Source organism: Xyrauchen texanus, chromosome 34 (genome assembly GCF_025860055.1).
Source record: "Xyrauchen texanus isolate HMW12.3.18 chromosome 34, RBS_HiC_50CHRs, whole genome shotgun sequence".
NCBI lineage: Eukaryota > Metazoa > Chordata > Actinopteri > Cypriniformes > Catostomidae > Xyrauchen > Xyrauchen texanus.
Genome location: NC_068309.1, coordinates 13,829,286 through 13,957,106, shown reverse-complemented (window position 1 = coordinate 13,957,106; position 127,821 = coordinate 13,829,286). Strand labels below are relative to the sequence as shown.

The 127,821-nt window shown below is 38.4% G+C and overlaps 1 protein-coding gene across 1 annotated transcript; it reads right to left on the bottom strand.

The window, feature by feature from the left end:
- Positions 1–20,076: 20,076 nt before the first annotated feature.
- LOC127627981 (breakpoint cluster region protein-like) lies at positions 20,077–127,190 on the bottom strand. Its single transcript, XM_052104613.1, has 23 exons — positions 124,939–127,190; positions 64,401–64,585; positions 60,114–60,218; positions 59,196–59,381; positions 54,068–54,175; positions 52,476–52,536; positions 52,171–52,223; positions 51,242–51,382; positions 36,951–37,072; positions 36,481–36,646; positions 33,243–33,362; positions 33,060–33,135; positions 32,832–32,936; positions 32,370–32,444; positions 32,115–32,212; positions 31,634–31,765; positions 27,392–27,451; positions 27,193–27,302; positions 25,194–25,333; positions 24,883–25,017; positions 24,675–24,780; positions 24,120–24,282; positions 20,077–23,148 (listed from the first exon to the last, which is right to left on the bottom strand). Exons 1-23 carry the CDS (start codon positions 126,425–126,427, stop codon positions 23,059–23,061), a joined length of 4,026 nt encoding a protein of 1,341 aa, XP_051960573.1. The 5' UTR covers positions 126,428–127,190; the 3' UTR covers positions 20,077–23,058.
- Positions 127,191–127,821: the final 631 nt, after the last annotated feature.

The window sequence follows — 127,821 nt, the reverse complement described above, 5'->3', positions numbered from 1 at the left end:
CATTCAAATAGGTACCTGGAACTCTATATGCAAATCTCCTGCCTAGCAGGTTTGTAAACTGTGGCTAAATGAACGTACCTTGTGGGCCATTCTCAATAACCTTGGCAGAGCAAGCTAATATGGTAAAACAAAGAAATGTGTATGTATAAATGGGGTGATTCTTGTTCTACAAGTTATTTTTGTAAAGTTTGACCAAGTAGAATCAAGACTCTTTAGTCTTAGCTGTGCAAACATTTTGACTTATGCCACCTTTGAGAAAAACTCACAGATTTACTGATATCTCCCTCCCAGGTCACTCCCATCAGTAGCGTTCCTGCTGCTTTGCCAAACAAATTCAGACCAACACAGCTTTATGCACACCACCGCTGTCAAACAAAAGAGACAGTTAGGAAAATCCAATTTGTCTACACTATGGCATGGCATAAAACACATTAGTACTTTTCACAACACACATAATTTCAAAGTAGCTTTAAAGAAAATCATCCATTAACAGAAAATGAAACTGTAATATCTATAAAGTCTTAGAGTCATCATTGTGTAGTTTGATTAAATATGATTGTAAATTGTGTATAAAAATTAAGTGAGCAAGGCAAAGGCGACTGTGGCAAGGAACTGAAAACTCCATAAGATGTTGGTTAATGGAGAAAAATAACCTTAGGATAAACCAGGCTGTCTGTGGAGGCCAATTCCCCTCTGGCTAAACAGCATGAATATAATGCCAATATTATTTATTTAAAATTATTAAACTAAGTGTTAAGGGTCAATGTTTAAACAAAAATTTTGTAAGAACTGTAAGATTAATGACTAATGTCTTTGAAGTTCATCCTGGATCAACTGCAGAAGTTCACATACTGTAGATGCATTGTCCTTTGTTAGTTGGCTGATGAAGGCTTTTGTTGTCAATTAATTAGTAGTCTATATATTTCCAAGGTTCAGGCAGTGGCATATGAAGTATTCCATGTCTTATGGTTGGACTTGGCATCAGTTCAACCTCTGAAGTCCACCATAATAGACTGAAGCGATGTCTGACTTGCACCAGCTGCATTTAATCATCATCACTCAGAGACACGTAGCAGTGGAGTCCGACACCATGCAGGAACAGAGCTGTATCTGGCCGGTTCTGGTAATATGAATCCCAAGGTTGAGACAGGGAAACAAATAGAATAATATTATCGTAGATACCATTCAACTATTTATACATTCATGATAAATGTTTCTGGTTCTGGCAAACCTAACTAAAGCAGCCTAATTGTCAGTTGATGTATAAATTAGGTGTATGCCTGGCTAAACAGATGAGTCTTTAGTCTAGACTATGTGTGTCTGCATCCTGAGCAATGTTAGGGAGAATATTCCATAGTTTAGGTGCCAAATAGGAAAAGGATCTATCTTCTTTTGTCGATTTTGATATTGTAGGAACTATTAACAGGCCAGAATGACAGTGAACATGATGGAATATAGCGTGGTAGCAGGTCACTTAAGTACTGTGGAGCTAGACCAATGTTTTGTACGTTGTTAACAAAATTTAACTGGTAGCCAATGTATTGACGATGAAATGCTGATAATAGAGTATGATCATATTTCTTGGTTCTAGTCAGAACTCTGGTTGCTGCATTTTGAACCAACTAAAGTTCATCCTCCCAGTAATGCATTACAATAATCTAGTCTTGAGGTCATGAACGTATGAATTCATCAGGCATCGGCATCAGCATGTGTCATAAATTTAAAATATTTCTGAGGTGGAAGAATGTTGTTCTACAAATATTGGAAATGTGATTTTCAAAGGACAGATTGGTATCAAATATGACACCTATTTTCGCTGTAAAAGACAATGTAACAGTACATCCATCGAGAGTCAAATTATAATTTAGCAGCTTATTTTTAGAGGTTTTTGGTCTAATAATTAGTATATCTGTTTTGTCAGAATTGAGTAGAAGAAAATTTCTGGCCATCCAATCTTTCATTTAATTGATACACTGCTAATTTGGAGAATTGTGAAATTTCGTCAGGTTAAGAATATAAAGTTGGGTATCATCGACATAACAATGGAAACTTATTCCACGATTCCTGATAATATCTCTCAGGGGAAGCATATACAAAGAGAAAAGCAGAGGCCCTAAACTGATCCCTGTGGCACTCCATACATGAGACAAAGACAAAGTGGTAGCGGTCTGTTTAACAGGACTAAAACCATGCTAATGCAAGTCCACAAATGCCAACATAATTATCAAGCCTATTCAAGAGAATGTCATGATCTATGGTGTCGAAGTTCAAAAAGCACTAGAAGAAAACTGCAACCGTGATCAGATGATAAGAGCAAGTCATTTGTAACTCTGAAATTTGCTGTCTCTATACTGTGATTGCTCTGAAATCCTGACTGATATTGTTCATTGTAACAAAGGTTTAGTTTGGGCAGATGAAGGAGGAAGTGAGAACCAGTTTCCACAGTTCACGTGAGTCCATTTTATTCACAAATAACCAGCAATCGCTGTACAGCTTGACTCAAAACATAAGACAGCTTTTCAGCGTCACTCAAATAAACAGTCCACCTCTTTTAAGAGCTTAGTTGGTATTGGATCTAACATGTTGTGGCGTTTGATGTTTCAATATGTTTTGTTAGCTCTTCATGACCTATGACAGCAAAGGATTGAAGTTGCTTGTGAGGAAAATTATGAGACACTGTTTTCTGAAGTATTGTGACAGACGATTGCATTATTCCAATTTTCTTTCTTATGATTTCAATTTTATCAGTAAAGAAATTAATTACTATTTTACTGCGATGGAATATTTGGTTCAGTCAAAGCTTTGTTCTTAACCAATGTAGCTACAGTACTGAATAAATATGCACCGTGAAATACCTCTAAATTTGTATTCTTCCACTTGTGCTCCATTTTCCAAGCCGCTCTCTTGAAAGCATGAGTGTGATCATTGTACAAAGTTGCAGGGCTTTTATCTTTAATTATCTTTAAACAAAGTAGGGCGACACTATCAAGAAAGCTAGAGAAGACTGTATTTATATTTTATGTTATTACATCAAGTTCTTCTAGACTTTTTGGCTTACTGAGTATATGAGATAAATCTGGAAGATTATTAGTGAAGCTGTCTTTAGTGGTCGAAAGAATATTTCTACCTGATCTAGCTGATCGCAGCATACAAGAGACGAGGTAATGATCTGAGACGTCATCGCTTTATGGTAGAATTTCTATTGTATCAACATCGAGTCCATATGACAGAATTAAATCTAGCATATGATTATGGTGATGAGTTGGTCCTGAAACATTTTGTCTGACTCCAAGAGAGTTGAGAATATCGATAAATGCTCATCCTAATGTGTAATTTTCATTATCTATGTGAATGTTGAAGCCACCAACAATTAAACTTCTATCCACAGTAACTACTAGATCTGATAGAAAATGTGCAAATTCACAAAGGAAATCATAATACGGCCGGGGTAATCTATGTACTATAGCAAGGGCAAAAGAAGCCAGAGATTTTATATTTGTATCTGATGGTGATATAAGCATTAATTTATTTATTTAAGCATTTATTTAACTTAAATCCTGTCGTCCAAGTAACACCAAAAACTTCACTGAAAATTTCAGCAACACCTACTCATTGATCCTTCAGATGAGGCTCATTTTTATAACGATAACCTTGGGGATTAGATTTGTTTAAACTAATATATTCATCCAGTTTAAGCCAGGTTTCAGACAAACAGAGTGCATCCAAACTATGATCTATAAAAATTTCATAAACAATTAGTGCTTTGGTTGAAAGAGATCTAATGTATAGTAGCCCAACTGTAAAGGGATCAATGGAAAGGAGGAGGCGAGAACCGGCTTGACAATGTAAATAATATTTTAATTAACAACTTAAAACAAGGGCACAAACACACACATGACGGACATGTCCATAAACGATCTCTCTCTCCCGCACGATCCTCTGCCGTCGACCTTTATCCCTCTCTGAGGCTTAATTAGCCTAATACGGGACCGGGTGTGTAGGATCACGACCCAGCCCCGCCCTCCGCCCTGCCACATTCCTCCCTCGTTCTCTCAGGCTGGGGAGCCCCCAGCCTGACGTACACCCCCCTTTCCCTGGGGGAGGGCGTGCTTTAAGCCTAGTCTGCTGGCAGGTCATCCCCATCTACCTGGACGAGGGAGGGGACAAGGGGAGGGAAACAGAAATAATACAAATGGGGGGTACTTCCTGTAACAGTGTAGTAACCCCCAAAAAAAACACTAAAATTTAAATGAGAGGGAAAAGGCCAACGCAGAGCGGCAGTGAGAGAGAGAGAGGAGAAAGAGATGAAAAAAACAACTCGCCGGTTCTCCGATACGCCGTAGCTTGTTCCTCGGCCACTCCTCCACCCTCTATCGGACGACAGCCACGCCTCTCCGGGCGGATCAGAGGCAGACCTCCAGCCCCTGGCGGACGGAACACCCCGCCGCATTCTCGGGGAACAGAAGGGGTCTCCCCCACCCCTGGCAGTGGTTCTCCCGCTCCAGGCGGTCGGCAGCGAGCTCCACCCCGCTCACGGTCGGCGGTCTCAAACCTCACCACGTTTCTGCGGCCGATATGCGACTCCTGCGCCCCTGGCAGCGGCCCTGACTGCTCCAGGTGGTCAGTTAGGAGACCCTTCTCCCCTCGCTGTCTGCGACCATCGTCCTCTTCCAGGCGGCTGGGCTCTTCGTCCCCCGGCAGATGGCCGCGGCTGCTACGTTGGGGTTGGCGGTAGTGGCGAGAACTCTACTACGGCGTATCCCTCCTCCTTCCCGGGTTTCGGCACCAGTGTAAAGGGATCAATGGAAGGAGGAGGCGAGAACCGGCTTGACAATGCAAATAATATTTTAATTAACAACTTACAAGGACACAAACACACACATGACGGACATGTCCGTAAACGATCTCTCTCTCCCGCACGATTCTCTGCAGTCGACCTTTATCCCTCTCGGAGGCTTAATTAGCCTAATACGGGACCGGGTGTGTAGGATCACAACCCGGCCCCGCCCTCCACCCTGCCACACCAACCTATCAATTATTTTGTTATTTTCAAGTTTTACCTAAATAAAAGATTTTCTAAATGATTTAGTGAGGGGTATGTGCTTGGTAATTAGGGACACAGACACAGTCTCTATGTGATATCTAGGTGATACAGTCACTATGTGTTGAGGTTTATGTGAACTGTGTGACATCTCAAAGCAGCTAGCAGACGTTCAGATTAACCAGTGTGTCTGCTTCCTGACCTGGGCCTCAGTTAGTCAAATACTATCACGATTAAGACTATGAGCCACATTACTACTTCCCTGGAAGGATGGAGTCCGTCTCTCTTTAAAAGGTCAGGTCTACCCCAAAAACTCCTCCAATAGTCTATAAATCCTATGCTGTTCTCCGGACACTACTCAGATATCCAGCTATTCAGTGACACTAATCTACTATAAACTTCATCACCATGACAAGCAGGGGACCAGAGCATATTACATTGTCTGACGTCTGACAAGTTTACACACCTCTTTAACATCATCTCTAGTGATCTCAGACTGCCGAAGCCAGACATCATTAGTGCCGACATGAATAACATTTAAAAAAAATCTATGTTTAGCATTAGCCAGCAATTATAAATTTGATAAGATGTCAGATGCTCGAGCCCTCGGAATACATTTAAAAATATTGGCAGGAGTATCTATTTCCACGTTCTTTACAATAGAATCTCCATTAACAAGGGCGCTTTCAACATGATTCTTAGTGGGTGCATCACTGAGTGGGGAGAATTGATTGGAAACCCTAACAGGAATGGGAGAGTTGTGTCGCTTTGCTGAGCGAATATACCATGAGACATCACTCAAATGTCCTGCTGGGGGGGCTCTTCAGCTGGAATCAAAGTGTGTGTGTTACCCGCATCCGAAACACCAGCTTCTTTTTCTCATTGATCTCCACTAGCATTCAAATGCGTGTTTGTAACTCACTAACCTTCTCCGTCAGCCTGACTTATTCCTTACATTTATCATATGTACATCCCTCACTGCTGACGGAAGAAGCTATAGCATACACGTGGCATGCAATGCAGGAAGCAATAATATGAGCGGATGCCATTACATACCGCAATTGTTTGTTGCTGTTGTTATGGTTGTTGTTGATAGGAAAAGGTTTGAGATCAATGTGAATCCCTCACGCAATTCTTTGCTGCTGTTGTGGTGGTTCCGAATCAGTAGAGGTTTGAGATTGATGCAATAACCCCTGTAAAACACAGAGGAGATAATGAATGAACGCAGTCAAAATGCGAGATGTAGACAAGCGGGGGAAAAGGAAAAGAAAAAAGAAAAGAAAACTGGTACACGCAGTAGTAAAGCTGGAAAAAACGAAGCACACAGCAAAATGGCAAAGGATAATATGATTAACGTAGAGGAATAAGCAATGCTAAGCAGGCTTGCATGCTACAAACAAACACAGACGCGTGTAGCGAGCCAGCAGCAACCGGAACATTACACACAATTCACCTGTGATCCCCTCAGAACGTTCAGTGTTGTTTGTGGGGACCCCCCTTTTCCATAAGAAAACCAGAGGTTGATAAACTAGCTGGATAAGTAGTTAGAGTAGTACTCTTTATGTAGAACTACCCAAGTTCAATTTACATGTTGGATAAATGAATTTATTCTCTTTTAGTAAATCAAGAAATACATTGCAAGTCTGTGCCAGTGTATGTATTAACAGGAGCAGGATCTCATTTGGTTCCATGCTAGTGATTTTTCTGATTAATTTCACTTCAAATTAATAAAGTCTGCATTTTTTTCTGGCTGCTCTACCTATACCTAATCATACAATCAACTACTTAATGTTACCTTAAAATACCTTCAAGTATAGTGGTTCTCAACCAAAAAAAATCTTGTTTTATCGTAAAAAAAAGTAAGTATTCGTGCTGCTTAAAAAAGGAAAAGTTGTTTAAACAGCATATAAAGTTGACATAAATCAATATATCTTGTTACTGTAAATGCACTTAATGTCTTGAAGTAAACGTGACTTTCTTAGTTCAATCAACTTAATTCTAAAATCAATGCAAACAGAATATAGAAGTTAAAGTACTTAAATTACCGTATCATATCACTGTTGATAACCATAACTAGATAAGACTATCTTATTATTGGAGATAAACTAAACTGTCATTAATGATAGGCGGTCAGCTCAGTTGATGATCAGAATCTAATGTATGATCTCTCTATTATCGTTATCAATGACAGGCAGACAATGATGATGAAGTGTAGAACCCAAGTGTAGTTTAATACTTGAAGCGTGAAAACCAAAAACATGACTACAAAGCATAAACATGAACTTGACTTGACTATAAAACAAAACATTAACATGAACTTGACTTGATTAAAAAACAAAACATAAACATGAACTTGACTTGACTAAACTAGACTTGACCTGACTTGACTTGAATTCCAACGTTACAACACACAATACCTGACAAGAGACAATGGCTAATAAACAAGATAACAAGACAATGACCATGAACCAATGACATAACAGAACTAATACAGTAACTATAACTACACGGGAACAGGACACATGAACATGAAGGAAACAGGATAATCACATGACTTGACATGGAAACAGGGAATCGCATGAATTGGCAGCAAAACAGGAAATAACATGACATCGAACTACTTTTTAAATAAGATATTTACAGAAAACATGAACAAAAACACATCTAGACATGACATTTATGTTCAGAAATATGCTTGTCAATAAGACACACGTGGTCCTCAATACTTTATATGTAAATCACAATGATGGTGACAATCATCAAGCACATTACAGAGTAAAAAGAAAAGATACATGCTTATATTGCTATATAAGCTATATTGCTACATGACAAATAACTGAAAGTGACAACAAAAATAACAACCAACAGCATAAATAAAAGCTGCAAACAGTAAAAAGATGAAAAGAAAAACAGTAACACTGCAATTTGCATAATTTATTCATGCAGCACTGCATGCTGGGAATCGGAATAGGTGAGCATGAATAGGTGCATAGTTCTCTTGACTTATTCACTGCCTGGCCAAAAAAAAAAAAAAAAAGGCACCATTTGGATTTAAATAAGCAGATAATTAGGAGCCTATGATTGAATGTTAATGATTAATTGGAGTGATTAATGTGTTTCAGCTGGCAACAATTCTTTAACCCTAACTGATGCAGTGTGTAGCTTCTCATTTCTTAAAAAAACATGTAGGAAGACATATCCTGTGGTTGTGGAAAAGATGTTACTATGTTTCAGAAGGGGCAAATTATTGGCCTGCATCAAGCAAAGAAAACAACTAATGAGACTGTTGAAATCACTGGAATTGGTTTAAGAACTGTCCAATGCATTATTAAAACCTGAAAGGTTAGTGGTGAACCATCAGCTTCGCTGAAGGAATGTAGTCTGAATAAATCTTGAATGATCGTGATCAGTGATCACTGAAACGTTTGGTGAAGTCACATTGTAAAACATTGACAGTAGAACTCACGCCTATGTTTAATAGTAAGAGCATTTCCACATGCACAATGCGACGAGAACTTACAGGATTGGGACTAAACAGCTGTGTGGCCACAAGAAAGCCACTTGTTAGTGAGGCTAATCAGAAAAAATTTGTTCAATTTGTTAGGGAGCATAAAGATTTGACTGTGGAGCAATGGAGATGAGGTCTGATGAGTCCAGATTTACCCTATACCAAAGTGATGGCCATGTCAGGGTAAGAAGGGAAGCACATGAAGCGATACACCCGTCATGCTGAGTGCCCACTGTACAAGCATCTGGAGGCAGTGTTATGATCTGGGGTTGCTTCAATTGTTCAGGTCTAGGCTCAGCAACGTTATGTGGCAATAAAATTAAGTCGGCAAAAATCTATGCATGTCGATCAGTTTGTGTAAACCGTTTATGACCTTAACCCATTATAAGAAATCTGTTTAACGTGACCTTACATGTTGTCTGCTTATTAAATTGTTGTAAGATCTTGCATGTAAACACACTCATGAAAAGTTGAACAAAGGTGAAATTGTGACGTTTTTTTTTTATTTGTTTTATGGCAGATCCAGGAACCACCCTACATCCCCCTCAATTTGAACACTAGTGTTCAACCTTTGCTATGGGTATTGCTTGATAAATTATGCAGAGTAAAAATGAAGAAAAATCTTGTTCAATTACAGGTAAGGGCTGTCATTCAACCATTACTGCAAGAGGAACTGATTAAGAGAAAAGCTGACGATATTTAGGAAGAAATCTCATCACTTCCACTACTGACATGTTCCCCATCTGCCAACTGCACACCTGCTCACTTATGAAACAGGTTGGACATTAGAAATAGAAATCAGTGTCTGCATCAGGGTGGAAACTGACAGTGCATTCCCGGTACAGTTGGTAAACAAATCTGTGGTGCTCATGCAAATGATTGTGTATATTACCTCAGCAACAGGGTCTGAGTCAGACAGTTATAGAGCCACATCCTGGAGTGAGACAGTAAATCCAACAGCAAATCATAAGCAAAGCCAATCGGCATCAGATTTGGATGACAATGTCTGAACAAACAGGATTTTTCAGACTAAGACAAGTGGGTGGGAGGAAATTTAGCCTTGGAGTGAGAAAGGGGAAACAAAGGGGCACGCACAGATAAAAAAACACCTGAGTTCCATTTCCCTTTTTAACAGAGTTAATAGAGTGGTTTAAAAATCAATGCTTTCACACATAACTTTGTAAAACTGAAACCTGTTTCTCCACCATTTATACAATCCACCGATATCTGATAATAAAATTAAAGCAGTTTTAATGGCTGCAGTCCACAGATACTTTATGTAAAATCATTTTGGTAACACTTTATTTTACAATGTCCATGTTACACATATTACATCTTACTATTATTAACCCTTGTGTGACATTCAGGACATTTTTTACTTTTTCACTTTTTTAGTATTATGCTTTATATATTGGTATATGGGATATTATGCTTTCTTTCCGGAGGCCTGGTTTCAAAATAGATTTATATATTTTTCACCAGATGGCACCATTTTTTGTCATGTTTAGCCTATGGAGCAAATACATGCTTTTTTCCTATTTTTCTGTTTGCTGTATTATAGAGCACTGCAGGCCAACTGAATAAACAATGCAGCTACAATTGTGTGGGTGTGTTTTGTATGTGTGTATTGAGAATGTATGTGTGTGTGTGTGTGTGTGTGTGTGTGTTTATCAATTTGTAAAGATAGTAAAACCTGACGTTGTAGGGACATTTTGTCGGTCCCCATGAGGAAAACAGCTTATAAATCATACTAAATTATGTTTTTTGAAAATGTAAAAATGCAGAAAGTTTTCTGTGAGCATTAGGTTTAGGGGTAGGGTTAGGGATAGGGGATAGAATATAAAGTTTGTACAGTATAAAAACCAGTGGTGGTCTGTGCATTTAAAGTGTGATTCATGCCATTAAGAAAACACAGTTTCACAATGAATAACTTATGAACAATAATTCCCTATGCCTTTGGTCATTATACATTATGTCACAGCAAACTAATAATACCAATTGACATTTTAAAAACACGTCCACACATGAAAGCCAGAACTTGAAATGACACTTAATGCTCAAGCAAGCCTCATTTAACTGCAGCATGACTGTTTTGTGAAATGAACAGAAATTCAAAATCATAATTTTTCATATGAATCTAATGATAGTTGCGATTTAAATGTTGCTTGCAATAAATTTCGTTTCGTCAGGGTAAATGGTTATGCTGCTTTCCCTTCAAGTTGAATGTGGGATATTCCTACTAGATATCTCTGACCATAAATGCATTCCATTCCCCAATATTTTGAACTGCAACGCTCCCGTTAGCTTAGCAAGAGTTTGACACTCATTATAGATGTCTCCTAACAACCCAATTGATAAACAATGCTGCAGCACTATATTTGTGCTTCAGGTGTAAGATTATCAGAAGAGATTATAATGTTTTATACACCTTTTTCTGCAGGCGTTTGTTAAACAAGCTTTAATATCATGCAATATGGAAACAAACTTATATATCGATATTACTTAATAAAGTGAATGTTTATCACTTACTTTGTATATTTCCTATTTGAGTGTCGATATGTTTGTGTGACATCATGACCCTGAATCTCGGCGAAATCGAGTTGAGAACTTCTGCACGAGTCTACAAGCTGTAATTCTGACTTAAACATGCATTCCATTGAACTTTTCCTTGCAGGAAGTTGTAAAATCTGACTTTCCGAGTTGAACGGAATGCAGCACTACTTTTCAAAACTTGATCCGACACTGAATGCTCAAGCAGCTTAATTTACACTTAGAAAACTCCTGATGTTGCTTTAACAACGCAAGCTTTTCGCTCTTGAATTACGTACATCACATGAAGCATGATTGCGTCACTCAAGGCCAGCTAGAAGGCTCGACTGGGACATATCCTAAAGACCACACCCACCAAGACAAATAAATCAATCTGATTGGCTGATGAATCTGACAATCTATTTATTTATTTGGCATGTTAGGCCAGCAGAGAAGGCTTTGCTGGCCCTGAGAATTCACCACTGATAAAAACCATTATTTGTATAGAAAGTCCCCATAAAACAGGGAAACCCAACGTGTGTGTGTGTGTGTGAGTGTGAGTGTGTGTGTGTGTGTGTGTGTGTGTGTGTGTGTGTGTGTGTGTGAAAACAACAGGCAAAAGGGTTAAAATCTTGAAAATTAATTTATATTTGTTAGTTTAGATCAGGACTGATATCTTTCACTGCACAAAAAATAAATATGCATCAAAATCAATATTGTTGCTAATCATTGACATATCCCAGACTGTGATCTCCCCCACCCAAAAAAAAAAAATATTCCACTTAGCATTTAGTATATGGAAAATAATTAATTTGTTGTGATTTCTTTTTTTTTTTTTTCTTTTTCATAAAAAGCAATAGTGGCATTATATAAACCAACTGTCACTTAAAGGGTTGAAATCCTGAAATTGAATGAATATTTGGTAGCTATGATCAGGACTGATGCTGGTTTAAAAAAATTGACTCGTAATAATAATAGTAATATATAATATTATTATGGCAGTTTTTTGACAGAAATTTTGGTCCTCGAAAGACCTCCGAGTAACTTTTTTAAATCGATGCACAAGGGCTAGATGCTATAATGAACAGAATAATTAAATGGAAGTGCAAACAGCTTATTTTAAAATAAAGTGTGACCCATACTTGCAATACAATGACCCTAAAAATTATTTGGACACATTTGAATTGTTTTTTGGATATATTTTCTTAAACAACTGATCCCAAAGTCAATTTTATTGGGTTATGTGAAGGTAAGATGACATATTATTTAATTATATTAACAATATACAGTGACTTAATTGTGGGTGGTGCTTTGTATGCAGCAACACTGAATATTCACAATTTTAGTTCTTTCTTTTTAACGTCCGCCCAGACCTTTTTCACCTGCGGAATTTCGGAGTGCAAAGGTAACTCTGCCTTAACGTCTCCTTTTGCATTCCACGGCAGAAAGAAGGGGTTTGGAACAACATGAGGGGGAGTAAATGATGACAGCATTTTCATCTTTGCATGAACTATTCCTTTAATTGCCCAAATAGTTTCGGGGTTACAGTATTCTATCAAATAAGTCAAGCGTCATGTGTCAGAATCACTATTTTAAACAGTGGGATTTGCAGCTGTTCTGTGTTTGAACAGTTCATTCAGGATTAATTCTGAGGAACAATAAAACAGATATTTTGGACAGGCCAGCACACACGCACACACAGACACACACACATACACAAAACACCTTTAATTGATCCAGGGCCAAAAGCTGTTAATGCCTGCAGGCAAGAAGAGAAATTTGACCTAGTGTTCCGTGCATCAGTCCGTACTTATAACTCATGCTCACTGAGTCAACACATCATGAATCCAACAGGCTCCACTTCTCCATACACAAAGTCATCAAGCATGCACTTGGTCAATTATGAACATTGACTCAAGAGGTCATAACATCTTTAAAGATTACACAGGCAGAGTGGTAGATTGAAAGGTGAAAAATGGAGGAGAGAAAAAAGATAGAGGGAGAGAGGGAGATTTGACTAGCAAATGAATCATATGCAAAGCACTTGTCTCTGTGCCTGCCTGAGGCAAAGTAGCAGGCGACAGTGTAAGGGAAAGCAGAGGCCTTATCACAGATGGCTCTCTATCAAACATGAAAATGATCACCATAGTAAATAAAGACTTGACCTTTCTATTAATATTGTCGAAAGCACAGCAGAAAGGGAAGAACTGATGCCAAAAAAGAAAAACATATACAGCTTAAAGGGGTAGGTTGCCCAAAAATGAAAATTCTGTCATCATTTACTCAACCTCATGTTGTTCTAAAGTCCTATGACTTTCTTTATTAAATGGAGCACAACAGGAGATGTTAGGCAGAATGTTAATCTCAGTCACCATTCTCTTTAATTGCCTCTTTTTGCCCATAGAGAAAGTCATTCAGGTTTTTAAAAAACCTTTTTATTTCTGAGTGAACTGTCTATTTAAGCAAAGCATTATCTTTTCAAACTAGTTATGTTTGTTTCTTTCTTGTGTATTTTCTGAATTGTATCACTAATTTATTATTAAAGCCCTGCTACTGTATATATGAAAGCAAGCAAAAGAGCAACAGACATGAAAGATTTTTGAGGACAGGGAAAGAGCATTAAACAAACAAAGAAAACCAATCCACCAGAGGAACATATTTGCTTTAAAACATGTTTGGTTGCGTCTCCTCAGCTGGTTACCTGGCAAAAAAAATATTTATTTTAAAGCCGTTCTACAGTAAATGTAAATACCGTGTAGGAGTGTAAGAGTATATTTACATGTCACATTTGTTTTGCTTATACTGTAAATGCAGTCATGCACAAAAACCTACTGGTTTGCTGATGAGTGTGAACGTTTAATTGATATGAGACTCAGTCTACATCTTTTAAAGTGCTACTACCGTGTCTCAAACAAAGCTCCTGTTAGTGAGTTTTATGGCTTTGGAGATGAGGAGAGACCACAGATAGACAGGCAGAGCATCACGACAAGAGCGGAGCAGTGACACAGCAAGACCTGAAACACACAGACTAGAGTGGGACACCAGATAAGCGGCAATCATTATTTAAATCCACTGAGAGGGTTATGCACATGCTCAGAACCTGAAGATACCTGTATAAGGAAACCAATTGCAACAGCATCCTGAAGTTATTTTGTTCCTCCCTGCTGAAAAGACCAGCATTGCTGAAGTAAAAAGCAGTAAAACTTCCTTTCATTTTCTCCATAGGGGAAGTGATTTTTAACGATAATTTATAAGCCTTTAAAGACAGACCTACCGTGAGCTCTAGGGTTGTTAATCGGTAAATGTTTCTGTTAAAAGTTTGTGTTATTCCACATCTATTTATATATATATATATATACACAGGGTTGGGAGGGTTACTTTTTAAATGTATTCCACTACAGATTAAAGTCAAATGTAATTTGTAATGTGTTTCAATCAAATTGATCTTGTTTTAAGGATTTTTATATATTTTTACAGGAAAACAATACACAAATTATTATCAAGAATACACATTTTGCCCTTTTATCAAAGGTCTCACTAGAAAAAAAGAAATTAAGATCCAATGTGAATTTTCTTGATAAAAAAAATATAATCGTGCCTGGTAACATGTGCATGTAAAATGGCTAGAAATAGCATTTTAGCTTAGTGTAAAGCTGACAATTCACACAAGGTTTATTTCTGTTTCTTGTGCTCGAAACTTCCTTCAATCTGACTTCTCTGTCTGCTCGTATGAATGTAACACATCAAAAGAAAGTGTTTCACCGCTGTTCAAATGCAATTTGGATCGCATCATTTATATGTTTTAATGTTTTCCATCTGAAAGGGCTAAATATTAAATGAAACAAATGAATAAAATGCAAAGTAATCTCTTCAGTAATCAAAATACTCTTGGAATGTAACTGTATTCTAATTACCAATGATTTAAATTGTAACTGTAGTGGAATACAGTTACTTATATTTTGTATTTTAAATACGTAATCCCATTACATGTATTTTGTTACTCCCCAACCCTGTATGTATATATATATATATACACTCACCTAAAGGATTATTAGGAACACCATACTAATACTGTGTTTGACCCCCTTTCGCCTTCAGAACTGCCTTAATTCTACATGGCATTGATTCAACAAGGTGCTGAAAGCATTCTTTAGAAATGTTGGCCCATATTGTTAGGATAGCATCTTGCAGTTGATGGAGATTTGTGGGATGCACATCCAGGGCACGAAGCTCCCGTTCCACCACATCCCAAATATGCTCTATTGGGTTGAGATCTGGTGACTATGGGGGCCATTTTAGTACATTGAACTCATTGTCATGTTCAAGAAACCAATTTGAAATGATTCGAGCTTTGTGACATGGTGCATTATCCTGCTGGAAGTAGCCATCAGAGGATGGGTACATGGTGGCCATAAAGGGATGGACATGGTCAGAAACAATGCTCAGGTAGGCCGTGGCATTTAAACGATGCCCAATTGGCACTAAGGGGCCTAAAGTGTGCCAAGAAAACATCCCCCACACCATTACACCACCACCACCAGCCTGCACAGTGGTAACAAGGCATGATGGATCCATGTTCTCATTCTGTTTACGCCAAATTCTGACTCTACTATCTGAATGTCTCAACAGAAATCGAGACTCATCAGACCAGGCAACATTTTTCCAGTCTTCAACTGTCCAATTTTGGTGAGCTCTTGCAAATTGTAGCCTCTTTTTCCTATTTGTAGTGGAGCTGAGTGGTATCCGGTGGGGTCTTCTGCTGTTGTAGCCCATCCGCCTCAAGGTTGTGCGTGTTGTGGCTTCACAAATGCTTTGCTGCATACCTCGGTTGTAACGAGTGGTTATTTCAGGCAAAGTTGCTCTTCTATCAGCTTGAATCAGTCGGCTCATTCTCCTCTGACCTCTAGCATCAACAAGGCATTTTCGCCCACAGAACTGCCGCATACTGGATGTTTTTCCTTTTCACACCATTCTTTGTAAACCCTAGAAATGGTTGTGCGTGAAAATCCCAGTAACTGAGCAGATTGTGAAATACTCAGACCGGCCCGTCTGGCACCAACAACCATGCCACGCTCAAAATTGCTTAAATCACCTTTCTTTCCCATTCTGACATTCAGTTTGGAGTTCAGGAGATTGTCTTGACCAGGACCACACCCCTAAATGCATTGAAGCAACTGCCATGTGATTGGTTGATTAGATAATTGCATTAATGAGAAATTGAACAGGTGTTCCTAATAATCCTTTAGGTGAGTGTATATATATAATTATATAAATATATATGCATGTGTGTGTGTGTGTGTGTGTGTGTGTGTGTGTGTGTGTGTGTGTGTGTTTAGTGGAATTACTGGTGAAGAACTACACTGCCCATGATCCTAAAGGGAAACAATCCACCAATCAGAAAATCACTTCGAACAAACTGTGGCCCAGCAGTGACTGCCCACTCCTGAGACGCAATCAAACACTCTCAAACTACTTGTAAATTTGCATATATCTAAATATTTCTATATCGTTTATGTACTTATAATCAGCAACTTTAAATCAATATTTTTCTATAATTCTTTATTTGATTACATCATTCGCAATGCTTCATGGGATTGTAGTTCATTCCCTCTTGAAAGATGTTAAGTACACAGTCTTGTACCGTTTACTTTTTTTGTATGAATTTCAAGTACTTATTTGTTTCAAATCAAAGTTTGTGATGTTATGATTCACCTCAGAGCTGGTTGGTTTGGTTCATAGCTTACAGTTGATCTTTTTTTCAAAAGATATTATGAAATCCATTTGGGAAAAATCTATGTGAAAACGTGGGCTGGCACTGTTGCCCTCTTATAGCTTTGAAGCCATATGCTTGTGCACTCCTAAAAGTTGAATAAAAAAAATAAAAAAAATAATTAACTTCTGCATTCAAAAGGATAGTTCACCCAAAAAAGATTTTCTCATACCTGATGGTTGACTTTCTTTCTACTGCTGAAAAACAAATTACATTTTTAGAAAAATGTCTCAGCTCTGTAATCCATAAAATGCAAGTGAGTGACCAAAAATCACAAAAAGGTTGCATAAAAGTAACCCATAAGACTCCAGTGGTTTAATATACATCTTCTGAAGCAATGCAGTATCTTTAAGTGAGAAACAGTCAATATTTAAATCCTTTTTTACTATAAATAACTCTCACTTTCACTTTCAGAATGTGAAAATTAAGATTTTTAGTCAAAAAGGACTTAAATATTGATCTGCTTAAGAAGACACAGATTTATCCGGTGGAGTCATGTGGATTACTTTTATGCCGCCTTAATGTGATTTTTGGACCTTACAAGCCCTAAACTCCCTGTTTCGATAGTAAACACATCACCACACAAAAGAAAAGCCATTTTGTGGGGCCTAGCTTAAAGTCAACATAAAATCAAAGCTGACCCTATTTACTTTCTTGATATACACTTTCCTGATTCATTCATGTCTTAACTGGTATTTTCAGCAGTGTCGTTTCATGTCATTTCAGTTTATGGATTGTGTATTAGCTTGTGTAATGCTGCATAACTTCTCATAACCTCATTTGGAAGACAATGTCTAAAAAACATTTAAAATAAAAACTCTAATAATAATAATAATGGAATAGAAAATATATACCTGTAAAGCATGCCACAGAAATAGATCACAACATTTTCGGCAAAACGCTGAAAACATTTTGCCATTTGAAACTTTTTGATTTCAAACAAGTAATCACTTCAAATAGACAGAAAGAATTTGTGTTCTCTAATTGTTCTTTACATATCCCAGAAAACTACTCCAGCTCTGATTAAATGTAGTAGTGGACTCCTAAAGCTTTCCTAGCATTTGTTCTTACACGATTATGAGGCAAAATCTGAAGACTTTTAAGCTCAGTGTGACTAAATACGAAAGCTCCCTTGCAAGATCAAAGGGTGTTGATTTGTCTTTAGACACAGGAAACGTGTGTCAGGTCACATGCAGACATGGCAAGTTAGTGATACTGAGTGATTGACAGATACCAGACGTGAGAAGGGTGAAAGAAGGGATCTTCCAAGTTCTGCGACCAACAGCCAAATTGGCCCATGCACAACAAGAACTGACAAACCAACCTGTGAGATCAGGTGACAGAAAGATACGGAAAAACAAGACTAGAAAACAAGAGTAAATTGCATGTCAATGTAAAAGAGGGAGACATGGAACTCGATTGGAAGAGGAGGAAAGAGAAAAGAACAAGTGTTAGTGAAATCTGGAGCAAGCAGGCCTCTCGGAGCAGGCAGGGCAGTGATGGGAGATGGATAGTGTTATCAGAGGCCAGCCACGCTGTAACGGTCAGAGCTTTTAAGCCCTGGCAGGGAGGAGCAACAGCCGGAGAAGAAAGATAGAACTGTGAACATGATTAATCAAAGAGCAGCAGAGGAAACAGAGCTCACTTTTCCATAACAGCATTATGACAGAGTGTCATTCTGTATTTTAACTCAATCTATCCCTTCTCTTCCTCAAAGCTCAGAGTCTCATAATAAGGACAGGAAACAGTTCTTCTTATCGTACTACTGGAGAACAGGACTAGACATAAAGCATCAAAAATAAACCCAGCAGGCTGTTCTCATAGGAAGCTTTCCGATGTCATCATGACACTGATGCATACTCGTGAAAAAAAAAATAATGATGGCTCTCTTGACACAAAACAATCTAGGCTACTTTTTAAAGAACATACAGTAGCTAGCAATGACCTTACAGAGTTAAGAAACAAATAAGAAAATAATTACATCTATAATAGGGGCATGTAAAAACGTATCAAAGGCTTTTTTTTTTTTTTCATGTGATCTGAAAAAGTGTGTTTTTTCTTAACAATGCTATCTTTGCTAACACCATCTACTACTATACATGAACTTTGATGTTATGCATTCTTGGAAAGTCATTTTCCACAGGTAACACTTTACAATAAGGCTCCCTTTGTTAATATTAGTTAATGCATAAGGTATCATGAAACAATAATAAACAATATATTTTTACAGCATTTATTCATCTTTGTTCATTTTGGATTGTAAAAATTCAATTGTTCATTGTTAGTGCATGTTAGTTCATAGTGCATTGACTAATGTTAATATATACAACTTTTAATAAAAACAATGTAATAGTATATGTTGAAATTAATATGAACTATGATTCATAAATGCTGTAAAAGTATTGTTCATTGTTAGTTCATGTTAACTAAAAATTTCTTATAAATGGTCTCATGTAGATATAATACTTTTCTTAGATAATAATAATAATATTTGAATAATTGTCTTCTATATACTCACAATTATTATAATATATATATATTTCTAACTGTTTTGTTCAAGAATGTTTACAGTGCACACATCTTCAAGTCATAATACTGTTTAACCCAGCTGTTGCCGATTTCTGCGCCACTAGCGGCAACAAACGGAATTGCAAAACACATTACTTCACAACAGGTTTTTCAAAACACTCACCCATTCTTCCACGGCTCGAATAAACAGCTACCTTCGCCCCAAACTCACGCTGTAGCCTTCTAGACTTCTGATTGGCTAAGTCAGAATTCGTGGTCAGAATGTTTCACGAGTTTACGGAGTGTCATTTCTCAGGACACCAATTTCACTTAAATCCGCCATTTATAAGGGTTATTTAAAAACTAAAATAAAAAGTTATCCAAATGTTTTTTTTTAATAACTGCTTCAGTCTCTGCACAGCAGGCACTTTTCACAGTGGTGCGTTCTAACTTCATGGTGCAATCTAAGGCAGTACTGCCCCCTTTAGGACACATACATAACAACACATTTTAAATAATCAACTGACATTCAAAACATAAGAGCGCATGTATGGATAATGAATTACAATACAAATCACTTAATAACAGCGTTAGTACAAAGGACAATAATTATAATTAAATTAGCATTTAATTTATAATAAAGGGGGAAAATGGTACCAAATATTAATATAAATTTGAAAGACAGATTTTATAATGTATATGACGAGACAGACGTTTCTCTAATACAGGTTTTATTCAACATTTTGTGTACAAACAGAGGCCGCAAATGCCTTCCAAACGTTTCAGTCTTCAGAATTCAGTATCTATTTGTACAGTCCTATAACCAGAACATTAAAAGGTATTAGCAAGAATAAATAGTGACAAAAACCTAAGAAGAAAAAGGGAGCGAATCCATAGCCTGTCCCAGTGAATGTCCAGCATGTCTCATCCTGTATTTAAAGGCAAAATTTCAACATAAACCGTGATAACACTACAGTGGATGAGACGATGGATTTAAAATGGTTACACTTTGTGGATACTCCAGTATCACTCTTTGCACTTATCTATCACTTGTTCCCATAGAAGACTTTAGGCCTAGTAGAACAGATTGAAACAATGAGTCAATTAAATAATTTAACAGAATATACAAATTTGTAACGAATTTGTAATGAATTTGTAACGAATTACAGGCCATGTGAGCTTGTTTGTAGACTTTTCTCAGTGTCTGCAATACAATTGAATCAATCTCATATTTTTTTATAAGAAATGTAAACACATGAGTTATTAAACTACATGCACTGCAAATAATAGCTTCTCAAATATCATGCTCTGTATCTCTCCCATTTAACAGGCACAATTTCCAATGCTCCAAAATTCTTATCCCAGTAACATTCAAGAATCAAAATAAGCACATAAAAAAAGACATTTTTGTATGCCCTAATATCACCTGCTTTCTGAGAGCAATATATCACAGTTTTTTCCTGTCTTTGATTTATGATTGAGTTTTTTCTCCATCATTTGTCACAGAAGACAATGTAATGCAGAGCTGCAAATGTGGACAGTTTGACAAGTGACAAAAGGGACTTCATAATCTTCAATGCTTTTTTACAGTCAATCATATCTCCAGGACACTTTGGTGTCTACAGTACACCCTTTCAGTTACCCATGTGATGTTGTAAAATGAAGATTAACATTTAAATTACATAACTTTTATGAATGCTGAAGCTTAGATGGGTGCAAGACAAGACATTTGCATTTAGTGCTGACAATCAAGGTTAAAGACAAACGCAGCCAGAGAAGAGGACGTACAAGATATGCACATAGTTAACAATATAAAACGACTTAATACAGTGAATTAATAGAAATTCCTTTTCATTTGTCGTACAGGTCCCCTTTTTACAGATATGTTGCAGTTTTCAAAACTCTTTCTACAGTAGCCAGAATTTGGTTTAACGTTACCATTGCATAAAATGCACAAACAACAGCTATCAAAACAAACCCCACTTTAAATCAACGAACATGCCTGCATGTTAAATAAAGTAAATCAAGCACCTTTTTTAACTCTTCAACCGAAAATAACAAAAAACTAAGAGCATTAACTTTTATTTATATAATTAACATAAATGCTATAAAGACAATAAAGATAAGGAGGGGCTGTAATAGTTGAAAACGGGAAACAGTAGCTGTATTGCATCGTTCTGAAAATAACCCACACATCATTAAAACATCTGACATGACACAGAGGCAACATAAACATCAGTGATCTCTGTTTGTGCTATTATACAGCATTATTGTCTTACCTTAAAGTCTTACAATGAGACAGAGAGGCACTGCTGTTTAGTTAGTCTGAATTGTATAGCGAGACATAAACCACAGTGTGTGAAGCTGGAGAGATTTGATGGATGATAAAGAGAGGGAAGATTTTGAAGTAAAAAAAAAAATCTCTCCATTTGATTATCTCTCAACAGTAGATATATGGCAGGAGAAACGCTGATATTGTTGTGCTATCTTTAGCATAATATGAGCATCGACAAATTAATGACAGATTCATCAGGCATTTAGCTGTGCTGAATGGGTGCTTATGATGTTATTTCTGCTTAAGCAAAGATTCAGATTGAGATAAAACAGAAAAACAGCATATGCAAGGAATCTACAGTACTTCACAACACAGACTAAATTAACATAATTGATAATCACAGATGTACTTCGAAAAGACACTGATGTTGTACAAATAAATAACCAAAATGATTGTATTTATTTTGCATAAAAAAACTGAAGAAAAATATATAGATGCTCTTAATTATGTACTTAGATCTGTATGAAAGTTTCTTTCTCACAAAATATGAAAAAAAAAAAAAAACAAGTAAAAAATAAATGATTAAAAAAAGTATTATATTTTTTAATGTTTAAACACACTCCCCAAATCTTAAATATTGCTTGAAAAAGAGGTATGGGGGGAAAAAAAAGAAACAAAATAAAAGAATAGTTAGACTTTACTCATGTAATCAATTATTGGATAGTTTCTCAACTTAGAATCACATTAGCCCTGACTATAACTGAACCAACCACCACTTTACACACAAATCCTAAATTAAGTTCTTTAAATGATTGACATATCATTGTTTCCTTTCAGCTTTCGAAGAGTCTGCAATACGAAGTTGTAAGAATAGCCTATAGTATAAATGGCTACTGTACACTGACATAAATCTGTTACTTTTTGGGGTTGGATATTGAATTGATAGCAGCACAGAAAGAGCAAGTGTGTTTTCATCAGTGACAAATGGGGACATTCAATGTATGAGGACAAACGTAAAAGAGCCAGTGGAGAAAATTTACTGTAAACAGCATATTTGACAGCGTTAGAGACCCATGTACACAATGTAAGAGCATGCTCAGGGATCCATTATCAACCATGGTCTGTGGAAATGAAGAGCAAAGGTGCTGAACAGACATTGATGAACAGAGAAAAATTAGCTGCTTTAGGGAACATTTAGAGTTCAGTATTATTCAAGGTGTGCTCCAAATATTGTGAGTTCCTCAAAGTTTAAAAGGGTTGCAGTGCCCTCTAGTGGCCATATCTAGAAAATGAGCGAAAGACGAAGCAATTCCACTTTTGTACAGAACTATTCGCTCTTGTGCATTCCAGTGTCTGTTATATCCTACACACGCTCTCTCTCTATCTCTCCCACTGATGTGAGACTTAGAATGGGAGTAAGTATTCCGTTACACCTCTGTGGAAAACAGGATACTCTGCCTCTTACTGTCTGGTGTAGGGATGGTCTCCAGCTGAAGAAAATACAGCAAAACTTGCACCTAAAGTGGAAAAAAAAAAGAAAAAAAAAGTCAATGAACATTGTTGAAAGATCATTAGAAAGAAGGAATGCACTACTGTAAATAATTTAAATGTGTAATTGCATTAGATCATTGCAAGAGAGAGACAAGTCGATATAGTTTCATGACCAGACATTAACCCCTTAAGCTCGGAGTGCATTTCTAAAGATTTCCTGTTTCCATGGCATACCCAGAATTAAAGGTTTATAACTTGAAGAAAATGTTTACAATTTTTATTGACATAGATTACGATACATTCTGAGACTCTCGGCCTAAAAAACTGCTGAAAAATAAAATAAAATAAATAAATAAATCATTATTTTTTTGATTTTACATTATATATCTCTGGGTGACTGTAACTGAGATTTGTTTTGTGTTGATACGACAAAGCAATCAAAAGTGTACAAAAACGTCTCCAAGTGTCCAAAAGCCTCTCAAAACAAATAAAACATAATAATTTTACATAAGATGTAATTATACATACAAACACAAAAATGACTAAAGGTTTGCATAGCATCCAGACATGATTTTAGTAATGAGATTTCACAGAATGAGTGCCATTTGACTCAATGAGTCTGCATCGAGTCTGTGTTATATACTTGGCGCCATCTCCTGGTGACCATATGTAACAGTCACCAATCACATGTCTTTCTGCCCAAATCTGGATGATTTTTGCATGATCTGAACCCAATCCGATTGGTTTAGCGTTCAATGGCACTACAACATTTCTGATGATGTCATCTTATACAGGAAAGCTAACATGTTTTCACAGATTGCAAGATGCCAGATGCTGTATGCACATTGTGCACAGTGTGCTCCTTGACAATTATATAATGATCTATGATAAAACAAATAATCTGGTTGTATTCTACTCTTTGAAAGCTTTGCAATGCAAAAGTGCAATAAAAAAAAGTGTATGTAAGCATACTTCATATATAGGTCTCTGACTGTACCTGTGACATAACCTCCAGGGACCAGCTGTCTCCCATTGTGATAGGCTGTGTGGGGTTAGTGGGGATCTTGCTGTCCTTCTCTGCAGGTCTTAGCAGTGTCGGGCCAAACACAGTGGCCAGATTGTGAAGAGACATCTTGTTAATGCTCTCCTTTTCAGCAACCCTAAAACAAAGCATGAGAATGATAAGAGGAATGAGAGTTAATCAGTGTTATGGCAAGCTAACAGCAGCTACACCTGATGCAAGCTGATGCAAACAGGTAGTTGAACATATTCCGGGATGAACATAATTTGTTGTTCTTGGTGCAACATTCCTGTCAACCAGTCATAGTCCTAACCTATCCCTAAAATCAGACAATATTTAAGACCTAGAGGCATGTTGCATTCAGTTACAAGACATGCACAAACCAATGCTGGTTAGTGTCGAAATAAATATCATTACTTTATTACAGATTCAAGATGAGGGTTGTAAAATGATGATACTATTTTTATCTTTGGATGAACTTATCCCTTTAAGCCATAAAGGTAATGAGAGAGTCATCTGCATCTAGTCTACCTCTTGAGATGATCCAACAGGAAGAGGAAAGTGACCAGGTTCGGCTCTGGTAGAGACAGTAGGAGGTTCAGCATACAGCTCTCTTTAGCTACGCTGTCTGAAAGAGCTGCAGAGAAACAAGGACATAATCAACACAGTTCTACTCTCAAATAGTCAAGCCTGATAAATACATAGCAATGAGTTTTTTAGGTAAGAAGGAAAGACAAACCAATGCCTCCTGCAAAGTTAGGGTAGAGCTCGTCAGTGAACAAGGGCTCTGGAAGCTCCCTGAAGTACAACTTCAGCGTTCCAGCAATGGCATTCACATCCATCTCACTCATCATTACTGACACATCCCTATTATCTGTTACAGAAAAAGAGAGAAAGAGAGAGAGAAAGGGACAATAATGAAAAATTTGACAATTGCTGCAGTCAATTTAATTTTCAAGACAATTGTCGAAAAAACAAACAAAATTGCTCCACTCAGCCACATTAGTTGCTGATCTATATAAAAACCACAAGTTTTAAGGACATACTCACTGGTGTCAAAGGCCGTTTTGAGTGCCTGGATGTCAGTAGCCACTCCCGAGACACGGTAGATGCCCACTTCCTCCATTCCTCTTCTTTCGATCTCCTCCAGACATTGTCTGACTATGTAGGGAACTTTAGAGCGCTCACGTCTGTGAACAAGATGTACAATAAACATTTTGAAACCAGTCGTTTGATGAGGATGAATTTGTGACAAAAACAACAAATTAAATAATGGTCAACCTAACAAAATCAGGGCATATGCAAACATACATTTCAAATATGTTTGAAATACATTTTCATTTGCGTTAAATCTAAATATGGCGCAAAGTTTGAATATGTTTGAATATGCAAATCCAAATGAGATTTGAGAGCTATGATGGAGAAAACTATTTCGGATATCGACTTAAATGGATAGTTCACCCAAAAATGAAAATGATCTTATCATTTACGCACTCTCATGCCATCCCAGATGTGTAAGACTTTTTTTCTTCTACTGAACAAAAAACTAAGATTTTTAGAAGAATATTTCTGCTCTGTAGGTTCATATAATGTAGATAAATGGTGGCCAGAACTTTGAAGGCCCAAAAAGCAAATAAAGGCAGTATAAAAGCAATCCACATGACTCTAGAAGTTAAATCAATATCTTGAGAAGTGATATGATAGGCGTGAATGACAAACAGATCAATATTTATGTCCTTTTTTATATACTGTAAATCTACACTTTCACATTTTTTTGTTTTTGGTGACTCACATTCTTTGTGCATATCACCATCTACTGGGCAGGGAGGAGAATTTATAGACTTAATATTGATTTGTTTCTCACCAACACCCATCATATCACTTGTGAAGATACTGTATGTTTTTAACCACTAGAGTTTTATGGATTACTTTTATGCTGCCTTCATATGCTTCTTGGACCATCAAAGTTCTGGCCACCATTCATTTGCCATGTATGGACCTACAGAGCAGAGATATTTTTCCAAAAATCTTTGTGTTCAGAAGACTTGGAATATAGTGCACAATTTGTATGGACTATGTTTGTGGTGCTTTTTTTTTTCTTCTTTTTTTTTTAAATGACTAATTTTCGCGTGTAGATGTTTAATAGAACAATAAAAAGCTGCTAGGTTTTGCTCATGAAGAGATCTAAAGTGCCCTGTAAAGTGCACATGTTGGATCTGAGTGTTTGTACCGGTGTTGTCATGCTGTCTTAAATGGCATTATTTGGCTCCGGCCTTAAACCTATTAGAAAGCTCATAACAGGCAATCTTTATTACGGTCATTCAAATCAGACCACAAACACTGCTTGCAAAAAGTCAGAGATCTATGAGCTCCAATTTTCTCAATATGACAAATTTTATTTGACATAATATATTTTGCACAAATATGTACAGCATCAAGACGTGTGTGCTTTATGGTTCTTTTTGTGAGAGGGAACATCATTTTCTTATGCTAGCAGAGGCACACATTCCATTAATCATTTTAGCCTGTGTATGTCTATTCTCATACAAAAGTGTCCTGAATTTTTGAAGAACTATCTAATAAATAAGAGCTCAGAATTTGAGTTCAGATCCACTTAGGGACAACCCTTTTCCATTTTTGGATTTCTTTCCAAAAATGTACATTAACAAGCACAGTAGACTAATGCAAGGATGACTGGTCATATTCCATGATTCTGAATGGCCAAATACAGCATTCTGCAGTTACATATTTTTCAATAATGACTGGTTCACTGTATAACTGACCACTGTCCCAGACAACAGATTTCATACATATTTGAGATAGTTTTGTTTTTCTCCTATCACTTTGTGGTCTAATCACATAATACAATAATTTTAACTCAAATCAATAATTAATTTCCAGTTATTTATTGGGTAGATAGCCATGTAATAAGCGTCATGATCAATCTATCATGGTTTACATTGTGATACTGACTTTCTGTCTGCACATTTCCCCTTACTTAATATCTGAAACATTGTTTGTTGTATGCAGTCTTCTTTTTTAAACTTACTTTGTCACACTGGAGATATTTACTCCAAACACACCCATTGGCTTCCTTGAGGGCATTTTCTTCAGGCTGAACTCCCGGCTGGTAAATTTCATTGATATTTTCACCTCAATCTATAGAAAAAGTACATCCAGTTTATTCAGCAATTGAGGGAATGGATGTTAGGATTGCATTAGAAGATCAGATGTGTATATACACTCACCCCGTTCATAGGGATAACAGTTCTCTGCCAGTCTTTACCCTGGAGCATCTGAGAATCCAACTATTTAAGACACAGAAAACATAAACACATATCTGCAAGCAGCAATTATAGAGTTCCAAGCACATGTGTAGAAGATGTCCAGTTCTGACAGAATAGATTCAGTGGACACATTTGTTTTATTGTCAAATTTCAACTGCTTTGATAATAGTTGCACAAATAGGAATTTCTTAAGTAATAGAGGCCCCTAGCATCAGAAATTCATGAAATTTTGCATGTGACCTCAGAATGTTCGGTCGTCCATGTGTATTACGTTTGAATATTGCACTCACAAGATAGAAGTCAATTAGTCATTACAGGCTACACCCAAAAACATATTGGCTTAAATGTTCTGAACGTTTTAACAAATCAAAATTATTTTGATAACTTTTTGTCAGGAGGACCTGTAGATGATGTATACCAAATTTCGTGTAAATCAGACAAACAGCCTTTGAACTTTGTTGATCAATCTTTTGCGGAACTATGACAGTTTTTTAGTTGTAGCACCCCCTATGAAATTTTGTGTGCATCCTCAAAATGTGATGAGTAGATATTTGTCGATGAATCAAATTGTGCATAAACAAACAAATTTGACATTTGAAATTTCGTGTGAATCAGACAAATGGCGAGAAGTTAAAAAATTTGCTTTTAAAAAAAAAATAAAAATTTCGTACATTTTTAAAGACAGGTATATATGTTTTGTAGGGCTTTACTCAATGAATCAGAGGAATAAAGAATGTTGATTCTAGCCCTTACGGTTGCAGAGATTTGAGCAAAAACCAAAGCACCTTCAGTGCTTGGACCCCTAAACAGCTGTTATAAAGTTCTTTTCATATACAGGTTTTTCACTCACAGCAAAGACAAATCAAATATTTAAATTTTCCATTATGCCAGTTCTCCATATACAGTGGTTTTGTAAATCACCAGCCATTTTCTCCAACCCCTCATCCCCTCTTAAACAAATGTAGTAAGGGCACCATCTGGAGCAAGCCAAATTCAGCATGTTCCTTTCCCTAATCCTGGTCTAATCTCCATATGGTCTCGTGTAAGGCCTGATCTTTCTCGGCTATCAAATCTCGTCATCTCAGTCATTCTGTCTGCCCTTTTGGCAGGCAGGTTGTAGAGTGAGAACAGGGGCAGTGCCCGCTCGCCCACCAATGCCAACTAAGGTCATTAGAGTTTCGCTGGCATAGGTGCCCACACACATAAATAAAAGATTAATAATCATATACTGTAGTATTATCATCTTGAAATATAATCTCTAAATGTGATTGAGAATGTTGACGTTTAGGGCAGATTATTAAAAAAAAACTCCCTGTCTGCACATTTCAACTTGACTCAATAAAAACTATATGGATTTGTTTCATGTTTTTAAATAATTTTGCTCAAAAAACATGGGCAATGCAAGAATTCCTTATCTTGGAAACATACTGTACAAAAATGCAACACACATATGTACACAAAAAACAAATGTGTAAATTCACAATAATCAGACAATTAAAATAAAAAGAAGCAATACATCTATAAAGAACTCTGTGCTGACTATTTTTTGTAGTTGATTCTTGAACAGTAGTCTTTCTCTTTTTGTCAAATTTCTTTTTCTACAACTACGTAATAGATGATCCCTTGACTTACCAGTCTCTTGAGTAAGCTGCCTTGCACGTCCTATAAACCCACAGCCACTAAAGCCCTGCGGGACAATCAGCATCTCACTCTCTCTCAGAGTGCTGGGTGGAAAAATGTACAGTTTTTTGCTGTCTTTCAGTCTACTCATTACATTTCACTATGGCACAGGTCCATGTAGAACTCTAGATTCAGCTTAATTTTCACAGTTCATTTGTTGGCAAACCACTGGATACTGAACTTGGTTATAACAAGAACTAATCAGCAAAATAACAAATCTTTATATTTAAAAAGAATGCTCCTGGTTCAAGAGGATTTAAGCTTTAACGACAACATTAGCAGCATGATGCTGCTAATGTTGCTAATGTTCTTTCACAGACACAGAAGGGCACTAATAATAGTAAAAAGTAAATGGGATCACATACTTGTGAAGCTCATATCTTTGTTAAAGCACTGACATAAATTATTCGGGAAAAAAATACTGTTTATGAAATGTTTTCTAAATCTTCCTTTTGGAAGCAGGAATCCTTTTCTAGTTAATTAACTTTATCTTGGTGGAATTTGCACCATGTAAAAAGTGCTTACAGGAAATTATGTTCTGTCTCTTCTGGCATCCTTATGTGGGCTGACTAGATTTAGACTTTTTTACACTTGTCCTATATTAACATATTTAAGTTTTGTTGCTATACTTATACTGTATACTCAGGACCATAGCATGGAATTCTGAGCTACCTGACTGTACACTGGTTTGGACCCCTTTCATATTAAAAAAATATAATTTAAAGTATGTTGTGGGCCCTCCAAATCGTTACAACCGTTCACCCCAATACCTACGGCCCAGTGTATACCATTACAGTGTGTTTTTAATGTTTATTGTCTGGCTTTACTATAACCAAGATTATTTAAACTGAGAGACGAGTCAAAATTATTTGCTGTTGAACGTGCAATTACACTACCGTTATGTTTCTTATGACCTTAAAAACCTTTTGATCTGAAGGCTTGCTTAAATGTTTTAAGTCAGTTTTGTAGACAAAATGTAATTGTGCCAACATATTAATTTATTAATAACAAAACTAAAATTGTATTTAAAAAAAGTTTTTTAAATTGATGACTTGGACCAAATAAATAAGAAAAGCCCAGTATATAGATGGGAACTACTTCAATACTGTTTTAAATGCATCCTAGTGTGATTTCTCAAGAAGTTGGTTGAGAAAATGCCAAGAGTACTTTTCTGCAAAATCTAGGCATTTTTTTAGTCACAACATATTTCCCATATTTCAATTTCTATTATTCCATAGTTGTGATGACTTTACTTTTATTCTAAAATGTGAATAAATAAATAAATAAAGAATGAGTAAGTGACCCTAAACTTTTGAACGGTAGTGTAAGTCACAAATGCTCTCGATGCATCAAAATCACAGCTAGCTGATGGCTTTTAAATATCCAAAGGGAGCTTGTTGTTTTCATTTAGGCTTTTAGGACTCTTTTAGGATTCAAAGCATAACACAAACCCCCCCAAACACATTACTAGCCCCACCCCTTTTACTTTTAGAACCAGATGCACTCAAACTGACTTCACAAAGAATCGTTTGTAGCTAAGAGAATTCAGTGCTTTCTGTAAGACCCCAGCACCAAGGAAAATACAAAGTTCTCTAAGGAGGGGACCGATAGGTCAGCTGATCTGACGGTGACATTTTGAATGTGACATTTTCAGACGGGACACATTAATTATGGATGATTTGATACCTTAAAAGCCAGGGCATAGTGAATAACACCATATCTATTAAACACCTGATTAAATGTCTGGGGTCATTTAAAGCCTGGTGAGCATCTGGGACTGTGGCCACGTCAACACCAATACATTTTCGCTTGAAAACGTCCACACTGATATGGCGTTTTTGACAGGGAAAACTGAGCTTTTCGAAAATGCTCTCTCAAGTGGATCAATTTGAAAACTCTGTCTTCGTGTTTTAGTGTGGACAGGGAAAACGGATATATCTGAAAACAATTATGTATTTTTGGTCATGTGATCCATTGAACCCAAAAAATGGCGGACTATGTTGTAGCGGTGTTGTTGTGCCTGTTATTCACTTTATTAGCGTTGTTAAAGATAAATGGCACTTTGTACAAAATTCATATTGCAGTCATTCAAAGATGACAGGGAGTTTACTCTGAATTGCTGTCTGGCAACCGAACACAAGGACAATTGCATTTCAGATCGTACATAGAACAGCAATTTTTCGCATGTGCAGTAAGGGGATTTAAGAACGTGTGAACGAGCAACTTTTGAAAAACGCTTGAAAACGGCAGTGTGGATGGAAAGCGTTTCGAAAATGCAATTTTAAAATGCATCCGGATTAATGTAGACATAGCCTGTGTCTCTTTTAAGAGTAGATAGAGTAGAACCTTCAACCATGCTCACTAAGGTCCCAGGTAGTGAATGACACTCAGAAACAACACAATAGTACATGTTAGAGCCAAGCAAATTTAAGCTTGACACACAACAATTGCGTCTAAACAAGTGTTGACAACCAACTTGAAGGTGAAATGCTTAAGCAGTGACCGTGTGCTGGACGATCGTACCGCCATCTGTCCTTTGCCCATTATTTTGTCCGTGCTCTCCCTGTCCTCTTTGTTCATCTTAGCTTTGTTGTAGCTCTTCTCGTAGCACAGTAGACGCAATGTCTCAGAGTCCTCTAACTCAATCTCAAACTCCTAAAGCATGTACACACAGTGGGGTTCAAAGGTTATTACAGTTTTTCATTCAGTATTACAATGAACAAACTGTACAGAATTAATGTACAGAACTAATGACTGACTGTAAAGTTCTAATGTAGGGATCTACTAACCAACAAAAAGGCATAAAACAATGTAAGGGTTGACACCTGCCATCCCTCATTTCCTTGTTTGCTCCCCTTTACTTTGGAGGATGGTAATTGCTCCTAATTAAATTATAATACAATTTGTCCAGAAGGCCTGCATATTCCACATGGCCTCACTTATGCTTTAAGTGAGGCCTTTTCATTTCGGTGGTGTATAGACAGAGACAGGTGTGTGGGATTACCTCGTTCCACTTGGGTTCTGTAGTATATCTGTACACTCTTGTTTTAGCTTTATTCACAAAGATGCCAAAAGAATCCACCTCTAATGTGCAATATAGATCTAAAGAAAGGGGACAGGGATACAGAGATCAGCTACCATGTGAGGAAACTACAGCAACTGTAAGATACTGACATTTTAATGTGGACTAAGGAAATGTGTACATGACCTTTGATGAACACAGACAGTGGAAGAGAGAGAGAGAGAAAGAGACACATACTTAAGCTCTGTTTAAGTCCAGAGGCAGAATGGACAATTACATTCAGGAATCCATACAGTCCAGTGGTTTCATCTTCTGTTAGCAAAAAGTGGAAAGAAAAAAAGTAAAAAATATGCCCAACAATCCAATTTTAAATACATAAAGTACATAAAAAAATGAAACTAAATAAGCTAAGAAATATTTTCATCTCTCAAAAATACAAAATAAGTAATAATTTGCAACATATGCAACTTTCGTAATGTGACATATTCCAGAGTGAAACAGAATATTTAGTGGGAAGTAATGTAGAGCGTGATTTGATTGGACAGGCAAAGATATTATTAGCTACGTCAGCAGAAATTACATTTTGATGAAAGGATATGATAACCTAATAATTCCTAATAAATATGTGCACTGCTGAATTATGCACAATAAGACAAATCACAAGATTTAAAGTTTAAAATAAGGTAAAAGGGCTCTTACCCTCTTTATTGACAGTAAGGGGGATGTGGTGGACCGTCTGAAGTTTGACACAAGAGTTTGTGAGCATCTGCAGCTCCATGGAGGACAGGCTGAAGCTCTTAAAGCCTGTGTGAATGAGCAACAATACACAGTATAAAAACAAACTCTATCACCTGACATGCTACTGTTTTCAGCAAGCAAACATTCTGTAATTCATAGAGCTGAAAAGGTGTGTGTTGTGCCACTTAAATTTCTTCTGCTGTTTTCGAATTAGTTCCTTCCACTCCGCACGCTCATAGTCTGACGAGATCAGAAACGTGTAGCTCTGGAACACATAACCGGCACACAGACTGTGAGCTTGAGCGGGAACAATGAGAAGTATGAGGATGAAAATCAGAGTTGACAGAAAGGTTGTGCATCACTGCATCTCACCTTTCCATTGCGGTTGTGCGCTCTAAGGGGCATGTTGGGAGAGTTCAGCAGCAGTAGAGATTCCTGTTCTGACAGCTTCTTCCTAAGCCTTTCCATGACTTTTGACCCTTTGTTGGCCCTCTGTGGAAGGGAGCAAAATATGTAGGCTGAAAACCTAGTGGGCTGCCTACATCAAAGGGATAGTACAGCAAAAAAGGAAAATTCTCACATCATTCACTCATCCTCACGCCATCCCGGAGGTCTATGACTTTTTTCTGCTGAAAACAAATGAAGATTTATAGAAGAATATCTCAGCTCTATAAATCCATACAATGCAAGTGAATGGTGGCCAGAACTTTGAAGGTCCAAAAAGAACAAAAAGGCAGCATAAAAGCAATTCATATGACTCCAGTGGTTAAATCTGTATCTTCAGAAGCAATATTATATGTGTGGGTGAGAAACAGATCAATATTTAGGTCCTTTTTTTCCTTTATATTCTCCTTCCAGCCCAATATGCACAAAGAATGTGAATCACCAAAAACAAAAGGAGAATATGTAAGTAAAAGTGGAGATTAATAGTAAAAAAGGATTTAAATATCAATATGTTTCTCACCCACACCTATCATATCTCTTCTGAAGACATGGATTTAATCACTGGAGTCAAATTATTTACTTTTATGCTGTCTTTATATGCTTTTTAGACCTTCATAGTTCTGGCCACCATTCATTTGCATTGTATGGACCTACAGACCTGAGATATTTTCTGAAAATCAGCAGAAGAAAGAAAGTCATAGACATCTGGGATAGCATGAGGGTGAGTAAATGATGACAGAATTTTCGTTTTAGGGTAAACTCTCCCTCTAACAGCATGTTGGGGCATCATAGACATGTTCCTGGACATTAAATCTGAACATTTGACAGCAATTTTGGATATCTTATGTGCATTTAAACGTTCAAATGTGTCTATGAAGCCCAATAATGCTGTCTAGCCTAAAAGATATTCAGTCTTACACTATGTCCTAACCAGGTGCAATGTGATAAAATTCCACACTGAATGCAAAAATGATGTGTAATGTAACACAAGCACAGTCAATTAGAACATATTTGATTTCCTTGTGGCTGGGGCTACCCAGGGTGATATAGGCAGAAGTAGAAACCACTTAGGGCAGAAATAGAAACCAAGTGATTAACAAAATGTCTTGTCATTTGTCATGGTAATAAATGGTTAGAACAAAAATATATTATATGTATTTTATTTGTTTGTTGCTTTTTCGTGTTGTGAAATATAGTATATAGCAGGATAGTATATATATATATATATATATATATATATATATATATATATATATATATATATACACATGTATGTATATATATATATACACATATATATGTGTATATACACTCTCCTAAAGGATTATTAGGAACACCTGTTCAATTTCTCATTAATGCAATTATCTAATCAACCAATCACATGGCAGTTGCTTCAATGCATTTAGGGGTGTGGTCCTGGTCAAGACAATCTCCTGAACTCCAAACTGAATGTCAGAATGGGAAAGAAAGGTGATTTAAGCAATTTTGAGCGTGGCATGGTTGTTGGTGCCAGACGGGCCGGTCTGAGTATTTCACAATCTGCTCAGTTACTGGGATTTTCACGCACAACCATTTCTAGGGTTTACAAAGAATGGTGTGAAAAGGGAAAAACATCCAGTATGCGGCAGTCCTGTGGGCTAAAAATGCCTTGTTGATGCTAGAGGTCAGAGGAGAATGGGCCGACTGATTCAAGCTGATAGAAGAGCAACTTTGCCTGAAATAACCACTCGCTACAACCGAGGTATGCAGAAAAGCATTTGTGAAGCCACAACACGCACAACCTTGAGGCGGATGGGCTACAACAGCAGAAGACCCCACCAGGTACCACTCATCTCCACTACAAATAGGAAAAAGAGGCTACAATTTGCAAGAGCTCACCAAAATTGGACAGTTGAAGACTGGAAAAATGTTGCCTGGTCTGATGAGTCTCGATTTCTGTTGAGACATTCAGATGGTAGAGTCAGAATTTGGCGTAAACAGAATGAGAACATGGATCCATCATGCCTTGTTACCACTGTGCAGGCTGGTGGTGGTGGTGTAATGGTGTGGGGGATGTTTTCTTGGCACACTTTAGGCCCCTTAGTGCCAATTGGGCATCGTTTAAATGCCACGGCCTACCTGAGCATTGTTTCTGACCATGTCCATCCCTTTATGGCCACCATGTACCCATCCTCTGATGGCTACTTCCAGCAGGATAATGCACCATGTCACAAAGCTCGAATCATTTCAAATTGGTTTCTTGAACATGACAATGAGTTCACTGTACTAAAATGGCCCCCACAGTCACCAGATCTCAACCCAATAGAGCATCTTTGGGATGTGGTGGAACGGGAGCTTCGTGCCCTGGATGTGCATCCCACAAATCTCCATCAACTGCAAGATGCTATCCTATCAATATGGGCCAACATTTCTAAAGAATGCTTTCAGCACCTTGTTGAATCAATGCCACGTAGAATTAAGGCAGTTCTGAAGGCGAAAGGGGGTCAAACACAGTATTAGTATGGTGTTCCTAATAATCCTTTAGGTGAGTGTATAGATATATACATACACATTCTGCTGTTGTAGCCCATATGCCTCGAGGTTCAACATGTTGTGCCTTTTGAGATTGAGATTCTGCTCCTTACAATTGGACAGAGGAGATATCAGAGTTACCATAGCCTTTCTGTCAGCTCGAACCAGTCTAGCCATTCTCCGTATGCCTCTCTCAACAACAACAAGGTGTTTCTGTCTGCAGAACAGCCACCCACTTGATGTTTTTTGTTTTTGGCCTCATTCTGATTAAACTCAAGGGACTGTTGTGTGTGAAAATCCCAGGAGATCAGCTGTTACAGAAATACTCAAACCAGCCTGTCTGGCAACAACAAATATGCCACGGTCGAAGTCACTGAGATCAATTGTTTTCTCCATTCTGATGGTTGATGTGAATATTAACTGAAGCTCCTGACCCGTATCTGTTAGATTTTATGCATTGCACTGCTGCCACTCAATTGGATGATTAGATAACCGCATGAATAAGTAAATGTACAGGTGTTCCTAATAAAGCTCTCAGTGAGTGTATTTCACACAATCAGATAATCAATCCCATTAAAAGCCACTAACATATTAGATGCACAGAAATACTAAATAATTGTCAAAGAAATAGAAATGCAATAAAATTATATCTTGCCCTGTCTCTCTGGATCTCACTCCTGAGGGAAGAGATCTTGATCTTAATAGCGTCCAATTCCTCGTCAGCGGCTTGTGGGATAGAAAGGGGCTCTGACTCCTCTGCTGTCTGAAAGGTGAGGTCCGAGAGAGTAATATACCACTTAGAGTCATACTGCTGGCTCTTCCTGCAGGGACGAGAAAGAAAAGGGGAAAAGAGCAAAATTTAATATCTAGGCAAAAACACATCCAATAATGTGATTATGGTGTACTGATGTTGCTTTAGTGTCCAGATCAAATCAGGCCCACAGTTCTTAAGAGTCAAGATTTTAGGCTCGGTTGCGAAAATAACATGCGTATTGGACTCAATAACACATTTAATGTGAATGTGAGATGAACTGATCTATATTTAAAAATAGGAAGAGAGTGAGACAAAAGGATAGAAATGAAATGAGAAGACAAGGAAGAGGAAACATGGAGATTTTCCCATACCCTCCGATCTGTTTCTTCAGTTTGGCACAGAGTAGGAGGTCAGTAAATAGGAAAACATGGCGTAGTTTCCGCGCCCCTTCCACAAGCTCCACCATGAAGCTGTCCTTCAACAGCTGGCGGTTCTGTTGTGCATAGAAAACAAATACAACAAATTTAAATTTAGACATTAATATTAATAAGTCAAAAAATTTACTGTTTACAAACTACACATATCACTAATAAACTGAGTTTCTGCATCACTAAGTGTCAATAAACGGAATCAGGCAACTCAAAAAAACAGAAAAGTTTTTTCAGTTGTCTCACATTAAGCTGAAAAAGAAGAAAGTATTTTAACAGACATAGATAAATGAGCTTTAATTAGTAGCCTTTTAATGATGACAGTTGCTTAAGTTAGTGTGGCTTATTAAAGGCTGTATTTAGACCATGATTATTTTTCTCATCATTTTATTTACAGCCTGACATACCTGTTTGAACCTGGCCTAATGGGAACTACTTTGTGTCACAAGCAAATACAATACCACTGCACCATGGCAACGACATATAAGTCAGTAATTCATGAATTATGGCCTATGTCTATTACACAACCACACAATACTGTACTCTATGTATTGATGTCAGTGTATGTGATGTGCATTCAAATACTGTAATGCTTACGCAGAAAGATTTTGAGCAATACCACTAGAGGGCAGTCTCATCCTATATCCAAAACAAAAAAGCTTTTTTTTTTTAAAAAAAGAGTCTTTGTGTTTATGAAATGAGAAAACTATGAGGACATTTTTGTTACCTCCTGTCCACAGATCATATGCTAAGTGAACAGTGATAGTTCAGAGAGACAAAGCAGTAGTTAATGTGTGAAAACACACACATATAGGCATAACACAGCCTCTGGCCACAGCTCATGCATCATTGCTCCCACAGCAACACGTCACCACTGCAGTGGGGAAACAAAGATGATATCACAACCCTCTTAACCAAAGAAAAGCTCTAACCTGGCTCCTGTCATCATCACATTTAGCAGACAGTGTCTCCTCACAACGATCACTCATTAGTGGTTATGATTTTGATTCATCCCAGTGACTTGAATATTTTGAATCCATAAACAAAAAAGATTTGTTCAAATTTGCACACTGATTCGTTCACTCTATTCTGTAGGTGGCACAGTGAGTCTTTTTGTGTTTTAAAGTGAGTTTTTGAGTCATTCACTCAACTGATTAGTTTTAAAACACTGAATCATTCACAAAATCGTTCATGTTATCTCTATTAAAATGTGTGTGTCGACAAATGTAATAACAAAGAGCGTTTAAGCATCATAAGTATTTCCACCCCAAATTAAAACAAAATGTATTTATGGTCAAGTGACTACATGTGAGGATTTGACATATGAACAGCGAGCTCTGCACACTTTGCTAGTTTTATTACTTTTAATGACATAAACCGGTAAGATTAAATACACTCTATTCCATAACTGATCTAGGAGGACAATGTCAAAGAATTCAAAAATCCTCGGGGCTCTGGAGATATTAAAAGACACTTACATGCTAAAGCTGACACATCCGAACAGGCCCCAAGCCAGGGAACCGACGTAGTTGGAGAAGTGCAGGAATTGTGGCGAGAAATGCTGAACATATCGGCAATGTTAACGAAGGTCATCGCTGACTTGGAGGATCTTGCTGTGATATGTCGATCGATCACTGCCATGGAGGCAAACTTCACTGAGGTGGTTACAAGAGTGGGGGATGTCGAGAAATGGATTGATTATCGGGTGTCATCAGAGATGAAATTATCTGCTATCCCGCTACCAACCAAGGTGGATTCGGAGCGTTTCTGGGAGAAGTTGGAGGACTTGGAAAACCATAGCTAGTGGAATAACATCCGTATCGTTGGTGTTCCCAAGGGAGAGGAGGGACATAATATGTTGAAATTTCTAGATGGGCTCTTCTCGAGTGTGCCCGAAATAGCAGGCCATAAGCTGGAAATCGAGCATGCTCACAGGGTTCGGCAATCCATTGAGGGAGACAGGTCCCAATCCATTCTGGCCATACTTCTGAGATCATCCGATAAATATCTCGTGTTACGTGAGGCTAGAAGTAAAGGAAGTAAAGGAGGGCTTTCTTGGATAAAAACACAGCATTTTCTTGTTCCCAGAATTGCAAATTCAATAAGAGTGAAACACGACCGATTCAAGGAATATACGAAACTTTTACATTAATGGAAGTTTGCTTTTGCACTGATATTCATGGCCAAATTGAGAATAGATGCTAAGGATGGCCATACATCATTCACATGCCCACAGGAAGCAATGTCCTTGATAAAGTCAATGGAGTGAATAAGTTACCTTGCTGTGCTCATTTTGCAACCATGTGGACACAACTCCATTTGCTTGACTGTTTGAAGAATCTGTGTGCCTTTTTTGTGCTGGTTCCCCCTACTGGCTGGAGCTCATTTTGTGTAATATTTCATGTAAAGTTTTTGGGTTAGTAACTCAGTTGTTTGAACTCATGTTGCAGCCTAGAGGACTGGCTCACTGAACATTCGTTTGACTGTTTGAAAAGTCTGAGTGCCTTTTTGTTTTGTTTTTTATGCTGGTATTTAATTTTTTCTTACATGTCAAAATGTCAAATGTTCGTGGAATATGAATGGGTTGGGGCACCACATACAAAGAAGGAAGGTTATTTGATAAAAAAATTTGGGAAGATATGGAGTGGGCACGTTTTCTATAGTGCTGGCTCGAGTAAGAGTCATTACACTGACAAGTAAAACATCTACAATTCAAATGTCTCAAACAGATTAAAGATAAATTAGGAAGAGCCATTATTGTTTTAGCAGAAATTCAGGGACATAGTCTTATTTTGGCTAATATTTAAGCACCTAATGTGGATGATAAGGGCTTTTTTATAGATCTTGAAGGGAGATCAAGCCGCTGGCATGACTCATGATATAATATTGGGAGGAGTCTTTCATCTTTTAATGGACATGGTCCTTGATCATAGTGAAGCAAAAGTGTGCAAGCCCCCTCGAGCAACACTGACGCTTCACAGGATGTGTAAAAATCTTGGTTTTACAGATATTTGGAGACTTTTGAACCCATCTTGTATGGACTATAAATTTTTTTCATAAGTAAAATTGAATCTAGAATAGATTATTTGTATTTTTTTATATCCAAGTCCATTGTTGATTGCTCAATTGGAAACATTTTAGTCTCAGATCACACCCTGGCGTGTTTAGATGTGTTGCAAAATTTTGGATAACCGATTATGACATCTCTTATACATATAGATCAGGTGAGGTTTATTCGGGGCCGTAACTCTTCTGATAACATTAGGCATTTGACTCCAGTCGCTGCCATCTCACTTGACGCTGAAAAGGTGTTTGATATGGTGGAATGGGATAGTCTTTTTTGGGAATACTTTTATTGGATGGATTACTTTACAGTACAAACAAATGAATCAGTTTTTTAATGCCCTGGAACCATTAGCAGCCATAAGAAAGGAGGAGGATTTTCCAGGGGTGATTGTGGGAGGTGTGGTGCATAAGCTTTTGCTTTATGCAGATGATATTTTATTATTCGTCTCCGACCCCACTAGATCTATGCCTTGCCTCCACAGAATTATTCATTCCTTTTATAAGTTCTCAGGATACAGAGTTAATTAGTCTGAATCCAAAGCTTTGGCTATGACAGCATACTGCCCAGTAACGGCTTTTCAGCCAGGCTCCTTACATTGGCTCAAACAGGGCATTAAGCATTTGGGTATTTTATTCCCAGCAAATTTTTGTGATTTAGTTAGAGTTCATTTTTACCTGTGATGTAGGCAGGTGGGCTTCATTACATTTATCTATGATTGGGAAGGTTAATGTTATTAAAATTAAGTGTATTCCAAAATTCATCTACCTGCTACAATCTCTCCATTTATATGTCCCCCTTGCTTATTTCAAGCAATTTCATAGCACAGCGAACTCCTTAATTTGGAATGGTAAATGTCCCAGATTACATTTCAGTAAGTTGCATAGGCCGATTGACAAAGGTGGGTTAGGCCTACCCAAGATTTTGTTTTATTATTATGCATTCGGTCACAAAAATTTGGCTCATTAGTCGCTTCGACCTGAGAGATCCCCTCCCTGGTTTTGTATTGAACAGGACATTCTTTCCCCTATTTCTCCATTACAAAGCCTTTCTATCAAACTAACTGGAGAAGTTAAAGCTCACTAAAAACCTATGCAATGTTCAGTGTGTACAAAAAGAAAGTAACTACACATGTTTGATAACATTTAAGTTACATCCAGTTATATCACATTTGCACTCGGTATGGACAAATGTGTTCATTGTGTTTAATTCTGACATTTATTTAAATGCTGCTTCGAGCATATGGCTGAACCCCAAACTATGTATTAATAAGTCTCCTTTCTACTGGACAGAGTAGATTGTGAGGGAGGTTAATACACTCCGTGACCTATATGAGAGTGGAGAGTTGAGATCCTTTGAAAATTTGGTGCAACACTTTGGGATTCCCATGTCTCAATTCTGTAGGCACTATTTTTGGGAGTAGCATACACCCCCCTAAAGTGGCAGATACTCTCGTTGTGGTGATTACTGCTTTTGGAAAAGGTCATGAGGCATCAGTGTATTACTCCCTGCTAATTCAGAGCCTGGGAGATGGAGCTTCAACCTCTCTCAAGAGATTATGGGAGTAAAATTTAAACTTAGTGTAAGGCGGGTGCCAGCCAGTCTGGACAACCCCTCGAGAAAACAAGCTCACACCTCACTTCTACAGTCTCATCATCTCCCCCTACTCCCCCCCTTCTCCTCCTCACTTAAAGTGTCTCAGTGCGCCTGGTAAACTGGTCTCATTCTCCCAGCCATAATGAAAAACTAAAAGTTATAAAATACGAGAAATGTGGTGTGCCCCTTAAAGGTGTGCCCTCCCCCAGATCCTCCATACAAACTACCTCCTGTATGTAAATCTACAGGAATCAAGAACCCATTCAATTACAAATTCTGATCCCACAGTTGTGAACCCCTCAATATGGGACCAAAATCTAATTATAATGACAGAAACCAACATTTGGTAAGCATATTGAGTCTGTAGGTACACTTCCCACAGGATTGCTGTGTGTAGTTTTCATTGTAAATATTTCTATAAATTCCTTGATTTCCGAATTGTTGTTATTATATTTGACTGATCGATGATTTTACTCTATGAATTGGATTTTGAATTATTGTTCTATTACCTGGTCAATAAATTGTAAACATTTGATTTTATTCTGACTGACTCTGAAATTGTTTCCCCAAGTATATTAAATGATTCGTATGTTACCGCAAGTCTGCGTCAGATTAGTGACGACTAATATTTGGCATCAATTCAAGTGTACTTGGTTTGCAAAGACAAAAAGGGAATTTCCGTTTAGAACACAAATGCTGCTTGACCAATCTAAATTCGGGTGTGTCTTACCTCTGTTTTAATTTAATGTTTCTCCAGATAAGTGTACGCGGGAAACCACGGCATGGCCAATCAAAAGTTATTATAAGAGAAGTTATGTTGGTCAACTTATATCTGTAATAGGGGCCATGACCTCTACTGAAGAAAACGTTAAGTTAAAATCAAGTGTATGCAATTCCATGGGGGCTATACTGATGTATCTTTGATTGTGTAAACGTGAATGTGACCGATCTTAGGTATATAGCAATTATTTCTGTTTGATGATCAAAGACTGATGTGCTTGTGATCGTGAGACCCGCGTAAAAGAGAAAAAAAAATGTGAGGACCTCAAAGCGACATAGATTCCTAATCTGAACAGGTAAAATATAATTAAAGAGTTAAAAAGAATAATCAAACATTCGCTCACTTTTAATGATGCTCCGATATCATTAAAACCTTTTTCATTTATGGAGTGAGATGAAATAACGAAGTAATACATAAGAGAAAATGTATTTCATTTAATCTTGTTGTGTTGCGTAAAAGGAAAGACAGTAACGCGCAGAGACCTTCATCCGTATTAATGGAGACCACCATTGGACCGATAAACGGGCTTACATTAGTATTGGAGGAGGGAGTGTGAGCTAGGATTCTAAAAAACATTAGGTCTACATCTAGAGATGCAAGGGTGCGCCTTATGCAATTTAAGATTTGACATCTATTCTATTGGACCTCCCTACTAGGTTGTATAGGCTTGGTCTTAAGGACACAACCACCTGCTGTTAATGCCAATCAGAAGATGAGGACACAGTCCATGTATTTTGGTGATGTGTTAAGATACAAGAATTTTGGTTGAAGGTTCAGAGTTTTGTGAGTGATGTATTGGACACTCAAATTTAGTTTTGCCCTAGACTCTGTATTTTAGGTGATGGGGCGGTAATATTTTTTGGGTATAAATACATAAAAAATTGGGTCCTAGCCAGTGTTATGATTGGAAGACAAATCATTCTTAGGGGTTGGAAGTCAGCTGGAGCACCCTCGTTTCATAAGTGGCACACAGAGATGGGCAGGGCGGTGGCATTAGAGGGAATGTCATATAGAAGGTTAGGTATTATGGATTTGTTTAATAAAAAATTGGGCAACTATTTGGCCTTTCTGGAGGGTTCTCGGGTAGAGGCAGTGGAGGGGGATTTGTAGTTTTAATTGTATGATTTAATTTTTTTTATTCTTAAGTCTCTTGTCTGTTTTTAAAATGAATAGTGGGGGTTAATTATTGATTCTGATAGATTAATCAATAAAAAATATAATAAAAAAAAAAGATTTATTCACAAACTAATCACCACTACCACTCATTATGAATGCAAGCACATCACTGCTGTTGACTCACACAGACATGTATCACTGGTCGCTTGAGTGAAGTTTCCAGCATTTGTGTTTGTGTGTGTGTCTCCAGCTGGGGAGATGGAAGACTCATCAAAAACTCAGTCAAGCAGTCAACATGTGATGCACAACATGCCTGACGCATGTTGTGCATCACCGCATTTCCAGTACAAAGTCCCACAGCCAAATAATGAGATTCCTATTCAATTTGGCAACATTTATAACATATAGAAAAGCTTTGCCAAAGACTTCATCTCTTTCAACAGTTTAGTAAATGCAACAGTTCAATCAGCAATAAACTATGCAATTTCTTTTTTAAGCTTAGCTCTTTTGTCAGTAATTAATGTGCAGGTATTTGTGTACAGTAAGTAAATGTTATTGTCTTAAAATAGGTTACATGAATCCAGTTGTAAATTTAGAAGCTCTACAGCTTGTTTGTGTCCAAAAGATCCCAGTCAGCAATACTGAGATGGGATCCAGGGAAACTCAATGTTCCTAAATGCTCCCACATCACCAAGATTGTGTCACCAAGAAACAAAGGTACTAATAAAGTGCCTGACGTAATCTTCTGCTGTTGTAGCCCATCCGCCTCAAGGTTCGACATGTTGTGCATTCTGAGATGCTATTCTGCTCACAAAAATTGTACAGAGTGTTATCTGAGTTACTGTAGACTTTCTGTCATCTCAAACCAGTCTGGGCAACAAGGTTTCCATCTGCAGAACTGACACTCACTGGATGTTTTTTGTTTTTGGCACCATTCTGATTAAACTCTAGCGACTGTTAGCAGTTACAGAAATACTCAAACCAGCCCGTCTGGCACAAACTATCATGCCACGGTCAAAATCAAGTTTTTCCCCATTCTGATGGTTGATGTGAAAATGAAACTTCTGACCTGTATTTGTGTAATTTTATGCATTGCACTGCTGCTAAAATTCTAGATATCTCGCTGACATTGGTGACACATCTACGATTCTCTCAGATCGTGTCTTTGATAATTCATACATTACGATCATCGCTCAAGGGTGCGAGCTCCGATTTGGGCTTTTGACGGCGATCTCCACAAAAATGTCGGTGAGCGAAAATCGGGCTTAAAATCATGTAGTGTAAACTTTGCATTAGTCACCATTCATTTTTATTTCCATTGCATCTTCTCACCAAACAACAAATACAAACAATTTATCAGTGCACGTTATTCCAAAGAAAACCATTTTTGTCTTCATAGTCTTACATCAAAATGTAATAACTTTCGCCTCCCCTGAAATTACTTTCTTTTTCAGGTAATGTTACCTCTTATTTTTCAACTCACCTTTTCATAGACAATCCAGTCCAGACCCATGTTTGTTTACTTTCCTTTGATAAGGCCTCTTAAATAAGGGTTTAAACCTTTATCCAGAAATGTGTCTAAATGGAGACAATCAGACACAACTGTGGACTATGTAAAACAAATCCAGTAGTCTTCAATCTAAATTAAAGTTTCTCTTTCACAGTTGTATGATTGCATACTGAAATTTTCTAAAACTGACCAACAATATTATAAAAAAACCACCCAATGGCAGATACTAAAACTGCAATTCTTTCAGAGCACCACACACCACAGCCACCACATAAGTGGCATTTTCGGAACAATCTTACTGTTGGTGAAATGCAAGGACCTTGTGCAGACTCAAATACACACATACACAAAAACAAATAGGCCTGGTATTCTACTTAAAAACCTTTCATAAACACTTGTAATATACTGCACATTTTTTGCAAATCTATACCAGGCTCTTGTTCTCTAATGTGAGCATGATGTGTTTTCTGCGCTACGAAAGAAAATACCCTCAAATGAGCTGTCTCAGCACATCAGATGACATTTTCCAACCGCTCGCCTCCAGTAGAAAAATGACAATGGCAATATCTCATAATCACCCACTACAATCAGACTGAAACCACTGAAAAGTTAAACACACAAACAGCAAATAAGAACAAAATATTGAGTGTTTGGTTTTTTTTTTTAGATTAAAAGGATGGTTTACCCAAAAATGTAAATTGTTTTATCCTTGTGTTGTTTCAAACCCATATGACTTTGTTCTGTGAAACACAAAAGGAGATGTTAGGCAGAATTTTAGCCTCAGTTACTATTCACTTTATTGCATCTTTGTTCTATACAATACAAGCAAATAATGACTGAGGCTGTCAATCCCTAGCAATCTGCTTCTTTTGTGTGTTCCTCAGAAGAAAGTCATATGGGTTTGGAACAACATGAGGATGATTAAATGATAACACAGTTTTTATTTTTGAGTAAACTATCTTTTAATCCCTTTGTTGTAACATGCAACATATAATGATTTTCATTTCTGTTCATTAATACTACCAAACTCATTGATAGTTTCATTTATTTGTTAACAAGGAATAAAGCACCAAAACGCTTAAACATATGCCTCTCAACAGATTGTGCCCTGAAGGTAATGTAGCAAAACACATCAAACAAATGCTGATGTGTGTATATGCATGATGGTCTGTTCGGAATTGAGCAGGTGGCTTTGAAGAGCCTGAGGTCATTTTGCTGTGTATGCATATATGTCTGATGTGTATCTACAGGATTTATCATGTTTGGATCGTTTCTGTGTCTTTGTGTTTATGCATCTTTGTGTGCACAGTGCTTCCATTTTGTGAGCATATTTAATGGGCATACTTGTATTGGGAATGTGTGTGTGCACATATAATGTGCAATTTCAGGTGTGATAAGGTACGTATAAAGTCAATCATGCTATGCTGTTTGTGTGTGTGTGTGTGCATCGCAGACACTTAAAGCTGCTTTCTGAAAGAGGCACTGGGTTCATTTACATTTTAATAACGTGGCTTCTGCCCAGCTAGTGTAGGCCTCTGGGGCCACCCTGAATCTCTCCTCCCTCTTACCTGAATACTTCCAGCCTCCAGTATGGGTAACACTAGAAGCCTTAACTAACCAACTCAACCATGACCATCATGCTAATGCTTCTAGCTGCTTACAGATATCAGTTCTGAAGTTACTCTTTAAATAATGAGATCTTTGTGCATTGGGAATAGGTAACCTTAGAACCGCATACCACTCTGCCCAAGTTAAATGCATCTCTAGCACAACTAAATGAATATAAGCGACAGATTAAGCATTTTAAATAAAGTAATCATGTTTTCTGAAGAAAATGTCAGGGGTGCTTACTAGGGATGCATTTTTTCTTATTCTCGTGTTTACGCAGAAAAATTGCCATAAAAGGACATAACTGTTGTGAAAACGGCCCTTATCTACAGGCTAAATGATTCTGGAAGCCATCCAAAACACTATGAAACCAGCAGACTTTGACTTTGATATCAGAATTTATATATTTGTAAATTATATATATATATATATATATATATTGGAAATAATTTATTATTATTATGATTATTTCCTTTATTTTAACCAGGAGAATCACATTGAGATATTACTATCTCTTCTTCCAGAGAGACCTGGTCAAGACGGCGGCAACATAAAGTTTCACACACAAAAATCATAAGATAACAATGCCACATTTTACACAATTAAGAACTAAATAAATAAAAGCGGATCAAGAAAAACAATTACAAGTATCCTTTAAAACATTGTGCAAGAGACGTTTAAAAGTGGCCAGGGTTGGAAGTGCATCTAGATTAAGTACATTTTGCAGTTCATTCCAGGCACAAGGAGCATAAAAAGAAAAAGCACCTTTACCAGATTCTGACAGTACCCTTGGGACATTTAGCCGAATGTGAGAGCCAGACCTAGTATGGTAAATGTTTGTGTAATAAGTTAAAAGATTTGATATATAGGAAGGTAATTTACCTAAAAGAGCTTTAGCAATAAATAAATACATATGTAGCTTTCTCCTTTGATATAAGGATGACCAAGCTAGAGAATCATATAAAATACAATGATGCGTCCGTGACTCTGCACCCTTACCAATTTATAGTTAAAACAGTAAAAAACACATTTGTAGCTCTATAAATTAATTAAGCATTCTTTAAGCATGTAAAACAATGATCTGTTGACAAAATAAGGTAAGTGGCAAAATATCCGAATCAGCCTATAGGTGTTTGTTAAAATCAGTATCAGCCAGAAATGTTCATATCGGTCCATCCCTAATGCTTGCCTGTGGAAAATTTGCCATCATAATCATAGGGTATTGTGGATGGTAGCTAACCATTTATGTCATTGCTATGCGGTTGCAAAGGTGTACTTGGTGGTTGATTACTTACCTAAGTCAAAACATCCCACCCTCTATGATATTCTTGTTCCCTGGGTATGTCTTTAAAAGTCCCTAGCAGCCTTAAAACCTTGGCCGAATGGAGAACAAAAAGGAAGGCAAATTAAAGGGGCCATTCAGACTGAAATTGTCCTTACGCTAAAAAGCAATAACGAACCAAAACTAATATAACACAGGTGTTCCAAGACGCATTTTAAAAAATTAAAGTTATTTTTAACCTGGCACAGCATTTAAACTGTACGTCTGGGGGAAAAAAGCAACATGATGGTTGAAGATGTCCATCTAGTGCATGTATACATCTTTTTTTTTTTTAAAACTATGCAAAAAGATAGCATTGATGGACAGAAAAACTTGAATGGTGCGAACTACCCTTAAGGCTTGTGTAAGCTACACAACAAATTGATCTCCATGAGCTTCTTTCATGTACTAACTATTAATATTTGATCAGCTTGCTCTGTCCACAGGCTCCCGAAGGAGAAAGGAGGGAGGGTTGTATTGAACAGTAACAAACTCCCTCTCGGTGTTTGCTCAATGTGGGAGGAGCCTGCTCCACACAAGATGCCCCTTATATTAATAATCAATGAGATGCGAGTAAGAGCGAGGTGGCTCATTATGGCAAATTGCATGCAACCAATGCTACCCATCAATCACGGTAACAATTCATCTGGCACTCTCCCTATGCCGGAGTACTGGAATGAAGGGGCGGAACAGAGAGGCTCAGTGTGTGATGACACGCACATCAAAAAGAAACGTCTCTTTAGGCTTATTTGAGATCACTGCCGGGTACATGTCAATAAGAATTTCTGTCCGACTTGATGTGACGTCATGCTGTTCTATGCCAAAATACAGATTTTCAGAACGAGGCACTACACTTGCTCTCTACTAACAGCACAAAATAAGAGCATGATGGGAAACAACTTGATGACATCACAGTAGTGTTGGACTCGAGTCCACCTTAGTAGAGTCGGAGTCAAGTCGGAGTCTTTAAACAATTGAGTCCAAGTCGAGTCGGACTCAAGACCGAGTGGTGTCTGAATGAAGTGGTGTTCAAGAATCTGAATTAAAATTGTAACCTTTAACTCAACATTAATATTTTAAGCTTATATTAATAACCTACACAACTAAGAAAAACTATTTGTCAATATAAATTCAAAAAACAAATGATTAGTATCCTGCTGAACAAATTTCAAAGTGGTTTCTGAATGAAATCATATGCTTCAGGTGTATGAAGACAAAACTGTTGAACTTGAAATTTAAATTATGTTTTGCTTTTCCCCTCCACTCCAACATACACTAAAGAAAGTGAAAGCTGCATTAGTCATTACAACCAGAGTTGCTGTTATTATTATTATTTTTACATAATTTTCAATTTGTCCATTCAATTTAGTTTAGTTTTATCTAAAATTATAGGTGAAATATACACCATGTAATTAATTAAGTACATTTAATGTGTTTAATACATTTAATAAATGGTCATTTTAAAACATGTAATAATCCCTTTAAAAGTAAATACAACAACATCAAATAAAACAGAAAAGATCAGATACCATTAAAAAAATATTTATATACTACAGTACTACACTTCACACTTTTCAGTTCTCCTGCCGTGTCCAGGTGTAGCATACTTCACTAAACTCAAACTCAACTTGACCTGACGTTTCATTCTTTTCACATTATATTTCGTATGGATAATAGGTGAATTGAGACTTCTCCCCTCACTTGTGTTCTTCATTGTATTTGTATTTTCACTGTATCTTCTTTTAACTTTTTTGCCATTTAAACGCAATTGCCAGCTTTACAGGTAACACACAGAGGTTTCGCTACAAATATGTGATGGACTGAGTTGTACAATTTCCATCATGGTCTATTTCAACTGTAATTTTAGTTTAAATGTCCCTGATATGTAGTAAATTTGATTTTGTCTCGATATAGTCAATATTTTCAGTTAGAAATTACTTTGTGTAGTAAGTGTGAGTCTGATAAAACATGTTCTATTTAATAGAGTTGGGGAACATACTTTTTAAAGTGTACTTACATTATTGATATTTCTGGATGAGAGCGGCAGAGCATGTCTGGTGAATGGCGATCTCTTTCCCGCACACACATATAGCACGGGAGCACGGGCAAGAGTGTTAAAAAAATACTTTGAAAGAGTGTGCGCTACTGTTCTCAGCCAGAATAATCACATGTAAGGACATGTACACGTGAAAACTGATGCGCAGTATCAAATACACAGAATGTATGATAGCACTAACTGTAGAGAGCACATCAATATGAAGACAAATCCAAATCCTGGGCATTTAGAGACAATTTTGAAATCCTGGACGGACGCTTTTTTCAGGTCTGAAAAAGAGGACATGTCTGGGGAAATGAGGACGTATGGTCACCCTATGTTGTTATTTTTTGTTTGTTTTTCATTGCATCGGAAGCCTAAAGTACCGAGTCTGAGTCCGAAGTCTAGTACCCCAGCTCAGCTTTTACTGGTTTACAACATCCTAGATACTTTTTTCTTGTCTAAAATTTTATTTCTTATATACTGTATAAAATTTGTATAACTCTTATTTAGTAACACTAATATAATTTTATTTCATCATCATTTACAACTCTCATGTTGTTCCAAACCCATATGACTTACCTTCTTCAGTAGAACACAAAACAAGACATTAGACATAATCATACATGTGCATACATGTTTTACTCAGTCACCGTTCACTTTCTTTGCATCTTTTTCATTGCAGAATTTTTAATTTTGGTAAATTATCCCATTAATGTGTATGAATAATGTGTGAACTCTCTCTACATTCTGATAGAATCATTTATTAAAAATAAATACAGCTAGATATTAAATCTAATAGTTCAAACAACTCATATGCAGCAAAGATTTCAGTAACGAATAGGGGCTGCTTTATTTATAGTGTACCCTCTATGGAAATGGAGAGTATTTTCTTGTCTGAAATAAAGGGAAGGTAATGTAGCCCAAGGATAGGTTGTGTGGAGAACAGAATGCGGGCTGGCTTAGATGTGGGGTGTAAATAGATGGATGGAAACGACAAGCTGTATATCTGTAGGGAGTTCATTGGTTGGATGGCTTCAGGGCTCCTGCACTATGTGCGACCTGGAATTTTGACATTTCTGTGCCCTTTAAAAATATGTTTTTGATGAACTCACTCCATCGAAAAAAAGATGAAGGACATACAGTATAAGAGTGAGAGAGAGAGGGATAAGATAGGAGGAAGGAAAGGGTCTTAGCACTCACCTCTCCCTTCTTTACTGTCATGGACTGGCGGCGAGGTGTGCTCTCTTCGTTAATGCTTGACAGGAAGTTCTGAGAGATGCGGAGGGCGTCTTGAAGCAGAGGGTAGTCTGGATGACTAGAGGGTGTGTGTTTCAGAAGGTCCTGTAAAATACACACACAACCAACCCAACATGTATCCATACTTTATTAGAGCAATTTTTTAATAAAAAGCTAAATTAGACAACCTATGGTATGCAAGTTTCACATGTTTATGGCACCATCTAGTGGTTATTTGTGAAACAAAGTGGTTTCAATGTTTATTTCAAATTTAATATGGCGGTAGACTTCCATTAAAAGTGACTCTTATTTTAATAAAGTAAAAGTGACAGTAATGATTATATTGTTACTGATATTTTAAAAAGAGTATTTACTGAATATAAGCAACTTGTGCTTGGTTAAAATTGTGTATATTATTTGATTGAAAACCCCCCTTTGAAATACATCTATAAAATATGATAAAACAGGCTTTTAAAAATGTTTACATCTACATTTCATAAGACATATTATAAAATAAGATATGTACATGACTGCTCTGTCTTTATAAATATCTAATTTTTTTATATTCCAAGATAATTTTTTTCACATTATCTGACATGATAATTCAAATGGCATGTTTTATAGAAACAGCCCTTTAAGGTTTCCATGTAATCACGTTTCTGAACACTGAAAATGTGCAATTGGTGTGTAAATGTTGGTGGTCATGTGTTAATGTATTCATTTATTCAGAACAAGCCATTCTTTGAGCTTAGTTTCAATAATTGGACAGGGGAGATTTTGAGCTATTGAGGAAGTTACAGTATGTTTTTATACATAGTATCCGAAAAGATCAAGAAAAATGTGATTCCACGTGATATTTAAGAAAACATTCAGTTGAATAAAAAGTAACTCACATGTAAAACGAGGGTGCTCCTGGTCACTCTGTCCACTGGTTTATAGAGCAGAGCTGGCAGACATGACAGAAGAGAAAACAAGCGCACGCACACACACACACACACACACACAGTGGGAGAATTTTCACAAGAGGCATTTCCATACTGCAGGCTCAAATACAGATGAATCGAAACCTTGCCTACTCACTCAAGTGGTTTTATGCAACTGATTTTTAAAAAATGAAAAGACATAACATGCTGTAAATAAAATGTGCAACACTTAAATACTGCATAAAATATAATATCTTGATCTTGTTGTTTCTTACTTTCCAGTGAGTATTTGGCAGTCAGGTCCTTGCACTCTTTGGTGCTCCTGACCTTGAGACTCTGCAGAGATATTAGAGACAAACTCTAAAAAGGTACACAATGACTTTGTCTGCACACAATCACACAGTATGGGCTGAAGTGACAAATCCATGGGTCTGGATTTTTTTTGTGTGTGTGAAAAAAAACAACAACAACAAAAATCAATGCATTGAAATGTGAAAATATGCATTAAACATTCATTATCACCCCACAATAAAATAGATTAAGTAAAATTAAAATGCAGTTAACAAGTATATCATTCTATAAATCAATAAAGATTATTGTAATGGATTAGCAATGTAAGCAACACCGTAAAGTACTTAAATACCTTAATATGGTTTTATACGCATACCATTATAAGCAGGTTTAAACTGCAAAAATGAATTTTATACAATATGTAGCAGGGGACCCCTACTCCATCTCTCTATTACCAAGGGGCCCTTGGCCTGAAAGAGGTTAATGAACCCTGATCAAATCAGATGTAGAACATCAGTTGCTCCAATTTATTCACTGTTTTACTGCAGATTTTCTCCTGACCAATAATGTTTATGGGCTCTCAGGTGAAACATTGGATGGTTACATTTATGGGCTGCACTATATGAAAGACTAAAATAATAAATTAATCTGTCACATATCATCCAAATATGTAGTAAGTGTAAATGTTTCCTATTGTAAGCTGTACACCAGTGGCAATCATTTCTAAAACCCACTGGAAACTGTCCACCCCCGCAGGACTATATTATTATGCATTACCATTACTTACGCAAACCAGTGTGAACAGAGAGTTATCCTAATGTTCGCTTTTGGTTGTGTTAGAACGGAGGAATATCCAAAGTATAAAAGGAAATAGTAGTTGGCATGACAACCACTGTTAGGGGGAATAAAGTGGAACAAGGTGGGCATCATCATGTAGATTTTATTCCTCATAACATTTTTGCAAGGCATAAAATCTCCCACTGAACTCTGAAGAGGCTTAGGGAGCACTTTAATGTCTGCTGTCCTGGTTGGTAATGGTCTCTCCGGGTTAATCAGTGAGTGACCCATGGGGGAGTGCTTGCAGGTAAAACCCAGCATAAAAGCTGGAAAATATAAGTTTCTTAATGTAGGGATGGATCAAGGAAAGTGTAGATCTGATGGGAATTTAGTATGGAAGTTGTCGAAGCAAACAATTTCGCTTTTTGGTCTAGAACTATAATTCTATTCAATAAGCCTGAACTATGGCTTCAAAATCAGTGCTTGGAATTGACAACCGTATTTACTAACAGGTGTGATTCTCGAATTGTCCTGTTTATACAGCTGATCAACAGTTTACAGGAGCGGATTGAATATCTTAACTGTGTGTGTAAACGTAACTGAATTTCACATTCTAAAACAGGACTGAGAAGCATATTCTGCTGTAGTGTGAATGCAGCCTAATAGAAGGACACTACCTTTAACTAATCAGAGGCAAGTATTTGTTTGCTTTAGAAATAAACATAAATGGGGATTGTGGGTGGAGTTAACTGCTCCTGGATTAGAATAACAGGTACGTGAGCACTCCAGTAGATATTACCTCAGAGATCTCGGCAAACTGCGTGTTAGCTTGACAGCACTTCTCCGCAGTCTCCACAGCAAGTTCGTAATTATCCACAAAAGCCCTGTACACTCCAAGCTGGCTTGCCTTCAAGAAGAGAAAACATAGTGAGTCATTTACACTTATGAATCTTTCAATGTTTTGTCTCCGTTTTCTATGTACGATGGACTTTAAAACAGCAGGATGCTATCTGTTGGTATTCATGAGTACATCCAAGATGGCAGCTAGCGGTTGGCTAACAGTAATGAGTGAGATGGACTGTTAGACTCACCATGGCGACATGGGATGGACAGACGCGATGGTGTTATCGCCGCAGGAGCAGCTGGACTGTTGCTGTGAGTGTTTATAGAGCCTACAGCGGTTGCCATGGCAGCAGAGGCCAACTCTATGGTGAGCAATTAATATGTGTGGCTGGCGCTTGTAAAAAGCACATTTGGAAATCTGATTTAGCCCATCCAACTCAATGGCCCTCTGCCAGCATTGAAATCTCTCTCTGGTTGAACAGCCCAATCAATCTCTTAAAATACAAATATACATTAGATGATAATGGGTTTGTGTGGGTGTATATGTGTGATAATATGAGAGGCTGGAGTTGAGTCAGAAAAAACTCTAAATGATTTTACCCTGTGTGTGAATTTGACAGTTAAAGGGACCATATAAGGGACTAGTCTATTTTTAAGTCCACTTATAATGTTTGTCAAGGTTTATATCACCAAAATCAATCACGATTTACTTATACATGACCATTTCTGCCATATTTTAGGACCCTTAGGACCCTCCATTTTTGCTATAGTACCTTTTAGATTTCAATATGTAATGATCATACATGGGGTTGGCTAACCTCTTCACATGTGAAATCTGAGACAACATTTCCACCAAGTTTTTGGAGGTATCAATGCCTTGTGATGTTTCAGTTGCTATTTAAACCTGGTTTTGAGGTGCCTAGTTTGAATGTACGCATGCGTGAATTTTTCTCTTATTATTTATTCAAGATTATTCATATGTATCTGTAAACAGACTTTGTATTCCTTACACAAATCCTTACATATCAAATGACTTCAAAAGACTTGGAATATAGCACACCAGTTCTTTGGACTACTTTTATGGTGCTTTTTTATCCTTATTGAAACTTGACAGGCCCTTGTCTCCATCTACTTTTGTTTACATGGAAAAGAGCAGCTTGGACACTCTGCAAATAATCCTCTTTTTTATGATCCAAAGAAGAAAAAAGGAACAAGGTTTTAAATGAAATGAAGGTGAGTAAATAATGACAGGATTAAATTTTTTTTGGAAGGCTTTAAAATTCTTCCACACATTACAGAAGCATATGAAAGTACAATACTAACTTTTGGACTGAAATTAATGTCATCACTGTTTTGACAGTGAGATTTGGTCATCTGTCAGTCTCTCCTTTTCTCTCCAAACCACCCCACAACACTAAGTAACCCCACTTGGTGGTACAGTACATCTGGGGATAAATCTTTTCTCCTGCACAGACCCAAGAGTCCAAAACTGAAGTGATTTTGCCAGTGTGTGCAATCCTCTCCCTGCTGAGCAGAAACGGATGCCGCGGGCCAGAGTCTATCTGCAGCATGGAGGATGGGAGTTTACTCTGTGACAACCTCATTACAGTGTGGAGAGGGATGATGACTGTAATAAAGCAACAGCACACACACACACACCAAGCTGAGTCCAACCAAGACTAAACTGTGTGAGCTGATACATTAAATCGCGAAGAAGCTGGATTTTTGCAATGTACTTCAATTAAATGTCTTTAAAGCATACATAAACAAATAAACACACCCACAGACAGTTGTCAGAGAAAATACCATATTTAATTTGACCAAAAAATTAGGCTCCTTTGCATTTGCATCAAATTACATATTAAATCTACCTTGACTAGGATCAAAGCCACTTTACAGCAAGTCAGTTCACTTGGTGGCCATCCTGGAAACATCCACGTGTACCCGTTTCATAGGTAGGCAATAGGCATCCGAGCAGTGATGTAAAAGTTACTAAAAAATAATAATCCACTACAAATTTTTTATTATTTCTTCTAAAATTGTAATAAGATTACTTTACTGATTTCTTTATTGAAAAGTAATCACATTAATAATTACTTTACTTTTAGATTACTTTCTTAAACACATCACTGCTCAAATTCAAAATAATGTCTATATTTGTTCCTTGTTCCTTGTTCATTGTTACACACAAGCCATACATTCAGCACATAACATTTCTCATTCCCAACGACTCATTATGGGGTCATAAATAAACTTTTTTTGACTATAAAGTAATTAGATTACAGTAACTAATTACTTTTTAATTTGATCACACACAGAACACTACATGCAAGTAAAGTTCCAATCTTTTTTAATGGGTAAAGACCAAAACTGTTAGTCAAGACTACTCATTTGAAATCAGAAATAAAATGAAACAATGGTTTCATACATTTGAGCTCAAATCATGCTAAAACAAATACTGTATTTTTATTTGCTGGTCCAGAAAATGCCCATTCAAGAGTGAATTAACAGCGAAGAGGTGACTGGGTCTTTGAAAGGTGGGACTTCCATTCCTTCAGCCAGCATACTGAACTTCACAATGTCTTCCATTCAATTTTTACGAGTGTGCCATCTCCTCCCAGTTATATTTGTTATGATCAACAGTCTTCATTCAGGTAACTGTAACTACACTACTAGTGTGACTCACACTCCATAAAGTGTCAGTACAAGTGAGGTGTTGCATGACAAGGCCATATTGAGAAGGTTGAGATGTATCTAAGCACCACAGAAACAAACTCATAAATTGATTCGTCAGCTGGTAGAGACAGCTTGACAGAGACTTTAGCACAGTAGTGCACACATCCTCTCAGCCTAGACACAATTCCTCATGATGACATGACCATATGCCGGGCCCAGCTGAAGATGAAAGTGTGTTCCTTTGCTCTGTGCACTTAACAATTTTAAGTAGGTCACAGATCTTCATTGAAAAGATGGAAATGTCTTTTAGTATGCAGAGAATTTACATACGATGTCACTGACAGGCATAAAGCATTTATCGCAAGCGAAAGGTAATATTAACAACGCTCTCATAGCTTAGCAAGAAAACAAACGTCAGCATGCTTTACCTTTGACAAACAAGCTCCTGTAACCTGTCGATACGCCGCAGCGACTCTTCTCCTAATTTGTGTTGTGCTTTCTTACTCCACATGAGCTGCCAGTAAGACACAAGCTGCGGGAGATATTTCTATCATCGACTAAGTTCTCATGCAGACAATCTCAGTATATTTCTCTCTTTCATTCATCTTCCTCTGTCTCCTGCTGCTAGCGACTGTCTTTTTAGGGAGGCTGCCTCCTCAGGCGCTGCCTCGCCTCCTGCCTTCGGATACTAGTTAATGGACGTTGGAGAGAGTGTGAGGATCAGTGACAAATAGGCTCCAGTCAAAATGACTGCTTGAATGACTAACTGTCTGAAGAAAACGGAGCACCTTTTGGGAGAAACACAACATAGCTACTGTGGCTTCCATTTATTAAATGTGGGATGGTGGAATACAGTGGGAGAACAGTGAAGGAAAAAAATTGAAAGATAAATAAATAAATGTAGAATATGACTTCAGTGCACAACACCCAGACAAAGTGAGTGGGGATTTATCTGCCCCCCTAACATTCACCAGTCACATGAGGAAAAAACTTAATGGAAAAGAGAAGGGAGAAGAGAGATAGAGAACACAATCCTCAAATGGGACTATTAATAGCCCTCTCCTCAAGACACAAAGCACACACTGTAGCAACTGCTCAAGTGGCGGGGTGAAATAAGGCAGATTTGATATGATTATTATTTGATTAAATGCTACACAGACTCCTACAGTCAAGACGTTCTGTGATTGTGTGATGTCGCTTTAGGGGCATAAATGGTTCATTTAGGATTCTTTGATTGATTCACTTATAAATGTTAATAATTGTTATTTAGCCTAATGGCGCACAAGAAGTAGACAGAATGTGAATAGTCACATTTTATCAAATGTGATTCTAATTTGTTCAGGATCAAATTCTTAAATAAGTAAAACTTTAACATGAGAAGCAAATTCTTTTTACATAAATGTTATTTTCAAAATGAAACAACATTCGCAACCAACTTTTATCTGAATTAAATTTACTTGTAGTGTTTCTGAAATTATATTTTATGAGAAAAATTGTAGGGCAGGACTTTTATCCATTGGAAATTGATTGGATCGTGAAAAGTGGGCATTAAATACCAAATTGGAGGTAGATTGTTGGAAGGGTGGGGTTGAAAAATAAGTGGGCTTGGTGACTTCAGTCAAAAAGGAAAGTTATTACACAGGCGGAGCAAGTTTGTACATTTTGATGAAAAATTACAAAGACAAACCCTTTTTCTTTAGAAAAACGTGCACTGACAAATTGCGCACAATAAGACCAGGCATGTGTATTCGATTCCATGTTGACTTTAAAGTAATATTCCAGGTTCGATACTAGTTAAGCTCAATCGACAGCATTTGTGGCATAATACTGATTACCACAAAAAACAAATCACTGTATGGAAATTGTATAAAAAAAAAAGCTCAAATCTGGGTTCCAGTGAGGCACTTAAAATGGGGCCAATCAGTGAACATTAAAATATTCACAGTTTTAAAAGTATGGCCACAAGACTTATGCATGTTAACATGATTTCTGTGTGATGAATTGCTTACTAACCTTTTCTTTTTAAAGTTATAGCCAATTTTACAACTTTGTTGCCATGATGATGTAATGTCAACGAACCCTAAAACGACTGTAAAAATGACAATTTAAACAACTTTACAGATCAAATAATATATGAATTTTAATAGAAGAATTATTGTAATTGCTTTTATAAAAGTATATGCCTCATGTTTCTTCCTCTAAAACCTCAAAACATTGGCCCATTCACTTCTGTTGTAAGGGCCTCACTGTAAACTCCATTTTTGCTTTTTCTAAAGAAAATAATGGAGGAAATAATTTTTTGTGGTAATCAACATTATGCCACAAATTCTGTCGATTGAGCTTAACTTGTATTGAACACAGATTATTCCTTTAACATGAGACATTTCAAAATATCAAATTATACTCACTTGTTTTTGGAAAAGGTCTCCCACACATTGGTGGTGACTCCACTGTTGCACTCTGGGTAAAAGGCCATCGTAGAATTCTTTGTGGATCTCATAGAGTTCAGGCACTTTAAAGAATATGGTCTCGATCTGCTGAACAGTCACGACAGGCTGGGAAGTGGTGGCCGCTGCTTTCAGGGGCTTCATGGGCTGACAAATGAGCAGGAAGAGAAGCAGGATTAAATGTTTGGTGGTGTAAATTTTGAAGAGTATTTACACCACCATATAACTATATATATATATATAATATATAGTATAAAACTTTGAATGTTTGCGAGATGCTCATAGCAATAATGGCAACATGGTCAGGCAAAAGGAAAAATATATTAAAAAGTAAAAGTAAATTAAACAATAATTTTAGTCATTACAAAATAATCACTTAGCAAAATCTGGAAAAGGTTTGTAAAAATTCCATGCATATTATTTTTAGATGTATTAGATGTTTTTAAGTTGAATATGCAAAAAACAAAACCATATTTTTGCTACCTGCCTAAACAAAGCCAAAGGTCACTGACAAGACACAAGTATGAACATTGTCCACTTTCAAAAGGACTTAAGAAAGCCCAAGTGGAATGGGTTAATATTTTAGACACATCTAATCAAGAGAAAAGAGACACAAGAATGTGTGACCTTCCATGGGCTCCATGGATTAAGCTGAGGACTAAATAATTTGGTATAGCCCTGTTAATTCAGAACATCACCCACCTACCCACATTTGCGCACACACACACACACACACACACTAGATGACAGATTTGCTCAAGAGCATGATCACTCATTTTCTCACTGGTGTGATCCCATACAAACAGAGCTCTGTCAAAATATCAGTCCAATCACCCTGATGTAAGCAGTTAGAACAATTCAAGCTTGAGCATCTCTCACCAGTAGCAGCGCCTCCAGGTGGCTGAGGTAGGTCTCTTCACTGGCCAAGATTCCAGACAACACCCTTTTCCGCATTTCCAAGCCCTTCTCCAGGTCCAACTCAGCCTGCACACAGAGAGAAACATCTCATACACTTCTGAGCAACAAAGTTCAAAATCATATGATATTACATTACATTCTGACAATGTTGGAATGAGCTATAAAATAGCAATTTGGCATTGGTTCAATGGAGCTGCTCTCTAGCCTTACAATAAGTGTCTTGGCTACATGAGAATCATGGGAAATTCATAACACCTTTGAACTGAATAAGGCCTTTCATGGAGTTTACACTATCCAGCAAGTCTTGAGTAAAGGATCAAGATACCATGGACCTTGAATCCATCCAGAATTTCTATTTTTTGTCCATGAGTTTAGGTTACAGAGTGCTGATAGGGGCTAAATAGGCCTGGAATGTTGGTTTCCATGGCCACAGCACAGGTAGTCAAAACCACAGATGTTTGTGATTGTCTCACGAGACTTTCTAGTCCAGATTTCAGGATACACATCCATCTGCCTTAAGACTCTGCTATCAATTCTGTCTATACCGTCTTGTATCAAGCTTTAAAAAAGGTAATGCTCATAATGTTTTAGATTTATAATACCTTCTTTTCATATTTATATGCACAACCATAAGATAATGTTTAGTTGTGCATATGAAAAGTATAAGACCAAAGAATAACAGCCTCAGTCACCATTCACTTTCATTTTATGGAAAAAAGATGCAACAAAAGTTAATGGTGACTGAAACTAACATACTGCCAAACATCTTCCTGTGTGTTTTCCATGGAAAAAAGAGAAAGTGATACAGGTTTGGAACAGCATGAGGTTAAGTAAACAATGACAGAATTTTCAGTTTTGGGTGATCTATCTCTTTAACCCAAAGAATCTGTGATTGTCCCTGGATCACACTGCATACTTTTCTTCTGATAAAGCAGCTCACATCGTACAAATAGATATCTGAAGTGAAACCCCACCAGGTGACAGAGTAAATCCTGCCACTGATATCTGCAGCATGGAGTTTATTCATTAACTCTTGGGCGCTAGACATCTCTCCCCAGGGGGGCACCAATGTATCTCGAGACCACCATCTTTTATTCATCCACATATTTATTAATGAAAGCCTGTCTGTGTTTCAGTGTATGAGAATGATTTGAGCTCATCTCTGCCGGTCAAACAATAATCCTCACTTATTGAGAACGAGATTTTTTTCTTAGGGATAACAAAAAAATATTTTCATTGTCACACAGAGAGCACAAATGAAAAAGGCTCTGAAGGAAAGCTGGGAAACTACAAACTTTCAGTGAAACAGCAAATATGATTAAAGAACAGACAGTATGTCATGAACAATTACCTATTATATGATTTAATATATTTATTAAAATGTATTAGAATAAAAAAATGTATTAGGCCTATGTAATTAAATTACACATTCATACCACATGATACTGAACTTAATAAATCCTTGTAGAGAACTTTTGTTGTGTAACAAAGGATTTTATTCAGTACTGAATTTAGACGAAGAATTTGTACATTACATTATAAAGAGAAATCAAATTGTATTAGGGAGGATAAAGTTATGTAATAAGATACTGAATGGGAAGATGTCCCACTCATATATTGTATTGTACTTTAAATAGTGTTTACTAATAAATATAAAAACAGAATCTGAATAAAAAACAAGAACCATTAAATTATGAGGCCAAACACACAGCAACAAACTTATGGAAAAGATATACCTTTCTGTCAGAAATATACTGAGGTGAAGTAAGAGAAAAGTGTGGTGGGTTTGAAGTTTAACGAAAAGTATGCGAGAAGACGAGGAGTGTCTGAGGTCTGGTTCTATAATAGCAGCTTTCATTATTCATCTCATCTATGTAACCTAACTATGCCGTCAATTAGTGCTGCAACTAACGATTATTTTGATAATCAACTAATCTAACAATTATTAGAATGATTATTCGACTATTCGGTTGATTATTGAAACGATTAATCATTGGCTCTTAACTGACTATTCAGCTTGTGCCTAGACTTAAAAGGTTGTATTAAACGTGCTTACTAACAATAAAGAGGACAAAATCATCTTTTTTAAAAATACCTCTAAATGACATTCACTGAATTCCAAGAAAAAAAACAACTTTTTTTTATTAAGTTTAATTCAGTACAAATTCATCTCTCTCTTCTTAATAGAGCTGCGTATCACCGATTTACTTCACAATAAGATCCACACCTGACACATAGGATACAGTATATTATGATTCAATACGTCCAATTCATCACGTTATAAATCTATCTACAGCAAACACGCATGAGGGACGGGCGTCCCCACGCCAGAGGATGCCTCAGTCGGGTGCAGTTTCAATCTCTCCCCCTTCATGCGACACATAGACGTGACGCTGACCGCACAGAGAAATGACATTTTTGTAGTTTGTTTATGATGCAATTCCTTATTATTTGAACTTTAATAAAGGATGCATTGAAGATACAATACCAGGTTGTTTGCTTTTTAGATGCTCTGACATGCAGGTTTTGCTTATGAGGAATGCCAGATCCAGCTCTGCTTTATTTCACGATGACAGTCCTTCTGTATTTCCTTATTTTGCATTTTTCCATTTTAATTCCATTATATTTTGTGATCTACATCACATAAAGCTGTTTGGAAAGTTTAGAGTGCATCTTGGCATGCGTTTTCTTCCTCTCCTCAGTCAGGTGCGAGCTGCTTTGCTCCTCTCTCATGTCATCATTAGAATTTCATGATCTCTTGTTATGTTAAATGAGATTTAACGACTATTCGACAACAAATGTTTTTGTCGACAATATTTTACTGTCTACATTGTCGATAATGTCGACTAATCATTTCAGCCCTACCGTCAATGCAAATTTGTTGGGAGGAAAAAACACCACAAAGAGTTGAAAAGTCATGAGAAATATACACAGATGCTGTTATCATTACAAGAGGTCCTGTCTTTTTACTAAAAGTCCTGGAGATGCTGGATGAAAGACAGACGAAAGAATAACATAAAATGATGAAAAAGACTTAAGATGGCTAACTTAAATGTTTTTATTTTAGCATCAATGTACAGCAGTAATCATATTATTTATAATGTAGCAGTTTTTGAGGTAATTAAAAAAAAAATGTGTCTCCCCTTATGAAACAATTGAGAAATGGCTAATTTGTGTGAGAACCAGCCATGGCCTCTGCAGTGTCAATTTAGTGATCTCAGGTTGACATGCAAGATGTTTACACAGCAAATCCCTCTCTGAATCTGTCCATGTAACAAATCCTGCTGTGTGTATGTTGGGTAAACATGTATAGAGCATGTATGTGTGTGTTACTGGGGGAGGGTGCATGAGTGTATACTGCAGGTGAGTTTGTACACAAGCATGCATGTATGAGTTAAACACAGGGGTCAAAAGAAGAAAAAAAAACTCCTTGCCTCTAGGCATCGTATTGGCAAGGGAGAGATTTTAATAATTTTTTGACAGCCAATGGCTGTGTAGATAAAGCAAGAATGCTGTTTTACAATGGATGATTTAATTTGGTGGTATGGCTACTATGTAGGTATGATGAAGATGCTTTTACTGAAGCTCTGAAATGAAAGCTATGGTGCTTTCAAACCATGGTTGATAACAGTGGCATTTAGAAATAATTAATTTCTATCATGCTTGACTGCATGTAATGTGAGATTTTCTGCACTATGCCAAGGTATATGATATTTACTAAGCTGTGGCAAGCACCAACTGTTCAATTATAATTGTAATTCGCAGGCACAGCATTTTTGAAAATGGTCATATTTCACAGCTCACTGAGTTTGTTACCTATACCACTGAGGCTATAAATACATGAGGGTTTACTAGTACAATGGTTTATAATCTGTATTAAAGATCTATTATAAACAGAATGGATTTCTCTTTTCAACCGAGGGTCCATGAAAGTCTTGCATATATATGGTAAAAAATATAAAACATTAAGGATTTTATTAGACATATACTGTAAATATATTCCATATATTTTAAAATGTATTTCTAAATATATTATATAATGATATGTTAATGTTGTATTTGTTAATGTTTTAATATTATTAGTGAATGTTATTATAAAGAGTTACTGAATTTTTTTTGTAAAACTGTAAATGAGATGTACATAACATGGAAACAAAAATCTTCATTGCTTAACAAAAACAATTTTTTTTTTTTTTTTTTGTCATTCTCTGATTGGTAGGTTGGCTGGCTTATGTGATGATGACTTACAGACTTGGAGGACTCGAGTGAGCCAGAAGAGAGGGTGTCTCGACTGCTGCGGCTCTTGGAGCTAAGATGAGGAGAAGAAGAGGGAGAGTCATCGATGTAGGGCAGGATGTCATGGTGTCGTCGCTGCTCCTCCGCCCGTTCTGCGTCGTAAAAGTAAGTGGGAGGAGTGCCTGTAAATGGACCATCTGTAACAAAACATTAGGAGAAAGCGGGATGAGATCTTCCTCGAAGATATTTGACAAAACAATGTGGAGGAACTGCATCACATAATGAACTGAATATAGCATATCTTTCCATCTCTGTTTCCTCTGTAGTGACATGTACTGATATAAAATTATTAATACCAGATTCTATAGAAAAATAGAGAACAGGACTATGCTATTTTTGTTTACTGGTCCCATTTCGAACTGAATATGTCATCAAGTTTGAAATGTAGTGTTTAACTGATTCGGTTTAAACAGTAGACTAAAGTTAGACTACTGAGCTACAATGAGATTATGTCTCTTGAGTGGGTCTTATGTCTTGGTATTATTTCTGACAGGCCAGAAATTTCTGCTGACATTAAGAGGATGCATAAAGTTAAAGTTTAAAACGTTTCCCCCTCCATAGAAAAAGAGGAGCCCAAAGATTCCTTTTCCCAGACTGGTTTGGTCATTAGGTTGCTGGAAACCTCACTTGAGGATCTATATATTTATTCAACTCAAAGCTCTCAGCTCAGTTAAAGTTTTCTGTTTTCCCTAATAGAAGACAAGCACATCTGCAATCCTCCTAGATGAAAATGCAGGAAATCAAATTCTATCTAAAATGTTCTTTTTAAAAGGGGACACAAAAAACATGAATTGCCTGTTTTAAAGGACTGACAGACAGAATTATACACTCACTGAGCACTTAATAAGGAACACTGTGGTCCTAATAAAGTGCCCAACATCTTTTTTTGCTGTTATATCCCATTCGCCTCAAGGTTCAATGTGTTGTTCATTTTGAGATGCTATTCTGCTCACTACAATTGTACAGAGTGGTTATCTGAGTTACTGTAGCCTTTCAGCTCAAACCAGTCTGGCCATTCTTTGTTCACCTCTCTCATGAACAAGGTGCTTTTGGCACCATTCAGAGTGAACTCTAGAGACTGTTGTGTGTGAAAACCTCAGGAGATCAACAGTTACAGATATACTCAAACCAGCCTGTCTGGCACCAACAATCATGTCACGGTTGAAATCAATGAGATCATATTTATTTTCTCATTCTGATGGTTGATGTGAACATTAACTGAAGCTCCTGTCTCATAGCTGCATGATCTTATGCATTTCACTGCTGCCACGTGATTGACTGATTAGATAATCACATGAATAAGTAGGTGTGCAGGTGTTCCTAATAAAGCTCTCAATGAATGTACAATCTAATGTCATTGCTGATTAAAGTTTTTGTTTGCTTGTTTGACAGGTGGAAAAAACTTCAACCTAGCTACATGTGGCCATCAGCTAGTGATTTTTCCACAACACAGAGAAAGGATGTTTGATTGGATTGATGCACGTCAGTCTACAGGTGAAACATGACAAGCAAGCACTAATGCAAGTTATTAAGGGGTTTACTTGATGTGGAAAACAGGTTTTTATTGTGTTCCTTGCTGTTTCAAAATAACACAGCCAACCAAGGAATTGTAACAATTCACAAGCTACTTTAATATCCACACACAGACTCACATGGTTTGGATGGCAAGTGTGTGGCCTGTGAAGACAATACAGAATAAATTAATTTAACTTCACTGCTTGCAAGGGCTCTCTATCTCTCCACAGTCAAGTACAGCTGTGCTTATGACAATAGATTATTTAGATTTCCTCCCACAGACAAATTCACACTCGTAGTATGATGTAAACAGAAAACACACACACAAGACCTCCGCTGTGAATGCTATGGGAGTGTTGATCTGTCAAGCAGCATATGGAGCATGATGCTGCATATAGAAAATCGACATTACATACTTTTGGAAAGCCAACATGTCCTGCTGTGTGACATGCTGTACTCCATCTAAAACTATTTTAAACAGCATTTCGCTAATTTTTAATTATTATGCATGCAGTTATTATGAGCTTATATTAATTGAGACTACATGGAATATTTGTAATTAGTGAAAATGTATTTGTCACACCGCAGCATAATTTAAAATGAACTAGTGAAAGCAAAAATGTGATTATAAATGGTGAAAACTTAAAAGAAATGGTGATCAGTAACAAGACGTAAGATTTATACTTTCCATATTCATCCATTTACTGTATATTTGAACTTGAGCTATCAAAACGAATGTGTTAACGCATGCGATTAATTTAAAATATTTGACGTGTACATTTTTCTATTAATTTCTTTACAATTTTACCTTTCTCTGCATGACGATGGCATTGATGCCCTGTCGTGAATCATAAATGTAGCTTCACGATTCCTATAGCAAAGTGGATAGCCACAGTCTGCCGTTGGATTAATATTGTGGAGGATGATAGTTTAAGAAATGTAATGCCCATTGCAATGAATACACAACCTATGAGGACTAGTTCTTTCAATTAGTCAACCTCCCACTTAGAATTTGAGAAATGTTTAATGTAACTTGAATTGGTGCTATTTTAGTGCATTTATTTATATTACAGAAGTCTTTGTTTGGAAAATGTTAAACCATTTTTGTTACATATTGTTTTCTTTTCTAAGGAAGAAATAAATGTATTTTGCAGGAAGTATTTATAGACAAATTTCAACACTTTAAAAATCAGTGATTCATCGCAATCAACTATGAAAAATGATGCGATTAATCACAATTAAAAAAAAATAATCGACAGCACTAGATATAACCTAATATCATGTGAAAAAGGTCATGGGTATGTTCTGAATAAAGCCAGATGAGTGTGAAACAGCTCTAGCTGACTCAGAGTCATGCTGCCTTGTCATCCCTTAAGCTCTCATCCTCCCACACTTGCCCCCTCTCTCTCTTTTTCCTCTATTTTCTCCAATCTATCGCTTATTTTTTTCCTTGGCTTCCTGTAGATGTCTGCTGTTTTTTGGCCGAAGAGGCAGAATGCCATGAATATCTGGAAACATCATCATCTTTATAAACAATTCTTGAATCCAAGAAGCACTGCCAATCTCTTAAAGAACCCACGTTTGTACAGCCATGCGCAAAATTGACTGAATGCTGAACGCAGAGGAGCATGTTATAGATGAATAAAACTGTCTGATTAAAAATTAATAAATCTGAAATTGCAGTGTTACACTGTAAAGGAAGAAAATCTATTCTAAGCCTTCACAGGTTAAAAAGTCACAGATCTTTTCATCCACCACTTGTGATGTCGCCAAACAAGTGTGTCTCAGTCCAAGTTGAAACCTAGAGCAGAGCAACCCTCAGTGGCCAAAAGGGTTTATGTGAAAGGGAGGAAGTCTGGAAGATGAGCTGCTGCAAACCTGCCAAAATCTCATCAGCATGTAATTTAACAGTACCGTACCAAAGGCCTTCAGAAAATCCTATCATTCGGGTTTGAAAGGAAAAGATGGATGGGAGGTCTCATAAAATCATGTCACTGTACCAACATTTTTGCAAAATTATTTTTACGTGGCTTGTTGTATGCATCACATCAGTTTCCTGGTTAAATTTACAATAGAGGTGCTAAAACAACTACTTTTATTTCCTTTTACTCAAATCACGAGTAAAACAGCAGGTTATCTATTAATAAACACTTATTTTTTTCATCCAGATCCTCACACCTATCTTAAGACATCAAAACACTTTTACAATAGTGAATGACTTGTAAAGCGATACATTTTAACGTTTGCATTACATAAAAAAAAAAACATTTACAAGCTTGTTTTTTAATCAAATTGTATGATAACTGAACTAGAGCATTGCACTAGTATTGTAAACAATCGGGGTATGAGACCCGAAGAGCACAAAAGTCGACACGTGATCTAAATGTGTATCAAAATATTTTTCCCCATATCGTTCTTTATAGATATTTACAAGTAAACTCCAGAGGGCAAGCTACCTTTAAAACACTGAGTTTAAGATTAAATTCTACATAATGGGTGTGACATCTTTTTGATTAAGTTCCACCAATTTCATAATCTTGTGACGCTCCACACTCCAGCTCAGTAGGTGATGGTAATGCACCACAAGCTGGATTGCCAACCGGCAATAAACATCACAAGAAGAAGAAACACTTTCTTGCCTGTGACAACACTATGGATCATGAAAAAAAGTTTTAACTAAATACATGAATAAACAGCAATGGTGTTCATGTCTGAGTTGCTGTTGTATTCAGTCGATAGCTGTATTGCAATGTCAGTGCTGTCTTGTTTGGTACACAATAACATCATATTAGCTGGATATCTAACTAGCAGGTACAGAGCCTCATTACCAGTTTACATGACAGCAGGACTATGTAGCCGCTAGCTGGCTAATACTTCCTAACAGGCTGATTTCATGACTGTAATTCAGTTAGATAGTTGTGAGGATAACTTTGCCAAACTGCTTGCATTTTTAGAGATACATCCGCAATCCGTTCGTCTAGATGTAGAACATCGATATCGTAAATGTCTTTTTTTTAATACATTTCGATAGCGTTTTATCACCCAGCCCTACATAGAAGTGCCATAAAATTATGTGGTTGCTTCAGCGATTGTGTTTTTCATCTCACATTTGCTTTTTATGACATTTACATTACATTTACATTTATTCATTTGGCAGATGCTTTTATCCAAAGCGACATACAAAAGAGGAAAACATAAGCAAATCATCTTAAGGAGACAGTGGTACGAAAAGTGCCATACTACAAAGTTTCACAAGCATCAGAATAGTACAAAAAACAGATTAAAGTGCTACAAGAATTTCTTTATTTTTTAGTGACTGGTTAAGTGCTCATGGAAGTGACTGGTTAAGTGCTTATTATGAAAATACCAATAAGGTTTAGGCTAAAGGTTAAGGTAGATGCAGTGGTTTTGTTGTTTTTTAAACTCGATAGGGCAATAACCTTAAAAACCTCATCTGTTTAGGTAAACATTTAATTAACTTTTAGCACCACACATTAGACATTTCACATCGGAACTGCAACTACAGTAAACATGTAAAGATCCATGTAATTTTATTTTGCAAAAATGTTGCCACAGTCACATCATATTCATGAGATCAGACTGACTTTTTCAGTGAGCTCCTCTCTCTCTCTCTGGGCTGTTCTGGTGGAGAGATTATGGTAGTGATCACTGATGGGGGTTGTGATGTTTAGAGGTCTGCATCTGCCAGATTCATTTAGAGACACGCCCTCCTCCTCCCATGTGTCACAGGTTCTATTTAAGTCTGGAAATAAGAGTGTGAATGTGTGTGTGTGTGTGTGTGTGTGTGTGTGTGTGTGGTACATAGAGTGCCCAGCCTCTAGGGATGGGGAAAAACTGGGAAAAAGATGGAAAATGACACATCAAGGATAAAGAAGTCACTTTAGTCGATTTCCCTAAATATCCAATTTTCAAGCAATTTAATATCACTACCCCCAACCATCACAAGCAGAAAAAAATAATTAATCTGGAAAAGGGGTGGTGAAAATTAAACTGAAATTATGAGTGAAGAACTGCCCCGGGCTATGATTGAATCAAATGGGGACTGCATAGAGAAGCTAATTTGATAAGTAGTGTCATTTTAAGGGCATAAAATAACAAAGGACTACAGTTGGCTGATATTGCTTTTGGAGACTTTTCCCCACAGATAAAGAGACACTGAGCTATTGTGCTCATGCAGGCGGCATATATACAACTAGATTTGTGGTGGCTTCACTAACCTGTTCTCTGTTTTTGTGATATAAACATTTCTAATAAAAGGTTATATTTATTTAGCTTCTTTATTTGTTAAATATCTGTTCATATATTTCTAAGAAATGTGTCTGATTGTTGTCTGGACATGACAGTAGACCAGTCTTATTATACAGGGCCTCCCCTTAAGACTCACTATTCGACTTCTTGCTAAACCTATGCACTGACTAGTCGAAAATATGTACTTTTGCACATTCCTAGTCTCGATGTCCAATAAATCCCAAACCAGATCATTCCAAATATGTGCTATGAGTAATAAGGGTCAATTAATTTTATTTGAGGGGTCTCAGTGGAATATTTATCTGAACAGAAAAACAAAAAAACAAAAGAAACGACTGAGTTGAAACCAGGAAAACAGACCAATTTGATGTGTTGAATTTACACAGGGAAGCCACCTAGTGAGTAAATAAGTGAAGAGTGAATTACAACACACACCAACACCGAGAGCCACCCTGCAATCAACACTGCATCCTTGCTGCCATCCTCTGCCTACTGTATCTCTCTTTCTTTGCTCTGACCATACTTACACATAAAGCATTAGAACAGGTTAATGATGCAGCCACAAATCTAGTTGTATTCAGCCATTTAAAAGCTGTCTGGCTGAATTGGCTTCTGTATTACAGCCAAGTGCTATGTGGGTCCCGTTATGTAAACAAAGAGCGTATTGTGTGTTTTCTAGAGAAGGGAGGCACAGTCAGAAACAAGACGAGACGCCTGAGAGAAATTGAAGTCCTCACAAATAGTTTCCTTTGATTGAATCATGACTAATCTAGTTAAATCAGAGGAAATTCCCAGATGTGTCTTAAAAAGAAAGCAGAACTGGCACTGTCTTATATCTAGCACCCTTCCGAATAGTTACTTTGTTTACTAATCTACTTTAATAACATTTTATTCCAATTGCGAGAAAGAGAGAAGGAGAGAGCCTACTGAAACAGAAATCTTGCAAGGAGTTGGATGGCTCAGCTGGGAACCTGCATGATATCAAATGTGATTGTCACAATTGATTTCAGCTTCACATAATTTGCACTGATGTCAGACTAACCAACTCCACGTGGTTTATATCCCGCAGAACCACAAGGCAGGAGTCGGGCGGTCCTGCGAGGAGACTTCCTGTCAACTGTTGTGTGGATGTGGTAGTGGATTATGTAGTAACTAAGTGTTCTTTAGTTTTCACATCTTTGTTGACTGGTTTGCTAAACAAATAGCAATCAAGCCTTTTGAAACATCACAAGCTGCTTCAGAAAGCACTTACTATCAGAGTATGTACTGTATTTGATGAAGTATGAAGAATAATGACACATCTCAGCAAGAAAAACAGTGCGTTCTTTAGGTATGCATGTTAGTATGAACAAATTTCATCCGGGAATATGGGCATTGTCCCATGACCCAAATATACGAAGTTTTAACTACAACCATAAAAATAATTAACTCTGGTTTTGTTAAACAAGCACCATTTAAGCACAAAGAAAAATATTCTTGGTCTCAGAGCTGTCTGAATCACAGTTCTCAGTAAAAAATAAATATTTGAAAGTGACGTCTCCTCAGCTCCTGTGGCATTTTGGAAAGTAAAGTGTTGATTTGCACTTCAGAATCTTGCCAGAAATAGTAGTTCATCCGGATATTTCTTGTTTATTCTTTTGTGAACACTGAGGATTATGACATACCTTTGGCACACTGTATTTGGCATACTATATGGCATATACTGTATCAAGTATATACTTGAGGGCTTTGTGATCAGGGTCGAAGTGGCAGGCTGAGTGTGTTCTGGAGCTCTAAATCTGCAAGGTGCTCTTCAGCACATGACCATTCCCTGTAATTCACCATCAGTTCCAAAGCCGAATCCCAGATCTGGAGAGGGAGTCCTAAATTTTAACACTAAGGGCAAATAGCCCATCTTGTTGACAAAGGCAATTTACACCAACTAAGTCTGCCATTACTCAGACCAAGCTCAAGACAGCCACAACAAATTTCTTTGGGGTCAACTGCTGAAGGTGGGCGTATGTGAATTTTTCACAATGGGGCAGAGACGTTGAACTGGTTAACGAGCTAGACGTTTAGTGGGATAGGAGAACGGAGAACAAAGTGACTATTTGCAGTCCAATAGTCTGCTGGAAACACAGGAGTTTACATCAAACTATGCCCTCATGCGCTGCTGTAGTGTGAGTGTGTAATGATGGTGTGAATTTACATTGTCATGATGATAAATGGGTTTGTATCTGGCCTTTTTTCCACTTTGCCTCCACTCTTAATATTTCCTATAATACTACAAATAATAATAAATAAAAGGGATTCCTCACAGTGATTTAGTCACAGTGAAGGTCGGGGAGTTCAGAGAAGGGTTTGGAAATTAACCATGGTTTTACTGTAGTAATATTGTAGTAACCATGTTTTTTGGTGTGGAGTTTTTATGCATTTAACCATGGTGTTACTATAGTAATATGTGGTTTTATATATAACTATGTTTAATTTTGTTGTTACTATGATTTTACTACAAAATACAATTGTGATACTATGGTTAATGTAGTAAAACCATGGTTAATTTTTGTAGGGTTAGGTTTAGGGGCTGGTGTAAGTTGTCTGTGGGACTTTAAATAAACATAAAAAAAAAGCTGCAGTGATGCCCCTATACTGAACTTTAGTATTTAAATGGAGTGCAAATAGCATCTACAGCTATTTGCACATAGTGCAAAGAAGATTATTTTTTTTGTTTTTTACACAGTGTACATATCATCTGTCGCTGTTCGCACTTAGTGCAAATAGCCTATGCTTTAATTGATCTGTTTACCTGATGTTTTACTGTTCTCATCTCGCTTTCATAACATTGTCCTTCCTACTGCATAATAGGGAAACAACTGAATGCAAAGGAGCAAGTTATAGATAAATAAAACAGTCTGATTAAAAATGTAGAAATCTGAGATCATGCCCATTGCAATGTTAAACTGTAAAGGAAGACATTTTATTCTAAGCCTTCACAGGTCAACAAGTCACAGATCTTTTCATCCACCACTTGTGTTGCTAAACAAGTGTGTCTCAGTCCAGGGGGTAGGGAGATTCACCGGTAGGGATAAAGGTTAAAGGTGGCCTGTAAATGTGCCGTGGCCTGTTGTACGCTTATGTATCCCAGGTTTTAAACAGCATGGCTCTCGGTGCAGCTTACCAAGTAGAAAATCTGAAAAGGCTGACTCAGCTCTGCACATTAGCACAGGAAATCCATACAATCCTTTACACATAAATACTCTCATTCTACATCATCTCTTCATTCTTTCTGTAGTACATGAGTTCTAGGGCCATGAACCTGTTCTGTTGATAATAGTATCCCCTACTTGTGAAATGTATCTAACTAGTATTTCACAATGGAGGTACACTCTGCTGGTAAAAAAGAATAAATACACTGAACCTTGCACCACCTATAACAGATTTAAGATCACGTATCCATGCTACCTGAAACCAGTTGCTATAACTGACACAACATTTCTGACCATGCGGGAAGTATTATGTCTTCTTCAAAAGAGAACAGTACTGTAATCTAATTACTAGCCTCTATGCTCCCTTCCTCTTTCAAAAAGTAGTTCAAATTTCATAACATATAAACATCCTCAGGGTAGGTACTCCCAATTATTATACTCTAATTCATGCAGCATAACAACCGCAATACCAGGAACCAAATAGTTTAAAGGAATAGTTAATTCAACATTAAACCACATTGGTTCCCATGGCGTCTCGTGTCCAAATGTCATTACATATTTTCCCAACAACTAAACAGATTTGACTTTATCAACGTAGCTGCCATATTGGATTCCATATTTGATTTGATTGAGTGATTAATGAGTTAAATATCGCCCTGTTCATCACACAAAGTGATCATAGCACTTCAGAAGTCTTAAAAGTATCTAGTGCATAAGTCCAATTAACTTCTTTTACTGTGGTTTTATAGTGTATTTTTGTCCTTTTTTGAGCTTGGCAGACTGGAGTCAAGCTATTCAATTTCATAATATGGCAAATAAACCTTTTGAAGACTTTCTAAAATTAGTTTTTTTGTATTCCATGGAATAAAGGAATCATACAGGAGTGACATTATTATAAATACTGACAGAATAAAAATTTGTTTTTAAAATAACTCCCATACTTTATAAAAACAGTTTTGGTGTATATATATATATATATATATATATATATATGTATATATATATATATATGTTATTCCAGTGGTACTAACTCAATTAATGCTGTTTTTCAACTCTTATCAGAAGGAAACGTACTGTATTATTAATCCAATGTAAGGAAAGGTCAAAATTCACAATTTTACATAGCCTTCTGTTACTTACAGAGGTTTGCCGAAAGCTGACAAGGGGTTTAATTCTCTCTTTACTCAAGATCCTTTGCATTTCACAAATATGTTAAGTACCGCTATAACTTGTGACATGATCATAAACTATGCCAATTTTAGTCTAGCATTTGAGACAGAGGTGAAGAGTCAAAAGTTTGTCTTCCACAGCTTGACTAAACCTACACACGCATACAAAAAACCAAGGCAAGCGGGAGAGTAATTGGCAATGGCGTACAGACAACTGCGGCCGCAGAGTTCTTTCCCTTATCATTAGCAAACAGGAGCCTCTAACGAAGGGGCAAATCTCCCTTCATCTCCTGTTAAACAGATGCCCAATATCATACCCATGGTGAGCTTATTAAATTGATTTGGGAGTAACAATGCGGACTTTAGTGAATGTTTTTATCAATTTCATACCCCTGGCATTGTAGCATTATAGCCCCCCTTTAAAAATCCTGTCATTATAAAGATTAAATTAATTAAATGTTTTTATAATGTTTATCTCATCAAAAAAGACAAGCTATTGCTTTATAAACTTTAGTGCTGGATGTTCATGTGGAATGGATGGTTGGGGCAGAAACTGGCATGATATATGGTATTAAAGCCAAGATTATACCAATGATTATAGGCACTATAGTGTGATATTTCCTAAGTATTAATGAGAGGCACTCCAAACCACACTGATTTTGTGGGTTTGTTCTCAAAGAGGCCTTGAACACAGAGGATTCTGTGGCAACTGACCAGGGGTGTGTATATTTTAAAAGCCCCCTATACTTTAGGCTTTTGTGTCACTTTAAATCATTTGAAGAGGGGTCACCCACACACTGTTTAAACCATGACAGGACACACTGAAAAAATAAAATAGTAATTTGTTTAACAAAAAAAATAACTTGCAATTTAAAAATATAAACATTATATTTGAACAAATATCACATTTGTCTTAACACGTTTTGTACCAAATTATTTTGTCATGTACCAAATGACATGTGAAAGAATTTCACAGGGAAGCTTAATGCATGCTATGTACCATAGTGAAAAAATAATAAGCACACTTTATTAGTGGGTGTTTCAGTATACTAAAGTGTATTGCTGGCAGGCTATAAAAGTTATTTATGCTAAATTGGAACAACTAATTTTGTACTTAATGTACTATAGTTTGCTGAAAGCAGTGCTGTGGTGCAGCTAAAGATGTGTTAGGTATACTTGGTTATGCTAAAATTGAACTATTTAAAGTATACTTCTAAATACTTTAAATATCTACCCTTATAGTTCATTTTTGAAATGCTCAGAATTGACTCATTGTAAACTTATAAATGTATTTTGGTGACATTACAATTGCAACTCCTATACACTGTAAGATTACTGGACACATATTAATGTTATACTGATAATATACTGCAGGCCCACACTACAACTTAATTTTGGCTGGCATTAATAAACGCACTTCTGGTGCTTGCATTAAAAGTATTACAGCGTGAGTATTACTGTGAAGAAAGTTATAATCAACAATGATAACACCGAAGAATAGTCTTTCACTGTTACACACAGGATCACATCTATCTCAAAGCAACACTAATCTCACCCAGTGTAACTAAAAAATAACCCCTTTCATAACATAAAACAACATATTTAACACTAAGATGAACTGGAACCATAAGTATAACCCCAATTAATTTTAAGTGTTAGCTAATAAAAAAAAAAAGTCCCCAAAACCAACACAGACCTACCTAATTAATTATGCAAACACAACAGCTAATAGCAAGTCCTCAAGCAGAAACATTAACAGACGTTACAATTTATTACTGGAAGTTTTAACACCTGACATTTTTATAAAATTGGTAAATGTACCATTTTGCCCTTTGCACAAAGAAAAGTGAAACAATGCAAACATCTGCTTGGTCCATCTATTTAGTGATCTACAAAGGCCCCTGACCAACTATGGCTAACTTGATATGAATAAAAGTGGACGAGGCCCCTGTGGCTAGCTAGTTGTCGTTTCTGTGTTGTTTGTAGAAGCATGTAGAACAATAACGAGATGCTCCGTTATATACTAATATATTATAAGTCCAGATGTTTATGTAGATAGTTATAACTTACATGATATGAGTTGCGTTATGGTGGTAGAATGACCATATGCTGATAGTACAATGTTAACAAGCAAATTAACAGTTTTACATTCTCTGTTGGTTTTGTGTTTATTCTTCTTTCAAGGGGGAAGACAAGATTGAGCAGACAAGCAGTATTAGACACAGTAGGTTAATGAACAAATATTGCTTTGTACCCTATTATTGGGGATGAGGAAATTACTTCAACCCTTACCTCTATGTCACACAATATCGAATGCAATATACTGCTTTAAAAATTGAAGAAAAAAAAAATTTTTGTTGTCTTTGTTGTCCTTAAGCCATTTTGTCACAATTTTGGAGATATGCTTGGTGTCGTTGTCCATTTGAAGGACCCATTTGCGACAGAGCTTTTACTTCCTGGCTGATGTCTTGAGATGTTGCTTCAATATTTCCACATCATTTTCCTTCATGATGCCAACTATTTTTTGAAGTGCACCAGTCCCTCCTGCACCAAAGCACCCCCACAACATGATGCTGCCACCCCCATGCTTCATGTTTGGGATGGTGTTCTTTGGCTTGCAGTCCTCACCCCATTTCCTCCAAATATAACGATGGTCATTATGGCCACACAGTTCGATATTTGTTTCATTAGACCAGAAGACATTTCTCCAAATCTTAAGGTCTTTGTCCCCATGTGCACTTGTAAACTGTAGTCTGGCTATTTTATGGCGGTTTTAGAGCAGTGTATTCTTCCTAGCTGAGAAACCTTTAAGTTTATATATATAGGACTCGTTTTACTGTGGATATAGATACTTGTCTAACTGTTTACTCCAGCATCTTCATGGGGTCATTTGTTGTTGTTCTGGGATTGATTTGCACTTTCTGCACCAAACCCATGGTGTTTATACTTGCGTACTATTGTTTGTACAATTTGTTTCTGAGGTCTTGGTTGATTTTCCCATGATGTCAAGCAAAGAGGCACTGAGTTTGAAGTTAGGCCTTAAAATACATCCACAGGTACACCTCCAATTCAGTACACCTCATATCAGAAGCTAATCGGCTAATGGCTTGACATCATTTTCTGAAATTTTCCAAGCTGCTTAAAGGCACAGTTAACTTGGTGTATGTAAACTTCTGACCCACTGGAATTGTGACAGTCAATTAAAAGTGAAACTATCTGTCTGTAAACAATTGTTGGAACAATTACTCATGACATACACAAAGTAGATGTCCTAAACGACTTGCCAAAACTATAGTTTGCTAATATTAAATCTGTGGAGTGGTTAAAAAATGAGTGTAGATGGATCAATGGAAAGGAGGAGGTGAGAACCAGCTTGACGATATAAATAATATTTTAATGAGAAACTTAAAAGACACAAACACACACATGACGGACATGTCCGTAAACGATCTCTCTCTCGTCGCACCACCATCTGCCATCGGCCTTTATCCCTCTCCGAGGCTTAATTTGCCTAATAAGGGACTGGGTGTGTATAATCATGACCTGGCCCCGCCCCGCCCTCCGCCCTGCCATAATGAGTTTTAATGACTTAAACCTAAGTATATGTAATCTTCTGACATCAACTGTATGCACACATATATACATGCACATATACATGTTATTTACTTATTTTTTGTTTATATATTGATATATTTTTATTTATTGATGTTGTTATGATACATATTTTGTTATATTTAGATTGTCATCATTGTGATATAGTCATATTATGCTCTGTATATTCGTTTTTTGTTCTTTATTAACATTATTTAGGTGGAGGCTTTAAATAAGCTCTTACAGGTTTTTCTAACTCTCCTTGCACTGTATATACATTTTTATCTTTGCCATTTAATTTTGTATACTTTTTAAATCATGCTAATAACAAATAATCAATCAATCAAATTGCTAACAATCTGATTCATAGAAGAATTATCCATATAAGCAATAGTCTCCCATCGCTCTCCTTTAATCTCATTGCTTTCCTGGGGAAGGATAGCAAATGTTCTGAGTATAACATAGGAACATTAGTGAGATACTGTACGTGAGAGCAGGAGGGCTTCACATTTACCTACAAACTATACACACAGAGTTAGACATGGGGACGTCTTCCAAATCTTTCTTTCAATCTCCGAATTATGTTGTTGGTTTTGGGAGCAACACAGCAACACATGGTTCATTCATTGTTTATCCTTTGTCACATTAATATGGTTCTTCACTTTATCAAAATGACAGAGAGCACTGTGGGATGTGAAGATGTGTCCCACTGTAACACATTATTACATCCTCTATCTGCTCTAGAGACAAGATTTTTCCTTCCTCTTATCCTTTGGGAAGAGCTAATATATTCAATTCGGGTTAAAAGAGCACGTTTATAAAGAAAACTCTCAACTGGCCTGTGAGAAGAGGCTTGGGGATTTAAGGATCAATGCAGTTCTTTATGTTTGACTGTTAGCTATAATTGAGAGATTAAGGATGAGAGCTTCTACTGAAACTATGGTAGACTGGGAACTGCCACATTAACATATTGGATATTTTATATTAGCCAAGTAAAAAACAACAGCTAGCCTCAACATCTGCATCTCTCTTAACCTCTCTCTCTCTCTATTGCCCCTAAAATGAATGCCTTTATCTCCCTATAACATCATGCTACCATGGTTTATAACTTTTGCCATGGTGTTTTACTTATTCTTCACAGTATTCAACACTAATGGGGAGCACTGTGTATGGATCCGTGTCTGTTTGTATTTGGTGTATGAGCTTGTAATCAGATGGATCATTGGCATAGTAAACTTGGCTGTAGATTGTATATAAATGAGCAACCCCTCCTATGAAGAAAAGGGAAGAATCTTACCAAACTGCTGGCTCAAAGACACCTTAGATACTGCCTCCACTGTGAAACTCCACCAGTGGAGACAGCAGATCTGACCCAGACTCACAAGAATCAGGCCCCCTCAGTGTAAAGAATGTCATTTTAACAACAAAAGAGCAAGAACAAGGAGTGTGTCAAGAACTCCTCATTCTCAGGAAATTCCACATTCCGTTCTTACCGAAATGTACATTCTTTGGAAAATTCTCATTCTTATGAAATTGCAAATTCTGTTCTTACAAAAATTATTGTATTTACTAAATTCCAAATTCCATTCCAATTATAATTCTCACTCTTACAAAATTCCAAATTCCATTTCCGTCATTATGCACATTTTTGTTCCTATGACAAACATAATCTAAAATTACAAAAATAATCAATAACAAATGTGATTCTTATTTTATTTTTTAAGAAATCTCAAATTTTATTCTAATGAAAAATTTGTATTCTTACAAAATTTCTAACAAAAAAGAAATCCAAATTCTGTTCTAGAAAAAAATCTTTATGATAATTCTTGCTCTTACAACGTTCCAAATTCTATTCTTACAAAAAATTTGGGTTTTACGTAATTCTGAATTCCATCCTTACTACAATTCTCATTCCTATGAAAACAAACAAAATTACAAAAATAAACCAGGGTTCAACAATAAGAATGGCCCACTGGCCAGTGACCAGTGTGAGTGTGTTTTGGGCCTATCGATAGAACGTTATCCAGAATACAGTGGTTAAATTTATATCTTCAGAAGCGATAAGTGTGGGGGAGAAACAGATCAATATTTAAGTGCTTTTTTACAATAAATCTACAATAATCCCTGTGATTAATTCAGCTTTTTTATATTGACATTGATTAGCCTTTTACAATTTCCTATACACCGTCAGCCAAGCCAGGATTCTGTCAAACAAAGGAGATTTCCCTGTGGAACGTGTGTCCTAAAATTATGTGGAAAGACCTCTGTGTGTGTTCTGTGGGGTCTGAGGCTGAGGTGGAGGGAGGTTGGGGGAGGGGCAAAAAGAACGAGAGAAAGGGAGAAAGGAGAGGAGGTGCTGCTAAAAAACCTCTGCAGTGCTGAACCATATTTAAACCACCACCTTCTACCAGATGTGCACATAGCTGCCACACACAAATACATAATGTACAGTATATCAAGGGCATTGGGAGTGCATGCATGCAAGCAAAATCAATTAGATCACTCATCAAGGTCAAAGTGATGAAAGTGACTCATATGTGCACACACAAGCACTTAACCACTAGAGAGCAACCACCATTTTTTTTTTTACATTACTAAAGCCTACAATACAGAAATAAAAAAAGAAACGAAGAAAGGAGGGAAAGAAAGAAAGAACGAATTAAAGGAAAGCAAGAAAGTGAGAAAAAGAAACCGCTACTGTGAATAAGGTCTATGACATGGAGGTGGTGTAGTAGATGTATTGTACAGTGCTACATTTTATAGTACTACAACCATGACACAGAGCACAGATCAACATAAAACAGAGAGAGAGAGAGAGAGAGAGAGAGATGATGAGGAGGAGAATGCAGCATGTGTCATCCTACAAGAACAAAAGAATGTTTGCTGTTGGTCATCACTGACATGAGACACTGAGAAAAATCAATACATTTAGGGTGGATTCACAAAAGCTGCCATTCAATAACACAAATTGAATGTGGCCAAATCCCCTGAGACTTCAACACCACCCCTCAAGCCACAAAAACATCACCCACAGATCACCCAAATGCACGCACAGACCGCATTCAAAACCCTTTGTCAGCCATATATAATTTCAACTATATATCTGAGCTAATCAAAAAAGGTAAACTGCTGTAAAATAGTTATTTCCAGAGAAATACTCCAAAAAGCAGTCACCGTCCTCACAGACCCCATAAAAGAGGGGGTCACACAAGCCTTTTAGCGTGAACATTTTTTTTTCCGGAAACGCAACATACCATGATGTGGGAGGGCTTCAGGTGTAAGTAAATAATACATCACAAATAACAAAGTATATTATATTCAAATTGGTCAAATATACTAGGGCTGCACGATTTGGGGAAAATGTCATATTGCGATTATTGAGGCTAATATTGCGATATGCGATTGCGATATAATAAACAAATGGTATCAAGAGTCAACTTGCTTGGTTATCAAGGAAAATGCACAAATAGATTACTGATAATACTGAAATGTGTATTTCTCAACTCAAACATACAAAATTAAATAATAACATCTTTGCATTACTGCAAACTTGTTATTTTCTCAATATTACACCTAAATAAAATGGAACAATAAATAAGAACATACAAATTTTCATGAAAATAAGATTGTCCAAACAAACAGGGTCATTTAATCAGGATGTAACATTTACTTTCTATAAACTCTTTTGAAAAGGAAACTGAATATAAACGTGTGGTTGAATCAAACTACTAAAACTGTTATTGTTGTTGTTGCTGTTGTTTTTTTTTTTTTTAAATGACCAACTGGTGTTTCCAAATCCTCTGTCTAAAAAGTTTTACTTATCGCTGGTACCTCTTGTCCAGTGTGTGGATCATTTTCTGAAATCACACTTTGCTAACGGTGCATCACGTCTCTTTATATCTCTGTGAAGACTTGTCATATAGCGCGACACTCGCAAACACATCTGTAATTGTGCTTTGTTTTGTTTGGCTTACTGGGCTTTTTAATGTAGTTTTAGTCAATGAAAACTGATGACATTTTAGTCATATTTTAGTAACATTTCATCATATTGATATTTTAGCCACTGAACACTGTAAACATTATTACAATACAAAAGAGTATTATTGATAAGCATTTGTCAATCTTGTCTATCCAAAACCAATACACACACACACACACACACACACACACACACACACACACACACACACCTTTTATTGTTGTTTTCATTTTAGTGTTATTTTTCACATAAGATTGATCTTATCATGATCTCATCAATGATGCTACACGTTGCAAGCTGCAGACAGCGGGGGTGAGAGACGAGCGTCTCCGTGTTAGAGTGCGCATCACCCGACAGAACTTTATATCTCTCCCGGTCTCGACTCCCGCTCAGATTGTGTCTGTTCCGCGACTGGTTGAAGCGGCCCTGACCGGCTCTGTTTTGGAGTTTGTGTTTATTTACATGGCACGCTCCCGTATTATATGAACTTGAATTAAGGATGAAATAAAGATATATCGCCAAGCTATGATCGGTGTTATTTTTCTGGCCACCAGTTCAGTGTCGGTCTGCTCGGCGTCCATCTTCACCTGATTTCCACGCTGCACACCGGAAACTCACATGACATGACTACACGTGCCACTCCCTAAACTGAGACTGACTGGTCATCTTTTTATTAGCGGTGTAGAAAATGGGCAAACAGCTCTCAGAGAGAATGGGCTGTCACGTCCACACATGCACTTATTTATTTAATATAAATCGCAGCATTTTACTGTCATATAATCGCAAAGGCTGACATCGTGATTGTGATATGATTAATCGTGCAGCACTAAAATATACTGTATTGTCTACTCACATCCTGCAACAATAAAATGTGCAGGCACAGCTTTGAAATATGATGTCTTTGTATTAAGCCAAGACATCCCATTGGTAAAGCATCCTCTTGTCATATGGATTCACAGGTCAGATTTCACTAGGGTGACCAGATTCCTGCTTGTGGAAAATTAGACAGCCTCCTCCCAACAACAAGGAAATTGTAGAGGGTGATCCGCATCTGTAACTGTTGTCACCTTTTACTTTTCTCAGGCAGCATTTTTTCTCATTGCCTTCATGACTGTTACATGGAGTCGAGATTTATCCATGCTGCGTTCATTAATGAGAACACATGCTCCACAGATGCTGATGTCCCAGGCAGGCATAAAACAAACTCCACGACCTTGTCTAAGATGCCGAAATTAAGGGGCTTGCTCTTCAGCTCACAGAAAAAGTCTGTCCATCTCTCAGACACGGCCGTCTTGTTCATGTTCCACTCAGTGATGTGACTAGTGACAATGATTTTGCGCAAGTCCACTCCAAGAGCGTGGTTTTGTCAGTCAAACTGAGATGGGGGATTCTAGAGTAGAAGTGTTCGAGGCGGTTCTGAATGTCTTTCCACACTGGGATGTCTCTCAGTAGGGCCCACTCAAGGTTTTCTGTGTGTTCTCCAATGAGTGGAGGTAATCTACCGATGCTGAATAAAAGTTTCTGACAACACAAAATAAATCACCCGCTTGCATGTCACCAGCTTTAACCAGGGGATCCAACTGCTTTTTAATGACAGAGGGTATGACTAATTCCTCCAGCCTGGCCTGCAAAACTTTTCTCAGGTCATGAATGTGCAAAGATATGGCCGTGTACAACAGAATGATAAGCAAAAAGTCCTTCACTTGTGTGAGAGTGGAGTGTCAGATTTGGAACTTTGCTTTACAAAATAAAAAAAATTAATAAAATAAAAAATAATAATAAATCTTACTGCATCCACATGCTTTTTTGTATGAACCTGCTGAGCAATGTCGGTGTGGCCTCCATGGGCAATGGAAAAGTGAGTTCCACAAATCTCACACCTCACTTTATTAGGCTCTGTCTGTGACTCCTTTTTAAGAAATGTAAAATCTTTTGAAGATCCTCTTTAAATGTACATGCACGCATCTTTAACATTTTTCCAGCTGCAATTTCATCTGTGTGCACTTTCAAACTGACTCTTCAATTAGTTCACTAACTGGACATCTATTGATAGGGAATTGTGATTGGATAGTTTAAGCCAATCATGTACTTAAAATAACATGGCGTGATTTTATTGGTTTTACAAGCCGTAAACTTGGCTACCTTTGATTAGAATACTCACGTGAATGAGAAAGTCACAAATTTTAGCAGAGGGAAATACGGGACAAAACACGATTTTTACAGAATAAGTCGGGACACTAGAAAAAGTGCTTAAATGTGTGACTGTCCTGGGAAAAATGGGACATCTGTCCACCCTAGATTTCACCAAACTTGAACTTTCAACACACAGCATAGTGCTAACTTTCTTCGCATTGAGGTTGCATTTCCAGCCTCCCACATTCAGAATGTGAATGGAGCACAAACTGTAATGTATGAATGCCCCTTAAAAGTAGAGAAAGCACACCAGCCTAAAGGGAGAAGGGAAAGCTAATACACAAACTTAACAATATACACCATAAACTACTCATCTATGACTTTACACAGTTTTCAGGCATAGAGATGCTATTCTTTGAGGATGATGTGTCACTCGAGCAGCCTCATGCAATCTATACGACATACAAAAAACATTACTTTAGGTTGACAAGCAGTTTTTCACACTCTGAGTAATAAAAGGACCCTAAAAAATTTAACACCTAAAAGGTCCATAAAAAGACTAAAGCCAACATACGGTTGGATTTATGCAGTAGTGACTTCCTGTTCTTTCATCTGTCTGTATATCTCACGAAGAAAGACTGAAATAGTCTTGATTGTTAAGAACTCCACAGAATGATCTGTAGAATTGGAGCACATAACCATCATTCATAATGTTGTACACATCCTTGTTTAGAACTATTCTGCAAAATCAATGTAAAAAAAAAAAAAACAATTACATTACGATAATTTAATTAGGCTACTTATAAAAATAAAATCCATCCCAATGTCCATTCAAATTCTAAACAGAAAGTCAAGCCCACTGCAACCAGTTCTAGCAGACCAAGAGGAATTACCACAGATCAGCCGCCCACACAGCAGATATCTCACCTCTCAGTCCACCTAAACATGCAACTAGACAGCACAGAATATGAGGATGTACAAGCCAAAGTTAATTTGCAGGGTTTCTTAATTGTGTATACAGTAAAACTGAATAACTAAAGAAGATTAATTAGAGATTAGAGATTAATTATTGACAAAATTTTCCCTGCACTGAGCAGAGTATTTTTCTGGAATCAGACACTTAAATATTTTTGCATTACACATGTTAAAGTCCACATCCACATGTTTAAATAGTTTAAAATTAAACATCAACACATTTAAATTTTGTTTTAAAGTTTTTGCCTCTCATTCACACTGAAACATTTTCCTTTCTTGTGTGATTCCTCCATTAAGGTGCATACACACTGCCAGCGACAGCAACTCAATACCATTCATTTTCAATGCGAGCACAGCGACTTCCGGCGACACGAGCTGTCGCGACCGTTGGCGCTAGATGTGGGCGTGTCCAGCGAGGCGACAAAGTTGAGAAAAGTTCAACTTTGGAGCGACTAACGGAAGCGACAGCCAATAGGAGAGACGACGGGAGAGCTCACGTGATCCTTCTCTCTCTCTCAGCTCCTGCAGTAACGGAAAGATGGATGAAAGGCTAATTCTTGCTGTTAGAAATGTTCCAGTGCTCTATGATATGTCTCTTCCCACGTTCAAGGACATTTTTAAGAAAAATACTGTGTGGAAAGGTGTATCTGAGATCGCGGGGATTTTATGGACCCAGACAGACCGGCATTTGCATTTTCGCCGCAGATAAACAGCCGCTATGGCAAACAGCACGCCTTGTTTCTCATTAATCTTTGATATAAAGCATTTTATTTAGTCTTTTCCCTCCAAAATGTTTGCTTTTAGTGGCAAGAAAAGAGATTCGCTGTCAACAGCAATGGAATGGCATCCGTGAATGTCATTTATAAACGTTACTAGGCAACCAGTAGTGGGAACACCCACTAGCGACTTCACCGCCAGCCACTGGCGACCTGCAGCGATAAAGTCGCTGGCAGTGTGTACGCAGCTTTACTGCATACATTGGAAAATGATGACGTTAGGGAAGTGAAAAAAGAGTTGTCAAATGAAAATGGATTAATGTAGATGTGACCAAAATTTTTTGTGAAAATAACATCATTTGACTGTGGTTTATTGTTTAAAATTAAATTGCTATTATAACATTCCTCAATACTGAGCTATAATAAGGAATAGCTCTATAGCTCCAATATACTTGCATAAAATGCCATAGGAGCCATAAGGGTGTATTTACACTTGGTCACTTCATGCATTTTTACTGATCAGATTGACATCCATTTGAATATGCACATTCGATTTACACTTGGCCACATCAATGTTTTTCCAACAAACAGATATAAATCCGATCTTCAATTCCCACACCATGTGCAATTGAGTTCACTTTTGTTATTATGCTAATGCCGGGTGGCTAATTAAAAAGATGTGATTTATTATATGATTCCAAGTGACTTTTAACAGGGCGTATGTGTATCTGTGTGTGTGCGCTGTGTATCTTCGCCCTCGGGTCTTCTCACAGGTAAGATCTGCACTCATTGTCAGTGTTTAGTTTCAGTTTCGTCAGCGATCTGAATCAAATCAATGAAGAAAAACTTTCAATCTCACCATATAACGTGCATCCGTTTCTTAATTTGATATTATTTATTGCGCAACGTGAGCCCTATGCTAATCCTTGTTAACAGCTGTTATATTTAAAACATTTTGATGTAAACTGATGCAAATTTTAAAAATTGGTTCATAGAATGTTATAGAATGTTTTGTAGTCTTCTAATGTTCTAGTCTTTCCTTACTCTGAAGGGCACAGACATAAAGGCTACAAGAGTCCAAAACTAACAAAATTCCATATGCAGTTTATTGTTCAAACTAATTTGGTGCATAAAACATGACAACTATAAACAAGACCAAAACATGAATGTTGCCTTATGTATTAATAAGTTAGAGTGGTTAGAGTGGATTGTGAGGAGGGTTACTACACTCAGAGACCAATATGAGAGTGGAGTATTAAGATCCTTTAAAAATTTGGTTCAACATTTTGGGATTCACAGATCTCAGTTTTTTAGGTATTTACAGCAGCGCCACCTGCTCTGTACTATTTTAGGGAGTGGCATACACCCCCCTAAAGTGGCAGATACTCTGGGTGGTGATTATTGCTACTGAAAAAGGTCATGAGGCATCAGTGTATTACTCCCTGTTAATTCAGAGTCTGCATCTAGAAATGCAAGGGTATGCATTATGCAATTCAACATTTTACATCGATTCTATTGGAACCCCTCTTGATTGTATAGGCTTGGTCTTAAAAGACACACCCACCTGCTGGCCATGCCAAGAAGATGGAGACACAACCCATGTCATTTGGTGGTGTGTTAAGATCCAAGCATTTTGGTTGCAGGTGATTATTATTTGTGATGTACTGGGCATGCAAATTTTATTTTGCCCCAGACTCTGTATTTTAGGTGATGGGGCGGTCATCAATATAGAGAATAAGCACATACAAAATTGGGTCCTAACCAGAGTCATGATCGCCATACATATAGTTTTAAGGGGATGGAAGTTGGCTGCTGCGCCAACTTTGGACTTGTTTGTGGGGAAAAGGGGCAAATATATTTTTTGGAGGGCTTTCAGGAAGGAGCATTGGAGAGAGAGGTGTAGTGGTTAATGTGTGTGACAGATGAAGGGTTTTGTATGTAAATTTTAGCCAGATGAGGTTTAATGAGGAATAAGGTTTATTAATATTCACAAGATAGGAAGTTGGAGACACAACGTATGTGCTGATGGACCTTACGAAAAAAGTGTTCATGGCAAATTTGCTACAAACTTTCCATTGTTGACAAAGGTTTGTTGGGGGTTCACCACTACTGGCGAAGAGCTGCAAGTTTGCGGCTAGTTTAGATTATTTGTAAGGGGGAGCGCATTTCCATATAATATCGCAATTTATTTGCATGCCCTCGCTTCAGTTTAAAACCCTTGACTATCTAATCAGAATAACAAAATATGCATTGAAGTGAGGATAAAAATATGGATGAATATTGTCAATGATGAAAGATTTAGATATAGCAAATCCCCATGTGATTATTTTTATTTCACTTTTAGAGGCTGCTGTTATACTGTAGAACCAAACTGTTTTAACGGTAGAATCTTCCAGATTCCACGACAGTGTAATAATAAAAAAAATTAAATATCGCCAACTATCGGCACAGATTAATCGGTAAAACTGATATATCGTCTACCTCTAATCTGAACAGTTCATTTACACAAGGATAGCTGTCCCAATGCACTGTGCATTCACATGGAAAACACACAGCAGTCATTTCTTGCTGACTTTCTTTTATACAGTAAATTCTCTTCTCCACCTACTCCTTTAAATGTTTCTGCTATTCTTTGACTGTGTCTGGAACCAAAATGACAAATTACAACAGTCCTCCTACTCTCTTTTTTTATTTGTTAACAAGTCAAAGAGAGATTTTTGTGTATTAATTGGTCAACCATTTCAATGAATCTCTCCAGAGCTTTTGTTCAGCTACATTAGTGTAAGACAGCCTCTGTCTACTTGCACTTCCACAGTCAAATCGGGATGGACCTCCAAGACATTTAATCATTAATCTTACAGTTAAATCAGTTTCCTTTAGTTTTAAACATTGCCAACCAACATCTACTCAGTTTACCCAAGTAATACATGACTTGTATTGCACATAGATAAATAATATTAGAATTATATTCATGCAGTATAGCCAGAGGGGAAACTGGCTCCACCAGCTGAGCCTGGTTTCTCCAAAGGTTTTTTTTTCTCCATTAACTAGCATCCAATGGAGTTTTGGGATCCTTGCCACTGTCGCCTTTGGCTTGCTCACTGGGGTCTTAAGACAAATAATTTTTAAACCATGATTTTCGATCACGTTATTCATTTAAACTGCTCATTGAAGACTTCGACATTACAGAATAATGTTTTGTAAAGGTACTTTAAAATGAATTACTTTACTTTTATTCATTTTTTATTTATTATTATAATTATTTTGGAATACAATTTGGCATGCCCAATTCCCAATGAACTTGAATTCGTTGTGGTGGCGCAGTGACTTACCTCGATCTTAGTGGTGGAGGACGAATCTCAGTTGCCTTTTACATCTGAGACAGTCAGCCACGCATCTTATCAAGTGGCTTGTACAGCGCATTACCGTGGAGACCTTGCGCGTGTGGAGGCTCACGCCATTCACCGTGGCATTCACGCACAACTCACTACGTGCCACACCGAGAGCGAGAACCACCTTATAGTGGCCACGAGGAAGGTGACCATGTGCCTCTACCCACCATAGCAACTGGGCCAGTTGGTTGCTTTGGAAGCCTGGCTCGAGTCATTCAACAAATGAATTTATGACGAAATTTGCATTACACATTCTGTGCAAGACATGTCAGCATGTGGAAAACCGAAATATACTACTTCTGACTTCAGTTCACAGGTCACAAATACCTGGGAGCACTACAATCCTCATTCAGATGCTTTTTGCAAATCAGATGCTTCTTGAAAGCATCAAAGAGTATTGATTTGTTTTAAAATATTATGATACTGATTGATAACAGTTGCTCAAGCAAAGGCCCTGCTGTCTCATTAGAGCTTTCTGAGCAGGCCATTAGTTGTCTCTATTGTGTCTTAAATAGATGGATGCATAGGGGATGGCTTTAGTCTCCTGTATCAGGGTGGATTTTTGGTGTCTGATGGAGAGGCTGTTCATTAATCATTGATGAGTGTAGGTCAGGGTTGTCTGTCACACTCACGCACGCACACACACACACACACTTTTGGCTCAAAAGGAGGTAAGTTTACAGTAGTACACAAGCACACACCCACTGCTCAAGGGTCCCCTCATTCAGACGTACTCAGAGACTCATGAAAAAGTAATGCGCCGACTGAATTTCCAAACCTAAAATCATTAAAGTTACTTTGCATGTTACAATAAGCCCCCATGAATTAGGATTCTTGGACAGCTTTTAATTGGCAAATGTTGTGTAGTCTATGCGGTCTACAGATTGCATTTATTTATGTCCTATAATTTGGCAACTGGTCTAAATCAGTTGCATCAAGCATTTATCATAAATTCCCTAGCTCCACTAAATCTTTCTTTTAAGTAATGTTTGTAACAAAGTGTCTGCCAAGAATGTGACTTAAATGTAATTTAATTTGAGCTTCTACTGCTTTGTTCCCAGTGTAATGTGCGGTCATAATTGGTCTTTTACAACTCATACAGAGTGAAGGAGTTTTGTGAATGTTCTCTTTTCTTCTTTCCTCTGCCAGTAATAGCCAATGATAAACACTTCTGTGCATAATTTTCGCCTCCACTACTTAAATGCAACAAAGAGATGTTCCCATATTAGGTTTCTGATTCTGTATCAGTCATGTAATAATTCAATGCGTATAAATGTGTGGGAGAAAAAAAAACTATATTTTATCACTGACCGCAAGAAAAATTATCATTGGGAAAGAGAAGGGAGAGATTGTGGGAACTCAGCAAGTGTCCTCACTCCCTTTCTCTTCCTCTTTTAAAACATGTTAATTCTTCCATGTCTTCACATTCCCAGCAAGTCCAATCCCTTTCTCTATGTGCTCTGGCTGTCTGACAGTGGGTCCAGTCTCCAGACACAAGGCTGCCCATTAAAACAAGATAATCCATGACCTTATATTGCCCTGCCCATTAACTACAGTACCAGCCATGGAGGAGTGACGCATGTAGGTTTTGGACACCAAGTCACCATCTGTTATATTCATTGAAATGACACAACTCTCAGTTCAAGCCTCAATTTCTCAATGCTGACCTATTTTCATTCTCTATCTTTCCCCTCTGTCAAAAACACTCACTCTTTCACGCCTCTTGAAACAACAAGATCCATACACATCTGCCCTTGCTGAACCTGCTCTCCTCATCAGCGCCTCCTTTTCTGCATCTCGACAGCTTCTAATGGGAGAGGCTCAGATTACCTTTAGAGATGGTGGATGTGTGTACTGTATGTGTGTGTACTTACTATGCTATAGTTTGCAGACAAATGTCTGACAACCCTCCTTTTAGGGACATTCAGGGACATCCTCTTTTGGAAATAAAATTCATAAAGTTAACTAAAAATGCATTTAGTAACATTTTGCAATAAGGTTCTATTTGTTCACATTAGTTAATGCTTTGGGAATCATAAACTAACAATAAATAATGACTTTTTACTGTATTTATTAATCTTCCTTAATTTAAATTTATCAAAATAAAATTGTGCATTGTTCGTTAATGCATTAAACTAATGTTAACAGATACACATTTTAATGTAAAACATTTATATGTAGGACAAAATGTCCTAAGTGGGCTGTGTGACATGTCAACTGTACAGCTGTTGCGTGTATGGGTTGCCTCCTATAGAATTGTTAAATTAGACGAAATAATTGTTATGTAGCATCCAACACTTTTTTTCAATGTACTACACACACTCTTATGGGCAATAAAGCACACCTACAGACACACACGGTACTAATCTGTCTAGCATGGGAGCAACCCTGAACACAAACAGGCACACACCCCACCAATAGGTTTATAATTGAATTCTTTAATAACCATCATAAATCAATAGTGTTCAAACAGGCTGTATGCAGCTCTTGCATTCCTTAGGGCACCATGCCACTCCTGAAGCTTATTACTTTTCCCATCCCCAGGAGAGAGAGAGAGAGACACAGGAAAGGCTCCAGCAGTCTGACCCCTGCAGTGTGTGTGTCTCTCCACTCCTCCTCCTCGTCATCCTTGTCTATGTCTCCATCTCTCTCTCTCCCTGGCTCATAGCAAAGACGTTTATTCCTCTGACTTTTTTTGTCCCCTAAACTCACACGTCCACCATTGCTGGTGTCAATCCTGTCTGTCTGGCTTGTGGTCTGCAGCATGGGTACAGTTCTCTCAAAATGATTGACATAAGGCCTACTTATATCAAGTCAGAATCAGATTTTTTTTATAACGGTTTATTATATATTTATTTATTATTATATAATTTGTATAATATCAATAGCAGGGGCATATAAACTCAAACACCAACCAATGACATAAGGAGAAGCCTGTTTACATCAAAAATGTAGTTAATGTATTATTGACAGCTAAGTCGTCGGACCATGGATATAAAAATCTCCATGTCAATATCAATCCAAGGAGTTATACAAAAAGATTCGGAATGAGCACCAACTCAAAATAGAAACATTTAAATCCAACATTGTAAATAAAAATGTACCAATGACAGTAGTAGGACATCAGAGCTTGAAACACATAGATTAGCCACAACATTAAAACCACCTCCCTAATATTGTGTAGGTCCCCCTTATGGTGCCACAACTGCACCAACCCACATGCACACATGCTTTTCTTCTCAACACAATTGTACAGTGAGGCTATCTGAGTGTCACGAACACCGGTGAAGGCGCCTCCTTCTCGAGCCTCCGGAGATCGCATTCACCCGAGTACTGATCTCGTAGACTACATTCCCCACTAGCCCACAAACCTAGGTCTGATTACTCGCCCAGCTGTTTCTCGTTACCTCACCCTATTTAACCGTGTCTGTTTGTTCCTTCTTTGCGAAGTCTTGTTTAGCCCCGGCGACAGTTCCAAGCAAGTTTTGAAACCACTCTAGTTTATCCGTGTACCGACCTAGCGTTTCCCTGACTACGTTTGTTAGCTTCCTACCCAGTTACTCTACCTCGACTGTTTGCTGCCTGCCCCGATCTCTAGCCTGTTCTCGTTTTGCCCATCTCTCTACTACACTCTGTTTGCCTGCCCACGACCTTGCCTGTACGACCTGAGTTTTGCTGTTTCAATAAAGCCGCATATGGATCCCAACCAACCTGATTATTCATTACAGAAGACTTCGCCACCCCTCGATCCAGCGGTGATCTCCCGCATGTCGGAGGAACTCTCTGCGCAGGTGAGCCAGCTGTCCGTGCAACAGCTCCAGCTCGGACACCTCACATCAGCCATCGAGGAGATAATGCGCACCGTCCAGGCAACGCTCCAACCGGCGTCTGCGCCGGCTCCCGCGCCCGCGGCTCCTCAAGCCAGCCAAGCGGCAGCAGCCGACCCTCTCCTCCACGCCGCTGCCAGCCCGCGACTCGCGCTTCCGGAAAAATTAGACGGCACGCCCTCGAAGTGCAGAGGCTTTATAATGCAGTGCTCCATCTTCCTCGCACAGCAACCGGCGCTGTACCAGACTGATGAGAGCAAGATCCTCTTCGTCAGCTCCGTCCTGACGGGCCGTGCTCTCGACTGGGCGACCGCGGTCTGGACAAACCAGGGCTTCACCCAATTTACCTTTGACTCATTCATGCAGAGCCTGATCAACGTCTTCGATCACCCCGAATGCGGCAAGAGCGCTGGTGAGCAGCTTCTGGCACTCCGCCAGGGAAATCGTACGGCTGCAGACTACGCTCTCACCTTCCGCACCCTCGCCACGCAAACCGGCTGGCTCGAGTGCACCCTCAAACTCCTCTTCCATCAGGGGCTGAGATCTGCAATCAGAGCTGGCATGTCGCGATGAGGGGATCTCAGCCCCTGACGGAAGAGGAGTTTGAGGGTGCCAGTCTTTGGACCAGTCCATTTCGCTGGCGATCCGCGTCGACAATCTCATCCGCTCCCGACGACCAGCTAGGTGGCTCCCGCAGCCTGCTCCGGCACCCCAGCGCCAAGTGGCCCTGGAACCCATGCAGCTAGACCGCACCCACCTCACTCCGGAGGAGAGAGAACGCCGTCTCGCCAACCGCCTCTGCCTCTACTGTGGCCTGGCCGGACACATCCGCTCCAACTGCCCGACACGCCCGCCTGAGCAGCAACGACCCGGGGTGAGTTTACTAATCTCTTCCACCCAAACTAGTTCCAGCCTAGAATTACATATTATACTCAGTTACCGAGCATCTAGCTTAAGCACCCGCGCTATGATCGATTCGGGTGCGGCTGGCAACTACCAGCCGCACCCGAGTGGTCAAGTGTGTAACACCACTACCGACATCCGCCTGCAGGTGGGAGTGCTACACGCCGAGACCACCCGCCTACACGTCGTGACCTCCCCTCACCATCCGGTAATCCTCGGCCTCCCCTGGCTCCATCTTCACGACCCACGGATCTCCTGTCAGGACAACCAAATCATGCAGTGGGGCACTGACTGCTCTGCAAGATGTCTGAGAACTGTCCTCCCCTTAACCGTGGGAACCTCCAATATCCAGAGGGCGCCTGACGTCACCACCCAAATACCCCCCGAGAATGCTGACCTAAGCGAAGCCTTCAGCAAGGCCAAGGCCTCCTTGCTTCTGCCCCACCGACCAAGCGACTGTGCCATCGAACTCAAGCCGGGAGCAACACCGCCCCTTGGCCGAGTCTTTCCCCTGTCTGAACCAGAGTCCTTAGCCATGAAATCTTACATCGAGGAGGAGCTGGCCAAGCGGTTCATCCGGCCTTCTACGTCCCCAGCGGCTGCCGGGTTCTTCTTCGTGGGCAAGAAGGACGGCTCCCTCCGCCCGTGCATCGATTACCGCGGCCTGAATGACATCACCATTAAATTCCGGTACCCCCTGCCTCTCGTACCCGCAGCTCTGGAACAACTAAGGAGCGTGAAGATCTATACCAAGCTGGACCTACGGTGCGCCTATAACCTGGGCACATTCGGGAGGGGGACGAGTGGAAGACCTCCTTTTCCACCACCTGTGGCCACTACGAATATCTGCTGATGCCGTTCGGATTGTCCAACAGCCCCTCGGTATTCCAGTCCTTCGTCAACGAGGTGTTCAGGGACTTGCTCAACCGTTGTCTGATTGTCTACATCGATGACATACTGATTTACTGAAACTCGCTCGAGGAACACATCACTTATGTTAGAACCGTCCTCAAGTGCCTCATCCAACACCAGCTGTACGCCAAGTCCGAGAAGTGTGAGTTCCACCTGAAGACGGTCACCTTCCTGGGATATGTCATCAGCCTGGAGGGGGTGGCCATGGATGACCGCAAGGTACAAGCCATCCTGGATTGGCCCCAGCCCGCCACAGTGAAGGAGCTCCAACGCTTCCTGGGGTTCTCTAATTTCTACCGCAGGTTCATCCGAAACTTCAGCACCGTTGCCTCACCTCTCACCACCATGCTGAAGAAGGGAAGGACAAAACTCCACTGGCCAGCCGACGCCCTCCAGGCCTTTGCCCAACTAAAGGAACGCTTCACCTCTGCACCCATCTTGCATCACCCCAATCCAGACCTCCCCTTCGTGGTAGAGGTGGACGCTTCGAACATCGGTATTGGAGCCGTTCTCTCCCAGCGCCAGGGCAATCCACCTAAGCTGTTCCCTTGCGCCTACTATTCCTGCAAACTCTCCCCCGCCGAGCAAAATTATGACGTCGGCAATCGGGAGCTCCTGGCCATGAAAGCCACTCTGGAGGAGTGGCGTCACTGGCTGGAGGGGGCCAGGCACCCATTCCAGGTCTTGACGGACCACCGCAACCTTGAATACCTCCGCTCTGCCAAGAGGCTCAACCCCAGACAGGCCCGATGGGCCCTGTTCTTCACCCGTTTCGATTTCAACATCTCCTACCGTCCGGGGTCCAAGAACACCAAGGCCGACTCCCTCTCACGACAACACGAAACCACCGTCCAAAGCCCTACTGCCGAACCCATCGTCTCGCAAGTCTCAGTCCCACCTCCTCCTGAGTGCCCAACCGATTGGACCTTCGTACCCCCCAGCCTCCGGGAGAGGGTACTCCGCTGGGTGCATGACTCCTCAAGCTCCGGCCACCCTGGAATCACAGCTACCACCCGTCTCCTGAGTAACCACTTCTGGTGGGGGACCCTGCCCGAGGACGCTGCTGACTTCGTTAAGAAATGCCCTGCCTGCAACCTAGCGAAGTCCCCAAAACAACCACCGGCCGGACTGCTCCAACCTCTCCCCATACCACAGCGCCCCTGGTCCCATATTGCCGTGGACTTCGTGACCGACCTACCCAACTCCCAAGGGCACACCACCATTCTCACTGTCATAGACCGGTTCTCCAAGGCTTGCCGCCTGATACCTCTGCCCAAGCTACCCACAGCCCTAGAAACCGCCAAGCACCTGTTCCAGTATGTGTTTCGCTTCTACGGACTGCCGTCTCGGACCGGGGGACCCAGTTCACCTCCAGGGTCTGGAAGGCCTTCTTCCGTCTCCTTAACGTCAACCTTAACCTCACCTCTGGGTACCGCCCCCAGTCCAATGGGCAGACGGAGCGACTAAACCAAGAGATTATCAGGTTCTTACGCACGTACTGCCACCACAACCAATCGGACTGGAGTAGATTCCTCCCATGGGCCGAATACGCCCAGAACTCCTTGCACAAACCATCCACTAAACTTACTCCCTTCCAATGCATCCTGGGGTACCAGCCCCCTCTTTTCCCTTGGTACGGTGAACCCTCGGAGGTGCCCGTCATGAACGACTGGCTGCAGCGCAGTGAGGCAGTGTGGGACCAGGCCCACGTCCACTTACAGCGGGCCGTGGACCGCACCAAGTCGCAAGCGGACCGTCGTCGCCGTACCGGCCCCGACTACGCCCCGGGCCAATGGGTTTGGCTCTCCACCCGAGACCTCCGTCTCCGCCAGCCCTGCAGAAAGCTCAGTCCTAGGTATGTGGGCCCCTTTAAGATCCTTAGAAAGATTAACCCCGTTACTTTCCATCTTGAGCTCCCCACTAATTACCGTATTTCTCCCTCTTTTCATGTCTCCCTGCTGAAACCGGCCGATGACCCGGGGGCCGAAGAGGAGGCGACTCACAGGCCCCCTCCCCTGATCGTGGGCGGCGAGGAAGCCTTCCTGGTGCGAAGGCTGCTCGACTCCAGGCGCCACCAAGGTCAGATGCAGTACCTTGTCGACTGGGAGGGGTACGGCCCGGAAGAGAGGTCCTGGGTCAGCACCAACGACATCCTCGACCCTAATCTCATCACCGAGTTCCATCGGACCCACACGGAGAGTCCGGCCTCCCGACCTCGGGGAAGACCTCAGCGCGGTTGCATCTTCGCGTCAGGAGCCACTCACAGGAGGGGGGCTCTGTCACGAACACCGGTGAAGGCGCCTCCTTCTCGAGCCTCCGGAGATCGCATTCACCCAAGTACTGATCTCGTAGGTCTGATTACTCGCCCAGCTGTTTCTCGTTACCTCACCCTATTTAACCGTGTCTGTTTGTTCCTTCTTTGCGAAGTCTTGTTTAGCCCCGGCGACATTTCCAAGCAAGTTTTGAAACCACTCTAGTTTATCCGTGTACCGACCTAGCGTTTCCCTGACCATGTTTGTTAGCTTCCTACCCAGTAACGCTACCCTGATAATCTACCTCGACTGTTTGCTGCCTGCCCCGATCTCTAGCCTGTTCTCGTTTCGCCCCTGTCTCTCTACTACACTCTGTTTGCCTGCCCACGACCTTGCCTGTACGACCTGAATTTTGCGGTTTCAATAAAGCCGCATGTGGATCCCAACCAACCTGAGTCTTCATTACACTGAGTTACCGTAGACTTTGCCAGTTCGAACCAGTCTTGCCATTTTCTGTTGACCTCTCTCATCAACAAGACATTTCCATCCACAAAAATGACGCTCACTAGATGGTTTTTGTTTTTGGCACCATTTGAAGAATATTCTAGAGACTGTTGTGTGTGAAAATCCCAGGAGATCAGCCCGTCAGGCACCAATGATCATCCATGCGATTATCTAATCAGCCAATCCTGTGGCAGCAGTGCAGTGTAGAAAAGCATGCAGATACAAGTCAGGAGCTTCAGTTAATATTCACATCAACTGTCAGAATGGGGAAAAAATATGATCTCAGTTATTTGGACCATGGCATGATTGTTGGTGCCAGATGGGCTGGTTTGAGTATTTCTGTAACTGCTGATCTCCTGGGATTTAAAAAAATGTGTAAACAAATATTTGAAGGAAGGACATCAGTTGAGGAAAGTGTTAAATATGCAGCTCGTCAAGTCTGCCTTTTGGAGCATGTGCACAATGCGAGGACAATTATGGTCAGATTAACATGTACACCGATCAGCCACAACATTAAATCCACCTCCCTAATATTGTGTAGTTCCCCCTCATGCCACCAAAACAGCATCAACCTGCATCTCAGAATGCTATTCTGTTCTTCTCACCACAATTATACATAGCGGTTATTTGAGTTATCGAAGACTTTGTCAGTTCAAACCAGTCTGGCCATTCTCTGTTGACCTCTCTCATCAACCCAGTCTGGCCATTCTCTGTTAACCTCTCTCATCAACAAGGCATTTCCATCTGCAGAACTGCCCCTGACTGGATGGTTTTTGTTTTTGGCACCATTCTGAGTAAATCCTATAGACTGTTTGTTATGTGTGAAAATCCCAGGAGATCAGCAGTTACAGAAATACTCAAACCAGCCTGTCTGGCACCAACAATCATCCATGCAATTATCTAATCAGCTAATCGTGTAGCAGAAGTGCAGTGCATAAAATCATGCAGATATGGGTCAGGAGCTTCAGTTAATGTTCACATCATCCAGCCGAATGGGGGAAAATGTGATCTCATTGATTTGGACTGAGGCATGATTGCTGGTGCCAAAAGGGCTGATCTGAGTATTTCTGTAACTGCTGATCTGCTGAGATTTTCACGTACAACAGCCAAAAACAAAAAACATCCAGTGAGCGGCAGTTCTGTGGACGGAAATGCCTTGTTGATGAGAGATCAACAGAGAATGGCATTCAGAATGCTATTCTGAGATATGGGTTGGCACTGTTTGGCAGCAGGATGGGGTTTTAATGTTGTGGCTGATCTGTGTATATGTGCTGGACGAAGATGCGCTACAATCGCATTATCTAGGCTTGTAAGCCTGACTTTTTCGGAATAAGGTGGACATGTCGGACATGATATTTTAAGATGTACAAATTAAATTAAACTTTTACAGTGCAGTAAATGTACTGAGTGAAGGTGAGATTTGATGTGCTCAGCTGAAAAAATTTGCAACCAGAGTGAAAAACAGTCTGATGTATGACTCGTCTGGTCAGCCAGGAGCAGCCCAATTCACCAATGCATTCAAATTCAGCACTGTGAACACACCAGCTAATCAATATCTACAAATGTTCAACAATATGCCAAGCAAAGCAATTTTCATAAAAAAAAATATATATATGTTTTTGCAGTCGATGTCCTAGTCAAGTGGAACAGAATGTTTGACGGTGACATAAAGACTCATGCCAGGGTAGTGGAAAATTTAACATGGACCTTAATCAAGAATTCACTCTATAAAAGGTCAGTGTAAAGAAATTACTGAAAAAAAAAATTTGAAAATCAGATATCAGCTCGGTTTCAAAACCTAGTGAGCTGGCTTCCTAGGCTGCATTATAAGACAAAGGCTGTTCCTAAAGGTATGCAACCTTATGCTTAAAAGATCAACATTTAAGTAAGTATTGAATGTATCCTTCACAGAGAAGGTAATCCCAGTTTAGTGAAAAGAAAATCCAGGTTAAAATGATAAATATATTTGTTGATTTTGAATATATTTTAAATCAATACCAAAAAAAAAAATTCCATTAAAAACAATCTTTTAGTTTTTTAATTAATATTTGTGTTTATGCTTATTAGAGTATCACACTGTTATCTTAGTGACATATTAACATCAAACTCTATTGGAATCAATTGTGAGTTATGTTTCTTTTTTGTTTTTCATGTGAAGAATCCAAATGCCTTGCCGTAAAGCTGACTTTAACCAGTCTGGCAAACAGACCGGACCCACAGAGGAGTTTATATGTTCAGACCACATAGTCCCCAGTCTGACAGCAGCATAAACAGACTGTAGCGCCACCATGCAGCTTCATTGTCATGTATAACACAGTTACCACCACAATCACCTCAAAATGGTGTCTGATGACCCAAAATTAGCACCAATAATTAGAGCTCTTGGGTCAGTAATCTGCTGCGTGGCAGCCCTTATAATTAGGAAGTTTAAATAGCTCTGGGTGGCCACATTGGCACAGGGTAAGTGGTTGAGTGTGTGTGTGTGTGTGTGTGTGTGTGTGTGTGTGTGTGTGAAAGAGAGACACAAGGGGGCCACATCCTGGTAATTGCTCCAATCTGGAGCCAAAGCACATATAAACCCAGATTTGTGATGCTGGTGTGTGGGTGAGCTGGAATGGAAAAGCCAAATGAAAAAATTTACTCTGGGTGTGGCATTGTGTTTAAACAAAACAGATATCACACTAAAGGGGACGTTAAGATAAAATGCATTATTGTGTCTGTCCAGGCTGTTCTTTAATAGTTCTCCTATGTAAACAAACTACACAGACATATTTGACTGTTGCTCCATGTCTTACAGATTTTTCAGCATCTAGCACTGTAGCGCCATGATTTTAGATGCCCATAAAATCAGTCGCCTAGGTTTTTGCAGTTCCTTTTTGCCACTTTTATTGATGCGTACAGTAGAGGGAGATTAAAAGAGGCAAACTGGATATGAACTTGTGTCTGCAATATTTGCAACACGTGATTTGTTAACTGCTTAACAGCTGTAATGTCCCGATTATTTCAAATATGGAAACGGAATATAAGCTCGGAACCGAGGAAAGTACAAAAACACAAACAGAAAGGCCACACTAGAGGTGAGTGACTTGACTGACAGTCAGGTCAGCAGGACAAAATAGCCCAGAAGGTAAATATTAATGAGTGTCATCAGGGAGGAAACAGAAACACAGATGAAGAAGCTAATGTTCAAAACCAGGCCAAAGCTATCTGAGACAACACTACAATGCCGTCTGCCAGGTAATATGCTCTTCTCCAGTATTTTGATGAATTAATGCTAATATTATTGATGGAAAATGTACACAAACATCTCTTTTAAATAAAATGAATGTTATTGCCTGCTTTCATCTGGCGGTAATAGTGGCATGTAAATTGCTCCGGGCAACATTTGTGAATGAAGCACAATCTATAATAAGCCTAATTGACATAGAAAGAAACGCCAAATGATTGCAGCACAACTACAGGGCTGATTGTGCCTGCTTAAACTAGATTGCGTGTGGTTAGTGAATAAGATGCAAGAATTTGCATTGAAATACCACGGGAAAAAGTGGTGCAACTTTTTAATGAGTTCGCCCGTGTCTCTGAGGCGCAATGAAAATTCCTCTTTTTTTTTTTTAGCGAGACCATCTCAAGAGAGACAATAATATTGACTCGACAAATGACACGAGTCGAGGGCAGGACTATCCGTTTGTTTGATCAACAGCAGACAGGGGGCATTTTCAGAAATCCGTTTTGAAAACAAATGTTTATATTTGTAATTATGTTTGGTGGCGCAGAAATGACATACTTCAGATATAAAAGCAAGCATGGTTTTTGGATGTGAAAATGTTCTATAATTTTAACACGTCTTGTAAATGCCATTACCAGCTTATCCAATGGTGCACAAGTGTTGTGTGCATGCCTATTTACATTTTATTGTGAAAAGCACAAAACAATTAGAAGTTTTCAAGTTTTCTTGCATTGTCTGAATTTTTTTTAATTCGCTGATTTTTGATGTCATCAGAATATTGGTGTGCATTGTAAATTTAAATGAGAACTCCACAAGTCATAATAAAAATGTAGTGAAAAGTTTGTTTGATTGTTGACACTACTGTATGCTTTTAATATGGCAAAAGAGAAAAAAATATATATATATTATCAGATTAGCCACGACTATTTAATAACCCCAAAGAGACACCATTCTGATTATGCCCATGGTCAACATCTGGAGAGGCTTTAAATGGTTAGAACAAAACCGTCCAGAGCAAAACTGAGAAGATGGCCCTTCCCCCCAACTCAGTGTTTTCTAATTCCATTTCGTCTGGGTTTGCAAGGTGCTCTCATTTTAAGTCTCATCAAATTGTATTTGATTATGCTTATTGTAGTCTCAGCTGAAGCCATTTTACGTTGAAGATTAATTCAATTTATTTTGTGTAATAACATTTCTTTACTCACTGAAAGTTTTGTTGTCCTTATCACTACACAGACAAAGACTAAATCTAGTAATTTCAGTTTAGCTAAATTTAATGTTTTTGTTTTGTAACTCATCATTTGAAATTTGCCAGCTTGTTCATCCTTAAGTGGATGTGGGTGATGTTTTCAGTGAGGAGAGCTTCGTGGACAAAGCGACGACAGCATCAAACGTCATCTCTTGTTCTGTAATTATGCACAAGGTCACCTTGAATGCTGTTCGCCTCCTCCATTTCACCCTCCCTCACTCACTTCTCTATTTTTCAATATCAGCAAGAATATTTCACGCTTCACTAGGGGAGATCCTTTCTATCGGATAACACAACGGCAAAGTGGCAGTCAGGTGGTGTTTGTGTGGGTGTCTGGTATTTTGTATTCAAGATGGAAATGGAGTTGAAAATCAATGAATTGCTTGAAGTTTATCTGAGGACACAGAAAAAATATAACTGGACAACACCAGACCATTTATAAATGTACTTTTAACATACAATTGTGTCCACATGAGATTACACATGAGTGTCCACATGAGTGATATAAGGCCTTTGTCCTCATTGACATGCGACACCTCGTAAAACACAGCAACTTCAGACCACCATGTAGTCTTGGGATTGAGAAACAGTATGTGCACACTTTCCCTGTGGGGACACCACTCCTGCCATAACTGGGTCTAGGACTGTCGTGATTACCCGATTTCACAATTAACCGAAACTGGTAACGGTTATTAAAACATATGAATCTGGAAGCTACGGCTAAAAACAACCATGTTATTTTTTTTTTTTGGTAATTTCTGAAAATGTGTCTTTCAGTGTGGGTCTAACTACTTGCGCCGTGTGTGTGTCCTGCCCTCTGCCTGGCTGGTCTGTGAGGCTGTTACTATGGTAACGGAGTTCACAAGGTGATTGTCTAGGTAAGGCAGGGCGCATGGAGAATGTGAACTTTCAGCACACGTGAAACTCTCAAAATTAAAACAAGGCGGAACAACACGATCTCCTGGAGTTGTATCCGCCATAGAAGCGAATCAAATCAGCTATTTGGGAGCATTTTGGCTATCTAAAAAATTACACATGAGTTGTTGAAGACGGGTATCCAGTGGGCAAAACATGCTGAAACAAGTGCCAGCAAAAGCGGTGAACACATCTAATAGGTTCCAGCACTTGAGGGATCACCATCCAGAGATTCATGCCGAGATGAAGGTAATAATTTTACAAACACAGTAAATATTATATGTAAGTGTACCTTTTGGTAAATTCAAACACTGAATTGAAACTGTGTAAATCCGAAGATTTGTATATTTTAAGTTTAAAAGGGGAGAGGTTCAGCTTTATATTGTGAATGTGAATAATTTTTCCTACTTGAATAAAATTTCAGTGAGCGTAAAAGTGCTGTGATTATCCGGCTGATCGTTAGATTACCGAATAAAGAAAGAAGGATCTCCTAGCCTGACACAGTTTTATTTTAAACATATGGTTAAAGTTATAGTTGTTTTTTATATTTTGGTTATTTATATTTTATTTAATTTTTATTTATTAAAAGGGTATACATACTTATTTGTTGAAAAGGTCAGTTAAAAAGTAGGAATATATAGGTTAACTGCATGTCCTAACGAATGCTGCAATAAAACTTGTGATATGTTTGTGGAGGTTTTTAAAATGTTGCATAATAGGTACATTTGCAGATAACAGTAAAAATAGTGAAATCGTAATTTCAGACGATAATCGTACCATAAAACATTTATATCGTGACACCCCTAACTGGGTCACAAATACACATTGTTGTAAATGTTGTAACACTGAAACTAGTCAGTCAAACACAAGGTTTAATTTTCTGCAGGCTAATTCAAGAATAGTTGCCAAAAACATTCTGTCATCATTTAACCTCATATTTTTTCAAACCTGTATTTTTTCCCCCACAACACAAAAGATGTTAGGCAGAATGTTAGCTTCAGTCACTATTAACTTTCATTGCATCTTTTTCACATAAAGTGAATGCTGACTGAGGCAAATATTCACTAAAAACATATTTTTTGTGTTACATGATGAAACGCTTTGGGCTGTGGCTTGGGGAACATTAAAAAAAACTCTCACAGCAGTCCTTCGTGGTGCAGGAAAAGAGTCCCAGAAACAATAGTAATCACCGGAGCATGTTAATCCCTTCGGGAAAGGATATTATGAAGAAGGATAGTAGAGTGAGAGTGAAAGAAAACATAACTGAAGATAAACTTTGCCATTTGGGCCGGAGCATGTTTGTTCAGAGGGACAATGTGGTGTGGCAGAACTGTCACGAGGCTTTATTCATTATGGTGACCAATAATCTATTTTCTTTCAAACTTAACAGTGTAACAGCTGCAGTGCCTGGTTGTGGCCATTGGATTTGGACTTATCTGTGGCCTTAATGCAGTTTCAAAGCCTAGAATGAAAGAAATGCAAAGTAAAAAAGAAAAAGAAAAAATAATTCTGGTTTGGGTAAAGGATGGGTGAAAGTATGAGCAGCAGAGCCAAGACTCTTTGAGTTTTATTGGATAACTAAACCACACTGGAGCCAAATCATTAAAATTCAAATAACATTTTCCCTCTGAGAGATCAAGAGCTAGCCAATCCCTGATTCACTACCACCTGGAGAACAACAGGAGCAACACAGACAAGCACGGATGAATGAGAAACCACAGCTTCCTCAATACAATACAAGCCTCAAGTTTAAGACATCCTGTACTCACATGGCACTAATTTCCTAAATATTCTGTCCTCTTCTGTCAAACGGTTATGCTCCTCAGCTTTGCTTTTGGCTGATTTGTATTCTGGCTGACAAGGAGGAGATATCACGGCTCAGAGTCACTGCCAGCTGCACTGTTCCGCTCCGCCCATCCTCTGAGCTTTAAATCAGAACAGACCCACCTGCCTTCAACACAACTGATCAGCCTCCAAAGGAGAGTGGAGGCAAAGAGGAATGAGAGGGCCCGGATTCAGATTCATCCAGTTCAGTAGATATGAGTGCAGCTTGCCGCTACATATCAGTCGCACTCATTAACCTGATGTGTTATTATTGTAACTGAAATTCCCCTCCAGCCCGACAGCAGTTTATCCAGAAAACTCACCCTGATGAGCCCCACTATTATAAATCCTACTACAAAAGAGCCAGAGGGGATGAGAGAAGAGAAGCCAAGAAACCCCCCAGAAAAAAGCAAGAGAAACAGGAACAATGAAAATGGGATGACAAGGCCTAAGGGAGAGCAGCTACTAACGTAGTACTCCATATACATTGATTTAAATGTGTATGAGAAATGTAATGCATTCATTTCCGTGAATGATTTTTCTTTCAAATAACATGCAATGATGATTCATGCACAATAAGAAGAGGGACATTTACTAAGAAAGCATATAGGGTTCTATTTTGAGGTTAATTCAGAAAAAAAAAAAAAAGATTCTGTCATGAAACCTGTATCACTTTCTTCAGTTTATGGAGCACAAAAGGAAATGTACAAAAGTTTTGCAGAATGTTGTCTCTGTTCTTTTTCATAAAATTAAATAGAGTGGGGATGGACATTTTCAAGCTCCAAAATGGACAATAAAGCATCATAAAAGAATAATAAAAGTAGCCATGTCTTGTGAGTTATGTTCCAAGTCTTCTGAAGCCATTCATAAGCTTTTTGTGGGGTAGAGATCAAAATGTAATTTCACAAGCAAATAAGATTTACTTTCATTGTATGGAACAGAGCAGTCATAGAAAGTCCTACGGGTTTGAAACGACATGAAGGTAAATGATTGTGAACAACATGCTCAGTCATTCTGCCTCACTCATTTGCATTTCTTTTAGGTCATTATAAAAGTGAATGCACATATGCATGTATTAGGGGTGTAGAAATGCATCAATGCATCTAATAAAGAAATATGCATCGATTACAAAATTTAAGAATTGATTATCATTACTATGTTAATACCCAATGTAATACAGATGCCATCTCAGATTGCATGAGCCTTCTCGCAACATACGCTGAGCACAAGAGATTGGACTATAAATTAAGAAAGTTAATGTAGCCAAGTTCACTCCCTGCGACTCCTCAAAGGATAAGTGAGTAAATAGATGGGTGGATGGATGCTGCAGAGTACAGCTTTCTGTGTCGTTTTTCATTTCGGTTTGCGTCCATTGACCAAAGTATGTTAATTAACGTTGCTTTCTTCTCCAATTAGGATATGTTATATTGCTTTATTTCTCCATTAAATAGTTGAACCACAAATACAACACAGCCTACATAAATACGAATGAGCGAAATCCCTTAGGCCATGTTCAGACTGCAGGCAAATCAGATTTTTTCTCAAATCAAATCTTTTCAGGGAGACTGTCCGCACTATTAATGGCAAGTGATCAAATCAGAATTGCGCATTCAACATAACCAACTAATCTTCATGGGTTGCTTTGGTAACGGCATGGGCGTACCCATGTGATGATGCTTTCAAAACAGATGTGGGAAAAATGGAGTAGCATCATCTGACTCTCCAAATAATTGGTGCCCTGTCCAATTGCAGTGCAGAACTCCTCCATCGCACAAGAAAAAATCATTGACGGAGGAAACTGGCAAATATTGTGATGTTCCATGCTGCAGTCACTAGGGCTGCAACTGACGATTAATCTAACGATTATTAGAATGATTATTCGACTATTCGGCGATTATTGCAACGATTAATCATTAGCTCTGAACCAATTATTCAGCTTGTGCCCCAACTTAAAAGGTTGTATTATACGTGCTTACTAACAATAAAGAGGACAAAATCATCTTTTAAAAATACCTCTAAATGACATTCACTGAATTAAAGGGTGAATTCAAGTTTAATTCCGTAAATAACAAAAAATAACTATTGTTATCAAGTGTTTTTGTCTTGTTTTCCATTAAAAAAAATCCAAAATTCCTTAATGAAAGATACATTTACTTGAGAAGCAACATATAAGATATTTAGACTTGCTTTAAGAGAATGTATCTTAAATATAAGTGTATTTCGTATACAAGTGTATTTTTCACTTGGTTATACTTCTGCAAGTGCAGTTAAGACAAAATGTACTTATATTCAAGATCTATTCTCTAAAAGCAAGTCTAAATATCTGATATGCTGCTTCTCAGGTGAATGCATAATTTTTTAAAGGATTTTTTGATATTTTAAAATATTTTTATTTTAACATTATAGTCAACATTCTCAGATAACACATTTTTCTTCTGCAGTATAGTTCCTAAAGTAAATGTACATAGTTTTATATGAGTTTTAGATATTTTTATTGGAAAACAAGCCAAAACAAATCAAACGTATTTTGCTGCAGTGTATAATGGGGCGAAGACATCGTCTCTCACCTTTCTGTTCACTTCAATACATCTTTAACTCACAAAAAAACAAACTCTCTATTATTAATAAAGCTGCATATTGCCAATTTTCTTCACGATAAGAAATGCACAGTGACTATGACTCAATAAGTCACAAGCCATCGCGTTATAATCTAGCTGCATTAAGTGTGCACGTTTGAGGTATGAGTGTCCCCGCAACAGAGTGCGCATCAGCCGTGCAGTTTCTATCTCTCCCCCTTAGATCGGAACATTCGTGCAACTCATAGAAGAGGCGCTGACTGCACAGTGAAATGCCAGTTTCGGAGTTTGTAGATAATTACATTACCTGCTTCCGTATTATTTGAACTTTAATAAAGCTATAACGCATTAAATATAACGGTTTCCTTTAAAGAGCTCCGGCTCCGCTTATTCCACAACGAGAGTGCTTCTGTATTTGTTATTTTTGTATAATTCCCTTGTACTTTGCGATCTACATAAATTAAGCTGTTTGGAAGGTTTAGAGTGCATCTGGACTATGATCTTTGTAATTCTTCCTCTACTCAGTCAAGCGCGAGCTGCAGTGCTGCTCTCACGAGTCATCATTACAGGTGAAACTCGAAAAATTAGAATATCATGCAAAAGTTCATTAATTTCAGTAATTCAACTTAAAAGGTGAAACTAATATATTATATAGACTCATTACAAGCAAAGTAAGATATTTCAAGCCTTTATTTGATATAATTTTTATGATTATGGCTTACAGCTTATGAAAACCCCAAATTCAGAATCTCAGAGAATTAGAATATTACATGAAATCAATAAAAAAAAAAAGGATGTTAAATACAGAAATGTTGGCCCTCTGAAAAGTATAATCATGCATATGTACTCAGTACTTGGTTTGGGCCCCTTTTGCATTAATTACTGCCTCAATGCGGCGTGGCATGGATGCTATCAGCCTGTGGCGCTGCTGAGGTGTTATGGAAGACCAAGATGCTTCAATAGCGGCCTTCAGCTCTTCTGCATTGTTTGGTCTCATGTCTCTCATCTTTCTCTTGGCAATGCCCCATAGATTCTCTATGGGGTTCAGGTCAGGCGAGTTTGCTGGCCAATCAAGCACAGTAATACCATGGTCATTGAACCAGGTTTTGGTACTTTTGGCAGTGTGGGCAGGTGCCAAGTCCTGCTGGAAAATGAAGTCAGCATCTCCATAAAGCTTGTCTGCTGAAGGAAGCATGTCTAAATGTCTCTAAAATGTCCCGGTAGACGGCTGAGTTGACTCTGGACTTAATAAAGCACAGTGGACCAACACCAGCCGATGACATGGCTCCCCAAACCAACACAGACTGTGGAAACTTCACACTGGACTTCAAGCATCTTGGATTGTGTGCCTCTCCATTCTTCCTCCAGACTCTGGGACCTTGGTTTCCAAATGAGATGCAAAATTTGCTCTCATCAGAAAAGAGGACTTTGGACCACTGAGCAGCAGACCAGTTCTTTTTTCTTTAGCCCAGGTAAGACGTTTGACATTTGAAGCCCATGTCCAGGACCCATCTGTGTGTGGTGGCTCTTGATGCAGTAACTCCAGCCTCAGTCCACTCCTTGTGAAGCTCCCCACACATTTGAATGGCCTTTTCCTGACAATCCTCTCCAGGCTACGGTCATCCCTGCTGCTTGTGCACCTTTTTCCTTCCACACTTTTCCCTTCCACTTAACTTTCTATTAATGTGCTTTGATACAGCACTTTGAGAACATCCAACTTCTTTTGCAATTACCTTTTGAGGCTTTCCCTCCTTGTGGAGGGTGTCAATGATGGTTTTCTGCACAACTGTCAGGTCAGCAGTCTTCCCCATGATTGTGAATTCAACTGAACCAGACTGAGAGACCATTTAAAGGCTCAGGAACCCTTTGCAGGTGTTTTGGATTAATTAGCTGATTAGTGTGTGACACTTTGAGCCTACAATACTGAACCTTTTCACAATATTCAAATTTTCTGAGATTCTGAATTTGGGGTTTTCATAAGCTGTAAGCCATAATCATCAAAATTATATCAAATACAGGCTTGAAATATCTTACTTTGCTTGTAATGAGTCTATATAATATATTAGTTTCACCTTTTAAGTTGAATTACTGAAATTAATGAACTTTTGCACAATATTCTAATTTTTCGAGTTTCACCTGTACAGTTTAACGTGATCTCATGTTACGTTAAATGAGATCAAACGACTATTCAACGATTAAAATATTTGTCAATTATTTTTTATTGACGACGTTGTTGATAAAGTCGGCTAATTGTTTCAGCCCTAGCAGTCACCGATTTTTGACGTCATCATTGTGTGTTGTGTTAAGAGTGACGGAAAAGACCACTTGAAATCCGAATTGAGCAGCCAGAGCGTCCGGACTGGGACGCATCTGAGAAAATAAATAAATATATATAAAAAAATATATAATTAAAATCGCATTTGAAACCACCTCCCGATTTGGTTTGAATCATATTCAGAAAAATCAGATTTCAAGTGGGGTTTTTTTGCTGCCCAGACTACCAAAACCTCATCTGGATACAAGATGCATATGCAAAAATTCAGATTTTTTGTGGCAGTCTGAACAAGGCCTTACTCGTTCACTCACTCTCTTTATAGTAGGGATGTGTGAGACTAGTCGACTAGACAGTACAACTACAACTAGTCAACACTAAAAACAATAGTCGGTTACACGAAAAAAATACACAAGAATGGTTAAAAAGTACTGTCATTTTAATGTTACGTTTAAAAAAAAATTTAAAATAACATTCAAATAAAATATATTTTAAAAAAAATGATTCATTATTTTTAAGTGTATCTGGAGCAGAAACAAAATCTTTCAGATTGTGGTGGGCGCAGAAATTACCACTCGAAAGACATTTTTATTCTGAGAATGGTTGTCTTTTTATTGGACAATATAGCCTATATGAATTACGTTTTTTAAAGGCTGATTTTATGGTATTCCTTGATTGTTAACTTTCTTAACATAAAGAACATATTTTATATGTGGACGTAATATGTTGGCTAGTACGTTATTTGAATGTTAATAATAAGCTATTGATAAATTGTACTTATTTGTCCTGCTCTGATCTGGTTGGTTTTAATAAATATGCCTATATTGGCAAACGCTGAGTGTATGCTTGTTTTTGTTTTTTGGACAGCCTAAATGTTAAATGATCATAATGCAAGGCAAATTCACAGCATATTTATGGCCTATTTTTTGAGGCAATTATATATATAATAATTATGGGATTTGACTGTTTGATTCATAGATAAAATATTTAAATTGGATCATATATACATACACACAAAGTTTTTTGACTGTCTTCTGGGGGTTTCTTACTTTTAGACTAGTTGGTTACAAAACTTCCGTTTAAACGACAATTAAAATCAAATTAGTCGTAGCGCACATCCCCACTTCATAGTGAATTTCACAGTGCAATTTATAGGGAATAGGGAGCGACTTCAGACTGTTCTGAATGGAAACTAACCAGTTTAAAGCTAAATGCCGATTGACTACAATTACCTCTGTTTGGGCAATGATATGTGGCTGCCATGATAAGATTAAATATTCTCATTAATGGTGCCTGATAAGCAGAGCAGCCACCGTTCTGCCACCGCTCAAATTTAAAATGAATAAGTAAGATGAATAATAAGTTGAAGCTACAACATACGGTGTAAAACCACCTTTATTCGCTACTAATAAGGTCATTTTTAATTAATTGACCCTCCTTGAATTAAACATGGGCATTATCTGTCTGCACATGACATATCTGTAATTTGTAATTAGTGCAATACATTTTAACATACATCATATGCAAATCTATAATGCTTATTCTACGGTTTACATACCATCTGTTTGTGTGCATGTTTGCATCAAGTCCTTATGTTACGTTTATTCATATCAGATCTATAATACATGTAACATTAGTATTATTTTTCTGTTTATAAAGTATATGCAACCACACACATACAGTATAAGCAAAACCTCCTTGGTCCTAAATGTATCTGTGACTTAAGGGCATGTATGTGTTGTCAAAATTAAGAAGGTTCAGTAAAAATATTGATTCTTTTTTTCAGCAAATATTTTATAATAACTATGAATCGTTCAAAAATATTCTAATAGCATCTTTTTGCGACAATTTCAGATTTTTCGAACACCGTAATTGTTAGATAAGCATCGTATCATCAGAATCACTGTCAGTGAAAATATTTAGTATGTACTGTATATTGCTAAATAAACAAATGCATATAAACATTCAGCAGGCTGTGTAAGAGCACTGCAGCAACTGTGCAGTCTTCTCAGGTCACTACAGTGAAAAGGACTGAGAGCAGATACAAATGAATTCCCCTGTATACTGCCAAACCAAGTTCAGCCTCACTCTCCTCTGAACACAGTAAAACAAATACACATTCAACCACAAATAATAGGCCTACATTAACTGCAGCTAATTGTACAATTACTGCACCCACCAAAACGAGAAAACACTGCACTGTAACTGGCTATAATGAAAGGATTGCAGTGATAGTATAGCTGACTTAAGACCAAAGTTTACTTAGGTTGTCTGCATTTCTGATCGGAATATGCACAGTATGTGACACAAATTTCATCATTAGCACAGTTGATGCTGACTGTCTGCATGCGGCCAAGAGTTTCTCGACATGAGGTCAGTTCTCATCTGTGCACATCGTTCGCACATGCTCCTGCTGTTTACTGTAATAAAAGAGTATCTCAAATGCAGTCGTACTACACAAACATTGAATGTGTTCATACTCACTCGCAGTCAAAAGAGTATACTTTGAAAAGCAACATGGTCAACCAGGCACAGTCCAATCTGGAATGGAGAAAAAGTTTTAAAAAAAATATACCTGGACCTTTACTACCATTATTGTAGATACAGTAGTTTTCAGTGATAAGGATTGGGGTAATGGCATGAGAACCCAGCTAAATTTCAAAGATAATTTGCAAAATAACGCTGCAAAAAAAAAAGCTTAGTCTAATCCTTACCATTGATTCTGGTATAATCCGAGTATTTACCCTTTCCTCTTAAAGCCACTCTTAGACCTATTATGGTGTGCTTTATTCATCCCATGTTTTGACACACCTGACCCTCATCATTTACAACTGTGACATGATCTAAACCAGGCTTATTGTTTTTGATATAAGCCTCAGTGGACTGGTGTTTTGATCTGTCATGATACACAATCCATTTCTAGCCTAGAATACAGACAAAACTGTTGTTAGTTCCATTTTGTTTTCTCTTGAATGGTCTTGACGGTTGAGTTTGACAGCTGGGAATGGAACACAGTACCATTAGGCCCCGAGTAAAATAGAAAATCTCAATCCTGAGGTTTGCGGAGCGGGCTGGGAGGAGAGCATTGTGTGGCTGGCAAGGGTGACAGATCCTATTACAGTCAGACAGGCTAATAGAACACTGTCCTCCATAACTGCCCAGTAGTGCCTCTTAAACAAAGAGTTCAATATAATCGTGCTCCGTCACGATTAGTGTGTAGATACATTGATGTAGATGTAGAATGATATTGAACATTTAAACTGCAGTTATCGTGTACCATGTGATTACAGGGGCTGTAATCAGATATTAATACTTTACTTTTAGAGATTGGAAGGGAAGAGGTGTGAGAGAGAGAGAGAGAGAGAGAGAGAGAGAGAGAGAGAGAGAGAGAGAGAGAGAGAGAGAGAGAGAGAGAGAGAGAGAGAGAGAGAGGAGACAAAAAAGGGAGGATGTGGGAAAGAGACAGAGCGGGGATGCAAACTCAAGAGATGAAAAGGGTGAGAAATCATAGCAGATGTTCCTATGTATCTTTTCAGTTGATCCGTACATTGTATTTAAAGCTTTTTATTTATTTCTGACTCCCTCAGCCGACAATTGTCCTCTTCTCAATAAAAGCCAGCAACAGCAGTAGTTTACATAAGCAGTGAATCTTTGCAGCATTGGGCATTTCTAACGCAAGCTTTTTTATGAAATTTTTCCTATACATGGTGTCCATTGGAATGGCTGCATCTGTGCAAAGTGACAAAAACTCCTGTGTTTGAGCATTTGGCACATGCACCCCCACTGACACATGCTCAAACCCCACATGCGTGTGCACACATGCTTTGGAAAGGGTGACGAAGTCTGGGTGGAGTTGGGCGGTGCAGGGCAACTCTTCCTCTGTGGGTGGGGTTACTGTTCACTCCATAATCCCAGACGTATGCTGCTGGGTTCACACAGAGCCCTCACCAGCCAGAGCTGTGCCCTACTCCAGGAAAAGTTGTTTAGTGGTTTGGCCATCTGTGCCATCCAGACACATCAGCCTGGACAGCTGCCTTATACCTCTCACATCGCCTATTATGCCATGATCTGTAGCTACATCGCCAGACAAACATCAACAGCATGAGTAGGCAGTAATGGCACATTATATTTTTGCCCATAATTTCCTCAAGGAAACAAGTGAAGAATTTCAGATCCAAATTGAACTTGGCCCCAAAATACTGAGTGCAGAGCTTCAATCTAATGTAGTTACTGTGTAGTTAAAGGGATTGTTAAATCAGAACTAAAAATGTACTCACCCTCATGTTGTTCAAACTGATGAATTAATTTCTTCCGTGGAACACAAAAATGAGATATTAGGCTGAATTTTAGCCTCAGTTCACTTTTAATGAACAGAAAGTGAATGGTGACTAAAATTCTGCATAATATATTTTATTACCTGTTAAAAAAAAAACAAAATCACACCTCAGACAACACTAAGACTCTAGGGGACAGAACCATGCAGCATTAGTGTTTCTCAGTTTTCCTCATGTCCTAAATATGTGATATCCTCCCAACACAACTTTTGCTTCATTACAATAATATTTCCTCATTTACTGTATCTCATTAAAGGGTTATTTCACCCCAAAATGAAAATTCTGTCATCAATTACTCACCCTCAGACCAGACTCTGGTGGCCTGCCACAGTCTAATTTGCCCCGCCACAGTCTCGTGATGGAGGCATATTGGGCAAAAGCACATAGCTAACTGGTAATCAGAATGGCGCTGGTTCGATCCCCACGGCCACCACCATTATGTCCTTGAGCAAGGCACTTAATTCCAGGTTGCTCCAGGGGGACTGTCCCTGTAATAAGTGCACTGTAAGTCGCTTTGGATGAAAGCGTCTGCCAAATGCATAAATGTAAATGTAATGAACCGAAAACATTTTACACTTCTCTTCTAAAATATTTTTGCACTTCTCAGTCTCATAATAACATATAATAAAAGGTTGTGTTTTGTGCTCTCTCTCGTGCGCCAGGCAGTTCAGTCAGCTCCTCCCCTGCTGCTGTAAACTCACGTGCTCACACAATCGCAGATATCTGCACTCCGTTATTTGGTTGAGGAGGATGACACATTTTTGAGGTAAGTAATGTTTCCAGCCCTCTACATTGCGAGTAAATCACATGCATATGTGAGTACATTTTGCATTATGCGACTAAAAAATATCTGATATTAGCCACTGACAAAAAGTAAATATTATCATTTCACTTGCCAGTGATAAGAGTTGTGTAGTTTCAAAGCACAGAGTCCCTTTTACTAAATTAAAAGCAGTTGATTAAGAAACTGGATTCAGCCTTGTCTTTCCGTGCATTATGTCTCATGCGCGCAGGAAGAAACACTAGTATCTCATTCAGTTGAACTCCGAGCACCTCAGGGATCCGCACCGCAGACGTCATGTGAAGATGAACCACTTCTCAAGCGCTCTGAAGACTTGCGCCAAATTCCCGCGAAAATATCAACAAGGTATAAACGTATTCAATTTGTGAACGCAAAAGCACCACAGTTTCACATAACAGCCATGTAAAGTCAAATATCAGTGGCCATCGTGAGTTTATTCATGCAGTGTTAATAACAGGCAGTGAGACAGAGGAGATGCCATGCTCTATTTCTGTGGAGATGATGACATCCAAGAAACAGAATCTCAAAGTCTTCCACCATGAGAAATAAGGGCTTTTGAGTTAATCTGAGAGCCTTAAAATAATGTGTGAAAGTGAAGAATTTAAGGCAGAAATATTTGACTATTGTGGAAGTGCGTTGCATCAGCAGCGTGGAAGACCTGGGAAAATAAAGCTCATATTTGCCCATACGCCCAACAACACTTACTGCTTTGGCCACTGGGGCAGTTTTCCAAATTTCGGTGAGTACAGACTGATTTCAGCTAAAAATCTACCTTTGAACCTATCAATCAATGAAGTGCAGTCAACCTAATGTTTACCATGAGATCAGTCTGTCTAATTTCTCTCCATTTAGAAAACTCAAACACAGCTATCTTTAAAGAGGAAATCTTCTATTCTGTGGTACTGTGAATTCAGCACCAGAACAAAATCTGGCATATATACGAAATATACCAGCGGACATATTAGCCAAAAAAAAAAAAAAGATTTTTTGTGGGAATGATGACTGTGTACTTTCCTCTAAAACAAAAACAAGATTTTTTTTTAGAGGAAAGTACACAGTCATCATTCCCACATACTCACTGTGTTTTCTGTTCTTGGTTTCCAGTTGCCACCAGAAAGCATACTTCGGCGAATTAGTAGAGCCTGTTTAAATGTAAGTGTCTAGAAGGCCTAACCTCAGAGCACTTCTGCTGGACAATAAAAGCATTGACCAGAACCCAAACCTACATTGCTGTCCACACCTTTCTCACACATACACTTTTACAGTCATTCATATGGCAAGAAAAAAACTTTTTTGGATCCTCAAGATAAATGACCTCATGAGAAATCAATTGGTGAAAGAGCAATGCAGATTAAGTTAAATTGATATAAAAAAAGAACAAAGAGGCATTTCGAGCAATCTGTCACATTATAACAGCAATAGCAAGTAGCAAATCATTGTTCATGGCTGTCATGTAAACTTAAGGCTTTTGGCAATAACAAAAAGTGATGTGCCAATTGTAATGCCCCATTCTGACCTCCTTTTTCCAAACAAGTGATTTCATGTTTAGTTTTTTTTAAATCAACTTAAATCAACTTAATCTTCACCTTGCAACTTTTAATATTATAATATACAGTATTTTATTAATATATCCTGCCTCATCGTGCCATTTTAGTGACTGTGTGCTAGTTTCACAATCCAACAGTGGAAGAAAAATGTTTTCCTTATGCACTACAAGAGTTTCCACACCTTTCCAACAACCTGTTTCAAGCTACCTGTGATGCAGACTTTACCATAAACATCACGGAAGAAAAACATAGTTTTATATTTCACAAGGACCTGACTTATGTAACCATGACAAACATATGCCACAGCAGCTGTGTTTAATCCATAATGAATGACTGATGTTTTCTTGGATAATGTGTCTGAGAACCTTTTGTTTCCTGTCATCTACTGCCTCTTGTTCTCTCTGTGACTCAATAGCTCTTTGCCCCTCAAGGACACTGCTACTGATCTGTAGCCACTTCTTCTGGATGCCTACTTCAAAATGGCAGAGGACCATAGAGAAAAAATTACAATAGTTGTTTAAAAAAAGGGACAATGACCGTGGGAACAGGCCCTAGGGGGACAAAGATGCAAAAGAGGCCAAAACCTCAGCAGATGTGCCCGATTCTGTGTACTGAAATAATGCTGTCATTAAAATACAAGGTGGATTTTTGTTCTTGCAAAATTATAAATAGAGGAGAAGATTAGGCTAGTAATTAGTAATTAGAGTCCGTTTGGAGGTGTAGCAATCACTTGACCCACCTTGGTGGGATTCTGTGATGTAACTAGTGGTAAAACAATATAAGTTAAATGGCTGATGCAAATGCCTGCATCTAGAGAGCATGGTGAAGATGGTCGTCATGTTTCCAGTTTATAGTATGTACACTGATGAGGTAAAACATTATGACCACTCACAGGTGAAGCAAATAACGTTGATCATCTCCTAACTAGGCCACATGTCAAGGTCTGGGTAGATTAGATGGTAAGCGAATAATCAGTTCTCGTAGGTTAATTTTCTTTGTGCAAAATATATTTTATGTTTGTTTTGTATTGATTTGTGTTTAAATATAACCAGGACACACACTTGACAGGGTTTGTGAAAATCACCCTTTTACATATTTACTCAAAACTTAAAACAATATGAAAGAAAGAAATAAAAATAACATTTATAGAAATGTTGATAAATAGTATACAGTCGACAGAAAAATTTGTTTTCTATCAACTGACAATGGTTTTTGGTAGATTTGGGGAACTAATACGTCTATTCATCTGCTAAAAGGGTACGGTTATTGGGCAAATAGATGATCTCTAAATATCTGCTAAATATCTGCCTAAAAATAGGCCTAATATATCAGTACAACTAACCCAAAGATAAAGATTATTATATCTTTATTATACAAATTATAAAAAGATAAAAAATTCAAGCTCTCACAGCAGCACGTACATACACACACACACAAGTGGAATGGTTCACACCATTATGTAGGCTAATGGCAGAGTTCTTCCTATCAGTGTTTCTGCAGCCCCAATATCTCTACATGACCACTGAGAAGAAAGACAGCATCTCAGCACAATATGCTACCTCCTGCCTCCCTCTTTTTCTCTCTTACATAGTGCAGTAATTTTGGGCCACTGGATTTTTTTACTCTACACTGTCTTTAAAAATATGTCCTTTATGAATATGAAGCAGTAAGTCAAACTACTGTACATAAAAGACAAGCAGAATCATTTAATATAGCATCTCTGTCTTGGCAAGACAAGTTACATTTTGCCACACTAATGGTAACCTGGAAGGCCTGGTAAGGCTTTATTCATTAGTTGAATGGCCATACTATTAATTTTGTAAGTGAACGAGGTGGGATATCGATCATGATATTTTTAATTGATATTGCATCGATAGTTGCATGCCAAATATAGATATTATTATTATTTACTTTTTCCCACATTAATATTGATGTCATGGGGAAAAATGGCTTTGTTGTTGCTTTGGCAGTCTCATAGAAGGTGCAGTTATCATGTTTTACACATAATCACCACTAAAATTTTACAGTAGTAACATTAACTGCGTATTTTAACAAACAAAAAATTTATCATATAAAAAAGGCTAAGCTATTAGGTGAAATCAATTACACGTGTGTTGAAACTGTGTTATAATAAATTAGGTTTTTAAAGTGTTTAGACTACTATTGGATTCATAAATACTTTCATTTATTTTTAGAATGACTAGCTAAATTGACCTAACTACAGAAATAAGGAGCCATTATAGTCTTGTATACTTATGGCTTTTCCTTATTCATATACATATAACAAAATAAACTGGCCTTGTTTTGCAAACTGGCACTTTTACATTAATTTAACAACGCATTTGGTGATTTGGAAACAGTTCTCTAAAGTCCAATGAGACACACAGTAATATAGGTCAATATATTGTAGTTTTGAATCGAAATACACCAAAAATAAAGCAATAATATCTATCCGTGACCTAAATATCAATATTATATAGTTCGCCAGTTACCTTGTGATTCCCACCCATATTGTTAAAGAAGAACTAAAGTGCTTGAAAGCGGACATCATCAGAACCCAAAATGTTGTGTACCACTTTAAAGGATTTGTTGATAACTGATTGGACACAAACTGGTATTGGTCAAAATAAGATGTATTTTGGTAATGTTGACTGTACAATTTAGTTTTCACACATTGTGTAGGACTGGGTAAAAATATAGATTTTTCAATGCATCGCAATCTTTATTTGAACAATCTTGATATCGATTCTTTAATCCCAAGAACGATCTTTCACTCTATGCTGAAACCCTGAAAAGTGAAAAATTATGCGACCTACAATGCAACCAAATTTTACACTATGTGACTGAAAATTATTAGCCACTAGCTAGTACATTTTCAGATTTCACTCATCAGTGATTTAGTATATTATTGAAGAAATTCAGCAAAGCGTAAACATTTACTGCACATTACTAAAGGAAATATTTCTCTTTTAATATTGTCTCTTTTCTTTACAGTAAGTTGTTGATCAAAAACAAAACAAAAAAACATTTAAATATGCACAAGCATTGCAACCACTGCACAACACTATGCACAGCCCAAAGATCTCACAGAGCAAGCACAGATCACATTGCACCAAACAGATTTGAACCCACAACTGTCCAGCAGAGCACAGCTGTTTTCCATGATCAACTTTATATTCATATAACTTTTCATCAAATCAACATCTGATTGGGGAAAAGCCCAGCCTCCATTCAGTAAGCACAATACAAAAAAATCTTGCTGAAGTAGGGATCGAACCAACGACTCTGAGCTCTTGACTATGAACTATAGTCAAGAACCTTAGACGGCAAAGAGATATGCTGATTTTAGAGTCAGCACACAAGTGTGGGTTATTTTTTTAACAATAGGTGGCACTGTCTCCAAATATTTAATGAATCCTTAGGACATAATTTCGAAGATGTATTAGGAATGGGCACTAGTACTCAAAAGTGACAGCAATGATCGATCATGAAAATGCTTGATGTGACATTTCACTGAATTCGAAATTCAGAGACAACGACCTAACAACTATACACTACGTATCAAAGAGGGGCCTTATTTTGAGATTGATTAAATTATAATTTTCAGCAGTACCTTGATTGTAAACAGAGATGTCTAACAGCAACCAAACTGATAAACGATGCTGCGATGCTAACGTTTGTTCTACAGGTTTGTGGTAATCAAAAGAAAGTTGAATCCACAGTGTTTTGAACATCTGTCGCTCCACACTTTGCTAAACAGGTTTTATTGTCATTTCATGTAGAAACTTTGACTCGTTAATGTATATTATTTAATAAAAGTGAAGGTTTATTGGCTCATCCAAGGGCAATGAAGGCTTTCCCGTCTGGTCTGAACCGACAAAAGTTCTACTGTGGCAAAAATCAACAGAACATTTTAATGATGGTTAATGAAGGAATGCGTCACAAAACAAAGTGCTTTGCACCGTGTTGCACATGGGGCTGTATAGCCACAGATAGGTCAGAGTGCCCATGATGACCCCTGTCCACCATCGAAAGCGCCTACAATGAACACAGGAGCATCGGAACTGGACCTTGGAGCAGTGGAAGAAGGTTGTTTGGTCCAGTAAATCCTGTTTTCTTTTACATCACGTGGATGGCAGTGTACGTGCGCGCCGTTTACCTGGAGAAGTGATGGCACCAGGATGCACTGTGGGAAGACGACAAGCCGGTGGAGGGAGTGTGATGCTCTGGGCAATGTCCTGCACGAAAACCTTAGATCCGGCCATTCATGTGGACATCAATTTGACACATGCCACCTACCTAAACATTTTTGCAGACCAGGTATACCCCTTAATGGCGATGGTATTCCCTGATGGCAGTGGCCTCTTTCAGCAGAATAATGCACCCTGTCACACTGCACACATTGTGCGGGTATGGTTTGAGGAACATGATGATGTGTTCAAAGTGTTGCCCTGGCATCCAAATTCCCCAGATCTCAATCCGATTGAGCATCTGTGGGATGTGCTGGACCATCAAGTTCGATCTACAGCGGCTCCACCTTGCGACTTACAGGACATGAAGGATCTGCTGCTAATGTCTTGGTGCCAGATGCCACAGTACACCTTCAGGGGTCTTGTAGAGTCCATGCCTCAGCGGGTCGACACTGTTTTGGTGGCACATGGATGACCAACAGCATATTAAGTGGGTGGTCATAATGTTTTGACTCATCAGTGTATATCTATATAGCACTAACTACCACCCCTGGAGATGTGAATTTGAATCCATGGTGTACTGAGTGACTCCACCCAAGTATCCTAAGCAACCCAATTGGCCCAGTTACTAGGGAGGGCAGAGTCACATGGAGTAAGCTCCTCGTGGTCGTGATTAGTGGTTCTCGCTCTCAATTGTGCACGGTAAGTTGTGTGTGGATCACGGAAAGTAGCATGTGCCTCCACATGCAAAGTCTCAGAGGTGTCATGCACAAAAAGCCACATGATAAAATGCGCAGATTAACAGTCTCAGAAACGGAGGCGACAGAGACTTGTCCTCCACCACCCGGATTGATATGAGCAAGCTCGCCACCACGAGGACCTACTAAGTAGAGGGAATTGTGAATCAAATTGGGAGAAAAGGGAATAAATATAATTTGTAAAAAAGGGCTGTCGATTTAACGCATTAATTCAGTCCGATTAATTTGATACAAAATTAAAGCCTTAAAAAGATTTAAGCAATTAATCGCATGCCCCCCGTATAAGGAAGATTCCTGAGAAATTCAAGCTTGTAAAAATGCAAGCTTGTAAAAATTACAATTTTTAATCGATTGACAGCCCTAAAAAAAAAACTGGACTTTTTGAACTACAATCCAGTGCCTTAACACACTAAGCCACTCAGCAGACATGCTCAATTGAGTGGCAAAAGGACATCCCAAGGCTAGAGTCAGCACACAAGTGTGGATTTTCTATTGAACTATAGGTGGCGTGGTCTCAAAACTGCTCAGGTATCCTCAGGACATGATTGATATGATGCATTTAAATTTTCTTTTAAATCTGACAATGCTTTTAAAAGATGTCAATTTTGAATAAAATTAAATATCGCAGAGAGACAGTTTGGCTGATATGGGAAACATTTGTTGAAATTCTCATGACCTAACGAGTCCAAAGACACCAACATCATGATTTTAGTATACAGTTCAAAAGGTTAAGTGCAAAAAATAGCAATTTTTCACATCCTTTGACCCATAGGTGGTACTGTTGCAACACTCTGCATTTGCCCTCAGACAATGGTCCACATGTTTCGTTTTGATAGGGAAAAGGGTTGCCGAGATACAGCTTCAAATCCGTTTTCATGGCCACCTTAACTATGTGTTTGCTTAACTTTTCAAAGAAGTTCAAAGAAAATCTAAATTCTTTATTATCATTTCTGTGTGGCTTGTTCTAGAGAATATTTCAAGACATTGTTTGGTCAAATCTGACAAAGTTTGAATTACGTGAAACTTTTAAACTGTAAACATCATAATCCAAGATGGCGGCCACTGTAATGGGCTTAGTTTTAATATAAGGGGTCCATTTGAATCATCAAGAGTAATCAGAAAAGAAATGGAATGGTGTCTCTAGAACAAATGGTTTAAAGATACATGCAAAAGAAAAGTGCATTTTTTAACTGGTGGTGTCGCTATGGACTTTGTCCTAGAGGTCCCAAATTTGCTATGGTGACTATTTGTGACCATTCCTATCAGTTTGCCAAATTTCATAATATTCCTACGAATGGTTCTATGGGCTGATATAGACTCCCATTGTGGAGGAATAATAATACTACTAATGGATACAATAGGGCAGTGGTTCTCAACCCTGTTCCTGGAGGCCCCCCAACACTGCACGTTTTCTATATCCCTTTTCTGACACAACCAGTTCAGGTCTTGGAGTCTCCACAAACGATCTGATGAGTTAAATCAGGTGTGTTTGATTAGGGAGATATTTAAAATGTGCAGTGGAGGGGGGGCGCACTCCAGGAACAGGATTGAGAACCACTGCAATAGGGGCTACAGCACTTCTGTGCTTGGTCCCTAATTCTAATCCCACATAACATGGATGCTGTCAAGAACCCATTCAAATCCACTCTCTTAATGTGCACACTTTAAAGGCAGTTCTGGGTTTTAGCACATGTTCTACAAATCAATGTAAATACTTGTAAATTGTACATGATGAATGTAAACAAGTAACAATATGTACATGTTAATATATGCAACATATTTATTGATGGAATACATGGTATTGTACAGTTTTTAAAAAGGTAAAATGTGAGTATGTGACCAATATAATGAAAAGCTAATAATAATTATTTTAGTTATGTACCTAGTTAGAAGGTTCCTTGTATAATTAACAGAATTAGACAATATAACTGAAATACCAATATGAATCGATATTGAATCGAGAGCTTGTGAATTGAAATCAAATCAGGAAATCTGTATCAATACCCAGCCATAATTTGTGGTACTGTTGATGAAGATCAGCAATCAAGTTTGCTCTTCCATTACCACTCCCTAGTTAAACTAGACTGTGCCAACTGCCAACTATTAAAAACAAGAGATGTTGCTTTCAAAAGTTATTAATGCAGATTTTCAAGTTGGCACGAGGACAAAAGAACCTGGAGCAAAATAGACTGCACTCAGCTGGTGTCTGTCTATCTTTGTCCACCCTCTGTGTTATCTCATGCTTGCACAAAGAGAATCTTCATGGCATTTGAATGGACACAGCGTGCCAACACCCTCCATGTCTGTCTGCTTCACACCAAAGTGCAATTCACCTCATCGGCTCTAAGCTTTGGGATTTCAAGCCAGTGTGCCAAATGATGCCCTGTAGTCATCCTATGAGCTTGTGTCATTTTGTGTGCTTCTTGGTGAGAACCCAGTTAAAATACATACCACATGAGTAAAGCAATGCAGTTTGTCTCAACTCCAAGTATAGAGCGAGCAAGGTTTATAAAGTTGATCTGCCTTGTGAGTCATGTTCACCATTATTCGAGTGTGTCTGTATGAAACTTCTAGACACTTGCAGCTGGGTTCAATGCACAGACCATTGGAGATCGAATGTAAGATTTACCGTTCTTCCTCATAAGCACTAAAGTATATTAAACACTCCAGGAACATTCCAGAAAAACCTGGATGCACAACTTCTTATATAATTTTCCCATTAAACTGGGCCTTTGTCCTACTTTGGAGATTCCCTCAGCAGCATAACAATCAATGAATGAACTGAAGATCTTCTCGAAGCAGGCAAGTGACATGAGTGAAAGCTACTCAGCTCCTGTCCAGCACAGAGACTAAGTAAGCACCACCACAGAGACACGTATACACACATTTCCTGACCTCTAAATTAGCTTGTCCAGTTAATTACTCATCATATATGGGCCTCATTGGACCACGCTTACCAAGCACAGCAAGGGGCTACCATGGTTTCTGAATGATACCGGCAGAGGGTGAAACAAAAGTGGATAATAGCTTGGGCCAGGAAGTATGGGAACTAACAGAGCAGGGATTGAATGTAAGACCTGCTACATAGAGTATCAGCTTGCTAAGGATGTCATCTGTCATTCACTGAATCCTTCCTATGGGTTCAATACAAATTAAGCTCAATCAACAGTATTTGTGGCATAAAGTTGATTATTTGTGTATGTATGTGTATATATGTATATATGTATATGTATATATGTATATATATATATATATATATATATATATATTTATTTTTTTTTTAAATAAATTGATTATTCCATTAATATGCATAATTACAGTAACAACCGATTTTTACAAGATGACCGACCCTTTATCTTAAACCATTTATTCTTTTCCTACATTTTTGTCAGAAACCCCTATATTTGTGACAAAACAAGAAAAAAGCTAAACAAGCTTATGTAAGAAGTCACACGAGTTCATAGTCATTACTCACCTAAATCTCCATGGTAACAGTTGTCATGGGAAGTCCTGCTGGAGGCAATAAAATCTCCATCGTGGGGCCAGATTTGTCCTGTTTTCCTAACGCCTACAATTGTGGCCTCAGACACCACCACATGTTGCTGCCTGTGCCGTTTTTGAGTCTGTGGTGTGGGGGGGCTGCTGCTGTCAAATGAGTGCTGAGAATTCTGAGAGTTTTGTGAGGGTGAGCGACTCTTCTCCCTTAAGGGCCGACGGTAGGCTGTTGTAGGGCTGGGCGACACGTGACTGGACTGTCCTGAGGAGAAGTCTTCCTCACTAGACGTCAGATTTTCATTCGAGCTGCAGTCTGGCGTGTAGCCCCCTCCACCACCACCCACATCCTCAAAACTGCCAGGTGAGTAGGACCTCCTTGGCCAGGTGAGGAGATGGTCATCGCTTCCTCCATGGTCTCTCATTGTGACCCTACCATCACCACCCTCTCCTGACATCATGCCTCCAACGTAAACATTAGTATATGGCTGGAAATCAGATGGCTGCCATGGTGGTGGTAGTGGTTTACCTCCGTTTGGTCTGTAGCGAGGGCTGGGCTCGCCGTCCTCATACTCAGCATCATACCCACAAGTGCTTTCGGTAGAGCGCCCCCTATAGACAGGCCTGGTGCGCAGATCACCTGCCACTGTAGCAAGGTTGCCAGGAAGTGAATGGAGAGACCTCTTCCGTTCCATCTGCATGGCTTGGTTTCCAAGAGAGACGATTTTGTCAGAGACCTCACGGTCATTGACTTTCACTAGGCCCCTGTCGAGATGAAACTCCACGTTGGTGTACAAAGATTTCTCTTGGCCTCCCTTCCCATCACTGGCTGAGTGCGAGTTAGCTCGTTTGATCCTCTCAAAATTTGACCGTAAGGCAGCCACCCCAAGCCCCATGCCCGGCTTGTCTTTGGAGGATGGATCTGAAGGCAATTCCTTGTCAGGTGGTGGATGGGGCCTGCGAGGGGAGACCCCACCCCTCTGTGTGGATGGTGAGAGCCCATCCGTCTCACTGACCGGCCCTGCCTGTTGTGCCTCAAACCCTGATTGTAGTTCCAGTCCATCACCATGGGAGGCTGACTTCCTAGCAGGGGGAGGTCTTGGTTTTGCTCTAGTCTCCCCTACAGGTTGAAACCTGCTGCGTTCTGCTGGTCCCTGCTCTTGTGCATGGAGTTGCTGAGAATCAGCCCCCGCAGCTTGCAGGTCCCCTTCATTCATGTGAGGTGGCTTTCTGAAACCCCATCTCTGCCTGTCATAACTCTTTCTCTCCTTTGCCAGCAGCGTCTGAAGGTAGATCATCCGAAAACGCTCTTTGTTCACCTCCATTTCTAACCGTTTTATTGATGCTTTACACTTCTCCAGTTCTTGCTCGATTCCCCCCACTGACCTCAGCTCCATCTTTGGAGGCTCTGACTCTGGAAACTGAGCTTTCCAGGCTTCAATGAAACCCACAGGCTCCACCATTGTTGGCATTAACTGTTTTTGTGGTTTTGCTCAGAATGACGTGGGAAAATATCAAATTGGTCAGAAACACACTCTCAACTATGTCCAACGGAGTGAGAACTTCAAAGCTGAGGGAAGTATAAAAACTCGACAGTTCCCAGTCATAATAAGGAATATGGAAATTACACTTAATACAAACGTTTACAAAACACTTCTTTCATGATGTCCAATGAATTGTCATTAGAAGTATCAGTCTATCGTTTCCCAATGTGTCGTCGTCGCGAAGTTCATCAACGGCTGGATGACCGTTATTGAACGTTATGTCGCGCACAAACAATAAAGACACGCGCACGTTCATCTCGTGTACCATTCCGAGGAGACCACTCGCAGAATATCACGCGCACAAATCCCGGTCCCCAGCACAATGACAGCATCTGTTCTCCAGAGCGCACAGGGTGAACAAAATACTAATCGACGAGAGAAAAACACGCTTTTTAAATCAAATTGGTAGCCTTGGAAAATTTTAAATGGTTCTGTCGTGTCTCTGACGATGTATCCCTGTTGTCCTGCGTTCATAATATGATATCGTTTTTATCACCATTATCTCCAAAGCCCTTTGTGCCAACGTCTGTGGAGAATACAAATAGTAAAAACGTGAAAATAAGATAAATAAAAAAAAACACTTTCCTCGACTAGTCTTTTAGTTCCTGTTGCTTTGAAGCATGGCAAAATTCTGAGAAGATTCTCACGATTATCCCATTTTGCTGCTGATAATTAGTGTGAGCAGATACCCGGTTTGCTGAACGTACGTAATGCCTCTGTGTGAACAGCACTGAGAGCTGCTGCAGGAAAGGGCGGGACTAAGGAATATGAGTGACAGGTATCTCAGCAGGGGTTCCATTTAAAGTGACAGACTGCCCCACTAGTCCGCGCAAGCATGTACTACAGAATGTGGTTGAAATGTCTAACTTTTTATTTGTATTATTATAAATGTGCATGCGTTTACATGCCCATGTATCGTTTTTTGTTTTACTGTGAGAGAAGGTATAAGACACATGCGCCCAATATTATTGGACAATAAAAACGCTGTCACGTTTTAGAATTTTCAATTATTGTTTACTTCTTTCTATATGTACATGTACCTTTCATGTTTTCCTTTCAGCTGAATAATTAGCAACAATAAGACGTCACGTTTGTCCTTTTGAAAATTATATAATAATTAATATAAATAATAAATCTGCATTATTTTATGGCATGCTACACTGATCCGTTTTTTTATATCCACTGGTTACATTAAGGATGCAACTGTGTTTATATATGCTATTCGATGATGTCATTGTTGTTGGACCGTATCATCGTGTTGTCTTGTATTTGTCGCCTTCAAGTGTTCAATCTTAGACATTACAGCACTGAGGGATAGCTCT

Bases quoted from the DNA above. Each gene is read 5' to 3' on its own strand.
- LOC127627981 (XM_052104613.1), bottom strand. From the start codon at position 126,427: ATGCCAACAATGGTGGAGCCTGTGGGTTTCATTGAAGCCTGGAAAGCT. The intron at 52,537-54,067 runs GTAATATCTACT...ATATCTCTGCAG, and splicing joins AGTTTGCCGAGATCTCTGAG to AGTCTCAAGGTCAGGAGCAC. The intron at 36,647-36,950 runs GTATGGGAAAAT...TCGTCCCTGCAG, and splicing joins CTGAAGAAACAGATCGGAGG to GAAGAGCCAGCAGTATGACT.